This window comes from Hypomesus nipponensis, chromosome 18 (genome assembly GCF_054491055.1).
Source record: "Hypomesus nipponensis isolate SF chromosome 18, ASM5449105v1, whole genome shotgun sequence".
In the NCBI taxonomy this organism is placed as follows: domain Eukaryota; kingdom Metazoa; phylum Chordata; class Actinopteri; order Osmeriformes; family Osmeridae; genus Hypomesus; species Hypomesus nipponensis.
Genome location: NC_140378.1, coordinates 161,331 through 301,114, shown reverse-complemented (window position 1 = coordinate 301,114; position 139,784 = coordinate 161,331). Strand labels below are relative to the sequence as shown.

At 42.5% G+C, this 139,784-nt stretch overlaps 3 protein-coding genes and 2 pseudogenes across 4 annotated transcripts in view; 2 read left to right on the top strand and 3 right to left on the bottom strand.

Moving 5' to 3' along the window:
- Positions 1-56,349: 56,349 nt before the first annotated feature.
- On the bottom strand, positions 56,350-112,325 carry LOC146250779 (parapinopsin-like). Its single transcript, XM_084681251.1, has 5 exons — positions 111,980-112,325; positions 111,502-111,592; positions 110,875-111,112; positions 56,578-56,820; positions 56,350-56,475 (listed from the first exon to the last, which is right to left on the bottom strand). Exons 1-5 carry the CDS (start codon positions 112,323-112,325, stop codon positions 56,350-56,352), a joined length of 1,044 nt encoding a protein of 347 aa, XP_084537377.1.
- On the top strand, positions 59,927-61,713 carry LOC146250782 (uncharacterized; annotated as a pseudogene).
- LOC146250781 (zinc finger BED domain-containing protein 4-like) lies at positions 64,498-80,094 on the bottom strand (annotated as a pseudogene).
- Positions 85,595-87,611, top strand: LOC146250780 (uncharacterized). 2 transcript variants are annotated; one of them, XM_084680065.1, is made up of 9 exons: positions 85,633-85,953; positions 86,233-86,303; positions 86,391-86,567; positions 86,658-86,719; positions 86,802-86,888; positions 86,976-87,017; positions 87,086-87,259; positions 87,339-87,374; positions 87,473-87,611. In XM_084680065.1, exons 1-8 carry the CDS (start codon positions 85,796-85,798, stop codon positions 87,372-87,374), a joined length of 807 nt encoding a protein of 268 aa, XP_084536191.1. In that variant the 5' UTR covers positions 85,633-85,795; the 3' UTR covers positions 87,473-87,611. The 2 variants fall into 2 exon arrangements, with proteins under 2 accessions (XP_084536189.1, XP_084536191.1); XM_084680063.1 differs by lacking the exons at positions 87,339-87,374; positions 87,473-87,611 and having other exon boundaries at positions 85,595-85,953; positions 87,086-87,313.
- A 25,932-nt stretch (positions 112,326-138,257) lies between the features above and the next one.
- LOC146250778 (uncharacterized) overlaps positions 138,258-139,784 on the bottom strand; it is a 2,572-nt gene continuing 1,045 nt past the window's right edge. The window contains exons 4-6 of the mRNA XM_084681202.1: positions 139,209-139,356; positions 138,641-138,842; positions 138,258-138,562 (exon numbers count right to left, since the gene is read on the bottom strand). Of these exons, the coding sequence (XP_084537328.1) occupies positions 138,258-138,562; positions 138,641-138,842; positions 139,209-139,356 (655 nt within the window). The remainder of the gene's footprint in view (positions 138,563-138,640; positions 138,843-139,208; positions 139,357-139,784) is intronic.

The following is a 139,784-nucleotide window of genomic DNA, read 5'->3' as shown; positions in this document are numbered from 1 at the left end:
GATAAAGATTAAAAAAACTGTTTTGTAAGCCGATGGCAAGCTCAACTCCAATGTTTCATGATTTTCTTGGATCCTAAGTTGTGAGACATGCAAAGTTGTTGGTTGAACATATCCCTGAATCATTGATATTTGTGGATGGTTAGAAACAGTTATAAGTGATTAGAAAAAATGTGTGATATTTAGAAGCATCAGCGGATCATATCTCATAGACTCCATTTTCTCTCTCCCTCTCAGACACACACACACACACACACACATCCTGTCTCTCCCTCTCAAACACGTACACTCACATTCTGTCTGTCTCTTTTCACTCCCTCACACACACACACACACTCACTCACTCCCAGTTCCATATACTCACACATACATACATCCACAAAACACGCAGTCACACACACACTCACACGCACACACTCGTTCCCAGTCACACACACACATACACACACACACACATATCCACAAACACTTTCACACACACACACACACACACACTCACGTACACATACTTCCACAAACACTCACTCTCATTCACGCACACACATACATCCATATACACTCTTACACATATTTAAACTAACGACCCTCTCAGACACACACATACACACACACACACATATATCCACAAACACACACAGACACTCACATACACATACTTCCACAAACACTCACTCTCATTCACGCACACACATACATCCATATACACTCTTACACATATTTAAACTAACGACCCTCTCAGACACACACATACACACACACACACATATATCCACAAACACACACAGACACTCACATACACATACTTCCACAAACACTCACTCTCATTCACGCACACACACACAAACATTCATTCTCGTTCCCTGCCACACACTTTCGCACCCTCTCCCTGTGTCTCACTATTCCTTGTTGTTACTCGCTGAGTTGTGTTTGAGTTACCGAACGATAGACACGGGCTTGGCGGGGAGTAGCGCCACCTGCAAAAGATAAAAGAACGACTGCTCTCATAACTAGAAGCAAGGTTGTGTGAGCATGAAGCAGGAAGCGGCTCCATAGAGAGACAGGAAGAGAGGCACTAGAGATTGTGTGTAATACTGACGGCAATCAGAAGTATCAGGGGACTGTGATTATTGTAAAGTGCACACAGAACTGAATGAACAAGTAAAGTTATTGTCGAACACATTAAGGATCTCAGAGTTCCAGTTTTGAATACGGTGTGACATTTTATAAATTGGCATATTAGATAACAGTAATATAAAATACGCTTCTTACTTATTCTACTTTGATTAATGCACACAGACACAATAGTATTTTTGATTAAAAAAATAAAATAAAAAAAAACACATTTGGAAAAGCTGAGAATTGACAGAATGCTCAGCTGTTAAACTTAAAAACTTGGCAGATTGCCTAATAGTGACATTCTGCCCTAGAAGATAATTTTTCCCTGACGTGTCTTAACAGTAAAACAATTGGCTAAACTCTACAGGTTGGAGCAGACCACAGTAGCCACTATCTTAGTGACTTTTGTTTAAAAGTGCCAGTAGGGCACACAATAGTAGTACGGGACAGGCCAGCCACACATCCATCTCTCAGGATCATTGTTGTTCCCAGTGGGCTAAGTGGAGATAGGAAGCAACCAGACCTCCATAAACAATAGACAAAAGAGGCTGGTGTAGGACCCCAACTTAGCCCCAGTGAGCTAACTGGGACAACTAATGAGCTATTTTGTAGAAATTAAGAAAACGGACGACCAAACAGAGTTTCCCAGGTCCTTGGTCAGCAGAACACAACACATTTATACAGGGATCATTCACGGGAAAAACTGTGGGGAGGCTTTGGACAGCCAGGTGACAGCTCCAATGGAGGTAATAAAAAATAAAGATGCCACCCAGACGACAAAAAGTTAATTAAACAGTTCATGACGAAATGGCATGCTCACAATTCAGTTTGGCCGAAAGGAGGATCCTTTGATTTAGCGTGCTGTGAGGAGGTGGAGGTCAACATAAAGCCCCATAAATCTAAAGATTTGAAAGAAGACGAGGGAAAAGGAAGTGCTAGGTTGGTTTAGAAAGGAAGGACACAGACGCCAGCAGATAGCAAGAAAAAGACGGAAAATACGAAGTGATGAAAGAAGACAGAGAAAATAACCAATCCAACAGAGACAGGAATAAAGGAAGCACAGGGACAGAGCCCCACCGCACCAGTGTGGCCATTGGAGCCACCCCCATATTTAGACATACCCATTCAGAACTGGACTGTATCCAGTCTTAAACACGGGCCCAGAGGGTGGAAAAATGTCAGGACAACTACATGGAGATTTTACTTTCACCCTGGACACAATACCAGAACTATCAGATCTACCAGAAATCCACACCGGGCCCAGAGAGGCGATGATACCAAGCAGGAGAGAGTCGCACAAGGCTGGCCTGGAGCAAGAGGACAGGTTGTCGGCATGCAGCAGTGAACAGTCACAAGACATTCGAGACAGACTGGAGTATCAAGAGAAAACTACAGCAAAAGCAGACGTGGCGCACCTGGTGGACAGACTGAATTACCTGGAAGAAGCAAAAAGAAAAGATTCCATCGAAAATGAACTGAGAAGGTTAAGACATCATGACCGTCGAGAACTCCACCAAAAAGAGGGTGAGGACTCCATCACAGCATCTCCACAAGCAACTCATCACTCATCAGGGGCACGCCCCAAACAAAGAAGCAGCGGGCACGAAGAGTGGGACAACCTCAAACAGAAATGTGAAGGCTGGAAAGAGAAAATAAACAAGATGGAGAGTGAAATACACAATCTAACAACAAAACTACAACTTCCCGATGTTATGAGGTCCACGCCTAAGTCGACGCCTGAAGTCAGATCAAACGAGGATCCCCACAGCACATGGCATCAGCTCAGCGACAGGAGGGCCCTGCACCTAAGTCTGGAAGGCCTCATCACTCCGCAAGATGGAAGAACCGAAGCTAGACAGCAGCAGGCTGAGGAAGTGGATAGGGCTCCAGACGACGGACAACGACGCAGGCGACGCACTCACCAAGAACAACCACAACAGTGGGTACGAGACGGAGGAAGACTTGGGAGAAGATCCAGCCTAATCAACCACCTAGATGGGGGGACAACAGAGGATCCAGACGATCTATCCCAGATATGCCCCCTGGTGGTGAAAGGAGCTGGGCAACATCCCCTGTACGTACCGTGGTCATTCATGGACATGATTGGCCTGGCAGGGAGACTGCCTACGCTCACTGACGGAGCCAACAAATGGATAACAGCACTCGAAGAAAGCACAGCAGGGGTGACATTGGCTCTGGGAGATATAAAGGCTCTGCTGATGCACATGGCCGGAAAACAGATAACAGAAGAAATTTTCCACAATGCGCAACTGCCAAGGGTGGTGAGCGGAAACCAAGCGGACAGCGTAGGGTTTGGAGGTCACCGCAATCAAGTGTGGGCAGAGCTAAGGAAACACTACCCAGAGAAGATGGATCCCTCCAAGCTAGATGGCGAAGTGCCGAAAGACGACGAATGTCCATCAAAGTTCCTGCACGTTTTCCAACGCAGATGGAGACACGAGACTGGGGGTGCCTGGAACACCAACAACACCACACAAAGACTGTTTATGCTGATGGCGAAAAAGGCAATGCCACAAGACGTGCAAAAGCGCCTGGATGGTGTGGTAGGCCTGATGAAAATGGACTGGCCATTGTTCTCAGAACACATAGTCCACCATGTGGATAATTGCAGAAAAGAAAAACGGGAAGCAGAAGAACTGAACAAACAACTTGTCAACAAGCTAACACAACTACAGCTGGGTGAACTGTGTAAGCAAAAGAAAGACAAGGCCAAGACGCAAGCCCCAGTTATAACGGCACAGGCCATGGTTCCCGATAACCTGACACCCCAGGCCCCAGTAATGTTCCAGCCATCACCCCAATCTCCTGCCCCACCAGGACCCGTGCAGGCAGCATCAGTTTGCCCTCCAACTCTCACCCTACCAACAATCCATGTGCACATTGGCTCCTCAGATCAACCCTGGAAGGGAAAAGGAGGACCTGCCCAACAGAGTGGGAAACCCCGTGGGGGAGGAGGACGAGGCCAACCCCCACAGCAAGATGGCCAAACACAGCCCAACCCCAATCTGACGAACAATCAGCCACAAAATGCACGGAAGTGCTGGGCATGTGGACAACAAGGACATTACAAACAAGACTGTCCAACAAACCCGCCTGTGGGGCCTGCGGCAGACTGGCAATAGAGGTGCCCAGAGAAGCCTGAGGGGGAAAAAATGTCGCCAGTCATCTCATTACAACCACGAGAAGAACCCACCCTACCAGTTACAGTGCAAGGACAAGAACATGCCTTCATGGTGGACACAGGAGCGACGTACTCATGCATTGGAAAAAATGGCTTCAATCTCCCCCTCTCAAATTCATCCATCCGAACTGTAGGCTTTTCTGGGAAAACACAAGTGATTCCACTTACGGAGCCACTCACAACGAAAAATTTTTGTAGCGCCTCTACTGTACTTAGCGCATACTCCCATCAATCTATTAAGAAAATACATTCTTTGCATATTAAAAGCCAATATCGTGTGCACCCAAAGCGGCCTGCGAGTGGAGTTCCAAGAAGATCCCTCAGCAAACCAGATGATGCCACTGACGGTTGAAAAAAGGAACTACAACATGTCTTAAGTCCACTAATGAATGTAAATACTCAAAAATCCCCAGAGCCAGACACCACCACTAGCGTACTGGCTACAATTGTGGCCCCACAAGAATCTTCATTGATCCAGTCATGGGAAGAATGGGAGCCATGGATCCAAGCATTAGTAGGGAAATCAAGACCACAACAAATGCCGCTCCACTGCACTCTTCTATATGACAAACATCAAAGTCACACGGACTATTTAATTTAATTTATTCATTTATTTTGCAGGGACTGAGAGGCTAATGTTCATCTGCTGTCCCCTGCCAGATGTTTGAAGGCAGCCTAAAATTATGCCGACTGTTGGATAGAGTTGATAAAAAAAAGAAAAGAAAGTACTCTATCAACAACCAGGATATCTTTGTAGGCCCCGAAGGAGCTGCCACAACTTTAACACTCCCACCAGAATACTAAAAAAAAAAAAAAAAAAAAAAAAAAAGAATCTTATATTAAATACAGGACTCTGCCCCTGCGTTACATTAATGACAATCTCGCGAATTAGGACCAATACTAAGAGTAGCTTTACAGGAATTAGAATGGAGGCCCACAAATAATACACATATCCCCTGACACACGTTATAGAATTTCAGTAAAGTTAGGGACAGCTGAGACAGTGGTAGTGAATATAAAAACATCAACAAAACTATTTAAATGTAAAACTATAATGTAATGTCAGCTTTGAGAGCATTTGTTAGAACAGAAACCCCCCACGTTATGATTAAAACATAAGACAGATGTAGGTTATATAAAGGCAGCAGAACCCATACATGTAAAAGTAAAGCAAGGAGCAAGATTACCCTACCGGAGACAACACCCTCTCCGACACCACGCTATAGACAGGATTAGATCCACTATTAAGGATCTAGTGAATGCAGGAGCCCTAGAAACAAAAAGCTCCTGTAAAACACCCATCTTTCCAATAAGAAGCCAAACTCTAATGATTATCGATTGGTACATGATCTGCGAGCTATTAACTCCATTGGAGACGTTCCAAAGGTGATTGTTCCTGATAACCACACCATACTATCCAACATTCCGCCAGGCACCAAATGGCATACAGTTGTTGACCTGTGCTTTTTTCTGTTTCCGTACATTCAGACTCACAACACCTGTTTGCTTTCACCTTTGAAGGTAAACAAATTACTTACACCCAATTATCCCAGGGATTCCTGGACAGTCTAGCTGTGTTTCATCAATGTTGGCCCAGGACTTGCAGAATCTGCAGGTTACCAGGCTCCGAAACATCAGACGATAGGGTAAATGCTTACCTTGTTGGGAATGACGGGATACAGCAGACCATGGATTTGTGAATATTCCCCTTAAAACAGCACCTTTGCGAGCCCTTACTAGGGCTGCAGGGCTGGCAAGTAATGCTGCTACATTGCAGTGGACCAAAGAGGTGGAGGGAGCTTTTTAGCTCTCAAAAGTGACATGCAATCTACCCCTCACCCTTGGCAATCCCGTTTACTCAAAACCATTTGATCTATATGTTGCAGAACGATCTGGATATGCTACTGCTGTATTGTTGAAAGACACGCCCATGGGGAAACAACCATTAGCCTATTACAGTACACAACTAGATAATGTAGAGGCAGGACTGCCACCCTGCTATCAGAGACTGGCAGCCACTGTTCTTTGGTTTCAAACAAGCATCATCATAGACAATGGGACACCCAGTAATTTTCTACACATCCCATCCCATATGCCTTATTCACGACCCCACATTTAGTTTTGGAACAGGCCAGAAGAACTGATTACGAGGTCATACTGTCAGCTCCAGAACTAACCATTCAAAGGTGTGGCACAGTGAACCCATACCTGTGTTCATGTCACTGATGTCTTTGCTATTAGGGATGCGCATGGTGGTCACCATTGCGCCAGGGGGGTGATTATAGATCACTTTCAAGTCGTACGAGGGTCATCATATTTAGCAGCCACAGTTGATATTGTTATGCGAATGCAAAGTATGTGAACATTATAATATCAGGAAAGCATTTTCCGCTCCCATTTCAAACAGTCCAACAGCAGACGAACCATTTAGACATCTAATGATAGACTATGTAGACAAGATGCAACGTATAAGAAGACTGAGATACATCCTGGCAGTGATCTGTCGGTTCAGTGGATGGGTAGAGGCAGTGCCAATTGTAGATCCAGATTCCTGACCAGTAGCAACATTTTCTGTGTAGAGAGGTCTTTCCAAGATTTGGGATCCCGGATAGCATAAGCTCAGACAATGGACTACATTTTGTGTCCAAAACATTTAAATTGGCATTAAAACTGTTAACAATCAAACAAGGTTTGGCAGTGTTTATCATCCCCAGTCACAAGGGACAGTCGGGAGAGCCAACTGTACCTTGAAAACCAAGGTAGCAAAGATCATGGCTGATGGTAAGTTAAACTGGGTAGGCCTACAGACCTTACCGCCGGCACTAATGATAATGCGCCCGAGTACTAACCGCCTGAAAACCAACCGCCTGAATACTAACCGCCTGAGTACTAACCACCTGACATTTATAACACCGCATGAGATGACTACGGGAAGACTTCTTCCAGTTCCTTATTTAAGAGGACCCATTGAGGGTCCCTCACTTGAAGGAATTGGGAAGGGAGGTAGTGTTTCAGCAGGCGAAAGGTGTCAACAAGGAAAGGGAAGCAGAGATTCCAGAGAACCAGCAGACGGTTGCACCTGGAGATTGGGTCTACGCGAAGATGAACATGGAAGACGATCCCAACCGGCTGACTGACCAACAACCCAGACCACCAGCAGAGACCCATCTCCACCAGCCCCACTGGACCAAGCCCCGGTGTGGCCACCACCTTTCAGCTCACCAGGACCATCACACCGGATCCAGCGGCTCGATGACCCAGGAACCACCAGGCTACGATCCAATGACCAACCATCACCTCCAGGAGTCCAGACCATGGAAGGTGAAGCAGAGGATCCAACGGGAGGAGAATCCCAGATGGAGACACGGATGAAGACACAACGACCTGCTCACCGGACCCTGGACCGCTGAGACCGCACGGCGGATTGGAGACGTGTCACTGGCTAAGTTTAAGAGCCTCCAGAGACGGGTGTCCAAAAAGATAACACAATGTTTCAATACTGCATGACGGAGAGGACGAGTACTACAACGGCGGAGGCATCGTTACAAGAAAAAAAGAGCGTCGGAGGAATGAGATGACGGCTCTTCGCAACAAGAACCGGGTGCTGACACGCCGCAATGAGGAACTGAGGATGATGGTGGAGAACATGCAGCGACGTTGGGACGACTACGAACGCGCACACCTCCCGGATACACGGGGGTATGATGACTACGAGTAAATATACATGCTCACCTTCATCACTCAGTGGTAGTTATGTGGTTTACCTGTTACACAGCTGTATTGTGGAATGTGAAGAGGTCTGTCCCTGACTTACTGATTGGTTAACAACAATTAAAAAGATTGGTTATCCTATTATTTACATGTGGTTTAGATTGATCTAAATTTAAGAAAGTGTTTGCTCTAAACCTGGCGAAATTAAGCTCATGAGCACATAACCCGTGATCTGAACTGTTACTTATGTTCCGTGTATTATCTACAAGTTGATATTATTCTGATTTATGCTGCATGCAGAGCCATAAGTGGGTCTTTGGACGGTGTGACTACGAAGGGCCTGTGTAACTGAGGCAAGTCAGAGGTCACAATATTTCCAAAGTGTATAATGCCATGCAACTTTGTACGAGGGAAAAGAGAAGGAATGACAAGGCCATTTCTGGAAGCCCTGTCTAAAGACCTACCCGAAAGCTATCTTGCAGCCAATGTCCTTTTTCGGTGCCCGACAATGGCTATGTTAATCATTTTGTATCCTCCTATATAGTGATACCATGTACTCTTTGTTTGAAGACATCACATTATAAGTGTATTAATGTCATTTTTGTTATGTTTTGTCTCTGGCAATGTTGCCCTGGAGATGCCCTTACGGTGTAGGTCTACTATCACATGGTTGCTGAGTTGTGTGGGACTAGTTGAGGTGTTGATGGCCTCTGCAAGTTATATCTGCAGGAGTGTAGTGGTGGGGCTAAACCCTAGTGCTCGCTGGCTCATCATATGTCCAGCATTCCCTGTGTGTAAGGCGCTCACTGTCAAGGGAGAGACACCAAATCTACTAACCAGGAACGTCACGTCCACTGGCTGGGGTGATGTGTATAATCAATACGTAATCATATATACATCACATGGAGAATTCTGTGCACATTATTTTCGATCTATGCGAGTGTAACGGACCAATTTGATATATGTAATAGCACCTCAGTGCTACGCACCTCGGTGTGACTGGTGGGTGGGCAGAAAGTACAGTATGACGACTAGCAATGACTCAGTTTGTCACATATGCTTAGGTAGAGGCAAGAACGGATACTCATGTCGCATTATGAGCATAGTTAACCCAGATGGCTCGTGTTGTGCGGGTCATTGGCTACGGGGAGTTTCTAGTTTTAGTTCCCCATACCCTTACAATTGTACTCCCCTGCTATGTGATTGCAATAAGCTGTTAGCTTAAGCGAGTATTGGAATGGAGGATAGTCCACCAGGCCACCTATGTTGCGCTTCGCACATGATGACATTTAAGGCAAGGACCAACATTTCCGATGCTTTGTTTTTGATTTTGATGATTCTATGGTCTACTTGTATGCTTTTACAGTGTATGTTGTTGTTGTTTCAATGCTTTGATTATTTGTCTTTTCTCATCGTTCTTCCGTGATTGCTTCTGTTTAATAATTACAGTGGTATTTCCAACATGGGTGTGGTGGGACTTTGCAAGTCCCACAGGGGGGATTGATGTGGAAAAAACATCATACTGTTGTAATTATGAAGATGGTTAATGATGATGGACCCAAAGATATTTGTAATCACTCTTTGGAATATGCTATACTAATTGGAAACCATATTAATACAAGTTATATCATGGGAAACCAAATGCAAAGCTGTTTTGCTGATTACTGTTATTCCTAAACAATAGTAGGAGACGTGAAGCCCTAAATATAAGGTTTAAATAATTAAAGGATGAGTGGGGGAGAGGAGCATGTGTATGCTTTCATAAAAGACCAGGATGCATAGCTGTAACTTATGAGACATATTTGTGGCCTTACGCCCAGAAGCCTAATGCAGCTGGCTGTTCAAGGTCAGAAAGAGCCTAATTTCAAGCAGTGTCTATGTAGGAAAGTACCTGTTTTGAATCCCCTGAGACAAGGGACCCGCTTGGTAAGATTACCTAATGTCTACGAAACCAACTAATGTCGTACCATATTAACATACAATGGGGAGAAGACTATATAAGTTAAATTGTCCGGAGAAAACTTCAGTCTGATCCCGGGATCACGCTCACGTTCTATTGGCAATCTTTGTTACCTGAGAACCAATAAAACACTTTGCATCAACCCTGCTGAGTTCCAGTGCTGTTTTTACATCTTGAGAAGTGACTGAAGACGTACATAACTTTTGTTTCATCAGTTGGCGCCTTTGCCTAGGCCACAATCAGTCAGATTCTCAGTTCGCAGATAGTATTGCCATGGAGACATCATTGGTCATGACCCAAGACAGAGACGCAATCCACAGGTGAAAGTGTATGAGTAGCCCTGGGTTGTCACCATCGCCTAGGCCACAATTAGACAGTTCTTAGTTCGCAGATTGTATTGCCATGGAGACAGCCTTGATCAGGTCCCAGACAGAGACAACAATCCTCAGGTGTCTGTTGGAAGGGGGTAAGGAATGCAAGAGAAGTCTCGCTGCAGCGCTCTTCAGGGGAGTTGTTGTTCCAGCAAAGGCCTTGGCCAAGGCCTGTGCTGGTTAGGGTGCCGAAAGCAGATAAGATTGGGGTTGTTTGGTTGAGTAGCCACATTCCAATTTGCACGTCTACTCCACCGGTCTCCGTCAGTCCAATCATGTCGGCCAGCCTTAGGGGGCTTTTTTACAGCTGTAGCAATTTCCTTAATTTTTCGATATGCCAGGGCAGCGCTTAACCCAATCAGCAAAATCCTGAAATCATAGATCAAAATAGGTAGATGTCTTCAATGTCCTCCACGGAAAGCGCCACTGGACACCCGACGCATCCATCGAGTAGCCAGCTGCGAACGTCCCGTCAGGACAGTCAGGTTCCCCCAAACCCAAGATGGTGTCAATTGCATTAAAAGACCAGCTGATCAAATCCATGATTTTTAGTCGGAGAGCGGTGCAGAGAGAATCTCTCAGTATAAGACACAAGACTAAACAATACGATAGAAGCCAAGCACATCTGACAAAAGACCAGTTCGACCGTTGTCTGTAAACAGTGATTCTGACTGTCAGAGACCTTTAAATGGTCAATGACAATTGTGTTGCTCTTGATGAGAAGCAACATTGTGCGTCACTATTTATTGATCTCTCCAAAGCATTTGACACAGTTGACCAGGATGTTTTAAGGCTGAGGCTCCTCAACTCAGGACTCTCAGGACTCTCTGAACAAGCGGTCGCATAGTTCACGAGCTACTTTGAGAATAGGTCTCAGTGCATCCGATATGAGGGTCTATCCTCTGATATTGCTACCGTCTGTAAAGGTGTGCCACAAGGATCGGCATAAGGTCCACTTTTATTTACTATTTATATAAATAATCTGGGCCAAAATATGGTGGATGCTAACTGTCACTTCTATGCGGATGACACTGTGATATATTGCTGTGCATCAACTCTCGTGCAGGCAATCGATCTCCTGCAAAATGCTTTTAATGTTGTTCAAGATACCCTTTTTCAACTGAAACTTGTTTTAAATACAGATAAGACTAAGCTTATGTTGTTTTCAAACAGTCGGAGTAGGCCACAGAATATCCCTTCGGTGGTCACTCTTGAAGGGAGTGAAATAGGGGTTGTTGACTCTTATAAATATCTGGGTATTCTGATTAATGACTCCCTCACCTTTCAGCCACATGTATAGTACCTGGGGGAAAAGTTGAGGTTAAAACTGGGTTTTTATTTTCGAAACAAGCTGTGCTTTTCCAATAATGTAAAAAAGCGATTAGTTGCTGCTACTTTTTTACCTGTGTTGGACTATGGTGATCTTCTTTATATGCATGCCTCTGCTAACTGTCTTTGTAGAGTGGATGCAGCTTACCATGCTTCACTGCAGTTCATTACAAAGTTACTGTATTACTGTAAGGCTCTGACTCACCACTGTGAGTTATACTCTCGGGTAGGATGGCCTGCTTTGGCCACCCGTAGGCTCTCTCATTGGTACACCCTTATTTATAAGGCAATCCTTGGTCTCAATGGGACTTCCTGGTTAAATAAAGGTTAAATAAATAAAAAAAATAGGCTGACCGAGTGAAACTAGCCTGGCTAACGAAGGTCGCTTTTCTCAGGCAATTGACGAATGAAACAGGCTTGCCTTGAAAAATCATATATACTGGGTATCTTCAGTAGGCTCTTGTCTACAAAGAGCAGACCTCCCTGACATTTTTGGAGTAGAATTGAGTGAAATAGAAAATAGCTTACACACTGCCATTGTGCAAGCCGAGTCTGACTCTGAGGCTAACGTCAAAACAATGTACAGTATCCCCGGGACGAAGTCCCACTCACAAGTTTTGCACAAATCACAAAAAAAACATCTGGCTAAAAGCGCATCTCTTGAAGGGTGCCCTGCTCGTCTTTTTTTGGTGTAGACTAAACTGTAAAATGATGAATTTATGAACATTACGCGACCAGCGCATGGCTGCCGCCTAAGCCTATGCGGTCTCCCTTGCGTCCGAACTCACTCCAATTACAAAGAGTTTCACAAGCCAAATCACAATTCTGAGCCTACAGGTCAGTGGGGAATTGCTTGTTCTCCTAAAAGCTGCCCTTCTCTACCTTTTTGATGAATTTGTCGAGATGCTAAATGGTGCTAATTACAGAGGGAAAAAGGTAGCTACTTTTCAAGTTCAAACTCACGATCTTAAGGTCTCAAAATGCTCAAACCTTCACCATAATTCAAGAGTTGTGTACTTTCACAAATCCAATCAATGATTCTAGCTTAAAATGTGTAAAAATAGGACTTACCGAACGTGGCTGCCTCAAACACGGCTATCAGGCGATTCCAGTTGAAAACAACAATGGCCGTCGAAAAAGAATTTATATTCATAAAGGCGAGCTGCGATTGGAAGCTAAATGAAACAGGAGCTGAAGACCAAGGGTGGGGGCATGGTAGGCACACCATTTTACGGAAAGGATGTGTGTGCGTCTCGCCAAGCTCGCGCGTGTCAAGTAGGGTGACCACCTGTCCCTCTTTGCGCTGTATTGCACAGCATTTTCAGTATGCGACGTGCGGGACAAAGGGTCAAAATGCTGTGTGACACACGCAAAGCGGGATAGGTGTCAAGGGGCAGGATGAGTCTGTGAGAATTTGGAGCGTGACCTCCACCAAGTTCCACAAGGGCCTTTGCTTCAAGCCAAGGAGTGGTTGGGGCTAGGGGCAAAGTCGGCCCCTCTTTCAAGAAAGCCTTGGGTGTGTGCGTCTCGCCAAGCTCGCGCGTGTCAAGTAGGGTGACCACCTGTCCCTCTTTGCGCTGTATTGCACAGCATTTTCAGTATGCGACGTGCGGGACAAAGGGTCAAAATGCTGTGTGACACACGCAAAGCGGGATAGGTGTCAAGGGGCAGGATGAGTCTGTGAGAATTTGGAGCGTGACCTCCACCAAGTTCCACAAGGGCCTTTGCTTCAAGCCAAGGAGTGGTTGGGGCTAGGGGCAAAGTCAGCCCCTCTTTCAAGAAAGCCTTGGGTGTGTGCGTCTCCCCAAGCTTGCGTGTGTGTCTGAGGCCTGGATGAGTCAGTGGAGATTTGATGCCCGCGCACGAAAGGGGAGATAGGCAGAAATGCCATAGCATTTAGCCAAGCATGCATATTTCAAACATTCACAATAAATCTACTTTTCATCTTACATTCAACTATTTCTCAGATTTTTGTAACATTGTCTCAACATTGTCAAGTCTTCATATCAACTGGTGATTGAATCAGGGTATCAGTTTTTGAATGTGGGATGTGCAAAGCATTATTTTAGCGTTAGCGATAAATACGATTTCCATGTGAGCAATAAGGCATGCATACCAACTTCCAGACATTTTGGCCTGATGGGGTCAAAATGCCATCCTTTTGAAATTGACAACTTTAAGGTGTGGTCTATAGGGCCACCTATGCTCTGGTCAGGCCCAAGTCTAAGTCTAGTCTTTAGTTTCACTTTACCAAAGAAAGGGAAACATGACCAAGCTGTTGATTAAACTTGACCGGGCGCATGTTTAAAAGGCAAAAAGTGACGTTTGGATTGTTAGCGATTAGAAGGTGTATTATCAGGTTGGTTTCATCCTTGTCAATTTGATTCCACTGAGTTTCAGAGGGTCACAGACAACTTTGACATCTTAACATCCAGTGTTTGATGTATCCAGTGGCTGATGTGTTGATAGAGTTGTGCTAAATTGATTGGGATGTTGGCCTGTGTGGAAACACTAAGAGGGAAAACATGACATAAAAACATCCACAAATGTACGCTTTGTACAAGTATTGTGTGCAGTAAAATGTGTTGTAATAGGTGAACTATGCTTAGCACTAATCTGATGGGGTGTTTTAAGAAGAAAATGCATTGTACAATGCCATAAGAAATGTTCTATAAAGGATGATTACCGATGATTATTAGTGGTATCTTGCTTCCAACTCTTTTTTTAGACAACCCATTCATTTAGAGCAGATAAACATCCAAAACATGCAAGCTAGTAGACTCAATTAAGATTGTGAGAGTCTGATGTAAAGGGAGTATAACTTCACTGACAAAGTTGAATGAGTCATTTGTTTGATGTGCAAGGCAATTAAACACCTCTCTATGGGAAAATTTAAAAGTAAAACAAACATTATGGAGCACCATAATCCCTGAAGAGTCGTGCAATGATTTGAAAATGGTTTACTACATCAGAAATTTAAGACTAACTCATTGTATTAATTAGAATTTGAAAATAAAGAAGCCAATAACAAAAGGCTCGCACAAGCAAGTTAGCAATGGATAGTATCAGTGTTGGGTGTAACGCATTACTAAGTAAGTAACGCGTTACTGTAATTAAATTACTTATCCACTGAAAAAGTAAAGTAAGGGATTACTGTTCATTTTTGGGTAATTTAATTACAGTTACTTGTAATGTACTTGCATTACATACCTACTGTAAATAAGTCAAACAGTTCTGTATAAATCAATATTGAATTAATAAATGTATTGTATTAGGGTAAAAGTGAACGCTGCCTCTTTAAAATCGTTAGCTGTAGTGCAGTTGCACAGGAGACGCAAGTTTTTTGCTGCATAAGCGCGGGCTCTAGCGGTTCGAAGTGGAAGATTTTGGACTCAGCGCAAGCAAGTAGCTCTAGCTGTTTTACCAAATGGAAATATTCCAAGTACTTTACCTTTTTGTCACATGTTAACAAGAACATTGTCAAGTGCAAGCTATGTCCTGGGTAGAAAAAACGATACGCGGCTGCGCCTAGCACACGTAACCTACTGAAGCACCTCACAAGGCAGCATTGACAAACAGTTTTGAGTGATCCATGTTCATCAGAATCAGAAAGGGTTTTAATTGCCATGAAAGTTTGCACAGACTAGGAATATACTTTGGCATCGACAGATAACACCTCAGTAACACCTGTTAAGCAAGCAAAACTTGATTTTAAATCGCCAGTGCAGAAAGTGTTTGAAGGTGAGCTTAAAAAAATTATTGCAAACTAGATTGCAGGAAGAGATGCTACTGCTGCGTACTGTAGAACCCTGTGATGTCATGTTTAACTTAAAGTTAAGCTTTTGTGTTATGCACATATTGTTTGGTAACTAAAGATGAAAGAAGGTTGCATGTGTTACTAAAATGTTAAGTATTAGTAGGCTATGTTTTAAAAAGGTAAAAGGCTTAACTGTTCCAAGTTTGACTTGTATTTAAGTATTGAAAGACTTTCCTTTCTGTTGTCTATCCAGTCAAGGTTTATAGGGATTGTAAGAAGCAATGCATTACATTACTTTTCAGACAGAGTAATTACAAAAGTAATTTAAATACAATATTGATGAAGTAAATAGTAATAATTTACTTTTTTGAAGTGACTTACCCAACACTGGATAGTATCTTACTTGTGTTTTCCAATCATTCTCTAGTTTTGATTGCTGTTATCAAGACTTGTTTCCCCTGTTTAAAAAGCATCAAACTCCAGTCGGTAAGGGTTAGGAGACACTATGACGACATCAGCGGCAGTAGAAATTTTTCCTGATAGCCGACACTTCCAAGCGACGGTTAAAAGTGTTGACCATGACGCAATTTCTGTCGGCTACCATTTCAAAAGTGTCAGCGACCTAAGTATAAATTGAGCTTTAGTGCTGTCAGTTAAACGCGTTATTAACGGCGTTAACGCAAACCCATTTTGACGTTCTTTTTGGCCTAGTAAACTTTGTAGTTTTTTCACATGCTTTTGCAACAACTCGTGACATTAGAACAACTACAACACCACACCGGAACTAGCTAGACCGGAAACAAAACAACAGGCATGCCTCACACACTTGTTTGGGCTTGCGATCCGGCTAAAGAGTAGTAGGCTTACGTTACGTTTTAAGTGGATGGCGATCTTAAAACGCCCAAATGGATGCCAATAAGATTCTGAATGGAAAGTTTACTTTTAAAAAGTTGGCAAATTGTTCCATTGACAAGACCAAATTGATCTGTGTTTTGTCGTTGTGAACTGAGCTATCATCGCAGCACGTCTAGGCTGAAATACCACTCAATTTCCAAGCACAGAGCTGATGCGACTTCTCCGCCCCTCGTCAAAGCCTTGCGATTGCAAACATTTGGACTAAGAAAGCCGATCCACTTTTCCATGTTGATAAGAGCAGTACAATTTGAAAAAATAATGGGACAAAAATAAATCAAGGGACATTTATAATTGATAAAAATGTGGTATTAATTGTGATTAATTGCGAGTGAACTATGACATTAATGCGATTAATTGCGATTAAATATTTTAATCGTTTGACAGCACTAGTATGCCTAAAGCTCACAGCACACGACAAACGCCGACCAACTCCAACCAACGCCAACTGTCGGATCAGTGTGCAGTGTTTGTCGGTGTTAGTTGGAGTTGGTCGGATGGAGTTTTTCCAAGTCGAATCTCATATTTGCTGTGGCGAATATAAAAGTATAGGCTACGTGCGCACTACATTACATCCATTCACGACAAAATAAATGGAGACAAAGTAAGACATTTGCAGGCTTCCATGAAGTGGGATTCGATCGCACTAGATCAAAAACGCAACCCGCCTTACAGTCCGCTACTTTATAATTCGAGCTATTTAAGCTCATAGAGAGGTCACACTATTTCATTCGAAACCGTCAGTACTGTGTTGCGGGCAGAATAGGACTACATGTATAGGCTACTACTCGGAAGTGTTCGCATTTGCGCTGATCGTATTGTCTGGGATAACAGCGACAATTTAAGTATTACTTTGCATATGTGGTTTCATTAAGGGGCTGTGATATCGTGGTAAACATGGCTATTGCCTTGAGACAACCCCAAATAGGTGTTTAGTAGCCTACATTCGGGTTGTGTCTACGGTAACAAGTTGTTTCAGAAGAATCCAAAACAAGACATTACCTGAAGGCCAAAAGTTAATAAATACGTAACGAATTAGCAAATTGTTTTATGAACCAGAATAGCTCGCAGTGTAAAGCCATGGGCTTTGGTGTCATACGTGTTTTTGCTCTAGTGCGATCGAATCCCACTTCACGCGAGCCTGCCAATGTCTCCATTTATTTTGCGTGAATGTGTAACCATGTTCTAATCAGCCTTCAAAATTACTTGCAAAAATGCTTCAAGGTCTGGGATCACTACTTCAATACCTTTAGTAATGTCCTGGTTTGAGGGATAAAGATAAGATAGAAATCAAATGTATTTAATAACTAATTTGTCTTTGGCTGTAGAGGATTATTGACTTCACACAGAGAATGAAAACACAAACACATTACAATTATTGAAAATGTTAAACAATGCATATTACATTTCCCATCCCAAAACACAGTAAAATCAGTTCTGGCCAGAAACAACCTTTTAAGTTTTGCTGCAGCAATAGTCCTTTTGATTTAGTTGTGCACATATACATGGGGTCTTGATGATGCGCACGCAGCTTCAAGGCAGTAAGACGCGTTCCATTTCACTTTTACTGTACCCTACACTTTTAATGTTCCCGCTATCCCCCCCTTTCTGAATAAAGTTCTACTGATTTGATTTGTTGATTTCTGATGCTATGAAAACCAGTTTAGCCAAGCTAACCAACATTGTTTTAGCTAGCTTGCATTACCATTCAATCGCTAACAAGACATTAGAAAAATAGCTTGCTAATCGGGCAAAACTTGTTAAATGCAGGAGACTCCGAGACCTTAGCGCGTCACGAGCATCTCGTCATATCATGCAGTCGGAGCACAGCTAGATAATAAGTGTCAGCGCGCTTGGGTACCAAGCATGCAGTGCGACATGTCAAAAAACGCAAAGACTTGTGGAGAATAGTTCGGTTACAACAGCCATGCGAGGGATTTTTGTTGTTGTTTTTTGTTCAGTTAGATGTTTGTAAAGTTAATGTTTATCAGTTAATATGATCGTGTTGGTCACCCTGAGTGTGCATGTTGTGTAGTTTAATAGCCACAGAGAGTCGTCCGCCTTACTGTCATTAGCCGTCCTCGCATGCAGGTTTATGTGAGCTGTGTCAACGCCCAGTTTCCCACGGGCTGTCCGTGATAGTGGATTGTCGGAGGTCCTGGAAAGAGATCTCCTCAGGGCCAGTCACTATATACGGTTACCACGCCATCTTTGAGAAATACTTAAGTGGTGTTGCGGTCAATGTTTTGGTTCTGGGAGGCATTTAATGGACGACATGAGGCCACCAAGCATTTCTGCCTTGGCATGACCTGCACTGGGAGAGAGGGAAATGAACGAACGATTCATTCATTTCCCGACTCGGTCTTTCTACGAGTCTTTGGATCATTTTTCACGTGACCTGCATAGGCTCTGTAGTTACAGGAAACTAACGATTCGTTCATTTCCCGACTCGGTCTTTCTACGAGTCTTTGGATCATTTTTCACGTGACCTGCATAGGCTCTGTAGTTAGAGGAAACGAACGATTTGTTCATTTCCCAACTCGGTCTTTCTACGAGTCTTTGGATCCTTTTTTCACATTACCCACTTTGTATTTTTTAGTAGAGGAAACAGTTTCCTTATTCCCTTTCGCATGGCCGCTGTTTAAGGAAGACGTGAATGTTATTCGCTCAAGTCATCATACTGACTGGTTTTGTTATTTTCACTTTACATTTACACTTACAGTTTAGTGCAATGTAATTGTTTGACCTGATAATTAAATGCTAGTGTGATAATACATGACCAAATCATACAAACTCATGATACATTATTTTAATGCAGGAATTTCTTTTGAAATTGTATCTTCTGGTGCACATGTCATGCACTAACCTACATAAGAATATGATACGTGTTTGCAGTGGACGTATACCCCCCCCCCCGGTTGAAATTAATTTAAATATATTAAATATATATTTAAAATGCGTAATTCCGTTCATAGAACGCTCCGTATCAAAGTTATTTTTTTTGTAAAGCCAATCTAGCGCTCCGTAAACCAATAGGTGCGTTCGACATCGGCTTTGGCTGCATGAAACGACCAACGAGAGTTGATCGCTTGAGGAGTTATAAATGGCTCCTCAAGTCGGAAAATTTGTCATTTTATGTATTGGGCTATGGTAAGCCGGCTGCGGGGCTGCATGGAGTCGATAATCTTGTTGGTCACCCTGATTGTGTATGTTGTGTAGTTTCATCGGACCAGAGAGTCAGCTGCTATACCGTCACAGGCTATTCTTGCAAGGCGCTGAATATGAGCTCTGCCTTAGCCCGGTTGTCCACATGACTTGTTAGTTGTGCATTGACTGAGAGTCTGGAAAGAGATCAACTCAAGAAGAGTTTCAATATCCTATGAAAAGTTCATACTCAGCCCTTATTAATTATAATATCTCAGCCGTTGATGTGTAGAAGAGAGGCTAGAGAGACTGACTTGCTCATGAGTTCAAATTCCCGTTCAGCCTATTGTTGTTGGCCAAACATGATGTTGTTTTGCTCTCTTTTTGTCCAAGTCTCGATCTTCTACAGTGTACATGTTTACAATATTTTGCCATTTTGCAGAGCAACCCGCATTGCTGCTTGCAGCTATATTTTCCTTCTGTTTCTTTCAGAACTAAATGTTTGCAGTTTCTCCCTCTGCAGCAGGTTTAGAAAAAGAACAGACACTAGTGCTGCGCCATCTTAACCCTCGTGTTGTCGTAACATTCTGTACACTCCCCCTTGTTCTAATGGTCAAAGATGACCCACCTTCACCAAACCCCTAAAATAAAGCAGCTCAATTGAATTTTAAGCTGCTAATCTTTTATGCATGAAGAAACAACTTGTACTTTATCACAACATTTGTGAATATGCACAAATGTTGCTGACCCAACTAAATGTCTAAACTCTTTCTCTCCCCTGTCCGAGTCAGAGCTCTCTGACCTCATTCTCTCTCATCGCCCCACCTCCTGCCCCCTTGATCCTGTTCCCTCCCCTCTCTTTCAAACTATCTCCACCTCTATCATAACTTTTCTGCTCCATGTCCTAAACTCCTCTCTTACCTCTGGCACCTTCCCCTCTGCCTTCAAACAGGCCAGAGTTGTTCCTCTACTCAAAAAACCCTCCCTTAACCCTGCCGTCCTCCAGAACTACAGACCGGTATCACTGCTACCCTTCTTTTCTAAAACAATTGAACGTGCTGTATCTAACCAACTGTCTAACTTTCTCTCTCAGAACAACCTGCTTGACCCCAACCAATCGGGCTTCAAGACCGGCCACTCCACAGAGACTGCCCTCCTTTCAGTCACCACTGCCCTCCAGTCTGCCAGAGCGGCTTTGAGGTCATCCGTCATCATTCTGCTGGACCTTTCTGCAGCGTTTGACACGGTTAACCACCAGATCCTGCTCTACAGACTTGGAGAGATGGGCATCACTGGCACTGCACTCCAGTGGATCTCATCCTACCTCTCGGGAAGATCCTACCAGGTCTCCTGGGGAGGCAAACTGTCAGACCCCCGCCAGCTCTCCACCGGTGTCCCACAGGGCTCCGTCCTTGGACCCCTCCTCTTCTCTCTGTACACCACCTCACTTGGACCAATCATCACCTCCCATGGCTTCTCCTACCACTGCTACGCTGACGACACCCAGCTGTACCTGTCGTTCCCCCCGACCGATCCGGGGATCTCTGCTAGGATTGAGGCCTGCCTCGCAGACATCTCCGCCTGGATGACCGAGCACCACCTCCAGCTGAACCTCGCCAAAACAGAACTTCTCATCATCCCGGCTAAACCCTCCATCTCCCACGACCTGTCAATCACCCTGGGATCTGCGACGGTGACCTCCTCATCCTCTGCCAGGAACCTTGGGGTTACAATGGATGACGAGCTCTCCTTCACGGCCCACATCGCCGCAGTCTCCCGGTCTTGTAGATTCACCCTCTACAACATCCGAAAGATCAGGAGATACCTGTCTGAGCACTCCACCCAGCTGCTAGTCCAAGCACTGGTCCTCTCCAAGTTGGACTACTGCAACTCGCTGCTCGCTGGTCTCCCAGCATGTGCAACCCGCCCTCTTCAGAGGATTCAGAATGCAGCGGCCCGCCTGGTCTACAATCTACCCAGACGCTCCCATGTTACCCCGCTCCTCATCTCCCTCCACTGGCTACCCATCAACGCCCGTATCAGATTCAAGACCCTGGTACTGACCTTCCGAGCAGTGAACGGGACTGCACCCATCTACATCAAGTCTCTCCTGCAACCTTACACCCCCACCCGTCACCTACGGTCTTCTTCAGACAACCGCCTGGTGGTCCCACCGCTCAAGACTGCCCGGTCCCAACACAAGCTCTTCTCCTGCCTGGCGCCCCAATGGTGGAACCAGCTCCCCACCTCCATCAGGGACACTGACTGTCTCCCCACCTTCAAGAAAAGGCTCAAGACGCACTTGTTCCGGGAGTACAACGGCACTTAAGAATGCTTGGCTGGATTTGTTAGTCTCCTCCAGGATCACTACGACTCTTATTGAGTGACTTGTTGCTATTGTAGGTTAGATATAACGAAGTTAAGTCTTGTACTTGCTGTGTAATATTTTACTGTTGATTGTTCTTTTACAGGTACAGTCCTGCACTTTTGTGGTTCATGTTGTTTTATTTGTAACTTGTATAACTACATGCTCTTATGGGTCTTCCCTTTTGGCACTTGTTTAGCTTTTTCACAATGTATGCTTCATGTTTTGGCTGCTTGCAATGTTTGGGACTATCTCGTTGTTATGTTCAGTGACCTATGCTCTTTTGTAAAGCTCTCTCTTGGAAGTCGCTTTGGATAAAAGCGTCTGCTAAATGAATAAATGTAAATGTAAATGTAAATGCAGGTTTTACCTCTTCACATTGCAGAAAGACTACATTTAATCAGTGGACAACTATTCGTTTTTATTACAGCAGACCTGTCATAACTGTTTTCTTTATAATGGTGTATTATTGCTTCATGCTCCGGGTTGTATTATTTCCCATGTTCTTCTTCAGATACCTCCTCTTCTAAATCATTGTACTCTTGTTTCTTCTGGTCATCTGAAAATATCAGATCTATAACCTGTAGATCTAAGAGCTGAGACCCTAACCCTGTTGGGCACTGAAATATGCAGTCACGGCTTCAGCAAAGAATACTGGGGGTACTGTCATTTGCAGGACCTTTGTAGCCTCTGACTGCATTCCCCATTAATAAACATTTTTATTTAGTCTAAATTTGGTTTAGTTTCTCTGAAATTGTTTTTATTTTGTCTGTGAGCTTGAGTCATGTAGGGAGGGGAGATGCTGCACCTGCACACAGACGTTTTAGCTTTGTCTGAGTTCAATCAGTAGCACGAATAATGTAATTATCTTTTAGTATGTGTGTGAGTGTATCTGTGTGTGTGTCAATTTAGTTTTTTTGTGGTGTGTATAATGGTTTTATAACTGCCGGGTCAAAAATGACCCGGCAGTTATAAAGACAATCTTTGTACCCTAGTGGTGTACAGCTTTCATGGAAATGTGAACAAAGACAATGTTTCACTTTTTCTAATGTTAGGGTCATTCTAGGAAAAGTCATTGATTTTCAGGTAAAAAAATAACATTTAGGGGGTTTTCTCTGCTGATAAACATGGTGACGGGTCATTTTTGACCCCTAAGACAACACAAGGGTTAATTATGTTTAGATCAGTCTCACGGCAACAGACACAGGCACATTATGAGCTAAAATCTAAACTCAGCACGTCAGATTAAATTTAACATTGGCGGTATAAGTTGTCAGTCTTAATTAGTAATATGCATAACATTATAAACAGCAAATACATTGCCATTGAAAACAAGACCACGCTTCCTCCAGAACTAGCAAAGCATGTCTCCCTCATTTCAACAGGAGGGCAGCTTTTAGGAGAACAAGAGACTCCCCACAGGCCTGTAGGCTCAGAATTGTGATTTGGGTCGTGAAAGTCTTTGTAATTGGAGTGAGTTCGGACGCAAGGGAGACCGCATAGGCTTACGCCTGGGACACACGGGCTGCGATTAGCTGCGAAGCGCCTGGAAGCGCCGCCTTTTTTTCTTGCGGTGCCCATGTTACAACAGCCGTGCGAGGGATTTCAGTTGTTGTGTTTGTTCAGTTAGATGTTGGTAATGTTATTGTTTATCAGTTAATATAATCTTGTTGGTCACCCTTGTTTTTGTGCATGTTGTGTATTTTAATCGGACCAGAGTCGGCTGCTGTGCTGCCATAGGCTATTCTCGCAAGGAGCTGAACATGAGCTTTGACCTAGCCCAGTTAAACACATGACTATTGTTAATTGTGCATTGACTGAGATTCTGGAAAGAGATCATCTCAAGAAGAGTTACAATATCTGTGGTTATTCAGCAATCTCCAAAGTTTGAAAAGAGTACTGCGGTTAAAATGTGTCAATTGTGGGAGGCATGTTTTTGGACTACCTCTAAACCTCATGCGGCTGCCGCAGCATTTCTGCCTTGGCATGACCTGTGCTGGGAGAGAGGGAAACAACGTGGATGGAAGTTTTGTGTGGGCAGATGCGCTTTATATAGGGTGAAATGGAATGAGAAATGCAATACAAAATGGCTGAAATTGGTGTATATATTGTGACATCACCAGGGGACAGGTAGTGGAGGGATATTACATCCCTGGACCAGAGAGGTGGCAACACCCCAAAATGGTGGCAATGGCCCACACAACATCTCCCAGAATCCCTCACCAAGTGGACAGGTGTAGGTGTGTGAGCCACCTAATTAAGTTAGGACTAGAACAGGGGGAGAAAGAGCAGGGGGAGAGACCAGAGAGACAAAGGGCACATGGCTGGATAGTTTGCACCAGGGAGAAGTTGGGTGAGTGATGGACGGCTTTTTGAAGGGGAAAGTCATTTTAGTTTAAACATTTGTGGATTTTTGTTGGCTGGTGGATTGTTGGAAGGAAAACCCCTGCCTGAGTTGATGTTTGTTGTCTACTCCCGGAAAATAAAGTGCCCTCTTTTTGTGGAACCTGTTTTTGCGTGGTCCTTCCCACCCCATTGCACTGCCTCACTCTTGCCTGCCCTAGCCGGCTCTTCTCATGACGCTACAGATGGTGGAGAATGCAGGCAGTGAGGCGGAGTGTAGATGAGTAGTGGGGAGGATATAGACGACTTGACCAAACGCTTTTCAAAACTCCAGGCAAGCAAACCCCACACAAACACGGAGCAGCTGCTACAGATACTTGTGGAAAACCTGAGGGTTCAGCAAGAAACCAATGCAGCGTTGGTACAACAGCACACAACGGCTAATCGCCTAAAATAGCTGGAGATTCAACAATTGGCCAGGGCAAAGTCAAAGGCTGGGGATTTTATCCCAAAACCGGGAGCAACGGATGATTTGGAAGCTTATCCGTATGCCTTTGAGGCTACAGCCACTCGGGAGGGGTGGCTGAAGACGCAGTGGGTTGGACTTTTGGCCCCTTTTCTCTCCGGGAAGTCACTTAAGGCCTTCCAGGATTTAGAGACCAGTGTGGCTCAAGACTATGACCAGCTAAAGGCAGAAATCCTGAGTCGACATGGCATTACCAGATTTAGCCTGGCCCAACGTTTCCATAACTGGACCTTCCGGACTGGGATAACCCCTCGTGCACAAATGCATGACTTGAACAACCAAAAAGTGGCTGGAAACAGACATGAGAGACCCGGCGGCAATTATAGAGACGCTAGTTATGGATCGGTATCTGAGAGCTCTGCCGTATGAGGCCAAAAGGATAGTTAGCTCCCAACGGTTAACAACCACCATGGAGATAGTGGAAGCAGTAGAGCAGTACCAGGCTGCCTCGGAATAGCTCCGCCCAACCCCTAAAGAGCGGATATCTCCGGTCCCTGATCAGGCCAGTGGGACGCGACCAAAACGAGCCAAACCGGTCAGCCCTCAGTCCAGCCCCCTGAACAGAGCTGGTTATCCAACACAGCCACGGGGGTTCTCCCACCCTGAGCCTCGCCAGTGCTTTCGATGTGGTGGTTTGGCCATATTTCCTGGCAGTGTGGAAAGCCAGATGAGCCAATGCCCTCCGCCAAGGCCACCAGCAGCCCCCATGTACACTTTGCGGCCCTCCTGGGGGAAAGTAAAGACCGCCGACCGACGTGCCCAGTAACACTAAATAAACAGAACCTAGAACCATTGCTGGACTCGGGAAGTGCCAGGACCCTGATCCATGAGTCTGTGTTGGAGGCCTCTTCCCCGGCTCGGGGGGAACCAATTCCAGTAGTTTGTGTCCATGGTGACACCCACAAGTGCCCGAGTACTGTGGTGAAACTAACCACCACCAAGGGACGTTTACAGTGGAGGTTGTCAAGAACCTGCCAGTCCTAATTGGATGAGACTGCCCGGTCTTCTCACTGCTATGGGAGGAATCCCAAAGGAAGCACAGTCGGGAACCTTGAAAACATAAGGAAAAAATAAAATTTAAAAGGGAATACAGACTGGGTTAATCTTGCTAAACCCCGCTCTGTTGCTCCTGTTTTAGCTGAAGCCTTTGCGGTGGACTCAAGTGACGCAGAATCGGCAAGGGATGACTCGGAACCAGAATCGGGGCCAATGGAAGAGGACTGTGGGGGCTCTAGAACCATGCCACCGCTCCAAGGTCAGTACGGAACCGCTCAGCTACAGGATCCTACCCTTAGCAATGCCTTAAGAAATGTTCAGGTCCTAGAAGGAACTCTAGTGGGAAACAGGTTGACTTCTTCCTACCCTCACTTTGTCGTAAAAAATGACCTCTTGTACCAGGCCATAAAAAGTAATGAGAAAGTTATTGAACAGCTCCTGGTGCCACAACCTCATCGTCCCACAGTCCTTCAATTAGCCCATACTCACGTGCTTGGGGCCCACTTAGGTATGGAGAAGACTAAGGAAAGAGTATTACAGAGGTTCTTCTGGCCGAGCGTTCACACAGAGGTAGGAAAACTACTGTCGCAGTTGCCCGGAATGCCAGGTCAAGGGCTAAAGGGAACCCCCTGGTCCCGTTACCAATCATAGAAACACCCTTTGAAAGGGTGGGGATGGATATCATGGGGCCCCTACCCAAGAGCGTTCGGGGACACCAATACATCTTGGTCAACGCTACCCGATATCCGGAAGCTGTGTCCTTAAGAAAGGCGAATGCGAAACAGATAGCAAAGGAGCTATTCCTCTTCGCCAGTAGGGTCCGGCGGCCTTGAAGCTAAGAAATGCTATTGGCTGCTGCAAGTCAGCCAGGCTGCAGGCGACGCAGGCGCTGCATTAAGTTGAACGCACTTATTGTCTAATATGGGGAGAACTCAGGCCCCCCGCCCCTCGGCTTGAAGCAATGGCCCTGGTGGATGTAGGTGGTATTGCATTTCTTGTTAGACTTCCGGCTCTTCCGGTCGTTTTCATTCTATTAACTCCAGTCAACATTTACAAAAACTATCTCCCCCAATAATTTTAGTTTGATTCTCAAACCTGACTCATACTATTAGCTTTTTCGTAGAAGAAGTTTGAAACCGAAGCGAAAGGACATAAGTACTCGTTCATTCAACTTTTGACCTATAATCCATGTTGAACATGCAAAAACTACAATCAAATCAGAGATTTCTCAACGACAATCAGGTAAAAGAGACAAATTTAGCCGTTTAGCTCCATAAACTCCCATTCATTTTGCACTCGACCGTGTTCACTCCCAGTGGAACTCTGATGGAACTAAAACAAAATTCGGTACAAATGGTAGGGAGGACAATATAACTCGTCATTTTTGGCCAAGGCTAACCAACTGTCAAATACTGTGGAACGCCGGTAGCAAACGCATTGAATCGAATGCTAAGTTAGCCTGAATGTAGCTAAGAACGCCACTGAGAAATCTGGCACCGGAATTTTAAGGTCCACGTCCTTTTCTTTGCTCTATAACTAGCGACTACTAGCGAGATATTAAAAACAAACATACCAGTTAACATGTAGACACTTACCCCTTAATGCTATCAAATGTTGGTTGCAATGCACATTGAGAAAGTATATGAAAATAATGTTTATAGTTTTTGTTGCTTCGGCTACCTTTCATAGAAGGTCGGCACAACCGGGAGACATATCTTAAACGAAAGTTTAGGTTGTTTTCTTCAAAATAAAGTATGTTTAGTCAATTTTAAAACATATACATTTTGAGAAAAATGAAGTTTAAGTCATGTTGATGAAAATCCCATAGGAATGCATTGAAATCTGAACGTTCTATTGAGAAAAAGGTTGGTTTTTCCCATGTAACTTTTTTCAGCATGTCGGCACAACATTGACACTTCCTGAAAAACTAGGTTACGTATAAAGACGTCATCAGTCAAATTTTAAAGAAAATCGAAAGACATACATTTTATGTTTTGGCTCCCTGAATTAGTCTTTCAGAAACCTGTGACGTCAGACGTTTTGAGCCTCTGTAAGTCCCGCGCTTGACTCATGCTAGGCTGCTTCCAATGCTCACATCAACTAATTCACATCATACTTTGCGCTACTAGCCTTATTATATATACCCGTATGTGGATGCAAGTATCTGTTATGGTTACTGGTTTAAAACATATATTTTAGACACTTTACATGTATCTTTACAGTGCGCAGAACAAAAAACAAACGTTGGTAATATAAAACCCACTCTCTTGGTGACTTTTTAATTACATGTTTCTACCAAAATGATTCATGATAGTGATATGCAAATGTTGTTGAGAGTTAGATCCAGATAGAAGAGCTGAAGTTCTCGCCTCAGCTCGGACATCTGTGAAAGGGCAGAGGGCAATGTTCTGTGAAAGAATGCATAGAATTAGAGAAGATAGATTGCATGTGCTTCGAAACCAACAGGATAGGCAGGTAGTTAGATAGGTTCAAGAAGTGCGCAGGAAACAACAGCTCGCTTTTGAACTTGGTAAGTATGGTGGACTATGGCCAAGCGAGTTAGAGGTTAATGAACAGGTAAGTAATTTAGGGAGAGATTTAATACTAGCAGTAGTTGCTCAGTTAAAGTTCTGTTGTTTTGTGTTGGGGCAGAAAAATGATAGTGGGATTTTAAATATATCAAAATATGGCAAGAGGCTCCCAGTAATCTGAAGAGTGTTGTAGTTAATGCCATCGAGCCTGTAGACACTAGTTTAGATGAAGGGTGTGGAGCTGCACCGGCTGATCTTGTTGCTGATAGGAAGGTAGAGTTTTTGAGGGATGCTGATAAACAGCACCTTAAGGCACAAGATCTGGGGCGGAGGAGGGGAGGGTTGAGTATAGTCAGACTTCCAAGCATTGAAATGCCACTGCGGTTACTTGGTAAGAGAGTTAAACATTTGTATGTAGAGCATGGGTTGGATAGGTGGTTTAATGGGACAGTTATAGATTGTAAAAGAACAAAAGATGAAATTTTGTTCAAAATAAAATATGATGGCTATAGAAAAAAGTACTGGTTGCCTTTATGGACCAAATACCAGGAAAATAAACTAGTATTAATACCGGTTAGTGCAGAGGATCTTGTAGGGGAAAAGAATAGCGCATATGTTTATTAGCAGTGAGGACGATAGTGTATGTTGGTGGCCAGGCAGAGTAGTTAGTTTTAATGGGAAAGATGGGTTTTTAATAGATTATGAAGAAGAGGAAGATGACAGAGTAGCCAGCTCAGTGGTAGAGTACCCATTACTCACAGATTATTACGAGAATGAGGTTTTTTTAAATAGGTTTGTAGTCTTGCGATGGGTATGTAATATTCAGGCTGTATTGGGTAAGTAGTCATTTGTTTGGTTTTAGCATTGGGTTGTCTGATCAAGTGGGCCTGTGCGGCACTGACAGACTTACCTTTGCAATATTAAAACAGACAATGTCTATAAAAGTAGATACAGGTAGGATTAAAAGTAGTACAGTTTGGTGATATGAGACAGGGGGCCCTGTAATGGGGTGACTCCCTGTTAAGCCAAACCGTCATAGTTAGTATAGAAGTAATAGATAAAAGTTGCTCCCCTTAACCTTCACCATGGATGCAGAGGTGCCCAATTGTCCTCTGAGAGCTATCAACCTGTAGGTTTTTTTCACAGTCAATGACTACATTTTGGACCATAAGTTTAATATCCCTATAAAAAAAAGAATATTATTTATAATACAATTAGTGTATACTTTTTGTCCATCATAAACAAACAGACGTGTTCAAATCAAGGTACTTGAAAATAATGGACAATGTCACAACAACGTTAAATACACCCCCAAGTGGCCAAAAATGTACCTTACAGCAGTAATGCTAAATGTGACAAACATTTGCACATTTGTGGTCTCGATTTAACATAATTATTTATAGCGAAGTACTGGACAACGCATTAGCTCGCAATGTACAAAGAATTTAAGTCTGGATAAGAGCAGAGAATCTGATAAGAGCATCTGCTAAATGACAAATGTAAGTCATGTTTCCCGCCCTGGCCAGAAGCAGAGCTCTGTGACGTAGAACAATGTCGTTCTTAAGCCCAATTTATACTTAGGTCGCAGACACTTTTGAAAAGGTCGCCAACAGAAATGGCGTCACGGTCGACACTTTTAACCGTCGCTTGAAAGTGTCGCCTACCAGGAGAAATTTCTACTGGCGCTGATATCGTCACATAGTGTCGCGCAAGTGTGATTGGCTAGATAGACGGCACGCGTCGTTGACTGCATTGTTTTGAATTTTCAGTGAAGGCTCAACAGCTGTTTAAGATGGAAGGAATAGAGGAGAGATTGACAGAGCAAGTTAGAACATATCCACACCTTTATAATGCCTCTCAAAATTAGCTACAGCCATTTTTCTCCGATCGATCACCTAGGCTACAAAGCGTAAACAATATAACCATAGCTACGTGTTTGCCGAAGTATAAATGCAGCAGCTTCAGCGACACTTTTTTTTCTTCGTCGGCAACCATTTCAAAAGTGTTGGCGACATAAGTATAAACTAGGCTTTAAAGGGAGCTTGACAGCCTCTCGGTTCCACAAAACTCAAAGCTTAAAGCGGTGGAACGCTTCAAAAAATTACCTAAAATCATGCCTAAAAACTGGATTTGTGAGAAAATTAATAGAGGTAACTGAAATCTGACTTTGGATTAATTTAAGTTACGTTAGGTTACATACGGAATTGAAAGAAAAACGCAGCAAAACTGATAGGATTTTTTTTGTCTGTCCCCCCTACAAATGGGGCTTAATAGGGAGTAGGCAGGCTCTCCTCTGAACTGCAGCGCGGATATGTGACTTGGCGCCCTCTGCTGGTGGTGCGGGACGGTTAATTAATGGATGAAATTCGGAATTTGCCGCCCCCCTCTTGATGCCGCCCTAGGCAGCTGCCTATGTTGCCTATGCCTAGGACCGGCCTTCAGACTTGTACCCCATTCTGCCACTTCAATGCCTTAGCTCACACGCTGGCGACCCTATAAATCTATGCTTGTTACTGGTTGTTGCAATGTATGACGCGTACAGCTAGTTGCAGTAACGGTTGTATATAGGTTCTGTTAAATTCCTGCATAAATGGGGACAGCGCCATTTGATTGCGTCACCTTCACATTGCGCCGCGCTAAAAGCAATGTATTATGGTTAATCCACAGCAGAATTTCCGATAACTGCCGTGGTGAGTCGCATGTTAGCCGCTGCAGACATAAAATGAGCTAAGATACTTTAAAGCCACCACACAATGTTAAAGAAATAGGGTCTTTGACAAATGGAGACCAATTATCTAGCCTGGGCGGATTCACACCCCATAAACGCTCAGAATTTAAGCAGATACTAAAAAGAAAAAACTCTGCTTGCCTTATATATATATTGTTTTATAGTGGCCACTGCGTTTATTTGAGGTGCTTGTCCCTCCTGTCAGGACTGGTCCTATCGCTTTTGTCCCATCTGGGGTGCCAATTGAAGAAGTTAAAATTCAATGTACTAAGTCTAAGTCTTGGATCAAAAATTTTCTAAGTTTGAAACAGTATAGGAAATCCGACAGAGTTTGATGCAAAGAGTTTTATTGGAATCCAAAAAGGCAGGGTCATTCCAAAAAACGTGAGTGTGATTCTGCAGAACCAGACTGAAGAAATTCTCTCCAAACACTTTTATATCAAAACCTTATCAGTTCTGTAAGTTTTACTATTGGTACAATATTTGTTTTGTCACAATTCATTTAACTTCTTATTGGATCTCTCTGAAAGATTTAGATTGCAGGTGCATAGAGAAGTCATCTATTTTTTGTAGACCTATTCTGACCTTGACAGCCAGTAACATTGGGCTCCGGCCTCATTTACTGCTGGGTTTTGTAATTTTTCATATGATAGCAACTTGCTCACATAGATTTATCTCACACTCATCCACAATCATCCAGTTTGACACTTTTGACCCCATTCAAGTCTCTAAGTCTGGCTACTATTAATTAGAGACTGAGAAAAGGACAGAGTGACACATTGGAGCGCGTGAGTCCGACCTGACTGTTCACGTGACCAGGCTGCTGAACGTGCTGTTGCAGGCCTCGAAGGCAGGGAGACCAATTTCTACTTGTTATACAAGTATTAAGTATAAACGTAATCAAATGGCATTCTTCATCATATAATCCATACTCATTCTTCATTTTCATAATTACAACAGTGTGATATTATTCCACTTCATCTGTCTGGGTCAGCCTGCCTCTGACCAGGCTTCTCCAGCATGTTGCTCAGACACAAACTCATTCCAGCCAGGCCGTGTGTTAGGGGCCTTACTCTTGTGATTAATAAAAGGTTCACTGGAAGCATAAAGACATTTGACAATATCATCATACATGGCACAGAGCTTTTCAGCATAATGTTTATTGTTGCAATTCATATCCGTGCACATTAGGGCATCCCCAGGCAATTCAACATCACTAAGTAAGTTGTCAATTAATAGACTATCTGTGCATAACCTCTTTGGTCAATTTTGACCAGTCCAGTTTTCTTGAGGAAGCAGCATTACCCTTGTTGCCAACAAGGGTACACTCTCAACATTTAGCAGCATAGCATGTTTTGTAGTATGTGATCAGTGGTGGCCAGCCCATAACACATCTCTATACTTTCCAGTGAATCATGAGCATCGGCTGTGGTCACAATATGGTCTAGCCAGGAAGTTGTGTGCCACGCTTCACTTACATAGGTAAAACTTGTATCAGGCAATAACGCTTGATATAATTTATTTAGTTTAATTACAGAACTGCTGCAGATGTTGTGCGAATAAACACTTATCTGACATGTCAGCATTAAAATCACCCATGACATAGACACAACATGAACTATTGTCCTCTATGAAGGACTGAATACAAGCTAACCTGTTCTGAAATTCATCCTCATGGTCATAGGATTGATATGGTGTGTACACATTTTAAAAAGTAAATTTATTTTCATTATGATTAAACTCCAACCCAATAGCCCAGTCAACGTTAAGCCGCACCACCTTTACCGTTGGGTCATATTTTATGTTCCACAGTATATCTACACCACCAGCTATCCTCCCACGAACCATTCTCATGACGAGATCAGTAGTGGACTCTCCAGCACCATGAAAGTTCTTGTGTAGGGAGTTCAATTTGTCCAGATCATGCTTTGCCATCCATGTTTCTTGAAGGCAGACAATGTCACTCTCGTCCAGCAATGTGTCCACCACCAAACGTCTTGATCTATCAGCAGCAGTATGTCCTACTCAGTACCCTGAGAGCGGGGGGTTTGCTCTGGTCTAGCTTTTTTGATAGTATAGACCAATAGTAACTACCATACCAAAAATGGCCCACCATTACCCATAGTGGCACTACAGGCCAAGCCCTAAAGCACAAAGATACAAGACTTTCTGGAATGGATAGGCTCACCAAGCCCCCTCCCTTCACTTCTTGGCATGAAATAAAGGCCCTTGTGGATCTTGATGGTATTGCATTTGGTATCCCACTGGTAATTCTGCAGAATGGATTTTTTCATACAGTTACAATTTGTCAAGAATAAACTTTTTCAATGGTTCGCAGTGTTTGGAGGAATCCACCATTACTGCTTGCAGTTATATTTATTATTTTTCTTCTCTGCTAAATGGCCCAATAGCTCATAAAGTCCTGGACCCGATTTTTTCCAATTTGGCCCAATGATATAACAGGTCCCACACTACTCCCATACGGCTAGTGGCCCATGTGCGCCCATAGGTGGCGCTATAAAACACGCCCAAAATTTACGTGACTTCCCCAGCGCCCCATTACTCCAAAATGCCTGAAAATTGGTATACATGCCTTATTTTTCACAGGGAACAAAATAGCCTCAAAGACCCATATTGTCAGACTTATGAATTTTCTTGTACTATCCAAATTTGGTACAACCTTCAGAACCCTTCTCCTCATGAACCATAGATCCAATCAACTTGAAATTTGTTCCAAATGTGTAGAATACATGTTTTTATAAAGGGTCAAATTTAATAAGAAATGCAATACAAAATGGCTGAAAGGGGTGTATTTATGTAAATGTCCACATTGCCTCAATATCTTTGTGTCAATAAATCGAATATAATTTTGACTGATTGTATTTCAAACCTAATAGGGTTCAAGACGACATTAACAATTTCACCTTGGTATGTCAATATATGATTGAATTTAATTGAATTGCTCCACAGTGCGCGTGTTCCAAATTCTCACAGACTCATCCTGCCCCTTGTCACTAGGGTGACCACCTGTCCCGCTTTGCGTTGTGTCGCACAGCATTTTCACCCCTTGTTCCGCACGTCGCATATTGAAAGTGCTGTGCGGCAGCCATGTTTTGGTCGCGTCATGTTCATAAGTTCACCATTTTACAGTTCGGTCGACACCAAAAATGTGTTTGTTACCAAACCTCGAGGAGGGAATTGTGCTTGTAGCCAGATGCTCCGATTAGTTTTGTGATTCCTGGAAAACTTGCAAGTGGAGTGAGACTGCGTCCCGGGGGTACATTGTTTTGACTCTGATTCAGTGACAGACTCGGCTCGCTCACTCACTGGCAGTGTGTAAACAATATCGTAATTCACAAAATTCTGGTCCTAAAACGTCAGGGAGGGCTGTTTTTTGTAGACAAGAGTCTACTGAAGATAGCCAGTATATAGGAACTTTCACAGCAAGCCTATTTCATTTGTCCTTTTCCTGAGAAAGCGACCTACGTTAGCCAGGCTAGTTTCACTCGGTCAGCCTATTTAAAGGTCTCTGACAGTCAGAATCATTGTTTACAGGCAAAGGTCGAGCTGGTCTTTGGTCAGATGTGTATATTGACCAGTTTAGAGCTAAAAACTCTTGCCAGAGCCTGGAATCGAGCCAAATGTTTGGAGTGACTGCATGGCCGGGTCTCCATCAGTTCAACACATTTGGATTCAAGTTTAAGTGATCACACTGCATTTCACAGTCTTAACTGTAGTTTATGTCAAGTGTAGATGTAAAAAGCTTCATTTTTTTACAACTGACATGGATCATTTCTTCACTTTTACAGGTCTGGAGGGTCATGCAGAGGCCTGCTCAACAGAGTTCAACAGAGGATGCGGAGAGAAAAACGGATCCCTTGCTGGACTACCCCCCTCTAGCTGGACAGAATCAGAATAAGGGCAGCTTCTCTTCAGTCCTGACCCCAGGACAGCTTCATCCAGCTGGCCTGCCCTGACTGACTGGCCCCTGCCTGCAGGCCCTGCTTGCCCTTCTTGCCCCTGCCTGCAGGCCCTGCTTGCCCTTCTTGCCCCTGCCTGAAGGCCTTGCTTGCCCTTCTTGCCCCTGCCTGCAGGCCCTGCTTGCCTCTCTCTGCAGGCCCTGCTTGCCCCTCCAGAGACAGACAGTCACCCCACAGACACAGTAGCTCTGCAGACTGCTTTTTTGAGGACATTGATGTAAAAGGAAAAACCAGCATTTTCTACTTTGATGAAAGTCTAAATGTTTAATCCTTTCCATGTTCCAGCATGCCAAGCTGCTGACTTTTAGTGTATTAAGTAATGAAACCATTCAAGTTATAGACTTTTGACCTGTGTAGCAGAGAGTCAACAGCCAAAGTATGGTACCATCCACATCTTTCTCCTACCCCCGACAAGGAAAGGGTCTTTCCCCCTTTGTCCTTATCTCCCAGAGAAGGAGCCTCAAAGTCCTGACCCAGCATGGGGTCAGGAACAGAGCCCATGGTCTCACATTATCAGAACGAAGGGAATTACTTGGAGGAACTTTCTTGTGTGGATTTACAAACATTTTCTAAAGGACTACATGGCTCATGGACACTAATTCAATGACAGTAGTCGATGTGTTATAATGTGTGTTTGTCTCATTTACCTAGAACGTTGTTTAATTGATGTTTGATTATAACTTCCCTTCAGGTATAGTTAAATCAGTCAATCTTGGTATCAAAATAATTGTATCATACTAACAAAACCAGTTATGAACGTTGTATTGTTATATTCTGAAGTTTAAGCATCCCATGGACATTTGAGATAACGGAACTTAAAACTAAAAGCCACTTCACACCTCTGGGTAGGTCCCAGGACGACGCCCAGGTGGAAGTAACTGACCAATGAGAGAGGTCACCTTCACAGGGATGACCCCCTGTTCTTTGGGGTATATAACCCCCCAAACGTACAATCACCCCCGCTCGTTCGTAGGATCAACTGGAGGTGCACACTTTAGTCTATTTCCTCATAACCTGCACATTCACTTTACGCCCGGAACTTTGACGATAGATTCCGTTCTCTATTCGTTGGACATAACGAACCATCGATTCCGTTCTTCAAACTTAGAAAGTAACTGCGATTTGCAATATTTCTTACTTGTGACATATTGGCATGTTGTGATTTAACTGTTGATGTTTGATTGTATTTTACAAATGATTTACCTAACCATCGTTGGGTCAGTCGCCATTGATCGTCCATTGTTACTATAGAAGCCTCTTACTCTCTACCTCTTCCTCAACTTCTTCCCCTCCCCCTTCACACGCATTCTACGCAGCCATTGTGTAGTGTGCTCTCATTAGAATTTAGGCCTACTGTACTGTTTTTGCCCATTTAACCCATAACTTACCTGGGGCCTGTACTACGAATCAAGATTTGGCGTTAGCGAGGTAACTTCAGGTTCAACCCAGGGTTTTCTGTACTACGACGGTGGATTACTTGTTACCGGGGTAGATCGCCATGGTAACACATGCTGAACGGCTAACCTGGTCGGGAGCAGGATAAGTTGGAGATCAGAGATCAACCGGTATAAAAACCCCGCCCACTAACTCATTCTTGAGAGGATAATGGCGTCACCGTTCGTAGAAGACCCCGTGGAGCTTGGTGCGCGGATAGTGAGAGGTGCGCTCAGAAGAGCCAGAACTTTTAGAGACCGGCAAAACCCGTTGGCATTCCACGATGACCATCTGTATGAACGATATAGATTTTCAGCTGAGGGAATGACCTATCTGTGCCAGCTTCTTGAGCCGTATGTTGCAAATGTGACACATCGAAGCCGTGCGCTCACAGTCCCACAGACTGTATGCGTAGCGTTGCGGTATTTCGCAACAGGTACTTTCATGTACAGTGTGGGTGATGCGGAGAACATAAGCAAGAACACAGTCTGCCGCGCTTTTCGCAAGGTGGTGCTTGCTTTAACGGCACACGTGGACACATTTGTTGTGTTCCCAGGGCACCTGCCCACGCAGACAATAAAAGAGGGCTTTTATGAAATAGCAGGTAAATATTCACTCAAATGTAAACGTCATCTATAAATAATATTGCATATGAAATATATATATATATATATAATAATATTGCATATGAAATGCATCATACTCTTTAGGCTTCCCAAGGGTGATTGGGGCAATCGATTGCACCCATATCCCCATTGCTGCATCGCTGGGGGAGAATGAAGGCGACTTTATAAATCGCAGGTCATTCCACAGCATCAATGTTCAGGTAAAGCATAAAGGACAGGCTACACATGTTTGGTCATACTGATAAAGGAGGAGTCCTTCTAATTCACATTGATGATATCCCTCACGTTAATGCTATTATGTGGATGGATTTCAACACAAGATTATTTTGCAGATGACTTGTGACCACCAGTGCATGGTGACCAGCATTGAGGCAAAGTGGCCTGGGTCAGTCCATGACTCCCGGATCTTTAGGGAGTCTGCACTGTGCCACAGACTAGAGCGAGGTATGGCAATTGTAACTAACATTTTGTTATACCGATTATGCTCATTTTAATTTTCTTCTTCAGGGCTCTTCAGTGGATTGCTGGTAGGAGACCGAGGGTACGCCTGCCAGCCCTTTTTGATGACCCCCTATCCTGACCCCAACACACGGCCACAGACTGCTTTTAATGTGGCCCTTAGCAGGACAAGGGTCAAGATCGAGATGACCTTTGGCATCCTGAAGGCACGCTTCAACTGCCTGCGTGGCCTCCGAGTGGCCCCAGACCGGGCTTGTCAAGTGGTGACAGCCTGTGCCGTGCTCCACAATGTGGCCTCCATAAGAAGGGAGAGAGCCCCACCTGTCAGCCAGCAACCCCCAGATGTGGTAGACCCCATCACCCTCGACTACCCTACTGGCAGGGCCGTGAGAGACGCTATAACGCAGCAGTTTTTTGTTTAAGGGGAGACAGGCTAAGCCATTTTTCTTTACATTTAGTCATGTAGCGGCATTCTTTACCTTTTACTTTTCAGTTGGGCTATTTTGGTTCCATAGCATTTGAGCTATGTAGATTTTATTTGTGTCCTTTGACAAGGCACTTCACCCTACTTGCCCTGGGGGAATGTCCCTGTACTTACTGTAAGTTGCTCTGGATAAGAGCGTCTGCTAAATGACTAAATATAAATGTATTTAATGTTGCCACCATATTCGGATTATGGAGTGATGAAAGATATCCAGAGTGCCCTCTGTTGAAACTTTGGACTCGTAATTATGGTGACAAAATGAAACAAGGATTTGCATTCTGTCTTCATCCAATGTTCTGATTTCTGTGCTGGAAATGTATGCAAATTACATCATATTTTACAACTTAATGCATCATTTGCTCATTGAAACATACATTTACAGGAAACTAGTATTGAAAACGATATTTGACCTAATTATCAACTGGGGAGGTTTCATGTTATGTTATTCCTATTCACTGGGCTGTCTCCCCTTAACCCTTTTGTCCTTGGATTGCTTTGACCCATTTTCTAATTTCCATATCAGAAATTGGGGTTTCTTTCAACCAAAACATTTCAAACCAAAAAGAACAATGTGTATAGTACTTTGCAATGCCCTTCACAAGTTAAATAAATGATTTCACTACTTTCATTGAATTTTGATGTTTTTAACATTTATTTCAATTATCACAAACAATAAATAGAACGTTGAAAGAAAGAAATGTTGAAAACCCCCTCAAAGGACTAAGGTACAAAATAAATCTTTGGGACAAGCCACAAAAAAGGTATAAAAAGTCAAAAACATAAAAAACAAAATAAATCCTCCTCATGCGTTCTCCCTTTCCTAGGAACACAGAAGTTTCTCAATCTCCAGCCTTGTTTTTTTAAGAGAGTCTTATGCTCAATATCGAGCTCCAGGGTCCTCTTGTAGAGGGCCCTCACATTGTCTGCTCCAACCTGAAACAAATAAAGAGCATTGTCTCTTTGCAAAGCACACTTGGAGAAAGTTGAAGCTGTCCATTTGACTACTGTGTTTCAAGGTTCATTGCTTACCCCATGTCTTTGGCTTGACCTTGAGGTGGAGGCCCTAGGCTCAGGGGGAGGAAGAAGTTCCTCTTCCTGCTGAGTTTAACACCAAAGCAATTTAATCAATTGAGCCTTATTTGAAATGAGCAATTTAAGGACTTGTGTCTCATGTTCTGCCCACCACCATTAGCAAGTCATTACAGACACTTCAATCACAGGCACACGTTCACACACTCTCAGCATCTTTGTTGTAAGTGGTAAGCTGGTAAAGAAAAGCGTACCCCCAAAGCGTTCTCTGAGCAGGCTGACAGAGTTTCCTCATCTAGGGCCTCCACCTGAGAAAGTGAATGGCATATTTGATCAATATTCAGCAACCACATATGGCATACATACTGGCGTATGACTATTAGTTTCACTGTTACCTCTGTATGGCACAGTGGGACGACAGTGGGTGGTGGCAGCAACACCACTGTATTTCCTGTCACTGCAGACAACAGTAATACATTTCACTCCTAAAATATTCACAAATAATTGTTGAATGAACATGGTCACATAGATGACTTGAAACATACCCTGTACATATGCCTGGGTGTCGGATCTGCTGCCACCAGGGTCCGAAGAGATGCCCCCTTCCACTCCTTCCATCATTGGGCGACCCTCATTGTTGGAGAGGGCCAGCTCCTCGGCAGGAGTGAAGTCCTGTGGAGGAGGGCCCCCTCCAGTTTTCTTCCCATCACTTTTCTTCCTGTTGGCTGCACGCGATTTCATTGTTCTATAGGCCCTAATACCAATATCCTACAAAAGGGACTGACTCGGGCAACTCAGCCTTGTACTTGTTGGCCTTAAAATATGTGCAAGTATTGCTTACTGCTACTTACCAGTTTGAATTATGTTTTTATATTTGTTTTTCATTCGCTCCCAGGACCGTTTGGCACTGGCAGGGTTGCAACTAAAATATTACAGCAACATAGGTTTAACGTTATGGAACGCACAAGTGTAATTAATGAAGATCTTGTGCCTGGGCCAGTAATATCAATAAGTCATGTAACGTACGCATTAACAGCGTCGGCAATTTTCTGCCAGCTTTCTTTTCTTGACTTTGCAGCTGCGACGGTGTTACTCTTTGCCTGAATAATATGTTTATAAGTTTGATAACGTTCCATGATTATTGTTTGCTCCTCCTGAGTAAAATATGCGGCTCTTGTTCTGTCCATGTTTGCGATTGGACATACGGTGCAAACACCGCCCTTTTATGTGAACGCGCACGTCTCTAGATTGGAAAGATCTGGGTTGAGTTAGAGAGATGATAACCGCCGTCGTGATACCACTTATCGTGATTGCGATTGTTAGGCTTCGCGTAGCCGGGTAACTGAAAGTAATCCAGAGCATGTTGATCTTGATTCGTAGTACAGGCCCCTGGTATGTGTTCACTATAATTACATTCTCTGAAATAAATCATTGTGTATAATACTTGCTCATCTCTCACGTTATATGATCGGCTTTACTTTCATAGAATTCACTACTTAAGATAAGACTGATTATTACGAGTGCTATTATTCAATATTATTAAACAAGGTTTGCTTTGTCCCTTCCACGAATCAGAGGTGGTGCCCCAAAGAACTATTATACTTTATTATAAACAAAGTATTGCTAATCTTAACCGTGCAAACCACGCAACACCTGAATCCAATGATTAGTCATCTAAATAAAAACCACTCAAGAGAAGTACTGCTTCTTGGATGATTTGTGCTCCACATCAGTTCATCTCACACATTTGCCTTTGTTTCCATGGGATTCATGGAATTGCTAGTTTCTCCACCATTGTGTAATAAAAAGTAATAATTTAGGACAGCAATTCAATTTTTGTGTTATCCTTTCGCATTACACACATTTAGTCAATGTACTTAAACTCAACCGATTGTTGTCATTTTACCATTTACTGTTCATATTGAACAGACATCAGTGTTTGGGAAGATTACTGTATATTTCCACTTTTGATCTGTATTTCCATTGTAATTTGGCCTTTAATTTCAATTGGAAGGGGTATTGAAAGGTTCTTAAAAAGTCTTAAATTTAACTTGTTTACACCTGAAGAAACCCTGTGAAGCCCCCACCCCCCACTCCAGAGACAGTTGGTGACAGAGAGGCGCAGACATTCAGTTAAACATAGTTATGCCTTAAGAGTAGAGTAAAAAATAAGAGACTAAATGTGTAAATGGATGTTGAAACTAAGTTCTCTGAGTTGGTGCATGTCAGTTTAGGCAAAGGTTGTCTTTTAAACCTCTAGGTTTAAAAATAATTCTGATTTGATTGGAACTCTGTCTTTTATAAATGTATAGTTGGACTTAACATTCAACAGCCATTGAATTCATTAAGCAAGTTGTTTAACTTAAACAACCATAGCACAGTATGCTACATATGGTATACAAAGCTGCAGTCAGATTTGGCGAAATTGTTAGCTTGGATGTTATCTTGACATATACATGGGGTCTTGATGATGATGCGCACGCAGCTTCAAGGCAGAAAGACGCGTTCCATTTCAGGAGACGCAGAGATCTTTGCGCGTCAGTAGCATCTCGTTATATCACGCAGTCGGAGCACAGCTAGATCATCAGCGTCAGCGCTCTTGGGTACCCAGCATGCAGTGCGGCATGTCAAAGAACGCCAAGACTTGTGGAAAATAGTTTGGTTACAACAGCTAGGCAAGGGATTTCAGTTGTTGCAATCATTTAGTTAGATGTTTTTAATATTGTTGTTTGTTGGTTAAAATTATCTTGTTGGTCACCCTGAAAGTGCATGTTGCGTGGTTTAATGGGAAGTGAGAGTTGGCCATAAATATTGGCAAGGCGTTGATCATGGGCAGTGTTATAGACCTATCGCCAATGAGGCTATTCTTGATTGTAAATCGACTGTGGTTATGGAAAGCAGTCTTCAAACCATTTTTGAGAAATTCTGGAAACAGTGTTGCGATCAATGTGTTTTCAGTGTGGGAGGCAATTTTTGGTCGTCATCTCAACTTCATGCGTCTGCTACAGCATTTCTGCTTTGGCTTGACTTGTGCTGGGAGGGAAGTAAATGGCATGGATTGGGGGATAGTGTGCGGGCAGGTGTATTTTTATATAGGGTGAAATGGAATGAGAAATGTAATACAAAATGTCTGAAAGGGGTGTATTTATGTAAATGTCCACATTGCCTCAATATCTTTGTGTCAATAAACCAAATATCATTTTGACTGATGGTTTTCAAACCTTATTGGGTTCAAGATTACATCACTCTGAAGTACCAGCAACAATTTCACGTTGGCATGTCAAAATATGATAGAATTTGAGTAGTTTAAACTTTGGCTGAATCTAACAACTCTTACGACAGAAGAAGCAGCGTACTTTTTTATACAGTAACTGATCATGACAATATTCAACACTGAGAATAGCTTAATGGACTGGGACAGTGACCTGCAAAGTATAAGGTTGCAGGTTTGAATCCAGCCGCAGTCTTTTAGCCTGTCTTAAATTTGAATATCTGTTTAGTTAAACAGGATGACATCATTATGAAATACCATGCGCAATTCATGCAATTCCACTTTGAAATGTCAACCGCTTCTTAACCTTTGTCCCAAAGCTGACCAAAGCTAATTCTCTGCCCTTTCTACTCATACATTCTCAACAGTTGGTGTGTAGCAGAGAGGATAGAGAGTCTGCCGTGTAACCTTATGCTCATGAGTTCAAATCCCCATTCAGCCTATTGTAGTTTTGCCCTCTTGCTGTCCAACTCTTGACCTTCTACAATGTACATTTTTATAATATTTTGCCATTTTGCGGAGGAACCCGCATCGCTGCTTGCAGCTATATTAAGGGTTCCTCCGGTAGGAGGACACCTATTGTTTTTGTTAGTATTCTTATTATTATATTTCTCCGCTAAATAGCCCAATAGCTCAAAAAGTCCTGGACCGGATTTTTTCCAATTTTGCCCAATGATTCAACATGTCACTCATTACTCCCAGACGGCTAGTGGCCCATGTACGCCCATAGGTGGCGCTGTAAAACACGCCCAAAGTCTACGTGATTTCCCCAGCGCCACATTACTCCAAAAGGCCTGAAAATTGGTATACATGCCTTATTTCTCATGAGGAAAAAAAAAGCCTCAACGACCCATAAGGTCGCTGTGATAGATTTTGCTGTACAGTCCAAATTTGGTACAACCTTCAAAACCTTCTACTCATAAACCATAGACCCAATCGACTTGAAATTAGTTGCAGATGTGTAGAATACATGTCTTTACATAGGGTGACATGGAATAAGAAATGCAATACAAAATGGCTGAAAGAAGTGTATTTATTTAAATGTCCACATTGCCTCAATATCTTTGTGTTAATAAATCAAATATAATTTTGACTGATTGTTTTTCAAACCTAATAGGGTTCAAGACGACATCACTCTAAAGTACCATAAACAATTTCACCTTGGTATGTCAATATATGATTGAATTCAATTGAATTGCTCCACAGTGCGCGCGCTCCAAATTCTCACAGACTCATCCTGCCCCTTGACACTAGGGTCCCGCTTTGCGTTGTGTCGCACAGCATTTTCACCCCTTGTTCCGCACGTCGCATATTGAAAATGCTGTGCTATACAGCGCAAAGAGGAACAGGTGGTCGACCTACTGACACGTGCGAGCTTGGCGAGACGCACACACATCACGCCTACAGAGAAGAAGTGGAGCGGCTGTCGAATTGGAGCACGGCCAACAACCTTCTCCTTAACACTGCAAAGACAAAATAACTCATGATAGACTACAGGAGAAAGAAGACTGAGATCACACCATTGACTATCAGCCGGACCAGTGTGGGGACCTACACAGATCCCGTTGTCTCAAAAGAGCCCAGAACATCATAAAAGACACTTCACATCCTGGGCACTCCCTATTTGAAATGTTGCCGTCAGGCAGACGGTACAGATCAATCAAGGTAAGGACAAACAGACTCAAACACAGTTTTTATCCAACTGCAATAACCACTGTCAATGCTGCCAAAAAATAATGTGCACAATGTCATGTTATGTTTTATGTGATGACTGTGGATGTATGACATGGATGTGTTGTTTATGGTACTGTCTCAGGTATATTTATTCCGATTTATTAGTTATTGTTGTTTATTTCAGTAATTTTAGTACTTTAGTAATTTTATCCTTTTATAGATTTTTAGGCCAATGCATGTTGCACTGACTGGAAGCACTTTAATTTTGTTGTACCTGTGACAATGACAAATAAAGATGTATCTATCAGGATGCAACAGAGGATGCTGTGAGCAACACAGACCCCTTGCTGGACTACCCCTCTCTAGCTGGACAGCTTCTCTTCAGCCCTAACCCCAGGATGGCTTTATCCAGCTGGCCTGCTCTGCCTGCCTGCAGGCTCTGCTTGCCACTGCCTGCCAGCCCTCCAAAACAGACAGTACAATACAAAATGGCTGAAAGGGGTGTATTTATGTAAATGTCCACATTGCCTCAAATCTTTGTGATACTGATTATTTATTTAGTTAATCAGGTGTCCAGGTCCACCACAGTATGACTAGCTGTAAAGTCAAAATAGTAACAATAATTTTTTATTCTGAGGGGATTCCTTCACAATAGCTAAATCTGGCTCTTTTTTCATTTAACTGGCAAGTTTTCCTTTTACATGGTAGTTGCTATGGCCCAGGGGTATTGACAATTGCGGTGGACATTTGAGAATGAATACACCCAAAGCTGCTAGAATGTAGTAAGTATTTATTGAATACAGCTTTTTGCAGAAAGGACCTGACACACACAGCGTACATTGGGTAGTCTGTCGGCATCTGATGAAACATTCTCCAGAGACAGGCTTTTTATACATGGAGATACAGCTGTAGCCACCTGCACACATCAGTGTCTTGTTCATATTATTCGCACAAAGTATCAAAACACAAGGCTACAGTTTTCTCAGAAACTTTCTAGAAAGTCACAAAATTATATATATTCACTACAACAGCTTGATTGATGGAAAGATTAACATTTCTTGTTTAGAACAGACAATAAGTCAGTCTTTTCAAAGGTATGCAATTTACTTAAATGTTATTTAAACTATAAAAGTCATGATTTGCTTGCTCTATAGAAAGTCAACACAATTGATTGTTGGTTTCACTTGTTGCTTGTCTACCCTTTTGGTTTGCCATTTACCATGTAGTCTACTGTTGGTATTATAGGCTTGTGTGCTGTCAGTTATGTGTTTACTGCCTTTTTTCTTAATGTGCTGCCACATGCCCAAAAAAATGTAATATATGCATTTGATGAATTAAGTTTTGTTGTTTAACAATGTCTGGCCATTAAATCCATAGACATAATAAAGAATGTCTATGATTAAATCATTAAGTGACCTGAAAACAGGTGTGAAGCCTGGTCATTTCCGGTTATTTTCTGCCACGAGGTACGAAGGCAAACAAGCATCTAAGAGAAGCAACTACTAAATCAAAGTAAGTCATCACAAATTATTCATACAACTTAAATATATTATATATATATAGTCAACAGTGAATGAGTTTGTTAGGCTATTAGCGTAAAGTTAAGATTGGTAATAATTTCAGTAGACCGTAACCGTTGTTTGGCGAGAACAAGAACTGAACGTTATGAGCTAGCCTAGCCTAGCTGTTGTTAGGTTCAGTTTTTCATGTTTCTTCCGCAAGATGATCTCAACGTTTCATATGTTAAAGATATAATTGATAGAGGCACATCGTAGTACTATACAAATTTATTCGAAGGGTAGTGAGTTAGGTAGTCTGCGTTTAGTTTGATTTGTTGCCAACGTGGGACAACGGCACAAGACTCCTCAGACATTACTCATGGTTCCAAACAGTTGGTGTGTAGCAGAGAGGATAGTAGGGTTGCCAACTTCCTCAACCCCAAATGCGGACACTTTCTCTCTTTCTCCCCCCCCCCCGCTAATGTATGCAAATGTTGTGCCTGATGTGATGCTAATTAGGGACTTCCTTGGTTAATTCGAATGCAATTTTTTTTGCCTGATTTTCAGCGAAAAATTGTTTTTGGAGCTTGAAACAAACAAACAAACAGTCGTTTGTCCAATTGGTATAACGTTGTCTAGTGAAGGTAATTACATTCACGTTTCTTAGCCTGGTTTTCCATCTTTTTATTGTCTCAAATTAGTTTTCGATCTGTCAGTGTCACTGTTGTGTGTAAGCGGCACTCAGGGCTACATACGTTCATTTGGAATTTTCCACCGGAGCTTTAGCTACCTGGCTTACGTTGTGTCTCTCCTCCTGTGTTCAATGACTCAATTCATCAAGCTGTAGCTAACGTTAGCTACGTATTTGTCAACAGAGCTCCTGGGTAACTTAACTTAGATATACAAGAAAATATAAAAATGATTGAAACCATCATTCACCAAATTCAGTCAGGTAAATTGCCGAGGCCAGGAGGGCTTTGTAGTGAGGTCAGCAAGACCACACAGAGCCAACATCTTGCCACACCCGAAGAGTGATTTAATCACATCAGACAAACCTAATCAGCCCTTGTGACACCCTCAGTATGCTGATTATCCACCAAACGCCGATGCAAAGGAACCATAGAATTGGGGGTGGGGACCTCCCCAATCTCAGCTCTCCTGCTAGCTTGCAAGCTTCAAAGGGGCTGCTTGAGACAATACGTCTCCAGCAACCATTTGCATACGTTTTGGCGGCAGTTGAACAAAGAACATACCTTAATAAGAACTTTTGAGGAAAGTTCTTCAGACTTCACCTTTACCACGAGAGTACAAGGTGGAGAATTATGAGAGGGATATTTGTGTCATGTTTGTTACTTTGTTTTTATGTTGTGTTCGCTGAAATCTTGATTCTAGTAACTACTCCTTCTTCCTGAAAGATAACCATGTCATTCTTGGTATCTACACAAAGCTCTCATAGTAAAACAATCATTCAACTATATTTTGTAACTGTACCAAGATGTCCAGAACAATATTTGAATGATCTTTTGAACCAGCCAGAGACCAGATCACACCTTTGGTAGGTGTGAAGGAAGGAGGGGGGAGTTGACAACCCAGCTTCCCCCAATAAACGTCGGACCCTAGACAGACCCTCCCTCGAACTCTGAACTGTATAAATATCTGAGATGACCATCAATCTCGGACTCCAGCGAAACCAACCATGGCATGAACGCCATTGGGATTGCCGTTCCAAAGGACGTCTCCAAGCTTCTCCTGAGATTCAACTTTCTAGTGATCGTGACACTATCTGGACGTTTCAACAGAAGAACCAAAAACGCAATTATCATTGCGACTTGACTGAGATCCCCCAGACTCAGCCACATGACCAGGCATCGCAGCCGCGCTTTCACCTCCGATTCTTCAAATGGACCTTTGGCGCAAACCGACCTCAACCTCATTGATCAACCCCTGATCAAACGTATCTATGGCTAACGCTCTTTCCTCCCAGACATGGCATTGGCGTGAGCTCTGTTTATGATTTGTAAGTATGTAATCATTGACTTACCATTTCTGTCTTTCTTTAAGTTAGTCCATTTCATTCTGTTCATTGAAACCAATAACTCATATTAAATCCATAATCTAACTTGTTCATAAGATCCGTTTACCTTACTTGAATAAATTCATTGTAAAGATTTTGACGTGCGTGTTCACTGATGTTACGATTGGCTCTACACTTCATTCCTAAAGATGAGACTGATTATTACATGTTAAATATAGGATTCCCTAATGTCCTAAACCAATATTAGGGTGGTGCCCCGAACTCTATGATAAATTAAGTATTTCTATTTTAACACGACGAGACCCCGCTACAGCTTTCAGCTTCTGTTGGTCGTCTGAACAAGTGATGTAAGGCCCTTCGCGTTAATATTTCCATGCACTCGCGCTCCCTTCTGACACGTGCACCTGTTCGCCGTTCACTGAATATGAATACCGGCCGGCGAGGCTGTGATTGGAAAACGGGACTGGAACTGTCCCGGACAGGACAAATCAAAATCACCCATAAATTGGGATGTCCTGGACAAATTGGGATGGTTGGCAACCCTAGAGGATAGAGAGACTGACTTGTAACCTTACGCTCATGAGTTCAAATCCCCATTCAGCCTATTGTTGTTGGCAAAACATCAAATCAAATTTATTTGTATAGCCCTTTTTACACTCAAGCATGTCACAGAGGGCTTCACATACGCCCATAGAACTGCCCCTCAACCAACCTAAACCCTCAAGGAAGACAAGGAAAAACTCCCAACGGGAGAAAAAATGGAAGAAACCTTGGGAGGAGCAATTCAGAGAGGGATCCCCTCCTCCAGAGGTTGGTAAGAGAGAGGAGCAGAACACAAGCTAAACATAGTCATACAATGTCAATGTGTTTTGAAACACAAAATCCATTGTTCGGCTTTATAGACGTTGGATGGGACCTGGAAACTCGCTGTTGGCCGTCATGGAGACTGGTTTCCGGTTGACGACCTGGTCCAGCGTTGGTAGACCGACGACCAGGCAGGTCCTGACAGCTCAGACCCCCACACCACAAGGGATGTGTGGGGGGGACAGAGAGGAGAACAGGGATTTAGAGAATGCCAGGAGCAGCTAACAGTTACAGTCGTAATAGAATGAGATCCCCACCGGTCAAGTGTGGACTAGTGCAGCAATTTAACAAAGCTAAGAGGGTATTTGATGCAGCCCCACACACCAAGACAGCGACAGCCCCCCTTGGTTGGAACATGAAATCTGTTCCGGGGGAAACGACTCTAAAATAGGTTATATTTATACGAATAAGGATGAAAACAACCAGCCCCCCGTTGTCTCCAACTAGTAAACTATAACAATAAAAATATAACCGCAAGCAGTAATGGCGGATTCCTCCAAACATTGTGAACCATTGATTTTTTTAAATTCTTGACAAATTGTAACTGTATAGAAAAATCAATGCTGCTGACTTACCAAGGGGATACCAAATCTGACCAATTCCAAATATAGCTGCAAGCAGCAATGAGGTGGCCAAGCAGTCAAATAACCCAGAAAACATTTTAGACATCCTCAGAAGAGGGTAACAAGTACACACAGCAAGTTTGGTGTGAATCCATCAAAGATTTGCTGAGATACAACCCAACTTCCTGTTTGCTGGCTTAACGGCACATTTTGATTGCCTGTACCGGAAAAACGGTTTCGAAAATCAGAAAACCATGTGTTAGCTTTAGTGAGGCTTGGTGTGAAGATAATCTCTGCTAAATTTGGTGAAGATTTGACAACATGTGTAGGAGGAGTACAGAAAAAACGTTTTTCAATGAATTCAAAATGGCGGCCGCATAAATTCGGCTATTATCACAAATTATTATGAGTCACACACGGGATGTCCCAAGATATCATGAGACAAAGGAATCACTCAATAAAGGCAAACAAATCAATAGTTATTGGCCAAAACACATTTTTGCTTCCTGCGGCCACGCCCAGTGATCACATGACACCAAATTGTCTAGATATCCTCAGAAGAGGGTTCCGAGTCATCATACCAAGTTTGGTGTTGATATCTTGAAGATTTGCTGAGATATGACTTCACTTCCTGTTTGGCTGCTGTTCTGCTGAATTTGATTGGCTGTACCGGACAAACGGTTGTGAGGATCACAATTCTAATCGATAACTTTTGTGAGGCTTGGTCTGAAGATCATCTCTGGTCATTTTGAAGAAGTTTTGACAAAAATTGTAGGAGTAGTAGGCTTTCAAAGGTTTTTGATAAAACCGGAAATAGTGGAAAATCTATATAACCGGAAATTGACGTCATAGGGTGCGTTGAACTCGGCTTGATCCAGGGAATCCAATTGTACCTCATTTGTGAAAATCGGTCATACGGTTCAAAAGTTGCATGTGTAAACACAAGTCCAACTTTGACCCATTCGTGGCGCTAGAGTGGTCTAATGGGAGACATGAAACTTGGTGTAAGTATAGAAGTAACTGTCCTTAATGAGTGTGCCAAATTTTACAAAAAGTTGTCGAAGGGGTCTAGGGGCTGCCATTGACTCCCATGGCACTAGAATTAAAAAAAAAGAACTAGAGAGCATACAATTTCTGGGGAAATTGTGAGGGTGTGCTTGTGGCTGCCCCAGCTTTCCGTACACTCCTGGTGTTCACATATTTCAAAAAGCATTTAAGTGTATGACTACAGTTCTGACCATTGTGTTCCCTTGATAATAAGTTTGTAAAAATGACATGCATCACTCAGATGGAGGAGAGGTGATACTGGTTGGTTGGAAGAGAAGGAGGCCAAATGTAGCTCATGAAGATGCAGCGCTAGATAACTTATTAAATTGTAATCAGATATAAACAACTTGTTGGTTGCCCTATTATGTCCTATTATCCTCCTATCATCGCCCTATTATGTAATTTGAACGCCCTGAACGGCATCATTTGAGTAATGAGGGCAAGCGTAGGCTTATTGATTACTTAAAAAACGTTAAGTTTCATTATGCATCATAGAGGAGCCTAGTTAGAGAAGGATTTAGCAGTTTAATATTAGAAGCCTATTTTATTAATAATTTTCAGAGTAACCTCAAACCTTTCTTTTGTTTCTTTGACCTTACATTTTCTTTGAGGGCTTAGTGGTCTCGGTTTAACATCATTATTTATAGCGACATAATTACCGGACACTGTTAGCTCGCAATGTAGACAAAGAATGCCCCTGCAACAAAGTTGTAACTTGGTAACAAGTAGCCAGCTAGAAACCGAGCAGAAGTTTGTAGCCATATAAAGGCCTATAAATATAGGCTACTTGATTTGGCTGCAAGATTCGCTGATTTTGAGTGTCCAAGATATGATGGATTCTGATCTGGATCAACAGTCTAGCCATGTAGCTAAGACTTGTCCGGGAAGAGTACATTTTTTTTTACGGCAAGTCTGGAATATCAATTTAGGCTAGTGCTACTTGCCCCGATGCACTGGACAAGTTATTAAAACTCAAACAAAATCAAATGCAATGTTAGGCCTACTTCACGTTATGTGCCACTCGTTACGTCTATCGATTTTATTTGAGCGAATTCTGCATCAGTAAAACCACCAACCCAAGATCTCTACAGACCAGCGAATTTCCTGCTCAACACTTCAACGGGGGCTTATTACTTGAAAGATGAATTAGGCTATTTACGGTCGTCTCAGTTACACCATGAGGGGTGGGAAATACTGTGATTTGCTTAAGAAGGCAAATGGCTAGTAAAACATAACATTTCATAATAATTTTAATAAATCAAGCAGCGCAGCAAGACCCAGTAAAATGTATATCCTACAGCTAAGCAAGGCTGAAGCAGGCTGACATTAATTATTTTCATGAACAGACAAAGTTTTGACATTGACAAAGTTTAGGCTGTGGCAATGAAGTTCAGGTTAGTAGTCAGATACTTTCACCTATTGAAAAACTTTTGAGTAAGGGGAAAGCCAAACATGTTCCGTCGCCGTTTGACTTTCTAAACATCTCTAAAGAGATGTTTTTGTTAGCTACTCATTAGTGTCTCGGGTAGGCTACAGCGTTGCAGTGAGCCGCCACACTGATTTGAAACCACAGGTAATGGTCATTTCACCAACAAATCGTTTATTAATGTCAAAATAAATCCTACAACAAAAACGTATTTGTGAGGAATGTTTATTTTAACGATTGAAAACAGATGCATCATGACCACTGTAGTATGTGTTGCCCAAGCAACAGAGGCTAATGTCATGATGCTAATGCTTCAGTGAAATAGTAGACTACCGTTTCCGAAAGTAGATGTGGGCCTACTTACTTAATAATATCAGCTAATATTGTACATTACATTTCACAATTATGTTTCACACCACAAAGTAAAATGATTAAATATCACCCTGGCCTCTTTGCTTGTGGCGTTTCTGCAGCTGCCTTGCAGATTAGTATCCCCCAAGTTAACAGATGGGAAACTAATGTTCTGCTAGAGATAGTCACGCGAGTTTTCGTGACGTTGGTGACGTTAGTGGCGTCAGTGACTGTGGCTAGCAAGTTAGCCACCGTTAGCTTCACTTTTTGCCACAAAAACGTAATTTCTACTTAAACCGTGCAATGGAACATAAATCCCAATACAACCAACGCAATCGCTACCGAGACGAACCTTTTGACATCGCCGTTGTCTATGTAGTCCAAATATTGAGGCATCCTTAGGGGGGCGAAAAGAAACAATAAATAATAAATAATATATATGTGAGATAACAATGGTTTGTGCTCGCCGAAGGCAAGCACACCCCAATAAAACTAACAATAACAATAGGTTTCCTCCTTACGGAGGAATCCTAAATATACGGAACTATTACAGTAACAATATACAATAACAGGTTTACTTTATTTGTAACATTTAAATGGGCAGTGTGAACATAGCTAAAATTACAATTTAAAAGTTACATGTGATACACACATAGGCAAATGCACACCCCAGGTTTACATAGAAAGTACACACATACTTATCTTTAACAATCATAGGATTGACTAAGCAAGAACGTTTTTAATCTAGTTTTAAATGTCGAAACAGTATCAGCCTCCCTAATTGAGACAGGTAATTTGTTCCAGAGAAGAGGTGCTCTATATGATAACGCCCTACCTCCAGCAGTTTTTTTCTTAATTTGGGGTATTACCAGATAGCCGGCATCTTGAGATCTTAGAGTCCTTGCGGGGCAATAGGGTGCAAGGAGACCGGAGAGGTACAGTGGTGCCAATCCATGTAGAGATTTGTAAGTTAGTAGTAAAACTTTGAAATCAGCTCTGGCTTGGATAGGGAGCCAGTGTAAAGAGATAAGAGTAGAGGTTATATGATCAAACTTTCTTGTTTTTGTCAATAGTCTAGCAGCAGCATTTTGTACCCGCTGTACATTTTTCAAGTAGGTAATTGGGAGGCCAGAGAACAACACATTGCAGTAGTCCAATCGGGACGTAACAAAAGCATGTATTAGTTTTTCAGCATCATCCTTTGAGAGGAATTTTCGTATTTTGGCAATATTACGTAGATGGAAAAATGCAGTTCTGGTGATTTGTTTAATATGGTACTCAAACGAAAGGTCTGGGTCCAATGTGACTCCTAAATTTTTTACCAACTGGCTTTGAGATACTTTGACACCATCTAAGTTTAAGGTCAGATTGGATAAATTATTTCTGTATTTTTTAGGGCCGAAAATTTGAACCTCGGTTTTATCCGAATTAAGAAGAAGGAAATTTGCTGTCATCCAAGTTCTCAACCCGGAAACACATTTTCCCATAACATGTGGAAATTCTCCAGGCTTTATGGACATGTATAGCTGAGTATCATCTGCATAACAGTGAAAATTTACCCCAGAGCTTCTAATTATGTTTCCTAAAGGCAACATATAGAGTGAAAATAACAGAGGGCCTAGAACTGAACCCTGTGGTACTCCATATTTTACAGTAGTGCTCCTGGATGAGCAACCATCATAGTGGACATATTGTGATCTATCAGATAGATACTATCTAAACCACTGAAGTGAAGTACCAGAGATCCCAACATAGTTCTCCATACGCTCCAGGAGAATCTCATGATCCACAGTGTCAAATGCTGCAATAAGGTCTAGAAGAACCAGAACAGAGATAGAGCCCGCGTCAGAGGCTAATAATAGATCATTGACTTCCTTAGCTAATGCAGTTTCAGTGCTGTGGTGAAGACGAAATCCAGACTGGAGAGGTTCATAAAGCTGATTTGAGGAGAGGTGCTCAGTGAGCTGTTGTGCCACAGCTTTTTCTAACATTTTGGAGAGAAATGGCAAATTTGAAATTGGCCTGTAGTTGCTAAGACAACCTGGATCCAGGTTTGGTTTTTTAAGAAGGGGCTCAATAATAGCTTGTTTGAAATTGTCAGGGACTTGTCCAGTTACAATAGATTCATTAATAATACTAAGCATGGGTGGTCCAATAATAGGGAGAAGTTCCCTACAAAGTTTGGCAGGGAGGGGATCAAGAAGGCAGCTGATGGGTTTCGAGGAATCTACCAGCTCGATGAACGCTTCCCTAGAAATAGAGTTAAAGTGAGTAAGAGCCTCAACATGCAGCATGCTGGGTATAGAGTCAAATTCAGTGTTGATGGCCACTCCTCCAGGACTAGTCTGTAGTTTGTCCCTTATTGCATAGATTTTTTGGTCAAAGAAATCTAAGAAATCATTGGGAGAGAGATCTGAACTAACAGAGTGTACTTTTCTTAGTGAGTTTTGCAACAGTATCAAATAGGAACTTTGTGTTGTGTTTGTTCTTACTAATCAATTTAGAGAAATATTCTGATCTGGACCTGATGAGGACTTGCTTGTACTCCATTTGGCTCTCCTTCCAGGCCAGGCGGAAAACCTCCAATTTAGTGGTACGCCACTTATGCTCTAATTTAGTCTAGTGGACCTCTTGAGAGTGCGGCTTTGCTCTGAATACAATGGAGCCATTTTCTTGTCTTTTCTTTTCCTTGGTTTGAGTGGGGCAACAGAATCTAGGGATAACTGAAGAACCAAATTCAGATCCCTTGTTTTAGCATTTAATGATTTATCATAAATTAATTAATCATAATACCCCCATAAATGTTCACTACACCCCCAGTCAAAGCAGGCTGCATCCGGCCCTGTTACAGAGTGAGATGTTTTCAGTCTAGATACCACACTACCCTGAAAGGAATAATTGATGTGTCACCACATGGTGCTATTACTTTTGGTTCCTCAATGTACTCATTGTAACTTGTTTAACTACATGCTCTCATGATTCTACCCTTTGGCACTTATTTTGGTAGTTCACAATATGTGCGTCATGTTTTGGCTACCCGCAATGTTTTAGGGGCTATCTTGTTTTTTATTATCAGTGACCTATGCATTTTGTAAAGCTCTCTCTTGGAAGTCACTTTGGATAAAAGCATCTGCTAAATGAAAATGTACTCTGGTTCTGTCAGTGATAAAGCTCTGGACAAACATGCATCTTGAATTGTAGATTTGCATGACAACACAGGTTATTTATTTGAATGAAACACAGTCAGGAACATGAAATAACATTAGCCCTATTGCCAATAAACTACTAGGCTAAATCATCACACATTCTAACTATGCTCTTGCGTTAGCAAGCTAAACTAGTTTACATGCCCACAGTCTAGGTGTTTTCGCTATTTAGCTGTTCTTGCATTCCTTGTAAATCAGCGTTAATAAAAAGCAGATGAACTGGAGTCTAGCCAACATTGACTAGATGGGCATGGCTGATGTTTGTCTATACCATTGTAGAAGATCCCTGTGTAGTTCGACCCTTGACACATTTGCGCGAACCATTTCACCAAAGACGTTTTGAAAACCTGGGACAATGTAAAGTAGGATATGCTATGAAGCTGTTGCTGAAAAGAGGTGCGTTCTGACCTTATGTTCAAGCAAATGAATAAATGAGTGTCGAACCTAACAGGGATCTTCTCATAGAAAAACATCAGCCATGCCCGTCGAGTGTCTTGTTCTTTGGGAAGATGGTGAAAAGTGTCAGGATTCCCGGTACAGCCTGGAACACTGCATTTACGGCGCTCCATTTTCGATATCTTGAAAAAGTATTAACTTTCTTATTTGTAATTCCTGTGGAAGTGCAGCGCGCAGCTAGCTAAAAAAGTGTCAGAGATCTACGCGACCTCCGTTTATGTTCTTGGACCAGAAACCCAGAGGGTGGGTAAATGTACATTTTGGGGCGTGACAAAGTTGATGCTGCAACTTGTGACATCACAAGTTGCACTGTTTCAAAAGCTAGCGTTTGCAAGTTGCAGTTTCAAAATAGTAGAGAAGTGACATTTTGATAGGAAATATGTTTCAATGGACTTTGAGGTTCAATGTACGTCTATTTCACACACCAAACTGTCAGTTTTCAACTATCACAAGGTAAAATCTGTTTTGCAATCAATCGCCCCTTTAAATAAATGAGACAGTAAAACAAATATTCAGATGCTTAGATCTGACAATTGAGGATGTCTAATAAAAACAGGTTATCTGGCTAGTGTACTCTGACCAATGCCCTAAAGCTTTAGGGATTTAGAGATGAAATGTATTGGTGTTCCTCACTTCTTCAATAATGTTAACATTTGAAATACAAACATACAGGTTAAGCACATGTATTATGTTTAAATGATATTCTATAGTGGAAACATTTGGTGATATTTTATATAGAGCAGACTTTAAACAGTTACATGTACTCTTTAAATGAGGCACTCATAGTTCCTAAAAATATTACAATTTGAAAGTCAACGACATGCCAACATTTGATAAGCTTGGCACACTGAGTCCTTAAGGGTTTAAAGTGTCTTAAATTTTAAAGAACTTGTCAGTTTTTATGTTGTATCATTTTGGTAAATTATGTGTTGATGTATGTGTGCTCATACATTGTGCTCATGTTGGTGTCACTCTGTGGCTTTTGCTGACAGAGGAGATTGTGGTGTCAGCTTCTGAGCCTTCTGGTTCTGAGGCCCAGGGGTTCCAACCACACAAAAGGAAGGGAACTGCACAGTCCCGGAACTGGAAAGACAGACATTTCAACAAAACACAGTTAAACAGTTTTCTTTCATCTGCTGTAAATAATATGTGCAAGCCTTCAGGTTTGAGTGACTGAGGGCATACCTGTCTGTTCATGAATATGTAGATTATAGGGTTGTAGACAGTGCTGCACTTGGCCAGATACATTGGAGCAGTGGCAATGAGTGGGTCAATGTAGAGACTTGGGTCAAACATCACCGACAGGGCAAAGGCTGCGTAGGGTAACCAGGTCAGCAGAAAAGCTATCACCATGACAACCACCATACGTGCCACCTGCATCTCCACACGGATGGTGCTTCTGTTTTCAGTGACCTGCAGCTTTGTCACCTGGGAAACAATATACACATACTGTATGACACTTGAAGCACTAAGCACTGGCCATTTGAGTGCAGTTAAGAGAAACAAAAATATTTGCACTCCATCAAATTCAAGGATCCTGTCTTGACTTTTCCTAGATATGTTTTATCACCCAGTATTAAAAACATTTCAGTCACACCGGCAAAAGCTAGTTTAAAGCTATTTTGCTTTAATTTGCTTCCATTCAGTAATATTTTTGCTTTTCAAGGATGCGATTCTCTTTTCTCAGCGGATGCCACAAGGGTTCCCCTGTACAAGTTTTACACTTGTGGCCAAAAATATAGAATTAACTTTTTCTAAATTCTATAGTTAAAAATCTCTAGGGTTCCCCTCCTCCACGCTTTAATAAATGATCTGCTCCAACTGCACATTCCAAAGTATTGTGCAGTGCGACTCAGTGTGACCGTTAGATTGTGTAAGCAACAAGTGGCAGGAAAATGTCGTCGTCGTCGTCGTCATCTCCCGCTTGTCCGGGGATCGGGTCGCGGGGGCAACGACCTAAGCAGGGAGGCCCAGGCTTCCCTCTCCCCGGCCACTTCCACCACCTCTTCCTGGGGGACCCCGAGGCGTTCCCAGGCCAGCCGAGTGACATAGTCCCTCCAGCGTGTCCTGGGTCTTCCCCGGGGCCTCTTCCCAGTGGCAGGAAAATGTTGCAACATAAATCTGGTACACAGAAAATAAATTCTGGGAAATTGATATTGTCGAAACGAACGAGGCCTGGGCTCACTGCGAGCATGCATGCACGGCGCCCTTCCGACGCCCTCACCTATCTTGCGCGTGACCCACGCACTCGGCGCTCGGGGTCTCTTGAATTTGCATAGGCTGCGTGCGCAGAGAACGCACGTTTGGTTCTGAGTTGGTCAGAGGCTCCCTTTCGAGAATCTCTGCACCCAACCAACCACGGTGTTGCGCTGGGCTTTGAATACAACATCAAGAGATCTTTATTACAGCAAATGTTTTTGGCCTTCCATGGCAAACATCACTCTTTGTCAATCACTTACTCCTTTGTTATATTTCTCTCCCAGTTAACAGTTCCTTACAGACACAACGATCAAGAGCTCTCTTCTCGCTCTTATTCCACTCGTTATCTCTAGGACACAGCACCGCACCTATTGTTTTTTGAGAGAGAGTGAACCTGAACAGCTGAACACTTCCCGGGGACTCACCACGGTTCCAGGTGTGTGGCGCTTTGCAAATCTCCCGGATCCAGCGAGGAGCGCACAAGGGAGGACGGAGAACAACTTGTCTTTTACATTTTAATTTTTAATTATTGTCTGGATATATGAAAATAATTCACTAAAACTGTTAACAGAGTAAGACTTCGCGAGCTATATCCTGTCTATTGGACTGACTTCTTCTGTGAGCCCGCTCGGCAGCACTCGAAGTGCTCTCTTCTCTTGCTCTCGTCTCTGAAGTCTCGTGTTCTTTTTTCACATAGACATACAAATCATTTTATATGCTTCAAAACTGATGACAAATGTAACTTTTGCCTGTGCTATGACGCACATATCCAGGTATCGTGCATGTTTCCAAGTAACCTGCTCTCTCTAAAAGTGTGGCTTCCTCTATGAGAGTTCTCTAACCTCATCCTATGCAGGCAGTTTCTAAGAAGTCATACGCAAACAGTGTCTAGCTGTCATACAGAGGCGTCCTATCTGAAACTTTCCGCAAGACGTTTTAACACATCTTATCTTAGATGCACATCATGAAGCAGTTGCTAATTCATGACAAAATGGAAAAGAGTTCTAAAACATATTGCAAGCTTTTACTAATCCATCCCGTCCCAATACACATATGGAAGCAAGTTCTAACACATCCTATGCAAATACACATATTATCTAGTAAGCATTTCTATTCATGATTTCTCCAAGGTGCATTCAAACAAAGGAGCCTTGAGGATCCTTTGACAATATTAAAGGAGACATGAAATGCTGTTTTTGGATGCTTTTATATAGGCCTTAGTGGTCCCCTAATTCTGTATCTGAAGTATCTTTCCTGAAATTCAGCCTTGGTGCATAGTTACAGCCACTACGAGCAGTCCCTCAATGAGCTTTCCTCAAAACGCGCTGTTTCTGTGTCTGTAACTTTAAATGCTAATGAGGAGGAGAGGGGCGGCAACATGCGCTAATGTTTACAACGGATGTATCGCAATGGCTTGTAGCCCCCATTGCTGTAAGATGCCTCAAATTTAACCATTCTCATCTGCTCCCCCTGGTTTGCAGAGGTGCACACTCAGTCATTTCAATAATGGTGTTGCCTGTTTTGATTGGAGACAAAGTAAATCCAAGTGACAACAAAGTATGGCAGTTGGTTTTGCAACTCAGAGAAATTTGGGACCTTAATTGTGCACCTGCAATTTCAAATGGCCAGATAGCCTACTTATGAGTTCTGATCGATTAATATTTACATTGCCAAATTCAAACGTTCCCTGACAACCCACTGAAGCCCAAACATCATTGTCAGTCACTATCCTTAGCTCATTATCCAGTTTGGGCCACTTATTCGCCTGTGGACTTTAAGATTTGAGAGTAAATACACATATTTTAAGCAGTTTGAGAAAATTGCACATTTTTTTTGAATCCATGTTCTACACTTGCAGAGAGACATCAGCTTCTGCAGGCCTTTTTGAGTGCTGAAACCTTCTACCCTCCATGTGTTTTAGTGGAGAGGGGTACACAGTTTTTCTCAGATGACTGCAATGATATATTCAAAGAAGCAGTTGCACATTACAATTTTGAGTCCACAAATACTCTGATAGCCAATGAAGTGCCTGTGAAGGGGACAAAATACAGAAAGAACATGCTCATTGTGATTGATGATGATGATGATGAGGGGCTTGTTACTGGCAAAATCAAAGTGGTTCTTGTTCATAAGGATTCAGCAGTATATTTCACTGCTGAAAAGTATCATGCCCTGCGTATTCCTGACATGGGTGTTTATAGCCTCACACTGATGCAAAGAAGCTACTGTTGTATCAATCAGGAGAATCTGCTAGATTACTATCCTTTGCCTGAGTACACTGTACATGGCACACCACTGATTATTCTTAACCATTCGTTCCCTCTAGTCCAGAATGATGGCAAACATGAGTGAAGAAATCAAAGAGATCATCTGCAAGACCTTGCCAAATTTGTCTGAAGAGACCCAGTGGCAAATAACATCTAAACTTCAGAGCTCCGGCTTGGAGTCAAAAGAAGACTTAAAATATGTACAACAGGAAGACATTGCTGATATGTTACCTGTTATCCAGTGCCAAAAACTCCTGGATGAATTCTAATTTTTCCCAAACTACTTAATGCACCTTTATACTTGTCAAATATGCCTATAGGGAGAGGTAATTAGACTTTTGGCCAAATGTCTGCAGTGACTCTGATTATTGGTTATGTGCCCTAATTCTTTGTTTTTTGTTTGTTTTTTAGAAACCCAGACAGTTTCATTGGATTTTCAAGTAATTCCAAATTTGTCACCACTGAGTACTGATTGGTCGGTGTCTGGGACTTAATCACCAACATTATGCACTCCGCTTAATTCTAGCTCACCACAGCTATCGGCCATTTCATCATGTTCAAGCCAGGCAAGAAACAGCAAACAAAGCAACAGACCTCTCCCCTCCTCTCCTCAAACATCTCTGATACCAAAAACATGGCCAGAAACATTCCAGGTCCCTTGGGAACAAATGCCCCCGGAAAATCGTTCTGCAATTGCGGATGGCGAGAGACCTAAACCAGTGGAGCGACGCCAGATGATACGAGTACTCACGGATGAAATGAGAAAGTATGAAGCTAACCCCACTCGTGCACAGTGCCTAACTGTGGTTCGAAATATCATCAGGAAGTACCCAAAGACTTTTGCTGATATTGCACCAGATGTGTCACTTCTGGGTGGAGGTTATACATCACTTTTGATTCAAGTGAAAAACCGTGTTGAAAATGTGAAACGTGACGGAAGCTTTTCAAGCCACCGATCTTCTACAGGCAAGAGGGGTTCAACTGACACAGATGGATTGTGACGCCACGAGAGGCTACACAGCCCTCAGCGGGACAGCTTAAAATAGTGCGAGGACACCGGGGTTGAATGAAAACAAGGGATTTATTACCGATCCTCAGAACAAAAAAAAACGTATGAATTTTACATCAAATGTCTTCCAGCCGCAGGAATCCTTCTCCTCACCCACCCCACTAAACTGTGGCTCTCCCTCTTTAACCAAACCCTTTTGGTCGTTAGGGTCTGATCAGTCCCAGGTGTGTGGGACTGCCCCGCTTTGAAGGAGGGATGGAGCTCCCGACTCCCCCAGCAGAGGGAGCTATAGCCACTCAGGGCTGCAGCCACCTCCGGGGAATGTAGCACCCCTCCAGGACCCAGCCTCTCGTGATGTCACAGGATGTAAACGATTTCAGCCAGAGCTACCCCCAGAAGAAACTGAAAACACTGTGGCGCAGTACCGCCAGAGACTGGCTGAGATCTACAGACAGGAGGGTGCAGGTGGAGCAGAAGTTAAAAATCTAATGGAGCTTACTTTCTCTCTACAACGTCGCCATATAAATACACCACCTGACATTGAAGATGTCAAAAGCAAATGGCCTTTTCTTTTCACGCCAAGGTATATGTTTTGAGTTGCTCACAGACATCAATGTGCTTCATAGCTTGCAACTCAACATGGAAGAATGTGGAAGTGTCATCACAAACTCTTTCAGGGCAAAACCTACCAACCAGAAAGTCAAGGATATCCTCTCCAATGGTAAAGATAATGTGACGGCACTTTGTGTAGTGCAGCTGCTCATGGCACAGTTTGGAGAGGACATAAACGGGCTGATCCTACTTACAGATGTAAGTTTTCTTTTTCTTTCTAACCCTGTGTTTTAAAGGGTGACTCCACCAGTTGTATACTGTAGTTGTAGACTATAGGCTACCGACGTTCGAAAAACTACAACACCAAACCGGATCTAGTTAGACCGGAAACAAAACAACAGGCACGCCACACACTTGTTTGGCGTGCGAGCCGGCTAAAGAGTAGTAGCAGAGCCCGTTTACGGATATTAGATATTCTCTGGTAGTAGGCTAACATTACGTTTTGAGTGGATGGCGAGCGCGGGATGCCGAAATGCCAATAAGATTCTGAATGGAAAGTTTACTTTTAAAAAGTTGCCAAATGGTTCTATTGACAAGACCAGTGATCTGTGTGTTTTGTCGTTGTAAACTGAGCTATCATCGCAGCACGTCCAGTCTGAAATACCACTTGATGGCCAAGCACACAGCTGATGCGAATTCTCCGCCCCCTGTCAAAGCCAGGCGATTGCAATGTTGTTTTCAATAAAAAAATATTTGCACAAAGCAATCCAAACCACTTTTCTATGTTGATAAGAGCATTAACATTTGAAAAAAGAATGGGACAAAAAGAAATCAGGGACATTTAGAATAGATAAAAATGTGCGATTAATTGTGATTAATCGCGAGTTAACTATGACATTAATGCGATTAATCGCGATTAAGTATTTTAATCGCTTGACAGCACAAAAATATATATGTTCAGGACTATAACACAAAACAAGACTGTCAAAATGTTTTTATCAATTAATTAAGCCGAAAATATTACATTTATCGAACTCTCTGGATAATCTGGCCGCCATTGTTGCCGGTCGTGCAGTATTCACATAGCCCTAGGTTTCAAGTAAGCTCCCGATCTTACTTGGTTTTAAGGGGTGTATACTAAGGATGGAGATTTGACATGATTTCACTATTCGAATAGTATCCAAAATTATTTTAGAATATCAGGATAATCTATTTTGCGGTTTCGCTATGTAGCCTAATTAGCCTGACATGATGCAAAGCACAGGCCTACAGTAAACATATGAGCCACCACACATTCTGGCAATAATTGTTATTGTTAAGATATTAGATTAAATAAGGATTGAATAAAGGAAACAAATGAATGATACATGTATTTATTGAACATGACGCAAAGACAATGAACTTGAAAAAACGCATGCGTCTTCAGACGTAGCTCTTAACTTGGCGAATAGCGCAAAAATAGCCGATAGGCAACATGGCTACTGGAAACAAATAAAATAAAACACAATTGCATTACACCTACGCATTTCTATGCAGGAAAATGAGCATATCAATATGTTCAGGAGAGAGGCGAGTACGGAGTCTATTTACAATCAAGCCGACAGTGGAGAAGACTCGCTCGGCAGGAACTGAGGTTGCAGGTATTGTGAGGTACTGCTTAGCCAGGACACTAAGCTTTTTGTACCGGCCCTGGTTGGTACTCCACCACTCCAGTGGGTTGGCCTGGGGTGGAATGCATTGCTCGCTGAAATACAGCGCAACTTCACTTTGTTGGATATCGTTATCCTTGTAGTAGTCCTCTCCAAAAAGTGTGTTGAGTGTTGCAGTGGCGATGTGGGTGCGGGAGTGCGTTGGCTGCTCCTCAGAGGCATCTGGCTGAGCATTATCGGTGTGGCTTTTGACACATTTCGGTCAGCCTTTCCCTGATCTCCAGGTGGAGAGGCTGTTGCACACAGTTCAGGTGCTTGTGTCTTGGATCGAGCACTGTGGCAATGAGCGCTGCTTTGCCTGTATGAGATCAATAATAATCCAATGTTAGGCCTGTCACCGGAATGGACTATTACCGGGATGGATCATACAGGTATATAATTTTTTTGTAATATAATGTGCACATAGGCTATACATAAACACATTAATTTGTTAATAACATACATTAATTTAATTAAACAATTACCGGGGTCAGTTGAGGTGTCTAGGACTATGCGCTTTCTCAGCGAGGTTGCCACTGCTTTCTAGCCTGACGTTGTCATACTCATAATTCTAGTCAGAATAAGCCTGAAAACTCTCCCTTGGGCTGTGACTATGGGGCGTGTTTCAACCAGACTCGTAAAACAAATGCCTCTTCGCTCAATTGGATAGACCTACAATCAATCAGAGCAACGTAATATGTTGTTTGTTGAAAACGAATTCAACCCAAGGGCTATTTTGTGACGTTGTTGATTAAGTTACTGTTGATCATCTGTCCACCATCGTATAAAGCTCGCCCTGGCAATTTCATTGGTCCGCCCAGATCCTGGTTTTATATAGTGTGTCCCCAATATGAGACCCTCCAGACCCAACTTCCCGACCAAATTTTTTTGTGGGCGGGGCAAAGTAGTTGGGCTGGCAGCCAGGCTAACTGCTTTCTTGAAGTCCCCAACATTTCGGGACTCTATAGAGTTTGGGATTAGGTGCCTTGTCAGGAGGCTGTGTGTCACGGGGTGCTCCATGCTTATGCACACATGGGTCTCGCTGCACAATGCTGTAGTAGCACACTTTAGAGACTGGAGTGCGGGCATGATTGACTTTGGTTTGTTCAAGACTTTGTGTGAATGGGGCGTTTTGACCATCAAAGGAAGTATGATGTAATGGGAGAGTACGGCTCCCCTTCTGTGGGACTGAGTTTTGTTAATTGAAAATCAGCTCAAGCCAAGTAGGACCCGCACATGTACCGTGAAGTCAGCGCCAATTGAAAGGGTGTGGTTGAGAGGAAATGACACGGTGAAAGGGCAGATGTTACGGAAAGATGGACAGGGTTAGAGTTTTCGCGCTTTTGTTTTCATTTTCCTCCCCATCAACCTGTTTTTAAAGTGGGTATGTCTATCCTCGGTTGGCTGTGGTGTGTCGTCTGCGTTGCTAGGGAGGTTACCCAGTCTGGTCCACATGATCTTAGCTCGTACAGGAAGTGACCTCGGGGCCTGGCAGAGCTGCATCTCATGGATCAGGCCCCCAGTCAGTGACTGCAGCCATTTCTACAACCATAAGTAGCATGGTGACAAGCATGCATGTGACTATGAATGTAAGCGTTTCGATAGACAATAGCTCAGCTCTGACTCTGTCAGGTAGACGAGCGGACTAAGCATGTGAAAGTGTTGTTTGAATACAACCACTGTAGTTTTCCATGTTGGGGGGACACCCTTGTATACCCGCTTCCTTCCATTGAGGAACGACAAATAAGAAACAAAACAGAAGTGCAAAAGTATTCACTTCCCAAAGGATTCTTGCTTTGTATTCGATCGTTTGCCAGTTGTCATCCGTGAGCTCCAGGGTCCTGGCATCACTCAGTTTAGTGATTGTTTTGTCTGAGAGGGTCGCTGCCACTGCTCATGGAGACGCTCAAACATGTCACAGATCGAGTTCCAACGTGTTGGACAGTGCTGAATGAGCTTTTATAAAGGCAGATTTTGCTGCTGCTGTTTGTTTTTTAACCCTACTGTCGCTACACTGCCGTGCAAAGGCAAAAGACCGTAACTTGTCAAATGATTTTTTTTTTCATTTTCGGAACAGTTAAGGTCTGCTTTATCATGTGGCCAAATATCTTGAATGAACTCGTCTGTTTTTCAGAGAAAATAAGGTTGTTGTCTTCACCGTACCTTCCAAAAGCCTGCTTTGGCTTTAGAAATCCAATGCAAAATGCCGTAACATCAGTTATGGTTCTTTGCCTTTGTTTTGCGGCACTCAAAAACGTTCAAATTGAGTTACGGTTTCAATTGAACTAATACGTAACCTAGCAACAATAAACACATCTAGCATTAGCTTAGCCTACTCGCTGGCATTCAACACCAAACATCCCAAACATGAGTCGTTTGTAAGTATCTTACCCTGGCAGTTGAATCAAAAATACTCTTGTCTTGTGAGTCTTGTGACAGGTATCCACGTGTATGTTACATTGGCTTATAAAATACAGTTTTACAGTAGAGTTTATATCGTGATAAGCAACTAAGTGAGCGAAGAAACGGAAGTTACTGTATTTTGCCTTGGCATGACCACTTACGATAGACTATAGTATACTACTGTAACTTCAAAATATAGGTCAAAAGTGCAGTTTAAGATCAACAATTTCAAAAATGTCTAGTTTAGATAATGTGTTATCACTAAAACATCAAACTGCTAGATTTCCAGTGTTCTACCTAAAATGTATTTGGCAGGACAACTACTTTGAAAGTGCAAAAACGTTGAAGTAGTTTTTCTCAGTTCTACACTTCGGCGAGTTACGGTCTTTTGGCTTTGTAGGGCAGTGCAGTGATGCGATGGAAATGGCTCACCAGCCTCCCACTTGCTCCCACCACCCGACTCACACTGGCCACTTTAAAGCCTTCATTGATGGCCAGTTGGAGCGTATGAGCAAAGCAGGGGACTGACTCCCACTCCAACATACCCTGGTTGGCCAAGACCATGTTACTTGTCGCTTTTTTAAGTTGGGAAACTATGTTTTCCTTTCGTCTGAGCTGCGCGTCTGTAGCACTGTGCTCCTAACTTCCCAGTCCGGGGAGATGTAGTGACAGGTGATGGTTGTGTATGACTCGGTTGTCAGAGCAGTCCACGCGTCTGTAGTGATAGCTACATTTTCTGTGACTTCAAGCTCCGCTTTTAGCTTTTGGGCCCCCTTGTTATATTTCTTTTCGACCCTCACCATGATTGTATTTCGTGAGGGAACATTGTATTCTGGTTCCAGGAATTTCATCAATTCTCAAAAGCCCAGCCCTTCCACAAAGCTCAATGGTAGCATGTCTTTAGTTATCATTGTCACGATCAACTGCGTAATGTGCTCGCTTCTTGTGGGGTCACAGCTGCGCTTCGAGGTAGAAAATGAGGTGATGAGGGGCTGCGTTTGTCTGTCCTGCGAGCAGAGGTGTCAAGTAACGAAGTACAAATACTTTGTTACCTTACTTAAGTAGAAATTTTGGGTATCTATTCTTTACTGAAGTTATTATTTTTCAGCCGACTTTGTACTTCTACTTTTCACGCAATTATCTGTACTTTCTACTTTCTACATTTTAAAAATAGACTCGTTACTACAATTTCAGTTTGGCTTGTTTTCATTCCGGCTTGTCCTTGAAAACACACACAAAGAAAAATTATCCAGAAAAATCGCGCCATCCGGATAGAGTGACTTTGATTGTGGTTGGATGAGATGTATAAACATACCATTCCGACACCCTTATTGGTTTATACGTGATGCATCACCTGCACATCATTCAAAATCACTCAAACTCCAGTAAGGAAATAGCAGACGTATGTAGCGTATGAAGATTTCCGCGGCAGAGACTCAAGAGAACTTGAGCAAAATGTACTAACGAAGCACCAGCGAGGATAGTTGGAAGATTAGCCAACCCTTCTACATCCCTGGCCGTACCTGGAAGAATTTTCTCGACATGTTGGATGCAAAAACAACTCCTTTCGAATGCGCTGCAAGCTCTGCGCACCCAGTAAGCTACCACGAGCTAATGGCTTTCACAAACTCGCCGTCTAATTTGAATAAAGGCTATTGATAACATTCCTCTGAAGTTTGACTTTTTGCACCATTACAATACTTATAGGCAACTAGTTAGTCATAAACAGGTGCAGCCCACATTTTTCAACAATAACATTTGAATATAACAAGTCATTATGGCCTTTGGAAAAAAATATTTTGGGGGGGAGGTGGATTACAGACCGTGCATTATAGACCCCTGTGCCTAAGCTTTTGTCCTTAATGGAATTTTTTCTCCGTACATTACTACTTTTACTTTTATACTTTAAGTAGTTTTGAAACCAGTACTTTTATACTTTTACTTGAGTAAAAAGCTTGAATTGATACTTCAACTTCTACAGAAGTATTTTTAAACCCAAGTATCTATACTTCTACTTCAGTAATAAATGTGAATACTTTTGACACCTCTGCCTGCGAGTACGACAAAGTAGTTTCTCTATGTTTCAACCTCATGTGGTTCTGCATTGAGCTGGTGGACTTGTGGTACACTAATTTGACATTACATATTTTACATTTAACGTTATTTTGGTCATCAACTTCATCGAAATACCTCCACACATCGCTCCGCTTACTAGCCATTTTCCGTAGTTTTTTTATTGAGCGCAAAATGACTATACTAGCCTACCGTTTTCAGCATTTCTAACGTCACAACTATTGGAATTCACGACACATGGAAAGCACATTTTACATTTAATTTAAAGGTTTTTCATTAAAATATTTTTTTTTTAAATATTTTTTTAATTAAAAAACACTCATAATTATTTGAAAATAGTATTTGAATACTAACTTAGTTTAGGATATTTGGATATCCGATTAACCACACCCATCCCTAGTGTATACCCCTTAGTCTTAGCCCGACCCCTAGCTCAAAAAGAGTAGGAGGAAGGGGTAGGGGGAAGGGCGAGTATCGGGATTCGGCCTTAGCCCTACCCCTAGCTCAAAAAGAGTATTGGGACACCACTAGCTCTCACGGGACTGAGCAAAACTAAGGGTAAGGGGGAGTATTGGGATTTGGCCTTAAACTCGCTCTCTTTGTTTTGACAGTCTGGCATTGCCACATTAAGCCACAAGAGAACTGGTATTATTAACTTTATACGCATTACCTTGGATTGTATACTGTACATTCCTGGGGGGTATTCCAGGTAGCGGGTTTAACAAACTCTGAGATTAACCCTGAACTCTGAGTTGAGTTACTCAAACATGGGAAACTCAGAAGATTCGGTTCCAGAAAAGCTGATATGAATTTGTTAACTCAACTTGGAGTATGGCAACTCTGAGTTTAGCGCGTGCATGAATACTACCAAAAGCCAACATCTATGGAGCTCCGATACTAGGATTCACCATGGCAACCGACAACAAAAAACGTCCTACTTCACCACACTTTAGATATAAGTTTTATTTTGTGTTCATGGTCAATCGGAGCACATATTCCGGGAAAAAAGTAACACGGTTGTAGCAGCGTAGCCTATAGCAACAATTGGCGTGGGAGACAATTGCTGCCGAGTCAATGGATTTACTATTTGAATGCAATACAGTACCCAGTCCATACATTGAACATTTAACCCCACTGTCTGTTAATATTACAGGAGAAAAAGTGGTGGACTTATAAATAGCATGTTCAATGTTATATTACATATAAAAACATACTACAAACAGGTAATGCATATTTTGCTTATAGGCTACGCTTGTGATTGTAGCCTCCACGTCACCATGGTTTTAATCATACTCGACATGATACAAAGTTTAAATATCAATTGGTGCCGATTTCAACTTGTAGTAGCAGTTTCCCTCAACAGAATGCTTTTTATCATAGGATGATGAAGATGATGAAGAGACATTAATGACTGCTGCCGCAGAAAAGGATGCAGAGAATTATGTATGGTAGCTACTGTTTCTCTCTCCATGTAGCCTACTTTTTATTTACAGGCTTTTTTTGTAATTGTCAGTTACACTGACATTATGAGAATAATTAATATAAAAACGATTTGCACATTCTGACAACAGGGCATGCTGTATACAGTGAGATGTTCATTTAATGGCAGGGGAATTGTGCATGTGGAACTGAAATGTAGCTAATGTAATCTCATGTATACCCTGTTACAAGTAAGTGAGTTGTACAAATTGCAGCTCATGAAGAAAGTGCCAAAAACTGACCAAGAGACGGTGTAGGCCTACTTAAGGTAGAAGAATAAAGGCTAATCTCGAAAAAGATTTACTGGAACACCAGTTACGAGAGGATGCATGGTCACAGGTGATGTTAATTGTAGGAACAATAACCTACATTAATATTAATTGTTGAATTTGCTGAATTTCTATTTTGACCAAGAGATGTTGTACTTTGGGCAGAAGAATAAAGGCTGATCTTGTAAGGCTATCAACCTGCCCCCACCTCTCATATGATAAAATATGGAGTTACTGGATGGAGTTTCAACTTGATGGCTCTCACATCTCTGTAACTTACTGTAGCATTGCTAGACATGTTGATAAGTAAGGGTCAAGATTCTGGTGGGATTGTAGTTGTTCTTGGGTATAAAAGGAATTGTGAAGCATTGTTCTGTGGATTCTTGATCTCCCGAGACCTCCTCAGCTCTGGCTTGTCCTACTCCTTCTTCCTCACTTCATGCTTTCTATCTCTGGTTTACAATAATCATGGTAGAGTAGGAATAAGAGTTAACTTAATTGATTGCATTAATTTGCAATATGATAAAATGATTATATTATTTAACCTTAATTTGACCATTCTTACTCTGATTTAACCCAAAGAGTCAAATAACTGTAATTCCATTGGTATTGGCATTATTTGGTTAATGTTAATACACTGTTCAGTTTCCCATCCTCCATCAAACCATAGGGGATTTAGTTTTGGTTGTTTGGCCAATATATTGACCCCCAACAATGTTGAAATAGATTTGCTGAAACAACAGTTACAGGACGGTAGCCTACATCATGTAAATTGTAGGAATCATATGAATCATGTAAATTGTAGGAACAATAGCCGATAGAAATAGGCTACTCATGGTTAGATTTCTATGTGTAGGCAATAAAGAAGACCAAATACAATTTCAATTATTTGTCTTTATTTCAGTGCCAAAAGGCATTTGGTCAATTCTGAGTGCACGGCGAGTAACACTAGCGATGAAGACCCAAGGGCTGACAATGTTGCTAAAATAAATTACAGATTGTGACAGGAAATGGTAACGTTAACTTAAGTATTCATCAGGGAATTGAAGTACATCAAACCAGTCTTAAAATCGCCTCCCGGCGTATAACTAAGCGAATTACATTTTGTTCGAGATCGCTCGACTGAACCAGGAAATTATATGCCGTGTCTGCCAACGCTATCAGGTTACAAAAGTGGGAGGGGATCGGTAGAAACGCAGAGTTTGGCATGTAAAACCTGCTAGCAAGCAGTGTAGTTTTGTAGGGCTGTTTTGGCAGCCCCTTTGTCACTGGTCACCCAGACACTCGTCTGGGACAGTTGTTGATTTGCATGAATGCTAAAATGACAATCACACCTTGATGACACACCTCTGGAGAGGTGGTCTCAACAGTTGAAGAGGAAGGTGGACAGAGGAAGACTCTGAAATTATCATTAAAAGTTGTGTTCTTGTAAATATCGTTCTAAACAGCTTTTAATGTCATGTTTGATATGCTTTGGTTTCTTATTTTATGTATTACATTCTAGTTATAATTTTAACACTGTAACATGTACAGGGTTTACAGAGTTTGTGCCTGCATCAGACCAACATGTGTTTAACATATTTCCCTTGTCTTGCAAGGGCACCACTTAGTCTACTGCAGCCTTGATTAATGATCCAATTTGAATTTGTATGCATTAGACAACTTTTCAGTCACATAACCGGTGTCCTCATTTTAGTCAGGTTGGGTGTATATAGGAAGAAGTTTTTACTAATCACCTCGAGTTCTGTTTACGATACAGCTTCGGTGTGTTAGGCGCCTAGTCTTCATTGTGAATACCTTTGTTAGCCATTGCTCTGAAGGTATGTTTTGTATTTGATGATATTTCATTATCATTGAATTGATTCTTACTATTTAGAAAATAAACTATTAATGTGTGCATTTTTAAGTTATTTGTTCTCCTTGAAACGTATCTATAAAGCTACGGCGGTGAAAACTTGGATCTAGTCTGGTGGATGAGGCTAACTGATTATAAACAGACTTTTGGAGTAGGTTTTAACTTAAGGCCTCTGAGTCACCTACAGTGGATCTCCACGCTCCGAAGGAGTTTACCAGAGCCTCTGAGTGATTGATTACATATCCTACTAGGTTTACTATGGTTAAATCCATATTATAGTAGAGATAAACGACTGATTAGTGAACACGCATACCTTAGGGTCGGTGCTCTGATCAAGCAGACGATTTTTACCTACGTCAGAGTTTCATGTCATTACCTGTTTAGCGCTCAAGGTTACAGGTAACGCACTTGTGCACATTGTCTAAAATTGGAGTCAGATATTAACGAGTCAATTATCTCTCTGAGAATCGAACCAAAAGTGAATTGTGGTTCCCAAGCCAGGGACAAACACCGAGCGTCTCTGGCTTTCGATTCACAGCCTACACACAATACACTGGTGCTTTCATTAATGAATTGTGTGGGTTGAATTGAACTTGATTACAAACAATATTTATTTAGAATTTGTCAAGTTTCTCAAACAGACAGGTATTGCTCTGATCGCACAGCGGCTGCCCTTTCCCTCTCCTCGCCTCTTGCCACAGCCTCTCTCTCCCTCTCTGCCTGGTCTCTCAAGGAACTCAGTTCTGTCCCTGAGCCTCTTCCTACATGGCTAGCTGGCCATGGCTTCTCCTGCAAGGAGCAGAGGCTGGTGTGCTGACCATGTCACCTTTAGCCCTTAGTAGGGTTGCAAAATTCTGTGAATATTCAAAGTTGGAAACTTTCCACTGGAATTAACGGAAATATACAGGAATTAACAGGAATTTTACTGTATTTACCTTGTCATAAGCAGACATGCATGCAGACATTTATAATACACCTTTTAAAAATGACGTTATTTCTTTTTTTTTACATTTTGTGAGTAGAACTATTCTTTCATCGAACAACAAAAACATGAACGTTGAATAAAACATGAATGTAGTGGTTTTCCCTGAATCCTTTCAGGTCAAAATTCTTTCTTCCTGGACCTCATCAACGTTCTCCTCACTGTCCACTTCCTCAACATCTGACTCGTTGTCACTGTCCAAGCTTGTTGTGGATGGCTCTGTGTCATTCCATCTCCTTCCCAAAGGCCTTGCTTGGTACGGTACTTTGCCAGACTGCCGAGAACTTTGCCTTCATCAAGACCCAGGTGGTGAGACATAGTAGTTATAACTGTGTAAGCTATGTTGATCTCTTCATCAGAGAGTATGATTTTCTCATCCCTCTTTGGGTCCAGCATGTATGCTGCTACGTGTACTGGCTACGTGTACAACTCTTTGCGCTTCTCCATTGATTTGACCACTGCGGTTTCCTCTGCTTGGAGCAGCAGGGAAGTGGGCATGGCAGTTTGGATCTCTTCTTGGATTTCAGCAAACAGACATTGGACATCTGACAAAATTGCATCATCACTTTCTATCTGGATAATATCTACTGCTATTGGTTTGAGAATTTTCAGGCTGTCCCTTTGGGCTTTCTCAAAACACATCATCGAGTAAGATTCTCTTGATGACACTTTCCATGGCTGCAGACTTGGATATGGCCATCTCTTGCAGAGACTCCTTCCCCTCTAGTAAACTATTGTACATGAGGACCCCCTCGAAAACGAGATGCTGCATCTCAAGGGGTTATCCTCCAAACAATAAATTTCAAAAACATGATGACAACCCCACCCCATCGAGTGATGCTGGGGAGCTTCAGTGTGGTGCTCTTCTTTTTTTCAGTTTGCTTTGAGAGGTAGATTGCTGAAGCTACTTGTTTTCCCTTCACATATCTAACTATTTGTTTCGCTCTCTTGAATAGTGTGTCCATTGTTTTCAGTACCATGATGTCCTTGAGGAGAAGATTGAGAGCATGGGCAGCGCAGCCAATGGGTGTAATGTGAGGCAAGGGCGTAGGTTTGCATAGGGTCCATGGGGACTAGTCACAACCACAGTTAGGGAAAGATACAATCGTCCCCGCAAATATTTTGTAAATTTTCAAAAAAAAAAAAATTGCACGATATATTTGCAAAACTCATTCTTATTATTATCTTTACTATAACCGTCACCTAGAAAAGTGAAAAATATAATATATAATAATATATAAAAATATAATTTCCAAGTCAAACAATGCACCCTCAAGCCTGCAAGACAAGATGATGTCATTTAATTGGCTGAAGTGGTAGGCAGAGTCAGAAACACTTACTGAATCGTGACTTGCAAAAAGAGAGCTGGCAGTACGCCAGGAAATAGAAGCCTCATATTAGTATTTCATTTGGTTTCAGAATTGACATTTTTTACCCTTGTGTGCTTTATAAATAGGAAAATGTCACCCAAAAAGAAGAGAAATATCAGAAGTATTTTCACCACCCAGAGAGTAAGTAGCTATCAAGAAGGTCGTTGTTAGTTAGCTAGTAGGAAAACTACACACTCAGTGCAAACCTGCTAGCCTTACACCAACACCCATTCTACAATGGAAACATGTTTTGAAAGTTGTTAGTGTAGTAGAACATGTAACTTTTGCTTGTATTAAATATATCCCTAGCGTCTGCAATCTTTCGACCAGTGTGTTAGCAGCAGCTTGTCTTGTTGAAGCTAGAAGGATAAAGCTAACCTTCCCACATAATGGGACCGTGCTAGTTTAGCCTAGTACCAGCAGGCTAGCAACTCAAAAGTGATATTAAATGGTAATAAGTAGGCCTATATGATCCCTTGGATAGTAATATTCCTGTAATTTTGACCAATGTCAGCAGTCAACTAAGCATGGTTAGCGTCTGTATTAAATTGATGAATTACTGTGCAGGAAAAACAGCACCCTGAAGATACAGATGTAGAGCAGGTTGGTGATGAATCAGCATCAGGGGTTAAGGTGAGAAGTTGAATTGTCCATTTTGGTAAATATTGCATTAATTTGCAGTTTTATAAGGGATGTTTAGACAATGTTACCCATGAATGTTATCATTCACACTTGTAGTTGTAGGTAGTAAAAAGGTGCTATAAATTGGGATGCCCAAATGTATGCAGCATATATGATTTCATTGCTCAGAAGTCCAGTACAGATGATGTAGCTGCTAGGCCTAGTACAGCTCTATAAATCCTGAACCAATTACCTACCCTACATATAAAAAAAACTCTGAACAAACAAGTATTCCTACCAAAGCTGAGACCAAACCTACGCCCTTGATGTGAGGATAGGTCTCCTCCACGTTTGCCCAAGCAGCCTTCATGTTTGCAGCATTGTCCGTAACAAGTGCAAAAACCTTTGGCCCAAGGTCATTGATGACTGCTTTTAGCTCATCAGCAATGTAGGGGCCTGTGTGTCTGTTGTCCTTTGTGTCTGTGCTCTTGTAAAATACGGGCCGAGGGGTGGAGATGATGAAGTTTATGATTCCTTGTCCCCAGACATTTGACCACCCATCAGAGATGACTGCAATGCAGTCTGCTTTGTCAATGGTTTGCTTGACCTTTTCTTGCACTCTGCTGAACTCTCCATCCAGCAAATGGGTAGATAGAGCATGTCTTGTGGGAGGTGTGTACGCTGGGCAAAGAACATTCAGGAATCTCTTCCAAAAGACATTGTCTGTCAGCATCAGAGGTGAGCCAGTTGCATACACTGCTCGAGCAAAGCATTCATCTACATTTCTCTGGGTAGGTACATCCATCGTGTCCAAAAATGTTTTGATTCCAGAACAACCAGGAGCTGTTAAGAGGGTGTCTGATGCAGCTGAATCATTTCCACTTTGAATAGAAGCAGAGGAAGTGGACATTGTGGTAACCCGAGGGCAATAATGCATGCACACTTGTACTTCGTTTTGGGTCTTTACTGAAAACCAATGCTCACAGCATGGTGGCCAAAACGTACATGAGACATGCAGGTGGCGCCAAAACAATACTCCCCCGGCCGTGTACGCAGGTGTCGGTCCAAAGGTTCTAGGGTGCAACACTAACTCAGCATACAACACTTCTCCCCCTTTAAGTAAACATTTATAATACGGTTACCCAAACAAACTGAAATTGCATGTATGTCCCCTTATAAAGAACAGAAACGATATTGCACTAAATTAACTTAAATTCACATTCCAACTTTAGAATTCTAACAACAGGCAATCAACAACATCGGGTAATGCACAACAGTTTTGTTAGTTTACCAGTTCAGTCTCTCTGGAGGCTTATGTTGCCTCTCTGACCTTCTTGGTGCAACAGGAGAGTCCACAGACTGGGTAACAGACTGTGCTGTACTGGGAGGAATTGGGGTAGCGGCAGGGGCAGGCCCCTCCGTGAGTCACCACCTTACCGCGGTGGAGGGGTTTGCGTGTCCTAGTGATCCTGGAAGCTATGTTGTCGGGGGCTTTATGCCCCTGGTAGGGTCTCCCAAGGCAAACAGGTTCCAGGTGAAAGACCAGACAAAGCGTGGCTCAAAAAACCAACCATGAAGAAACACAACAATGGTTCCCAGTTGCCCCTGCCCGGAAGCGGGTCACCGGGGCCCCCCCCTGGAGCCAGGCCCGGGGGTGGGGCTCGATGGCGAGCGCCTGGTGGCCGGGCCTTTTCCCATGGGGCCCGGTCGGGCACAGCCCGAAGAGACAACGTGGGACCCTCTTCCAGTGGGCTCACCATCCGCAGGAGGGGTCATGGGGGTCGGGTGCAGTGTGAGACGGGCGGCGGCCGAAGGCGGAGGCCTTGGCGGTCCGATCCTCGGCTGCAGAAGCTAGCTTTAGGGACGTGGAACGTCACCTCGCTGGCGGGAAAGGAGCCTGAGCTGGTGCGCGAGGTAGAGAGTTTCCGGCTAGATATAGTCGGCCTCGCCTCGACGCGCAGCACGGGCTCCGGAACCAGTCTCCTTGAGAGGGGCTGGACTCTCTTCCACTCTGGAGTTGCCCTTGGTGAGAGGCGTCGAGCTGGGGTGGGAATACTTGTTTCCCCTCGGTTCGGTGCCTGTACATTGGGGTTCACCCCGGTGGATGAGAGGGTAGCCTCCCTCCGCCTTCGGGTGGGGGGACGGGTCCTCACTGTCGTTTGTGCTTATGCACCAAACGGCAGCTCAGAGTACCCACCCTTTTTGGAGTCTCTGGAGGGGGTGCTGGAAAGCGCTCCTCCCGGGGATTCCCTCGTCCTCCTGGGGGACTTCAATGCTCATGTGGGCAATGACAGTGAGACCTGGAGGGGCGTGATTGGGAGGAACGGCCCCCCCGATCTGAACCCGAGTGGTGTTCTGTTGTTGGACTTCTGTGCTAAACACGGCTTGTCCATAACGAACACCATGTTCAGGCATAAGGGTGTCCATATGTGCACCTGGCACCAGGACACCCAAGGTCTCAGTTCGATGATCGACTTCGTAGTCGTGTCGTCGGACTTGAGGCCGCATGTCTTGGACACTCGGGTGAGGAGAGGGGCGGAGCTGTCAACTGATCACCACCTGGTGGTGAGTTGGCTCCGATGGTGGGGGAGGACGCCGGTCAGGCCTGGCAGGCCCAAACGTAATGTGAGGGTCTGCTGGGAACGGCTGGCGGAACCCTCTGTCAGAAGGAGCTTCAACTCCCACCTCCGGGAGAGCTTCGATCATGTCTCGGGGGGGGCCGGGGACATTGAGTCCGAATGGGCCATGTTCCGGGCCTCCATTGTTGAAGCGGCTGACCGGAGCTGCGGCCGCAAGGCGGTCGGTGCATGTCGCGGCGGTAACCCTCGGACCCGGTGGTGGACTCCGGAGGTGAGGGATGCCGTCAAGCTGAAGAAGGAGGCCTATCGGGCTTTATTGGCTGGTAGGACTCCTGAGGCAGCTGATGTGTACCGGCAGGCCAAGCGGAACGCGGCTCTGGCGGTCGCGGAGGCAAAAACCCGGGCATGGGAGGAGTTCGGCGAGGCCATGGAGAATGACTTCCGAACGGCTTCAAAAAGGTTCTGGACCACCATCCGGCGACTCAGGAGGGGGAAGCAGTGCTCTGTCAACACTGTATACGGTAGGGACGGTGCGCTGCTGACTTCGACGGGGGACGTCCTGGATCGGTGGAAGGAATACTTTGAAGACCTCCTTAATTCCACCAACACGCTTTCCGACGTGGAGGCAGAGTCTGGGGACATCGGGGGGGGCCCTTCTATCTCTGGGGCCGAGGTCGCCGAGGTGGTTGAAAAGCTCCGCGGTGGCAGGGCCCCTGGGGTGGACGAGGTCCGCCCGGAGTTCCTTAAGGCTCTGGATGTTGTAGGGCTGTCTTGGTTGACACGACTCTGCAACATCGCGTGGACATCGGGGACAGTGCCTCTGGACTGGCAGACCGGGGTGGTGGTTCCCCTCTTTAAAAAGGGGGACCGGAGGGTGTGCTCCAACTTTAGGGGGATCACACTCCTCAGCCTCCCTGGGAAGGTCTATTCAGGGGTCCTGGAGAGGAGGGTCCGCCGGATTGTCGAACCTCGGATTCAGGAGGAGCAATGTGGTTTTCGTCCTGGCCGTGGAACAGTGGACCAGCTCTATACCCTCCGCGGAGTCCTGGAGGGTACATGGGAGTTCGCCCAACCAGTCTACACATGTTTTGTGGATCTGGAAAAGGCGTTCGACCGTGTCCCTCGGGGGCTCATGTGGGGGGTGCTCCGAGAGTACGGGGTACCGGATTCCCTGATCGGGGCTGTCCGGTCCCTGTACGACCGGTGCCAGAGTTTGGTCCGCATTGCCGGTAGTAAGTCGAACTTGTTTCCGGTGAGGGTTGGACTCCGCCAGGGCTGCCCTATGTCACCGATTCTGTTCATTACCTATATGGACAGGATTTCTAGGCGCAGCCAGGGTGTTGAGGGGGTCCGGTTTGGTGACCTCAGGATCGGGTCGCTGCTTTTTGCAGATGATGTGGTCCTGTTGGCTTCATCGGGCCGTGACCTTCAGCTCTCACTGGAGCGGTTCGCAACCGAATGTGAAGCGGCTGGGATGCGAATCAGCACCTCCAAATCTGAGGCCATGGTTATCGACCGGAAAAGGGTGGAGTGCCATCTCCGGGTCGGGGAGGAGATCCTGAACCAAGTGGAGGAGTTCAAGTATCTCGGGGTCTTGTTCACGAGTGAGGGAAGAATGGAGCGCGAGGTCGACAGGCGGATCGGTGCGGCGTCCGCAGTGATGCGGGCTCTGCATCGGTCCGTCGTGGTGAAGAAGGAGCTGAGTCGAAAGGCGAAGCTCTCTATTTACCAGTCGAGCTACGTTCCTACCCTCACCTATGGTCACGAACTATGGGTAGTGACCGAAAGAACGAGATCGCGAATACAAGCGGCCGAAATGAGCTTTCTCCGCAGGGTGTCCGGGCTCTCCCTTAGAGATAGGGTGAGAAGCTCGGTCATCCGGGAGGGGCTCAGAGTAGAACCGCTGCTCCTCCGCGTCGAGAGGAGCCAGCTGAGGTGGCTCGGGCATCTGATTAGGATGCCTCCTGGACGCCTCCCTGGTGAGGTGTTCCGGGCACGTCCCACTGGGAAGAGGCCCCGGGGAAGACCCAGGACACGCTGGAGGGACTATGTCACTCGGCTGGCCTGGGAACGCCTCGGGGTCCCCCAGGAAGAGGTGGTGGAAGTGGCCGGGGAGAGGGAAGCCTGGGCCTCCCTGCTTAGGTCGTTGCCCCCGCGACCCGATCCCCGGACAAGCGGAAGATGATGAGACGAGACGAGAGACGAGAGGCAGGGGCAGGTGAGGTAGTTTGCTCAGACAGTCCATCAATGCACACAGGTGCAACACAGTCCATAGAGCTACTCACACTTGTGTGAAACACTGAGACCCCATCTCCTCTGCATCAGTGCGGACACGCACGTGATCTTGGTGCCTGCGAACCTGCCTGCCGTCCAACAAGTCAACCACAAAAGAAACTGGACCAGACTGGCGGTGAATAACTCCTGGCAGCCACTTTGAGCCGCTGGCAAAGTTCTTGACATACACACAGTCCCCCTGCTGTAAAAGCCGCTCCTTTGCATGTTGGTCCCGTCTCACTTTTTGGTTCTCCTGTGATCGGGCAACTTTTGCTCCTACATCCGGGCGAAGGAGATCCAGATGAGATTTGGGCTTTCTCCCTAGAAACATCTCTGCTGGAGGCAAACCAGTGGTTGTGTGTGGAGTCATCCGATACTGGAATAAGAAACGTGCCAGCTTAGTCTCCAGCGTGTGCCCTGTCATTTTCTGCAGTCTCTCTTTCAGTGTCTCAACAGCACGCTCTGCTAAACCGTTGGAAGCAGGATGGTATGGTGCAGTCAGGATATGTCGGATTCCATTTTTCTCCACAAACTCTTTGAAAACTTCACTTTTGAAAGTGGGCCCGTTGTCACTGACAACCGTATCTGGTAGCCCGTGGGTGGCAAAGATGCTTCTGAGCGTGTCAGTGGTAACTGGGGCTGTGATTTTTGACATGATGTGTGCTTCCATCCACTTTGAATGAGCGTCCATCAGCACCAGGAACATGTGGCCCATAAACGGACCAGCGAAAATCCAGGTGGAGCCTGGACCACGGGCGTGCCGGCCACTCCCATGGGTGGAGAGGCGCCGGTGCGGGCATCTTCTGGTTACTTTGACACTGTGAACATGCTTTTACCTTTTCTTCCAAAGCACCGTCCATCCCAGGCCACCACACAAACAACCTGGCGAGGCTCTTCATCCTCGACACCCTGGGGTGAGCTTCATGCAGCACTTCCATTATCTGAGCCCGTCCCGCAGGTGGAATAATCACCCTGGAGCCCCAGAGGATACAGCCATCCAGCGCACTTAGCTCCAGCTGACGCTTGACATAGGGCTTGAGCTCCTCCTGCTCAACTGATACTGGCCAGCCCTGTAAAGCCATCTCTTTACTTGTTACAGCACCGGGTCTCTTTCAGTCCACTGTTTGATTTGCTTTGCTGTCACCGGAGAGTCAGACAGTCTGTCTAACAAAAACACAGTCTCCGGAAGTAGGTTAGTTTGGCATGGTGACTCTGGGAGGGGAAGACGGCTTAATGCGTCTGCATTTGCATTTTCACTTCCTGCTTTATACACAATGTGATACTGATACGCTGACAAAGTTAATGCCCAGCGCTGCACTCTTGCTGACGCCATGGGTGAAATACCCTTAGTCTCACTAAACAGGCCCAGCAAGGGCTTATGGTCGGTAAAAATGGTAAATGGGCGACCATACAGGTACTGGTGGAACCATTTCACAGCAAAAACTACCGCTAGCCCCTCTTTCTCTAGCTGAGAGTAACCCTTTTCTGCTGATGTGAGAGTGCAAGACACGTACCCAATAGGTTTTTCATCTCCGTCCTCCATACAGTGCGATAGGACCGCCCCCACGCCGTAGGGCGATGCATCACAGGATAAGACAACGTCTTTGTCCGGGTCAAACTGCACAAGTAGTGTTGCCGAGTGCAACAGTTCTTTTACCTGCTGGAAAGCTGTCTCTTGAGCTTGCTGCCAATTCTAGGAACAGTCTTTGTGCAGCAGCTGATAGAGGGGGGCGAGCACAGTGGAGAGCTCAGGCAAGAACTTCCCGTAATAATTCACTAAGCCCAAAAACGACCTGAGGTCAGCCACATTCTTTGTAGAAGGAGCTTCCTTTATCGCCCTCACCTTCTCTGTCATGGGGGAAAGACCCTGAGCGGAAATCCTGTGACCCAGGTATGTGACACTTGAAACCTGAAAAACACATTTACTGCGTTTTAAACGCAGCCCGGCCTCCTTCATTCTCTTTAGCACCTGGTCGAGGTTCTGCAGATGCTCCTCTTCCATTTTACCTGTCACCAAAATGTCGTCTAGGTAGACAGCGACATGGGGAATGTTCTGCAGGAGGTTGTCCATGGTGCGTTGAAAAATGGTTGGGCTGGACGCGACGCCGAAAACCAGGCGGTTGTACTTAAACAGTCCCTTGTGGGTGTTGATGGTCACATATTGTTTAGAGTCCTCATCCAGCAACAGCTGTTGGTACGCGTGACTCATGTCCAGTTTTGTAAACGTTTGTCCTCCTGCCAGTGTGGCGAACAAATCCTCAACTCGTGGCAGGGGATACGTGTCAAGTTGTGAGGCTTGGTTAATTGTCATTTTGTAATCACCACATATCCACACCGCACCATCCTCTTTCAGCACAGGCACAATCGGGGCTGCCCAGTCAGAGAACTCCACAGGTTCACACCTGACCGCTGCAGCCTGTCCAACTCTGCTTCCACCTTAGCCTTCATGGCGTATGGCACCGTGCGTGGTTTATAAAAACTTGGTTTTGCGTTGGGGTCCACGGTTAACTTCACTGTTGTGCCGCGGAGGGTGCCAAGCTCATCCTTAAAAACGTCTGCATACTTTGATAGGATGTCTCCAACCACTTTCATGTGCATGATTTCCCCCCAATTGAGGCAGATTTTCTTTGGGCGGTCCCTTCCCATCAGACTAGGGCCCTCCCCGTCTACCACTAACAGCTCCACTTTAGCTGACTGGCCTTCATACATCACGTCTACTTCTATAGCTCCCAGTAGAGGAATGCACTCACCGGTGTATTGTCTCAGTCTGATGTTAGTCTTCCTTAAAGCAGGCACTTTTCCAGAGCACCACAACCTGGAGTAGGTGGCTTGACTTATCACCGAAACTGAGGCACCCGTGTCCACCTCCATCGTCAGCTGTTTTCCGTTTAATTGTAGCGTTGCGCAGATCGGGTCTGCCCGGGGTTCACTCAGGTCCATATTAAACATGTTAAATGAACACTGCTCCTCCGGCTCTTCACTTTGCACATAATGCGTTTTCATGTGGGGTTTTGACTCTTCCCACTCCTTTTTCCATGTCTTTTTAGAAACTCTGCACTTGGCTATGTGCCCTTTTTTCTGGCAGTTATGGCAAGCGGCATCTTTAAACCCACAGTCATTAGCAAGATGCGCTCCCCCACAACGGTAACACTAAACTGACTTCATCGGCTTGCCTCTCCCTGCATTAAACAGACGGTTAACGGCGCCCTGTGGCACACTGTGGAGTTGATAGCTGCCGTTTCCATTGCATGAGCAATCTCCAACGCTTTCTTGAAAGTTAGCGTGACTTCACCTAGCAATCGGCGCTGAATGCTGTCATTGTTGATACCACAGACTAACCTGTCCCGTAGCATGTCGTCAAGCACCGGTCCAAACTCACAATATTCCGACAGTTGTCTCAGCTCCGCCACGAATGCAGCAACTGAAACTCCAGCTTTGCGTGAATGTGTGTGGAACTTGAAGCGCTGAACAATCACTGAGGCCTGGGGTTGTGATGCTCTTGCACCAGCTTCACCAAGTCTTCGAATGACAATTCGCCTGGCTTCCGTGGTGTTGCCAAATTGCGTATCAACTTGTATGTCTTGGCACCGCACGCACTGAGGAGAATCTATCTTTTCTTTTCGACCTCCTTTATGTTATTCGCCAGGAAAAAGTGCTCCAGTCTCTCGACATATTAAATCCAGTCACCATCCAGCTCGACGAATTCACCGAGCGTGCCGACCGTGGCAGTAGCCATGCTGCAAATTAAAAATCACACGGAACTTCGTCTTCGACCCTAACGTTACTCATCTATGTTTTAATCCTCGTCGCCAAAAGTGTGGTAACCCAAGGGCAATAATGCACGCACACTTGTATTTAGTTTTGGGTCTTTACTGAAAACCAATGCTCACAGCATGGTGACCAAAACGTACATGAGACATGCAGGTGGCGCAAAACAATACCCCCCCGGCGGTGTACGCAGGTGTCGGTCCAAAGGTTCCGGGGTGCAACACTAACTCAGTATATAACAGACATCATGTTTGGGGTTTCTTGATTTGAGCCCTGAGGAAACTTTGGGCGCTTAACTAGTGCTTCTGCATTTTAGTGGCATTCTTACATTCTTAACATACGTCTTTGCACAGTATTTGCAAATGTACACAGCCTTTCCGTTTACATTTGCTGGAGTGAAATGTCTCCACACATGAGAGTGCACGTGGCATTGTTCTGTAGAATAAGATGAGAGAAAAAAAAAAACACAAATCTAATGCCATGCACACAGATATAAATAATTAGCTAAACAATTTGAATATTCTTTAAAAATGTTTTAAAATTGATGGATAAATTAATAGAAATAGGCTAACTCAGGGGTGGCAAAACCCTACTAAACCATTTCGAATAGCCACATATTGTTACCAGACCATCAATGGCATGAAATTCTTTCTAACATTAGCACGTTAGCCTAACGTTTTTTCAGCGCACCAATGGCACACGTTATCATTTACATTTACCCCAGTAATATAATCAAAACCTACATGAGTCGATGTAGTCCTTGTGCTCAAATGCAGTAGTGTGGCCTCAATAGCCCTTTGTAATGTGATAAGTTGCCCAACTCGCGCTTGTTGATGGACCTCGAAAGCCGTGAATAATCGAGGTGATGCTACTCTCACTGCTGTAAAAAGGTAGTCTACTGTGTACAAATACACTTGGCATTAAAATGAACATGGCTTCAGTTTACCAAGTAATAAATATGCTAGGTAATGACAAACAGAGTTGGGAAAGTTCACTTTCTACTAGTTCAGTTCATAGTTCACACATTTTTAAATGAACTAGTTCAGTTCATAGTTCATAATTCAAAATGTTTACCTAACCCTAAGTTCACAGTTCCAAAAATGTATTTCAAGATGTTGCGAGCTATAATTGAAATCTCTATCTGTCTGCAATACCGCTCTTGGCCTCTACGCAGTTCGGCGCTCTCACACTGGCCAGGCATAGGGCTGAAGCTTTCAGACGCAACACTGATGTTCAAAAACAATATGTATATATTCTGGGGCAGGGACAGATAGTTAGTTGGACTTCGTGAACCAACCCAAACTCTATTGCGGGTAGGTAAACGTAGACAACCCCAGAGCTCTGTACTTGTTGATTTCCAACTGCTGCATTAAAGCTGATATTATCGGACCTCTGCGACTCCAGACGACTCTTTCTAGAACACAGACTTGTCATACCATCATTACATATTGGAATAGACACAACTAATTTAAGTCCATTATGTTTGTTGTCTATTCCTTCAATCATACAACAACATGTAATTTATTGACAAAAGGATGTAACACACATTGCGGGTTAGACTGCAGTTGGTCTATAGTAGCCCGCAATTATCGACATTTTATAGTTGGCTGACTGATCACATTGTTGTCCCTAGAAAGTAAAGTATAAACATACAGGGACAAATCCAGTTACCCAACATTCAAAGCATTCCATTCTGATACTTACTGCTCAAGAAAACATGTAATTTAGCTTACTGTTATGTTCATGCACTCTTTGTACAGAATATGGGCATTCATTGCAGACAGATGTAAGAGGTTGTAAAATGCTCATTTTCTCATTTATACCTCTCAATATTTGGTGGCCAAGCCATGAAGCGGCCAAGCCACCTTAACCCCTTCTGGATCCTGTTTAATTTTCCCAAAAACGCCTAAACAGCATACCCAAAGTAAATTGACTGCTGTTCTTGAACCATTTGGAGTACATGCATGTAAATGGACTCTTTTGAAAGCTGACACTCTGAAGTTATATTTCTTGTTGTCAGGACCCCTGTCAGTCCTACTGGTGTTGACTAATAGAAGCTTGAACACAGGGAAAGTGAAAGTTTCTATTTCCGCCTAGAATTTGTGTTGAAAACAGAGGCCTGAAGAGGCCTAGAAGTGGTAGGTATTAGCTGGAAGACAGCATAAGACCACAGGTTGAAGCCTTACCCAATTCATATCAAAAGTCAAACATAATACCACAATATATTCAGATTTGACAAAGGTTTTTATAAGAGTACATCCAGGCGTTTTCTTTTGGAGACTCCAGAAAGACTCCTTGTGACCAAGGTCAAATTCTTAGTATAAAAAGGTATAATTGTTATCTATAATGAAAGGTGGTACTTAGAACTATCATATATAACACTAATAAACTAATAAATCCCTCATTAGTATTACTGAAACACAAAAACTGAAGCATGAACACATTGGAGTGCTTGATCTGATCCCCAGGATTGACACTCATAGAACACTGACATATTGCGCAATCGACTTTTATTTTGAAGGCTCCAAAACACCTAGCATATGGGGTATCGCCATTTTCAGCTAACTCTAAGCTACAAGCTTACCTAGCTCATTTCATAGCCAAATGAAGCCAGTTAGAAAAAATCGTTTAGAGGGGGTGGGTGGGGGGGGGGGGGGGGCAGGATGCACAGACCTAGTTGGCTTTAGAGGGCTGTCACTGGGGCATGGAAGCTCCTATTGGCTAAAATGAGATGTCGATCTGAAGCTTAGGATGTAGCGGCCATTTTAAGATTAGCCTCGTCTTTTTTTACTGCTCAGGGGCCTGTTGCACAAAAGTAGAATTAAGACATCCGGGATAAATGACTCAGCTGAGCTCAATGAAGCCAAAACATGTGCGTCCAGGCTTAATTGGTTGCACAAAGACCAAGCCAGGATGAGCAGACACGGATTCATTAAGCCAGGTGAAACCAATCCTGGATAGGTGCGCGCTCACGGCTCACTCAAATAGACCCCGCCACAGATTAACTGATTTACCATGGCAACTAGAGCCGCGTACTTTTCCCCGTCGGAAGCACAAATCCTCATGGAGGCATACGAGGAGGTAAAAGATATAATTAAGAAGAAAGGCAACACCGCCACAGTGATAAAGCAAAGAGAAAAAGCGTGGCAAAGTATTGCAGACAGCCTGAATGCGTAAGTAGTGCACAATTACACACTCACCGCTCCGCTGAAACATCACAATTACAATTCAAATATTTAATTCACATCTCCAAAAATGCAGTTGTACTGTAATTATGAAACGGTTAAATTTTTAATTGAAATGCACTGCAGATATGAGTGAAATTGTGTAAAGTAACTCCATCACACTGTATAAAGCTATGATAAATTTTTTGATATTTTTACTGAAAACAAGACAAAAATACCAAGTAATTTTTTGCAGTGTGACTCCATTAAATATGTGTGTGTGTGTAGATTAAACATGAACGGGCCAAAACGGACATGGCAGCAGGTCAAAATCAAATACAAGAACATTCTGCAGAATGGTATGGTCCCTGACTAATATTTAACAAAGCACAAGCATATATTGTACCCAGAAGGTGCCTGCTCACACATTGTCTGTACTGTTTTAGCAGTGAAAAAGAATACCCACAGACAAGGCACGGGTGGTGGGTCACCAAAGGCTGACCTTACCCCAGCAGAGGACATGGCCTTGGAGCTAAATAAAGGCAGGCCCGTCTTAGAGGGGATCCCTGGGGGGAAAGAGACGAGCATAGGTTCCTCCCAAGATGCCACCCGCTTCATTCAAGGTATGTCCTTCCATCTCTACATGGGATACAACCACATTCATATTGAATCAATTTGGACTGTCTGACTTTGGTTTACCTATTGCCTTGCAGTGTCTGGCAGCACTGTGTTCCTGTTAGAGCCACCAGCACAAGCACCAGACGATGCTGATCCAGTGAGTACTCCATCAAAGGCATACTGTAGGCCTGGCATGTCTTGTCTACTAGCTTCAATATGAATCCGATTAAATGTGATAGGGTGAAGGCCCCAGTGCAGCAGCAACAGCACATGATGGAGACGATGATGAGGAGGAGACCATCTCTCTGGATTCCAGAAGGCATGAGGTATCATGTTAAGACTGTGAAAGTACTATTTACTCTACAATGGTGAGGAGTCCTCATCAAAATCAAAAAATCTAATTTCTTTTACAGGACCCAGATGCTATACAGTGGGAAAACCAGCCTGGCAACATAGTGCGTATTAATAAAAGGACACCACATCCTGCCAAATTCCAGCTGCGCTAATTGTATTGTGTTCACAGAGCTCACAAGCTATCAGAAAGTTGTATGGCAACCACCTCCGGCGCCAAATAGAACTGGCAGACATACACATTCAGTACAAGAAGAAAAAGATGGAAAATCTTGCACTGGAGACGGAAATAAAAAAGAGGACAATTAGGAAACTGGACCTTGAAATAAAAAAACTTGAGAGGGAGGTGAGATATGCCTTCAATGTACACTGTATGCTAACTGTAACACAAATGTATTAATCATTATTTTTCTTTCCTCCCCCAGCTCCAAGAAGATGACACAGCTGAAAATAAAAATTAGGTATATTCTCGTAAAGTCAAGTGAGCCATGACATATGAGCTCTTATTGTGAGCACACAGGACGGTGGCATCTTTCTAAGGTTTTTTTTATTTTCCCAGCAATCAGTACAACCAAGTCATCGTTATAAGGCATCGCCCTCTTTTGCCCACCCCCCCAGCACCAGGTGTGGCCACTAGCCTATATGAAGGCCCAAAATTGTGTGTTCCTTTCTGCTCTGACAATGGCATGCCCATTCGTGCGAGATGTGGTGGATGAAGAAGCACTTGTGCTGAGGAGAGCCTTCAGGCGAGAAAGGGTCTTCAGGGACCGGTTGGACCCACTGGCCTTCCCTGATGACCATCTATATGAAAGATACAGGTTTTCTGCAGATGGCATCAGGTATCTATGCAGACTACTGGGTCCCAGGATTAAGCACCGCACTGCACGGAGCCATGCACTGAGTGTGGAGCAAATGGTTTGTGTGGCCTTGCGCTTTTTTGCTAGTGGAGCCTTCCTGTACTCAGTGGGGGATGCAGAACAGCTGAACAAGGCCACAATTTGCCGCACAATAAGGAGTGTGTGTCTGGCTATCAAAGCATTAGCAGATGTCTTCATCTCCTTCCCTGGCCACAGAAGACTCTGTGACATCAAAGAGGAGTTCTATAGGATTGCAGGTAAGAGGATCTACAAATTACAGGACAACTGTTAACACATAGTAGGATACTCATTACTTTGTGTGACAGGTTTCCCCAATGTCATTGGTGCAGTGGACTGCACACACATAAGGATAAAAGCCCCCTCAGGTGCCCATGAGGCCGATTTTGTGAATAGGAAATCCTTTCACAGCATTAATGTTCAGGTGAACATAACTTTTTGATATTGTCCATTGACGAACACGCTGCATTGCCAGTGATGTGCATTGATTGGTGTAATATTCCTCATCTTATGATTTCAGATGGTCTGCAATGCTGACTGTGTGATCAGCAATGTTGTGGCAAAATGGCCTGGCTCAGTCCATGACTCCAGAATCTTTCGGGCCTCTGAAATCTATCAGTGCCTATCACAAGGTAAGCCACACAACCCCTATTTATAACCATCATGGCTGTGTCAAGAATATCACTGTGTTTATGAGGTAGTAATGATGAGATTTTGTGTTGACAGGTGAATTCTCTGGTGTGTTGCTGGGAGACGGGGGGTATGGCTGCCAGCCTTTTCTCCTGACACCTTTCACAGACCCCCAGGAAGCACAGCAGGCCTACAACCATGCCCATGCCAGGACCAGGGCCAGAGTTGAAATGACCTTTGGCCTCCTGAAGGCACGCTTTCACTGCCTTCACAAATTAAGGGTCAGCCCTGTTAGGGCATGTGATATTACTGTGGCTTGTGCTGTCCTCCACAATGTGGCCTGCCTGAGGAAGGAGAGGGCCCCCAGAGTGCCACCAGCCATGGACTGGGACAATCCGGCAATCTTCCCTGATGACGACAGTGGTCGGCTGCTGAGGGACCAATATGTGTTGAATTATTTTAGTTAGTATGTGTGCTTTCAATTTTGGTTAAATATGTCCTGCGGTGGCAGAGGAATTTGGTTTTTTTTGGGTTCGTTTTTTTACGAATTTGGCCTCTTATGATGTTTGTGCGGTATACTGTGTGTAATACAAGGCTGCAGGGAGGCTACTGCATCCATTCATTTGTCTGTTCAGTTGATGTGTATGGATTTGTCCTGCATTTATTTTAGTGTGCAGACATGCAGGGTGTGTTATATACAGACCTTTGAATGTGTATGTATCATTTTGTATAATATGCTTGGATTCTGTGCTTTCCATCTTGTAGAGTCACTGTGACTTCAGTTTCGAAAGGAGCTGATGGTTTACCTGCTTTGTTTTGTCCTTATTCAATAAAGGAACATAATGTTACACATTGTGTTTTTATATTCATATGGAATGTGTATTTGTTTATATGACAGAGTACTAGGGCCACACTGAAGAAAAAGGATAAAGTCATAAATTTATGAGGCTGGTTCTTTCTGCAGAAAAGCTACATATTGTTTTTACAGTTTTGATACTTATGACAATGTGATACTTAATATTCTGGCACATCAGCATGTCTTTGTTTATGAAACCATACTGAAGTACAATTTCACTAAATGCCCCACATCTGTCATTTTAACAACTGTCCTCCTTTAAAACAACTGGTTACAATATTATGACTTGTGTTTTTTTCCCCTCTGTGGCCCTAATATTCTATCATTTTATATATAGCCTTATAGTCTATGGGAAACTGTAAATTATCTAATGATAGCAACATCATCTAAAAATCATTTTTTATCCAAAATCATTGAAATTAATGATCACAAACGTTTAAATAATGACAGTGGGTCTAGTTATATGTGATAACAATGTATAGTGAGCAGTGAAATAACTATTGGTTTCCATTTGTGGTGACTGCTGACTGACATTAGGGATGAGATTAAATAGATCCTGGAATTTAGCCTGGTCTGGAGCAGGCTAGCTCCACAGAATAAATCTCCATGGTAATTTATACCATAACATATCCTCCTGCCCCCTATCCATCTTTAGTGCAACCGGATTACGGATCAATTGAGCCAGGATCACCAAGATATCCTGGCTTAATCCCTTATCCTAGTTTTGTGCAACAGGCCCCAGATCTCTTGCTATGAGCAATTGTTTGTGATAGAAATCAAAACCATTTTTGGATGAAAACAGACTAAAGCAACAAGATCGTGGCTATGTGTGGATATAATTCATTGTTTGGACAACTACTCGACATGGTTTGATACTTTGGACCTTTGGGAATGTAAGCAGATGAGGTTTTGATGAGTTGGGTGCATACCTGGAACTTTCCGAAGTCATTGTAGGTAAGTCAAACTTTTTTCTCTGGCATTGTTGAAGGGACGGTCACCGGACACAGACGTTGATAGTACTTCCTGTTGCAAATTGAGCTTGAATTGGTTTATTTCAATGAAAGCACAAGAATCGTAGCTTTCCAACGAGGTATAATATGTTTAGACGTCTAAAAAAATATATTTTTCAAATTGAGTGCGTTCTCACTGAGGGAGGGGGCGCAGCGTTGCTGGCTCGCCGGCGAGCCAAGGACCGGGAAGAAGTGTTTCTACCTTTTTCTTATTAGGGGCCAAGCAGTGAAGCTGCAAGGCTCCTATTGTAGGCTATTTGTTAGTATTATTATTAGGGTTCCTCCAGTAGGAGGAAACCTATTGTTATTGTAGGTTTTATTAGGGGCCCAAGCAGCAAAGCTGCGAGGCACCTATTGCAATTGTTAGTTTTATTATTATTATTGGGGTGTGCTTGCTTTTGGCGAGCACAAACCATTGTTATCTCACATATTATTATTTATTGTTTCTTTTCCCCCCCTTAAGGCTCAGTCAATATTTGAACTACGGCTGTGTCAAAATGTTTGTCTTGGTCTCGATTGGGTTGGTTGTATTTGGATTTACGTTCCGTTGCACAGTTTAGGAGGTTACAACATTTTTGTGGGGACAAAGTGCCTTTTTTCGACGAAGGGTAACCTGTGCTAGCTACGTCACCACGTCAACACACGTTAGCAACGACGCATGGATACAACGTGATAGAGACTTTCTGGTTCGCAAATTGGAGCTTGGATTACGAGTGAAAAATACCATCCACAAAAAAAAAATCACAACTATTTGGCTTTGTAGAGAAAGCAATTGAGTGGAACTGCAATCTCGCATTTTTGATTTAGGTTGTGACAGTCTTTGAAATTTGAGCGAGTGCAGGTCGCCCGTGAGAACGCCTCATTTTAGGTGGCAGCCATGCTAGAAAGCGTAATAGTAGTATGTTTTGTAGCTAATTTTATAGTTCAATTGTATACGAAAAAACTGAAAGAGGGAAATGTTATGACGATATGACTATTGTGAAAACAGCCAGGTGGCGAGATTTTAATATAGATCGCTGTACAAACTTTGATTTGTGTGCTACGTGAGAGCCTCCATTGACAATTGTGGCAGCAACAACAGTGTTGTCAACTCAGTCAACTGTAGATCTGCGTCTGGTGAGTATTTTCTTAATTTCGTACCAGGGTCAATTCTACATCTAAATGGACATTAGTGTTCTAAAGATATAGCGATTGCGAAGACAGCCAGCGGGTCAGCATAGATTGTTATTTGTGTAAAACTTGGAATTTGAGTGAGACTGCGTCTTGTTTTGACGTTAATCACAGAGTCACAGACTCAGGTCGCCCGCTGGCGGTGTAGTAGGCTACAGTACTGTCTTCAATGCCACAGCTATAGCTAAACTTTTATGTCTTATTACACGGCTGTTCTTAATGCTGTAGAATGCTCCATTCACTTGAAGTTCACTTCCTAACGTTCTGCGGTGAATAATTTTCTCATATTTGACCGTTGCTATGCATATTTGACCGATGTCAAGGGAAGTGGCCTTTTTGCCTCGGATTCACGTCTTTCGTAGCACTCCACAAGTAGTACGGTAACTTTTCAACCCCAGCGTACTCTGTTGCTTAGCGACGTCAGCTGATTTGAAGCCTAAATAATGTTCAAAGTCTATGAAGTTCAACGTCTTTGGCGAACTATTTCTCTGCTGATCAACAATACAAATGGTAAGAAATACATTATAAAAAGACACACTGTGTTAAGATATTGTTGTTGACAAGTAGCCGTGTAATAAGCGGGATAATGTATAGAACGCCGGTCATTATCGGAGAAATAAGCCCCTTCATGGCAAAACAAAACTGTCGTGCCTAACAACTCTCCTTACCTGTTCTAAAATCAGCGCAAACCACGGCCTCTTGGGGCTTATTGCTTAATTATCCGTTACAAAAGAAATGTTCTAATTTCCTGCGCTTTCAAACAATCAGTGGAGTGTGGATAGCAACGGCTTGCCTCTAGCAAACTGCTTTTGAATTAGCCATGTCCCCCTAAATTAATATGAACTTATTTACGTTTTGGGGGGCATATTTTCAGTTAGCAGATGGTACTATTTGAATTGCAATTCCATCTGAAATACTGCCAGTGACAACATTGTTACTGTAGCTTGTTTCAAAGGGTGTTCTTAATGAATTATGCTATATGAGTAGGCTAAGGCCACGTTTACACATAGCAGGGTATTTACAGAAACAAATATTTCTGCCCCGTCCGTTTAAAAAAATAACGTTGTACACACAAGTATGTTTAAAAAATGTTTCCGTTTACATTAACCCGCATATACGCCCCCGAGCGCCATCATAACTATGCCAAACCTGTGAGGGACAGTGTAATGTGAAGGATAAAGCCATGCAAACCAATCATAATTTTCAAAATAAACTACGTATAACCCCCCTTCTTGAGTCACCACCTTACCGCGGTGGAGGGGTTTGCGTGTCCTAGTGATCCTGGAAGCTATGTTGTCGGGGGCTTTATGCCCCTGGTAGGGTCTCCCAAGGCAAACAGGTTCCAGGTGAAAGACCAGACAAAGCGTGGCTCAAAAAACCAACCATGAAGAAACACAACAATGGTTCTCAGTTGCCCCTGCGCGGAAGCGGGTCACCGGGGCCCCCCCTGGAGCCAGGCCCGGGGGTGGGGCTCGATGGCGAGCGCCTGGTGGCCGGGCCTTTTCCCATGGGGCCCGGTCGGGCACAGCCCGAAGAGACAACGTGGGACCCTCTTCCAGTGGGCTCACCATCCGCAGGAGGGGTCATGGGGGTCGGGTGCAGTGTGAGACGGGCGGCGGCCGAAGGCGGGGGCCTTGGCGGTCCGATCCTCGGCTGCAGAAGCTAGCTTTAGGGACGTGGAACGTCACCTCGCTGGCGGGAAAGGAGCCTGAGCTGGTGCGCGAGGTAGAGAGTTTCCGGCTAGATATAGTCGGCCTCGCCTCGACGCACAGCACAGGCTCCGGAACCAGTCTCCTTGAGAGGGGCTGGACTCTCTTCCACTCTGGAGTTGCCCTTGGTGAGAGGCGTCGAGCTGGGGTGGGAATACTTGTTTCCCCTCGGGGAAAGCGCTCCTCCCGGGGATTCCCTCGTCCTCCTGGGGGACTTCAATGCTCATGTGGGCAATGACAGTGAGACCTGGAGGGGCGTGATTGGGAGGAACGGCCCCCCCGATCTGAACCCGAGTGGTGTTCTGTTGTTGGACTTCTGTGCTAAACACGGCTTGTCCATAACGAACACTATGTTCAAGCATAAGGGTGTCCATATGTGCACCTGGCACCAGGACACCCGAAGTCTGAGTTCGATGATCGACTTTGTAGTCGTGTCGTCGGACTTGAGGCCGCATGTCTTGGACACTCGGGTGAGGAGAGGGGCGGAGCTGTCAACTGATCACCACCTGGTGGTGAGTTGGCTCCGATGGTGGGGGAGGACGCCTGGCAGGCCCAAACGTAATGTGAGGGTCTGCTGGGAACGGCTGGCGGAACCCTCTGTCAGAAGGAGCTTCAACTCCCACCTCCGGGAGAGCTTCGATCATGTCTCGGGGGGGGCATTGAGTCCGAATGGGCCATGTTCCGGGCCTCCATTGTTGAAGCGGCTGACCGGAGCTGCGGCCGCAAGGCGGTCGGTGCATGTCGTGGCGGTAACCCTCGGACCCGGTGGTGGACTCCGGAGGTGAGGGATGCCATCAAGCTGAAGAAGGAGGCCTATCGGGCTTTATTGGCTGGTAGGACTCCTGAGGCAGCTGATGTGTACCGGCAGGCCAAGCGGAACGCGGCTTTGGCGGTCGCGGAGGCAAAAACCCGGGCATGGGAGGAATTCGGCGAGGCCATGGAGAATGACTTCCGAACGGCTTCAAAAAGGTTCTGGACCACCATCCGGCGACTCAGGAGGGGGAAGCAGTGCTCTGTCAACACTGTATACGGTGGGGACGGTGCGCTGCTGACTTCGACGGGGGACGTCCTGGATCGGTGGAAGGAATACTTTGAAGACCTCCTCAATTCCACCAACGCGCTTTCCGACGTGGAGGCAGAGTCTGGGGACATCGGGGGGGGCCCTTCTATCTCTGGGGCCGAGGTCGCCGAGGTGGTTGAAAAGGTCCGCGGTGGCAGGGCCCCTGGGGTGGACGAGGTCCGCCCGGAGTTCCTTAAGGCTCTGGATGTTGTAGGGCTGTCTTGGTTGACACGACTCTGCAACATCGCGTGGACATCGGGGACAGTGCCTCTGGACTGGCAGACCGGGGTGGTGGTTCCCCTCTTTAAAAAGGGGGACCGGAGGGTGTGCTCCAACTTTAGGGGGATCACACTCCTCAGCCTCCCTGGGAAAGTCTATTCAGGGGTCCTGGAGAGGAGGGTCCGCCGGATTGTCGAACCTCGGATTCAGGAGGAGCAATGTGGTTTTCGTCCTGGCCGTGGAACAGTGGACCAGCTCTATACCCTCCGCGGAGTCCTGGAGGGTACATGGGAGTTTGCCCAACCAGTCTACACATGTTTTGTGGATTTGGAAAAGGCGTTCGACCGTGTCCCTCGGGGGCTCATGTGGGGGGTGCTCCGAGAGTACGGGGTACCGGATTCCCTGATCGGGGCTGTCCGGTCCCTGTACGACCGGTGCCAGAGTTTGGTCCGCATTGCCGGTAGTAAGTCGAACTTGTTTCCGGTGAGGGTTGGACTCCGCCAGGGCTGCCCTATGTCACCGATTCTGTTCATTACCTATATGGACAGGATTCCTAGGCGCAGCCAGGGTGTTGAGGGGGTCCGGTTTGGTGAGCTCAGGATCGGGTCGCTGCTGTTTGCGGATGATGTGGTCCTGTTGGCTTCATCGGGCCGTGACCTTCAGCTCTCACTGGAGCGGTTCGCAACCGAATGTGAAGCGGCTCGGATGCGAATCAGCACCTCCAAATCTGAGGCCATGGTTATCGACCGGAAAAGGGTGGAGTGCCATCTCCGGGTCGGGGAGGAGATCCTGAACCAAGTGGAGGAGTTCAAGTATCTCGGGGTCTTGTTCACGAGTGAGGGAAGAATGGAGCGCGAGGTCGACAGGCGGATCGGTGCGGCGTCCGCAGTGATGCGGGCTCTGCATCGGTCCGTCGTGGTGAAGAAGGAGCTGAGTCGAAAGGCGAAGCTCTCTATTTACCAGTCGATCTACGTTCCTACCCTCACCTATGGTCACGAACTATGGGTAGTGACCGAAAGAACGAGATCGCGAATACAAGCGGCCGAAATGAGCTTTCTCCGCAGGGTGTCCGGGCTCTCCCTTAGAGATAGGGTGAGAAGCTCGGTCATCCGGGAGGGGCTCAGAGTAGAACCGCTGCTCCTCCGCGTCGAGAGGAGCCAGCTGAGGTGGCTCGGGCATCTGATTAGGATGCCTCCTGGACGCCTCCCTGGTGAGGTGTTCCGGGCACGTCCCACTGGGAAGAGGCCCCGGGGAAGACCCAGGACACGCTGGAGGGACTATGTCACTCGGCTGGCCTGGGAACGCCTCGGGGTCCCCCAGGAAGAGGTGGTGGAAGTGGCCGGGGAGAGGGAAGCCTGGGCCTCCCTGCTTAGGTCGTTGCCCCCGCGACCCGATCCCCAGACAAGCGGCAGATGACGACGACGACTACGTATAACACGATCGACTCCTCCCTCCTGCCCGTGGCTTACGGATGTTATTCGTGAAGAACGGTCCACCCTTCGAGCAGCTGAGAGGAAATGGCGCAAGTCCAAAGACGGTCTGGACCTTGATAAGTATCACTCCCTCCTTTAATCCTTCTCTTCTCACATAACTGGTGCTAAAACCCTCTACTTTCTTAACAAAATTAACTCTGCTTCAAACCCCCACAAACATTTCTCTACCTTCCCCACCCTTCTTAACCCACCTCCCCCACCCCTTCCCTCCATCCTGACAGCAGACGACTTCTCCTCCTTCTTTGAGAAAAAAGTCGCCAACATTAGCAATCAGTTCCCTAAACCCACCTTTCCTACCCCCTCACCCTCCATAACTGACCCAACTAAACGTCTAAACTCTTTCTCTCCCCTGTCCGAGGCAGAGCTCTCTGACCTCATTCTCTCTCATCGCCCCACCTCCTGTCCCCTTGATCCTGTCCCCTCCCCTCTCTTTCAAACCATCTCCCCCTCTATCATAACTTTTCTGCTCCATGTCCAAAACTCTTCTCTTACCTCTGGCACCTTCCCCTCTGCCTTCAAACAGGCCAGAGTTACCCCTCTACTCAAAAAACCCTCCCTTAACCCTGCCGTCCTCCAGAATTACAGACCAGTATCACTGTTACCCTTCTTCTCTAAAACAATTGAACGTACTGTATCTAACCAACTCTCAAATTTTCTCTCTCAGAACAACCTGCTTGACCCCAACCAATCGGGCGTCAAGACTCCACAGAGACTGCCCTCCTTTCAGTCACCACTGCCCTCCAGTCTGCCAGAGCGGCTTCGAGGTCATCCGTCATCATTCTGCTGGACCTTTCTGCAGCGTTTGACACGGTTAACCACCAGATCCTGCTCTACAGACTTTCTGAGATGGGCATCACTGGCACTGCACTCCAGTGGATCTCATCCTACCTGTCGGGAAGATCCTACCAGGTCTCCTGGGGAGGCAAACTGTCAGACCCTCACCAGCTCTACACCGGTGTCCCACAGGGCTCCGTCCTTGGACCCCTCCTCTTCTCTCTGTACACCACCTCACTTGGACCAATCACCACCTCCCATGGCTTCTCCTACCACTGCTACGCCGACGACACCCAGCTGTACCTGTCATTCCTCCTGACCGATCCGGGGATCTCAGCTAGGATTGAAGCCTGCCTTGCAGACATCTCCGCCTGGATGACCGAGCACCACCTCCAGCTGAACCTCGCCAAAACAGAACTTCTCATCATCCCGGCTAAACCCTCCATCTCCCACGATCTGTCAATCACCCTGGGATCTGTGACGGTGACCCCCTCATCCTCTGCCAGGAACCTTGGGGTTACCATGGATGACAAGCTCTCCCTCATGGCCCACATCGCCGCAGTCTCCTTGTAGATTTACCCTCTACAACATAGGGAAGATCAGGAGATACCTGTCTGAGCACTCCACCCAGCTGCTAGTCCAAGCACTGGTTCTCTCCAAGTTGGACTACTGCAACTCGCTGCTCGCTGGTCTCCCAGCATGTGCAACCCGCCCTCTTCAAAGTATTTAGAACGCAGCGGCCCGCCTGGTCTACAATATACCCAGACGCTCCCATGTTACCCCGCTCCTCATCTCGCTCCACTGGCTAACCATCAACGCCCGTATCAGATTCAAGACCCTGGCACTGACCTTCCGAGCAGTGAACGGGACTGCACCCGTCTACATCAAGTCTCTCCTGCAACCTTACACCCCCACCCGTCACCTACGGTCTTCTTCAGACAACCGCCTGGTGGTCCCACCGCTCAAGACTACCCGGTCCCAACACAAGCTCTTCTCCTGCCTGGCCCCCCAATGGTGGAACCAGCTCCCCACCTCCATCAGGGACACTGACTGTCTCCCCACCTTCAAGAAAAGGCTCAAGACGCACTTGTTCCGGGAGTACAACGGCACTTAGGAACGCTTGATTGGACCTGATGTTAGTTTCCTCCAGGATCACAATGACTCTTATTGAGAGACTTGTTGCTCTTGTAGGTTAGTTATTACGAAGTTAACTGTTGTACTCGCTGTGAAATATTTTTACTGTTGATTGTTCTTCTACAGGTACAGTCTTGCACTTTTTGTGGTTTATGCTGTTTTAATTTGTAACGTGTATAACTGCATGCTCTTATGGTTCTTCCCTTTGGCGCTTGTTTAGTTTTTTCACAATGTATGCTTCATGTTTTGGCTCCTCCCCGTGCAGACTTGGGTTTACGTACTTGCAACATCGATCAAAATACTACTTCTATACAAAATACAAAACTGCTTTATAGACATACACGTTAACATGTGTAAAAACGTTTTATGATATAACTCAAAGTCTCTGCTAATCTGTCGATACGACCAGGGAGTTCCAGCCGGGCTACTACTGTAACTAGCGAGTTACCAGAACAAAGTTACGTAATGTGGCGAGAGACTGAATTTGAAAGTACAAAAAACACACCAGGACCACCAACAACGTTGGCAAACCTGCGCCAGGCCTCATTCTTTTTATTAATGTCTTTGTACAAATACATAGACGTCTCGTACAGGACTGGATATGCAACCACAGGCGATTAGTTTGTCCTCCATCTTAAAAACTGAAAGCTAGAAATGTTTACCATGGTTGCTATGTTACGAGATACAAGAAAACACTGCGATTGGCCATCGCTAACAAAAATCGCTCCTCATTTGCATAAAGTTGAGAAAATATCAACTCGATCGCGTTGCTACCCACAATGCACCATGTAAGCGATTCGCCTGGCTTCATTGAAAATGAATGGAAAACATGTTGTCGCTCGCATCGCGTCGCTGCAGTGTAAACGTACCGTTAGGATGTCTAAGAATTTTGTCCGAATTGAACGTTGCCAGTGTGTAACCCTCCGTGACACGCTGTGCGATGTGTTTCCCGAGTAATGTGTCGAGCTGGATGATTAGCTAGCATGAATGTCTGATCTGGCCTGTGTGTTTGTTCATAATCTTCAAGAAGAGCTTGTGAAACGGTGCAGCCGTCATGGCCTCAGACTTTAATGGCTTGCAGGCTAAAGTAAGAGAAGTGGCACCCAGTGCAACATTTGTCCACTGTTATGCCCATCACCTAAATCTGGTCGTGAGTCAGGGTGTCAGGTCCATCCCCCAGGCAAAATACTTCTTTGTTCACCTGGGTGGGTTCATGTAATTCTTCTCCAAATCCAGCAAGAGAGTGGCATTGCTCAAGGTTGCGCTAGAATGCCCAGGAGTCGTCCAATACGCTGGATCTTCACCTCCAGGGTCGTGAACACAGTTGCCTCAATTCCACAATTCCATTTTCAACAGTATCACCCAAATCACGGAGCGCTTTCCTCATCTAAAACGTTGCAATTCATGGAGCTTTTAAATGTGGACAAATTTGAGTCTTTCAAGTCAGGTTTCCCCACGCCGTCACTGTTAAAATTGCCCGAGACATACAGCCAATTCTTTGATCAGGACAAGTTGAAAATAGAACTTCTGCATTTCTATCGTAATCCAGACATAAATTATTCACAAATGCTCTGCGAGGCCATTGGCTCCATGAAATCCAGTGGTCTTGATGGGGCAATGCCATAGCTGTACAAACTAATGTGTCGGATTCCAACCATTTGGTACTTCTGCAGGGGTTGAGCTAAGTTTTTCATGCCTGAAACAAATCAAAAGTTACACACGGAACATAATCGTGCAGGAGAGGTTGAAACATTGGCCATGATTTCTATTGAAAAGAAAATTCTGAAGTCTCTTCAAAAAAATCCTGCCTGGTATGTGTAATGGCAATTTTTGACATAGTTTCAATAAATATGTTTCTTTAAGCGATAAAAAGTAAGTTCCTTTGTTATAGACAGAAAGTCTATAACAAGTCTATAACTGAGATTTTGTGATGTGGTTTACTCTTTAGAAGGGACACTCAGATTGTCTTACGGTATTTATAGTGTTGTTTTAAGATGCCTAACTAATATCCAGAGGGTCTTAGTTGCATCCGGGGGATGGGTGCTGAACTTTGGCTAGAAGGTCTGGGTTCTGTTTCTTTGACTTAATGGAATTCTTGTTTGTAGATGGACAGTTGACCATTTGACTGATCAACTGATGTGGTTTTGTTATCTACTCATTTGGGGAGGAATGTTACGTCAAAGAACTGTGAGACAGTGATATGGAGATGTATTGTTTGAAACTGTCACTAAGTTGAGTGAACCAATCACAGAGTTTGCTACATTGATTGATTGACCTTATAGAATGCCATTTGATTTAAAGTTTATATAAGGCAGTGCATGTGTGATAGTTCTCTTTCGCTCTTACGAACGATCTGTGTGGATGGCACCTCATTTGTTAAAGACTGATCAGCAAAGCTTTGTTTAATCTTATGTAAATTGTATAATCTAAATACATTGTATTGAAACCACATCCCTTGACTATTCAGATCTACACAGTGCCACTCGAATTCTTCCATAACAGTATGATCAAGTCACAGACATTAAGATATTAATGATTAAATTGTTAGCCAATTCATATTTAATTGGCTAACATTCTGCAGCTATTGAAAGCATCAGTATTTCTAAAACATTCACACAAACATCTATCTTGATTATTTGTTAAATAATGTTCTTGTTCATGTTGATATGTTTTGTTTAAATCGTTCATAGGCCTATTGTTCAGCTGACATTCTGAATGGAAATTGTTAATGAATGTTTCAGAACGTGATGTGTTTCATATCTATTCTAATTAGCCTACGTTGTCACTTGGGCATTGGGCTCATATTAGGCTACTTTGACTGATGGCTGTAATAATCTAAGAAACAATTATAGGAAGTTTTTGTTTTTGCAATTTTAGAGAACAAAGGTATTTTACTCAGGGTTAGTACTTTTTCCATAGGCCTATTTGTTTTATATAGGCTTAAAACATCTGTTAAGACAGACACATAGCCTAAACATAAAAATATATTTCTGTTTAATATTAAACTTAGTCAAAGTCAGTCCACTCCTAAGTGATCAATGCACATGACCAACATTCTGAAACATCCATTAACATCCACATTTGCCACAAACAATGTTAGGCTTACAGCCCATGTTAATAGTTGCGAAATGTTATTTTATTTGTTGCCTTTGTTGTTTGTTGACTTGTTGTTTAATATTGTGGAAATTATGTTAGTGTCAGAGCATGATGCATTTTAAATGGCATCACTTTTGGTCTTGTGTATTAATTTTTCTAAAACAATTGCAGCTGAAAATAAAATTAGTCAAATAAAAACCAATAGCTTCAGTAATTGAGGGGGGAAATAGGACCAATGATAGGCCCAGAATTTTGTATTTAGTTTTTCAAATCAAGAGTAAGCCGGATTTGACTAATTGGCTTTGCATCCTTTCCTTCTGGCCTTGTCTAGTCCAAAGACATGCAGCCCACCAACTTTCAAAGTACAATGGTGCCACACTGGTGGCTTTGTATCAATTTTATCCCTGCCTGCTATTTTGTACTGTAGTTCACAAAAACACCCTGAACAACTTGTATCTCACATGCTTATGCCACCAACAGAATAAGCAGGCCAATGGCAACCAAGGGCGCAGTCCTTCCTCCCTCACTTTAAAAACCACCAGCCGCCACCGATCTCAGGAGATACCCCGGATACCGGGAACAGCATGCTGCTGACACACACACCTTGTTCCTTCCCACGAGATAACATATCCCCGTATTCCAGCATAGCGTCTTTGTGCTGCCTTTGTGTACATCCTGGGCGCACGACGATGGCAGCTAGAGTCAGCGCTGCTCCAGAGGTAGCATCTGCCCGCGTTGAATGAGAATGGTACCGGAGATATGATTGGTGTATGGGGCTGGTTGCAGGCGCACGTCTCGTCGGACATGCGCGTGGGAAGGTTCCGTAGACCGCGCTTCAGATGGTATGCAACATGACGGATGTGCACACATAGCCTTATTCATCATTAATGATAGCATGACCTGGACATCCAGAAAACTTGTTTTTTGTCACTAGTAAATAATGAGATGTCATGTGGTTCTCCTGTGGCTCAGGAGGAGCGACCCTCCACTCTACACGTAGTATAGACTGGCGGAGTGTCTGTGTTTTGGGGATTTAACTTGTTGCTCCCTGCCTCATGTCATGCATGCTGCAGTGAAGGCAAGGAGCACTTCCATATGTACATCCATTCCGCAAATGTTAAACATTTTTCATGTGTATGAATGAATGGTGAAATCAATCACGTGTGTCTTGACTGAACTGAAATTATTATGAAATGTTGTGTTCTACTACCCATTTGCCTACTTTAGCAAGTCACTGTATTTCCAAGCCCTGATAGAGTAACTGAGACAACACAGTAAAAATAATTCCTCTTTCAAGTAATAAGCCCCCGTTCAAGTGTCGAGCATTAAATTAGCTGCACGGTCTGTAGAGATTTTGGGACACAGCCACTTTTTTGTTCTAAAACCGGGCTATTAGCCGCTTCGAAATATAAACCGTACAACCACAAGAAAACTGTAAAATAGTTTTCTTAAAAGTCATTTAGCAGACGCTGTATCATATTCTCATGTAGGTTAGTGCATGACATGTGCACCAGTAGATACTATTTCAAAAGAAATTCCTGCATTCAAATAATGTATCATGACAGTTTGTATGATTTGGTCATTTATTATCACACTAGCATTTAATTATCACGGCAAACAATTACACTGCACTAAACTGTAAGTGGAAATGTAAAGTGGAAATAACAAAACCAGTCAGTATGATGACTTGAGCGAATATCATTCACATCCTACTAAAACAGCGGCCACGCGAAAGGGAATGAGGAAACTGTTTCCTCTACTAAAAAATACAATGCGGGTCACGTGAAAAAAGGATCCAAAGACTTGTAGAAAGACCGAGTTGGGAAATGAACGAATTGTTCGTTTCCTCTAGCTGCAAAGCCTATGCAGGTCACGTGAAAAATGATCCAAAGACTCGTAGAAAGACCGAGTTGGGAAATGAACGAATCGTTTTCCTTTAGCTATCAGTACAGAGCCTATGCAGGTCACGTGAAAAATGATTCAAAGACTCGTAAATGAACAAATCATTTTTGTTTACTTGGACAAGCCTATCGAACAGTCCTGATGCCCGGCCACGAAAAAATGAACAAATTACTCTTGAAGAGGACGTGTTACTCCAGAGTCCTTGTAAGGATTGGTTCAAAATGAACAAATCGTTCACGAACAACACATCACTATCCAGCAACTCTCTCTCGTGCCCCTAGCCAGTCTGCAACACCGTTTTTTCCGTCCAATCACACAATTAACCGACTTTGGCTCTGCATAAGTCCTCAGTTTCACACAACAATGGTAGCATACACTAACTTGTCAAACTTCAACTGACCAGGCACCACTGTCTGATATCACAGCTCCAACGTAAAAATGTTGACTTCAAAAGTGATCATGGTGTCAGCTCTGTTTTCTCTGCTAGCTCTTCTTCTACCCAGGAGTCTTTGCATCTCCCGCTAGCGCGCCGGAGAAAATGAAATTGTCTAAATAAAAGTCCCCATAGACAAAAGTACCTGTGTTACACATAACTAACTTTAGAACATCATTTTTTTGTCATTTAAATTATTAAATTATCTACTTGAAATCATCTTAAAATATAATTTCAATTACCTCGAAAAATTAAGTACACCCTAAACAAAAGAGCAGTGCAGCTCCTCACTCCTCCATCCTCACTCTCCCAACGGCCCTTTGAAAAGAGAAAATACTTTTTATATATACGATTCCAAACATTTGGAGAATGTTCTGTGTGAAATAATAGCAACTATCTGACAGCAGCAACATAATGTTCACACTGCCTTAGTCACAAACTAAACTTAGCTAGCTAAAACAATCCATTTGAACTGTATGTCCAATCAATATTATTGTATGTCTAAAATCGGGATTCAGCTCGCAATGAATGTACTTGAGGCTACGACTGACAGTGACATTTTATAACTACCACACATTTGACAAAAGTAATTGATTTGGGGACAATGAGTCTGCCTTTTTGTCAGACGTTGTCATATTCGCTGTTCATTATCAAGTCTACGTTACATTATTTTGATTTAATGTATGGCTAGGAGTGTTACATTTCTTTCATGTCAATGATTAAAAAGATTTTCATGAGAAATCTCTATGTGAACTTGATTTGTAACAATTGTGGCAATTTCCTCCCACGCCTGTTTAACCAAAACTAATTTGGGTGGGTTTCTTCTCCCATGCCCATCAGAATCAGAATTTGGTTTATTTGCAATGTAGCCTATGTTACACAAACACAGAATTTACTGTGGCAGGAAGGTGCAAACAATAAACATATACGCGTCTTAAATTAAGTTAAAAAGTCTTGTCTCCGTCTCGTCATCTACCACTTATCCGGGGGTCGGGTTGTGGGGGCAGCAACCTAAGCAGGAAGGCCCAGACTTCCCTCTCCCCGGCCACTTCCACCAGCTCTTCCTGGGGGACCCCGAGGCGTTCCCAGGCCAGCCGAGAGACATAAAAAGTACACTAGTTAAACTAATTCTAAGAACTAAACAATTTAAAAATATAACAATTTTTAAAATAAAGTATAGATAAAAATAAGAATTTGAATGAGCAGCATGAGTGGGCAACTTAATGCAATGAGAAAACTGCTCTGCCTTTCCCATACAATGTCACTTCAATATCTTTTACGGCCATGACGAGAACGTCGATCTCCTCGGCAGTGAACCGCTCCTGGCGTGCCCCTGGCAAATCCGTGCGTACTGTACTGGTGATATCCATTGACATGGAAGCATTCGATGGTTTTTATTTTCATTTTTGTGGGAAGTTGACAGATGTGATGGTTGTTTAAAGAAATATGTAAAGGGTTATGAAGACGTGATTAGAAAGGTTTATATGATTTTAGTTCCGTTTTAGGCCAGTCTGTTATAAATTGTTGGGATAGCTTTGGGATCTGAGAGGAAAAGATCCTAGCTGTGACTTTGTTAGCTAGCTAATGGCTAAGGGTGAAAACGTGGAGAAAGTGCATTTTGCTTTGTCCTGAGACTGAGGAGAGTCCAGGAAGTTGAATTTGCAACTATGGTAACGACATTTGTAGCTAACAAATTTACAGACAGACTCAACAGCGATGGCGGCGGGTACAGGCTAGTAAAGGAATTGCAGCTTGACATGTAAGCGTATGACGCACGCGCAGACGTAAATTGGGAAATTGACAAAGACGCAAATTTAGAGTAATAGAAGAATTTGGAGCGAGTTTTACATACTGATTTGGTTTATTTTGAAAAATGTTACGTGATGAGTATTTTGATACATTTGTTAACAAGGTTTTGTTTGTTTGAGTACATTTTATGAGTTTCAGAAATTCCGAGGAAAGGTGGGGGCTAAAACAGAGTCGAGATCTTACAAAGGTGATAAGTGAATAGAAGGTAAACGCCAACCATCTGTATTGTAAAAATAATGATTTGAAAAAAAAAAAGGGTTTCAGAGTTTTGTCCCAGAGCGGGTTGTTTGATTTGAGTTTAAAAGCGAGCTGAGAGGCTATGTTTATTTGAGTTGATTCATTAAGTAAAAACTAAAAACTAATAGTAAAAGTGAGAAGTGTTACATTAAACCATATACAAATTACAAAATATTGAAGTCAAATATTTTCATTTTAGGTTTTTTTGGTCCGCTAATTTGAAATTTGAGGTCCGTGCATTACGCATGCATGCTAAGGGTGTAATGGCTGGTAAATATAAGAATATTCAAAGGAGTATTCTGTATTACATGCTTTGATAATACTTTTGAGAGGTTAAATAAGGTTTTGTTTTATGGGCTTATGTCACTTTTGTTAAATTGTGAATTTAAAGGTTTAAAAAGAAAAAGGAACTATGCATATGCTTTGAAGAAGTATATGGGCAAATATTTTAAGTCAAAATAGTAAAATAAGGTTTTTAAGAGTTTGATAGAGGTATTGTATGTAATTTGGTTATGAAATGAGAAAGAAAAAAATAATTACATTGTACTTTTAGTTGGAGTTTGATTGTAATATGGTTTTACGTTTTATTTGGGTGTGTTATCAAGAGCCTGGCGCAATGTTTTGGGATGAACAGTTAGGCTTTGATGAAGTTGTTTTATTATGGTATTAGTGCATAAAGAGGGTTATTATAACTTTTGGGTTTGAAATGATTTGGGAAGACTCATTATGTCTGATAAATTATGGTTATGATGGATCGTGCTAATTAGCCTGTTTTGGACTGCAGCCAAAGCAAGTTATGAAGTTCTACCTATCTAACCTATATAGGAATATAGATGGGGTATAAGTTGGTTAAATGGCTACATTATGGTCTATGTTTTGATTTAGGAATCATGCAGATTAAATTCTGGTATGGGGTAGTGGTGATAGTTTTCCTAATGTCTTGGACAGAGAGATTTGATTTGGTGAATTTAAATACAGAAAATAGAAGAGAATCTAAAATATAAAGGTATTAATTTGAACAGTTCATAAAGTTTTCTTTAGAAAGGATAAGAGATTAAAAGTTGAGGTTATTCTTAATTTGTTTGTTTTCTAAAATAGTTTGATTCTCTACAAATTGGTTCAAAAGTTGGTTGCTTCAGTGGAAGCTTGTCAATTCATAAAAAGAAAAAGAGTTAACACATTTACTGATAGTTAAATACTCCATTGGTATTTCATATGAATTTGGGAAAGGTATGGAAACAGGAGGTTTCTTGGTTTCACCTGTGAAACAACTTGCTGTATGCAAATATGGGATTCACTGTAACAATTATGATTATTTTACAGAGAAATGCTAGTGCTGAAACTAGCTGGAGCAGTTTCTAGATTACCTGCAAGCAATGATGAACTAACTTGAATGTGTTTTTGATTTTGACATATGTTTGCAGGAAGTGCTGAGATGGTCTTGTCATTGTCCGGATAAGCCTAACTTAACAAATTTGGGTTAACAGGAGTCTTTTGAGGAAAAATTGTTGTGTGACTTTGAATACAATATTTGTCACATATTTTTTAAGGGAAGCGCAGGCTTCTTAAAGAGGAAGAGATGACGTTTAGTGATTTATGACTGACTGATGACTGACTGATCCAAACAGAAAGTGACTATGAGGTTTTATGGTTTTATGTCAGTAGTTTGGCTCTGTGGTAAGATTGTGAGGGTTTGATGTAATACTGCCGAGTGAAAATGTTTGACTGTATTTAACCCAGAGTGAGAATTTTGTTTTTGTTTGAGTATATTTTACAAGAATTACAGAATGCAGCAGACAGATGGAGAAAGGAATGGTGGAATGGAGATTTGAATTTGGACTAAACCACAAGAAAATGCGTTTTGGAAAAAGGAAGGATATGAGAATGAAATGGAGGTTGTATGGTCTGCATAAAACATCTATCTTGAGATTTTGCTCAGTTAACACATGGAAAGATCATGCCTCTACAGTTTGTGTGATATCAAGTATGCATTAACTTTGACATACAAGGGGATTTGTAATGATTGCATAGTCATTTTGTCAGACTCATATGTGGAACAAGTAATATGGGAAAAAGGAATTTAACACATTAAGCTTCATGGTTAAGGTTAGAGAAACTATTTGAGTATTGATAGATGGATTTTAGGGTTCAATTTTGCAGATGTGATAAAGATGTGATAAAGTTTGTTGATGGTTGATAGAAGAAATTGTTGGAAGAAGTTTTACACGTTTCAGGCAGATTTGGGGTCAGTGGTCAAGCTTTTGTGAATTTAGATTTTTCTTTGAGGATATGTAATTATATGGGTCACACTTGGTTAAGGAAGTCCTTTTGGTGTTGATAGGAGTCAACATTGTGTTAATTACTTCAGTTGAATGAGAGAACAGGATCTTGAAGACTAAGTCAGACGACAAGACGTCAGTTACCTTTTAACTGACCTTTGTGAGTGTGCTTGTTTGTCACTGTGCAACCCTTTGTAGTTTCCTTGTGTGAGATTCACAGGCAGGTGGCTTATCCGGTGACTGGACCGCTGCATAATTTGATACCAGGGGACTGGATCGTGGTGAAGGACCTGAAACGCAAGTCCTGGTGCCATACTAGATTCTCCTGACGACTAATTCGGCGGTTAAGGTCAAGGGGAGAGCAACGTGGATACACGCTAGCCATTGTAAGCGTGTCTCGCCAGGTGACGGAAGGAGAGGATGCGCGTTCTGCGTAGTACCAAGGAAATTTCCGAGCTGTACGCAAAGTGCGGTGTCGTTGAAAGTTGCTGTGAGCAATTTGATCGTTGTTTACAATTGGTTCGACTAGACTACACTGCCTGAAAGAAGATTGCCTATAGCCAACTGAAGATGGAAGAAGAGGTTAATGTGAATGCTAGTATGAAATCAGATTTACGGATGAAGATATTAATGTATTTGCTTCTGATGTTCTAAATATAAGGGTATGTTTAGATTGATGGGAATACATTTGCTTTGTGTACGTTTATATTCGGTATGGATGCTTTTTACTGAGTTGTATTGCATACTTATGTTGATGTTTGATTCTTATTCTTCTTAAGGTACTGTTTGGGTTATGGTGTTGTTTAAAAAAAAAGAAAGTATGGAATGTTGTAGAAATTTTGGGCCTATGTACAATGTATGTGTTTAGGAAAAGTTTCCAGTTGTATAAGAAGCTTGATACAATGTATGTTGATTCGACTTCATTTGGTAGACATGCCACCTGTAGTTTTATAACACCTAACTAGGAGACATGAAGTCTAGGAGACAGGAAGTCTAATTCTTGTTTGAAGATGGTCACACAAAGGACAGTCGACCATTTGACTGGTCAACCCCTGTGGATCTACTGCTCTGGAGAGAGCCAGACAACAAAGAACTTTGGGACTCTTGGTGGAGCCTTGGTGGTATTGTTTCAAGCTGTCACTAAGTTGAGTTAGCCAATCACAGAGTTTGCTATATTGATTGATTGATCTTACAGAATGCCATTGATCTAAAGTTTATATAAGGTTGAGCATGTGTGATAGTTGGCTATCACTCTTACGAAAGATCTGTGTGAACGGCACCTCCTTCGTTAATGACTGATAACAAAGTACTTTGTTTAAAACATATGTATTGTATAGTCTAAATAAATTGTATTTTAACCATATCCCTTGACTATTCAGATCTACACAGTGCCACTGAAATTCTTCCATAACACCTCCTACATACTTCCGCTCAGTTTTCATTTTGCTTCTGTACTAGGTCTGGGCTTTCGGCATATTAGTCTGATTTTTCGAATCAACTTTTTACCGGTCCAATCAGCAAACAGAGGAAGTGGCTGAGAACGATGTCTTTGTGCACTAGTTTGAGATGTAGTTCATTAATGGCGACAGATGCGAGCAAAGCCATTCGGTCGAATATCCAAAAGTTAAAGCCGGAGCAACAACAATCTTTTCTGAGTTTTCTTGGTGGCCATGATGTTGTGGCTCTCCTCCCCCCGGGGTTTGGGAAAAGTTTGATTTTCCAGCTATCTCCGTTAGTGGTGAAGTAGTTGGCTAAGGCAAACACTAGCGATTGATTATGGCAGATCCAGAGTGGCCCATGGCAGATCCAATAGTTTTACATTTCAACAGAGTACCTGCGTTCAAGGAAGTTAACGCTTGTTAATGGAGCGATCCCAGACTCTGTACAAATGAAATGTACGAGAGTCTGGTTAGGACCAGGAAAGGGATGGGGGCCATTAGTATGAAATTAAGACAAAAACAGTCATTTTAGTAAGTCAACAGTTTCAATGTTTCACAGCATGAAATAATTTAGTCAGCTCAGAAGCTGTTGTTTTATCATTATTTAGTCATTTAGCAGACGCTCTTATCCAGAGCGACTTACAATAATTACAGGGACATTCCCCCGAGGCAAGTAAGGTAAAGTGCCTTGCCCAACGTCAATTTTTGCGGTGGGAATCGAACCGGCAACCTTCTGATTAATAGCCGCATTCCCTAACCGCTAAGCCATCTGACCCCCAGTGTTTCCCACAGAATGTGATTATATTTGTGGCGGTAGGCGAGGACAGAGCCAGACATTGTAAATATTAGGGGCTCAGCCCAAACCTATGTCCTAGTATCGGTTAGATGTGAGTGTAGATAGAGACTTCAACAAGTAATGCGAGCTGGCATTACGCACAAGAACATTTTGTTGCACTAATTTGAGTGCCAAGGTTTTTTAAATTTTACGTAATATAAACATTACAATGGACTCATTGTTATATTTGCCAAATGTAATTAACTATGAATATTATTATATTTAACTTGAATGTATCAGTTTTAGACACATTTGTGCAGGGAATTATGACAGGCCTACTCGTAAACTTTGGATTGATTTCCGCCACAAATAAATCGATGTATGGGAAACACTGAATTTGTTGGTAAAGACTAGCCTGACGTTGTCATACACATAATTCTAGTCAGAATATGAGTCCGATAACTCTGTTGGGCTGTGAGTATGGGGTGTGTTTCAACCGAACTCGTAAAACGAATGCCTCTTCGCTCAATTGGATAAACCTACAACCAATCAGAGCAACGTAATATGTTTTTTGTTGAAAACAAATTCAACCCAAGCGCTCTTTGGTGACTTGGTTAATTACGTTACTGTTGACCATCTGTCCATCATCGTATAAGCCCACCCTGACAATTTGATTGGTCCGAACAGCTCCTGTTCGGACATAGTTTTTCCCCAACCGAGCTTCCCCAGACCCAACTTCCCGACCATATTTTTTTGTGGGCGGGGTAAGTTGGGCTGGCAGCCAGGCTAGGTAAAGACATTTAGAGTTGTAAAACTTGTAAAGGCTGCATATTTTGATAGTATTAGCGATCTATTACATTTGTTATATACAAATTGGAAAAGTTGAGATTTTCACTTTCTGCAAACATAAATCCCTGCATTATTATATTAAAAACTGTAGATTTGTATTACGTATTGTGGTTTATTACATTACATTTGCGGGTTACACATCCACCTGCCTGCCCATCCATCCATTTACCCAGTAAACCTTACACTAATTATCCCATGCACCAGCTGCCCACCTGTCGAAGTGTCCATAGAAGACGAGTATAGGAAACCATGATGATGCAGAAGGGCACAGCAAAGCAGAGTAGGAAGTAAATGAGTATGTAGGACATGTTTCCTTCTTCTCTGCTGTACCAATTTGGGGCGCAAGAAGTCCTGACACCCTCCAGCTCATAGCTGCTCCAACCGAAGAGTGGAGGAGTGTTCCACACAAATGACCATACCCAGGAAAGAACCACTCCACCAACTGCATGCCTGTGTTAAACAGTGCATAGAACCATAACAATTACATTAACGCACAGCTAGCTGAGCTATATGCAAGACAATACATGTTTGATACATTTATCCAAATAGAACTGCAAATAATTGTACCAGTAGTGCAAGAGAAAACTATTTTTTTTATTTCCCACATGGGTGATTGTTTAGTGAATTAACACAGGACTGTAAATATGTATTAGCTGTATCATAAACAGAAATATTAAGCTTGGGAGGACCCTTCCAACTGACAAATCACAGAAATTGGAGGAAATTCAAAGGAACTTCATTTACTAATTTAATTAATCACAGTATAATACATTAACTGAGTGTCTCGAGGAAATCTGTGTATTTTGTTAAGTTTACAGAGAAAAAACATAATAATGTACCTTGTCTGGAACATGACCGCCCCCAGTGGTCGACACACCACCACATAGCGATCAACAGCAATCACTGCAACAGAACATAGACCTGCAATACCTGGACACACACACAAACACAGAGGTCTTTACATAGTATGTCACAAGGAGTTGGGTGACCCACTGTTCATGTAGCCCAACATGCGGATAATGTATACAGAAATGTATCCAGTCAACAGTACTTTGCATATCAATTTGTGTGGGGAGAGGCTTATGTAAAGAGGTTCCATAGTTATCATCAGTAAAATACAGTTGAAAAGTACAATTACAGTAGCACAGCCATCATTACCTATGTAGCTATTGTCAAATAGGTTGATAAAATTACATGTTGTTCAACTTGGCAGATAACAGATCAGATTGTTGGTAAAAACAACTTTTATAAAATCCCAGTTGGAAGCAATAACCAGATTTGAAAGATAATCAATTAAAATGTAAAAATGAAACTCACCAAAGAATGCAACAGCAAAGCCCTCCAACACACAGCCAAGCCGTCCAAGGCTGAAGTAGCCCATGGCATTAGTCACCATGGTAGGCACACCACCAAAAATAGCACATCCTAGGTCAGCTATGGCCAGGTTCACTAGTGCAAAGTTAAGGGGTTGTCGTAGCTGTCGGTGACTTATTGTCACCACAACCACTAAAATATTCAGAAAGATCCCAGCGACAGAGAACACACCAATTATGACAGCTAGGATAGTGTACCCTGTCCTTGAAAGTAAGTCGTTAGGGTCATTTATTAACCTTAGAAGCTGTGAAATGTTTTTGTTAATTCTGACAGGCTGCAGGTCATCCATTCCGTCACGTACAGTAGTTTGTCCACAGGTGTTTCAAAGCTATACCTGTGTAATGCTCCAATCCCTACCAGTTAAGTTGCCGAAAGTGTTTGATAAACCTTATAAAAGTTCCAAACTAAACACTGCCAAGACCACCAACACACCTCAACACCTGATTTGAATTACATCCCCAAGTGACAAATTTTGCCAGAAAAAAACATAATGTTTCAACACAGTAAAACAGTAAAAATTAACTGCATAAGCAGAATCTTAATAATTCTTCTCATGGAGACACTGGAAGACAGCAGAGTGGACGACTGGCCTATTAAGGCTTCTCAGAAGCAAGGAGCTCTAGATTATGAGATGTAAATCCTCAAAGCAAATCCTTATATCCAGATCTGACACTATAATTCTAAGTTTCTAATTTACGGAGAGAGCACTACTCACACTTTCCTTGATTGGTTCCATTCTCATGTATCCACTTAGGACTGGCTAACACTATTTGGCTATCGGGTAAGACAAAAGTGCTAAAGAAACACCTGTTACATTAGATGAGAAACAGACTATGGTGATGTAACTATAGACCACAACCTGCAAAACAGCACAAACACTTTATTGTATCAATGACAGTCATCCATTAAAACATTCCTATGTAACCTTTATTTATAAAATATGGTGATCAAATCAAATGTATTTGTATAGCCCTTTTTACACGCAAGCATGTCACAGAGGGCTTCACATAAGCCCATAGAACTGCCCCTCAACCAATCTAAACCCTCAAAGAAGACAAGGAAAAACTCACAGAAAAACTCCCAACGGTAGAAAAAATTGAAGAAACCTTGGGAGGAGCAATTCAGAGAGGGATCTCCTCCTCCAGAGACGGTTGGTAAGAGAGAGGAGCAGAACACAAGCTAAACATAGTCAGACAGTATCAATGGGTTTTGAAACACCAAAATCCATTGTTCGGCTTTATAGACGTTGGATGGGACCGGGAAACTCGCTGTTGGCCGTCATGGAGACTGTATTCCGGTTGACGACCTGGTCCAGCATTGGTAGACCGACGACCATGCAGGTCCTGACAGCTCAAACCGCCCACACCACAGGGGATGTGTGAGGGGGGACAGAGAGAGGAGAGCAGGGATTAGAGAATGCCAGGAGCAGCTAACAGTTAAGGACACGGACAGACGCACAAACGGAGTCGGACGGATTGGTTGAATTTATACCACTCCGACGGCTCTGCGTGCTGAAAGCAATTCACCGCCAGAACAGTAGATGGCGCTGCACTGCAAGGCTAGCTAGGTTATTGAAAAGTCGGAGCAAATGTACAAATTAGCCGCTTCATCAATAAAACAAGCACATTCTTAGCAACTACACTGCCCATTTCTCGTCACATTTTAATTCAGATGCTGATTTACATGTACTGTTTAGCTGAAATTTGAATTGTAAAAACTTACAACATTGGCGGTCAAAGGATTCTGTTCTCTTGTTGGTCACCACAACCCCGCCAGAAAGTACACACATACTTACCTTAAACAATCATAGAATTGACTAAAGAAGAACGTTTTTAATCTAGTTTTAAATGTAGAAACAGTATCAGCCTCCTTAATTGAGACAGGTAATTTGTTCCAGAGAAGTGGTGCTCTATATGAGAACGCCCTACCTCCAGCAGTTTTTTTCTTAATTTGGGGTATTACCAAATAGCCGGCATCTTGAGATCTTAGAGTCCTTGCGGGGCAATAGGGTGCAAGGAGACCGGAGAGGTACAGTGGTGCCAATCCATGAAGAGATTTGTAAGTTAGTAGTAAAACTTTGAAATCAGCTCTGGCTTGGATAGGGAGCCAGTGTAAAGAGATAAGAGTAGATTTTTAGTAGTTTAGTAGTTTTAGTCAATAGTCTAGCAGCAGCATTTTGCACCCGCTGTAAATTTTTTAGGTAGGTAATTGGGAGGCCAGAGAACAAGACATTGCAGTAGTCCAATCGGGACGTAACTAAGCATGTATTAGTTTTTTCAGCATCATCCTTTGAGAGGATTTTTCTTATTTTGGCAATATCACGTTGATGGAAAAATGCGGTTCTGGTGATTTGCTTAATATGGTACTCAAACTAAAGGTCTGGGTCCAATGTGACTCCTAGATTTTTTACCAGCTGGCTTTGAGATACTTTGACGCCGTCTAAGTCTAAGGTCAGATTGGATCAATTATTTCTGTATTTTTTAGGGCCAAAAATTTGAACCTCGGTTTTATCCGAATTAAAAAGAAGGAAATTTGCTGTCATCCAAGTTCTCCACCCGGAAACACATTTTTCCATAGCATGTGGAAATTCTCTAGGCTTTATAGACATGTACAGCTGAGTATCATCTGCATAACAGTGAACATTTACCCCAGAGCTTTTAATTATGTTTCCTAAAAGCAACATATAGAGTGAAAATAACAGAGGGCCTAGAACTGAACCCTATGGTACTCCGTATTTTACAGTGGAGCTCCTGGATGAGCAGCCATCATAGAATCAGAAGAATCAGAAGGGATTTTATTCGCCATGAATGTTTGCACAAACAAGGAATTTACTTTGGCAGGGAGGTTCATACATTAAACATCTAGGAATATTGAATGGACCTAAAGCAAATAAAAACGATATTTTCCGAGACCCAAGACTCTGCCGAAACCAGAGATGTCCTTTATATGTCTGTGCGGTAAGAAATATGACTCTCCCGGCAGTTTTGAAATCGTCTTCCTTTCGGCCTTCTCTGACGAATTTTACCCACCTCTCCATTGAAGTTAGTGAGAGAATTTGAAAGGCTGCTCTCGCTTCAAGGCTCATGGCTGAAAATCTGTAAATGTGAGCTCTTTAGTAGTTACATTGGCTGAAAGAGGACAAGTTTTCCTACATTTTAAGGTATAACTTGTTTCTGTAAGTTAAACTACATGAACGTCAGAGGAATTTGTTTGACAATTTAATTGAATATCAGAAAAAGAGAAGCCAGCAGAGTGGGACACTAACTTCAACTCAATCATAAAAATCAAGGAGCAAAATTTTTCATGTATTTAAAACTGTCACAATTCAAAATTGGCTGAATATATTTGAAAAAGCGGAATCATTTGGGAATAGCTGAATATCTTGTGAACATTTTAAAGGTTGAATGGTGTCTCTAGCTGAAAGTATGCTGAAGTAGTGAAGTTTGAAAGAGGAGGAAGCTTTTTAATGATTTGAAAGGATTTACCATTACTTTTAATGGGAGAATAATATGCACAAAAACCTTAATTCTTTAAAAAGTATAAAAGTGAGAAATACCAAAATCATAGCCCTCATCTCCTGAAAGAGCTGAACGTTTTGAAACTAAAATTGCAGGAATCTGTGAAAGTATGCAGGACTAGTTAAAGGCCAAAAAACGAAGAACTCAGAAGTTGAAAAACAATTGTGAGAATGCTGAACATCATTCTCACAACTAGAAAAGGCTGTTCCTGCGAAACAGCAGTGAGAATAATGAAAACCTGAATGGGGATAGCTGACCATGCTAAAAACATTGAAAATAGTGAACATTTTTTTGAAAGTTATAGGCTGAATGTCTTGTGAACATTTTTAAGGTTGAATGGTGTCTATAGCTGAAAGTATGCTGAAGTATTTAAGTTTGAAAGAGGAGGAAGCTTTTTTATTGAGTTGAAAGGATTAACCATTAAGGGAGAATACTTTGCACAAAAACCTTAATATTAAAAATAGTATAAAAGTTAGAAATACTAAAACAAAAAGCACACATCTCCTCACCTCTTGCTTCCTATCTCTGGTTTACAATAATCATGGTCGAGTAGGCATAGGATCAACCATTGATATCATTCATTTGCAATATGTTAATTATTTTACCTTAATTTGACCATTCTTGCTCTGATTTAACCCAAAAACAAAATAGTCAAATAACTGTAATTCCATTGGTATTGGCATTATTTGGTTAATGTTAATACACTCTTCAGTTTCCCATCTTCCTTCAAACCATAGGGGAATTAATTTTGGTTGTTTGGCCAATATTGACCCCCCACAATGTTGAAATAGATATGCTGAAACGCCAGTTTCAGGATGGTACATCATGTAAATTGTAGGAATCATATGAATCATGTAAACTGTAGGAACAATAGCCGATAGAAATAGGCTAGGCTACTCATTGTGATTTCTATTTGTAGGCAATGAAGAAGACCAAATACAATTTTAATTATTTGTATTTATTTCAGTGCCCAAAAGCATTTGGTCAATTCTGAGTGCATGTCCACGGCATGTAGCGACGAAGGCCCAAGGGCTGAGAATGTTGCTAAAATAAATTACAGATTGTGACGCGAAACGGTAACGTTAACTTAGGTATTCATCAGGGAATTAATGCACATCGAATCGCAATCTTAAAATCGTCTCCCATCGTATAACTAAGCAAATTAAATGTTGTTCGAGATCGCTCGGCTGAACCAGGAAATGATATGCCGTGTCTGCCAAAGCTATGGGGCTCATAAGGTGGGAGGGGATAGGTAGAAACGCAGTTTGGCATGGAAAACCTGCCAGCAAGCAGGTTAGTTTCACGGAGTAAGTTACCATGGAAACTTACCAAAAGGTTTCGTTACCTCTCTTTCTGGAACGTGGAACTCGGAGTATGCCTCTTTTCAGGGTTAAACAAGTAAAAGTTTTCATTAAATCCGCTACCTGGAATACCCCCCAGGAGGCATATGCGCATCCTGGTTTACGCCTGCTTTTAAAAAGCGTAGAATTTTCAACGCAAAATAGAGGTGTGCTTTCACAGGCGTTTTTTGTACATACCGCGGAATACATAATTAGGCGCACTTAACGCATCCCCTTCCATCTTTTTATGGGAAACTCCCACTTTCCCCTTGACCCTCCCGTGAATGCATATGCATGACACAAAAAGCGCAATTTGCCATTTTCAGTTTCCGCGACAGGCAGTCTGCGCTTTTACCTCAGTGCGCCATGTTTGTACATGACTGGGAGTCAGATGGCTGCGCGGTGAGGGAGTCGGGCTAGTAATCAAATGGTTGCTGGATCGATTACCCGCCCTGCCAAAATGACGTTGTGTCATGTACTTACTGTAAGTCGCTCTGGATAAGAGCGTCTGCTAAATGACTAAATGTAAATACCTTGCCATGCTTTTATGCGCAAATTGCAAAACAAATACGCCTGAAGTGGGCACAAAAGCGTTAGTACATGAGGCCCTCAGTGTCCCTGATGGAGGTGGGGAGTTGATTCCACCATTGGGGGGCCAGAAAGGAGAAGCGCTTGTGTTGGCACCGGGCGCTCTTGATCGGTGGGACCACCAGACGGTTGTCAGAAGAAGACCGCGGGTGGGGGTGTAAGGCTGGAGGAGAGACTTGATGTAGTCGGGTGCAGTCCTGTTCACCGCTCGGAAGGTCGGTACCAGAGTCTTGAATCTGATACAGGCCGTGATGGGAAGGCAGTGGAGGGAGATGAGGAGCAAGGTAACATGGGAGCGTTTGGGTGGATTGAAGACCAGACAGGCTGCCGCATTTTGAATCCTCTGCAGAGGGCGGGTTGCGCATGCTGGGAGACTGGCGAGCAGCAAGTTGCAGTAGTTCAACTATCAGGCATTGGGTTAGGGTGAAACACTTTTCTTTTTCTGTGTGCACAATTCTCAACATGTTCGATCACTCCTTCAACAACAAAAGTGCAATAGAAGAAAACCAAAACCTTTGTTAGAAAAAGAGAAAAAGTTATATAAGTATATCTTGCTCAACTCTCTTCGCACATGACTTCCTCCTTCACAAAGTCCCCTTTTTATACCCTGCTTAACATAACCAAATTTTAACAATATAGCATCATTGTCCTCCTAAAATATTTGTAAAAAATCCTGCAAATCCATTTCTTTCAGTCAATATTGTCAATACACAAGCGTCCATTTGTTCTGGTAATGTATATTTTTATCATTTGCACATATGTATGATACCTAGATGTTTTAATTGTCTTTCAAAATGTTGTATGACAAAAGCAATACTTATGTCAAATGAAATGACAAAATGTAAAAGTATTGTAAATGAAAGTAGAAATGTCACTTGATCAAACAACATCTTTTTTTAAACTTTTGAAGGTCAATGTGACAGTCAAATTGGTCAACTTGAGAGAAGAAAAGGACGCACTTATGCAGTATCGGCTAAAACTGAATCTCAGATCGTACAACATTGTGGACAGCGCAGGAAGCATGTCATTGACGGTGTGGGGTAACAAATTACTGTCAACTGAAAACAATTATTAAATCACGAACACATCTGTACAAAACTTCCAAAACAAAACCTGCTTGTCGTCAACAACTGAGTCTACATTTACAATTTTGAAAGATCATGATTTTGATGTAGCACCGGTCATAGATGACAATGAGACCAAACTTGGGAAAAACACTACAGTTTTTCTCAATTGCTAAAACACTAAAACCCATTGGCTGAACAAAGTGCTCAGTTGCCTAAACTCATTTAGGTAATTGTGCTTGTCTGTTGTCAATACCTTTAACCATTTCACAGGTAAAACACAATTTGCAGATCTCACTTTTCAGCAAAACTCTAACAAACCTTTCAAGTGACAACAATCAAATACAAGTAGAGAAAACATGTCATTGATTGCAGAACACTCGCTCCTAAACCATGTAACCTGTGCTCAAAATCAAACTATGCTTTCAAATCATAAACACAACCAATCAATATATAAACACACTGTAAAAAATACGTTTTTTACCATGAAATGCATTGTATGTTTTACAGATTTTTCCATAAAACAATGATATGCGTGCAGATTTACCAATATTTGCAGTAAAATAAATGTTACACCCTTAAAATTACAGGTGTTTAACCTTTATTTAAGATAATATAGATATTATGTTTATTTAATAACAATTCATTGTAATTGTACAGATTCAAATGTAATTTTACATGACACGGGAGGTAATATTTTACAGATATTTTTCAGGTTAATAGTAATGAAGAAATGCATGTGAAATTACAGAAATCAGTGGTCATTACGTTTTCTTTAAAATTGTTGTTTTATGTTTTTAAAAGTAGCTAATTAGTAGTAGTGTTTGTATAGATGCAAATGTAATTTATTGTAAATCCCAGTGCTGGGAATAACCAGCAAAAAAGGATGCACCCATGCTTCCCCTGGCAGGACAGAAATATCTATTTGGTTCAGTGCTCCTTTATTGACTTCAATGCATGCATGCATTGTCACCAAGCCTGCCGTAAAGGTAAAAAAAAAGGCCGGTAGGATTTGTAACACAAGTAGGCCTAATATAAGTTTTCTGGTCATTTCCACACAATTATCTAGGGCTGTCAAGGAATTATGAAGTTCTCAAATTCATTTCCTAGAAACAGTAAGTATATTGTTATTAATGCTAGTAAACTATAGAGAACTCTGTGAAATCAATAATGAATAGCAATATAATAATTGCATAGTAAAAATATTTATCTCGGAGGCAACATTGAATGTTGATTTTTGAATGAGGGAGTTCATACATGCACAGTGGTTGTAGCTTCTCCCAACTGTCACTGCCGCACCTGGCGCGAAAACTGGACAAGAATGACGTTTTCAACTGAGGAGCTGGTCCAGAAGTTAAAGGATTCAGAAATTATACTGACTAAAGAAGAGACAAAGAGATTCAGAGGTAACGTGAATACTAAGCTGATATAGTGCGTGATTTGTTCTTTACAACCTTTTTTTGTCTAAACGGAATGGACTTTTACCAAACTGAAGGCAAATGCTAGCTGACGTTAGCATTATTTAGAGTGACTATTAGCTAGCTCAGGGGTTAGAGCTCAGCTAGCTAGCTATCTAATGTCAGTCAATTAAATCTGCCATTTGCCATCCTAAAATTCGGTTAACATTATGACCTGCATGACTCTAATGTGTTGCTTTATAGACCATCTCTACTATAACAATATGTTGATTCTATTTTTTTTCCTTTTACCTCAGTATAACGTTAGCTGATAGCTAGCTAGGTCAGTAGGAAATATTTTACGTAAAACTAAGGCACTTGTTCAATGTTAGTGTTGTACATAATTGTTAAAAGCATGTTAACTCATTAGATAATTAATTGTGGAGCTGGCAAAGTGCCGAGAACTGTCTAAATAGGAGTTTTGATGAGCAATGTTGAGTTTGGGGAATTCACAATATATCACTGTGTAGGCTAACTTAAGTTTGGTTAAGTGAAGCTCTCGTGTGTCTGTTTTTCTTTTGCTGTAGATTGGGATTTTCTCACATGCTACATTGTCACCTAGAGTCAGCTCTGTAACTGTGGGACCATTTTGGTACATTTCTTTGATTTGGTACATTTCTCCAAACTCAGTTAGCAGCTCTCAAAACAGTTAACACAGCAAACTAAAAACACCTAGTTAGCGCAACAGTTAAGTATTCACTACACAATGAAACAGCATTTTATTTTAGTAATGCATTAAAACAATTCAATATTAGCATCAAAACTAAAAGTGTGTTCTCTTTTGATTTGATAACAAATTCAGCTGAAGATACACAAATAAATATATGAAAATGCACGTTTTTCAATAAGTTCTTTAATGAGGAGTTCAGGTGTATAATAATGAGTTGTCACCCCACAAAAAATAATAATAATATATATATATATATATATATATTATGCAAATACATGGGTATTTATTATACAAATTATTCATTGAATCAATAAATTTATTGATCATGCCTCTCAATTACATCTGGCCAGAGAATTTCATCAACATCGCTGCAAATATTTTCACGAGTCATGTATCGTGGGAAAAAACACCTTGAATGCTGTATCCATCCTTGACTTGCTTGTGCCCCAATATCTACACAGGCCTCTTCCATCGCTTCAAGAAGACTTACTTGGTTGTAAGGGTTGCGATCATGTACTTTCATCAATTGGATTCAGGAAAGGATATGGTGGAAGGAACACCATCCTGAAATGTGGGTGATTGTCAAACCACTCTCGCACTATTGCTGAATGGTGGAATCGGACATTGTCCCAAACAATTACAAAATTCTGCACCATTTACTACTGATCACCCTGTGGAAAGAGGATTTCATTGAGGAGGTTTAAAAAATGTAGGAGCCTTGCTGTGTTGTATGGTCCCAAGACAGCATTGTGTGCCACAACACCAGTTGTAGAAATTGCGGCACAGAGAGTGATGTTGCCTCCTCGTTGTCCAGGAACATTGACTATAGCACGATGGCCAATCACATTTCTCCCTCTTCTCCTTTTTTTGTAAGGATGGAAGCCTGCTTCATCAATATTCAGGTACTCATAATGAGTTGCACTGCTATCATACTCCAAGATTCTCTAGAGTAAAAAGAACACAAGGTACAATGCAGTAATTTAGTGTTCTACAGTAATGGCTTTGCAGTCAATACTACTGTGAAACTGTTGCTGAAGTTTCGGTTCACACTTTGAAGCAGCAATATATATATATATATAATATATATAGCAATATATATATATATAGTGGAATGGTTTATGGACATATATTTAGAAATTCAGGAAACATTTATCTTTGTGTTGACATGCAGTAAAAGTGCAGTAATTGGGTTGCACATACTTGAACAACCTGGAATCGCAACTCCTTCACTCTAACGGAGTTCCTCTCAAAGGGCACTTTGTATACTTGCTTCATTCGGATTGCATTTCTCCTTAAAACACGATCAATTGTGGAGAGACTGCATTGGTGGATATTGTGTAACAGTTGATTGTCCTGTGTAATTCTTTGTTACCACCATTTCAACAATGGCATGCTCTTGTTCAATTGAAAGAAGTCTTGTTCGTCCACCTGAATGTTCTCTAACTTCAATTCTGAAAAATATTTGGACAAGCAGGAACATTTTCTGTAGAAATCTAGACCTATGTCAAACAAGACAACATGGACTCTCATTATAGAAGTAGAATTATATAGTTACTTAACGGTTTTCCCTCTGAAATGTGTGGATAATTGAAGCCACTGTGGATTGGTTTATATTGGGCTGAACTCTCTGCCCAGCTTCTCTCAGTGAGAGACCATGATTTATGACATGGTCAATAAGTGTGGCTCTCATTTCATTTGAAACACGTGTGTACCCTATCCTTCTACCTCTCCTCCCTCCTCTACCACCTTGCCCTCCTCTTCCACCCTGGCCTTTTCTTCCTCTCTGTCCATCTCTTCTATTTTCTGCTCTTTCTCTTTCCACTATACCATTGCCCTCCAATCTATCCATCTCTTCTCCCTCTACTCCTCTATCTTCTCCTCTTCCTACATCCACAGCTCTTCTTTCTCTTTCTCCTACATCAGCACTTCTTTGACTTTCTCCAACATCCTCAGCTGTTCTTTCTCTCTTCTACATCATCAGCTCTCCTTTCTCTTTCTCCTACATCTTCAGCTCTTCTTGCTCCATCTACTTTTCCTCTTCTTCTCCCTATACCCTGTCCTCCACCTCTCACTCTTACACCTCTGCCTTTTCCCCTGCTCCTTCTTCTTCTTTTTATTGTCTTTTCTCCTTATTCACCTTTTTTGTTGTTTTTCTCTTCCCCTTTTGTAGTTGTAATTAAGACAGCTGTGTGAAGTGTGTTGAGTGGATTACTAACTCATCAAATGTCAATTTGGGGTTAATTGAGGACATACGGTGTGCAATAGACTATTTTACAATCCACAGAGTTTTGTTTGTTGTGTTTTGAAAATGGTACAAAAATGCTTGTGATCTTTGTGAAGACCAATGAAAAAGTTGCAAATGTTTTTCCTGATACATTAAAGATTTGGTTGGCTGTATGAACTGCTGTGATAACATTAGGGAATTTTGTGCAGTATTTTGAGAAAATGATGCTTTTGATTTGTAATTTGTATGAAATGAAGGAGAATACAACGGTGGGTCACAATGACTGATGGGTCAGAATGACCCAAAGATAACACAAGGGTTAAATTGACTGATTAATACTGTAAATGTGCAGACATTCCTTTTTCATTAAAAGTACATATTTAGTATTTATACATTGTTTTAGTTTTTTTTTGTTATTGGAACAACCACAATTCTACAGGAAATCACTGTAGGTACATGGGGCATTTTCATAAATTAACTACTAGATAGCTTACATTTACATTGATTGGCCGTAAATGTAGCTATCTTTATGTACTATGCTTGTTTTTCCACTGTCCAAAGAACATTTTTACATCTACTAATTCTTTAAATTGACTGAGTGGTACCGTAAATATACAAATATTTGTCGTTTTTATAAAAAAATATCTCAGTCATACCCAATTTACATAACAATAATTTAATAAAGAAATTACTGTAAATAGACTGGAATGTTTCATGTACTAACAAACAAATGCCCTAAAATTGCAGAGATTAACCTTAAAGGTAGTTAGTTTTTACATATATTTTAACAGTGTTTCTGTTTTTTTGTGGTTTAATCAACATTTAAGAACAGTAATGAACTGTAATTTGATTAATTTTGACTGTAGACCGTGCACTGTATTTTTACAGCTTATTACATGTAATTTTGTGGTATGGTTATGTACTGTAATTTTACAGAATCGGTCTGGAAACTTTGCTGCCAGTGCTTTCTCTGTTTTTGAGTTAAGTGATTTTTTTAATACGGTGTATGGAGCAATCATTAGACACAATACACAAAAATGGAGAACACAGCATCCAGGGCATGTAGTTACATGTCAAGAATAATTTGTTTGTTTACACAGTAATTTCATTTACTGTAGCAATAAAGAAAATAGATTTTGGATTTCGAAAACTGGATTTTGGTGTTTCAACACACCCATTGACACTTTCCTGACTATGTTTAGCGTGTGTTCTGCACCTCTCTTTTGCCAACTGTCTCTGGAGGAGGGGGTCCCTCACTGACTTTCTCATCCCAAGGTTTCTTAGTAAAGTTTTTCTGGTAGTTTTTTCCTTGTCTTCCTTGAAGCTCGAGGTTGGCGAGGGGTAGTTATATGGGCGTATGTGAAGCCCTCTGTGACATTGCTTGTAAAAAGAGCAATACAAATACTGTAAATTTGATTTGAAAATATTCTTTTTTCACAATTGTTGACACAAGTTTCTCAAAACAATAACGGCTTTATCAAAACTGCATACACAAAACTGAAAACCTCACACACAAAATGCTAAACCTGACACTACCTTTGCAAGATGACTCTTTGCCATCAAATTTCTTACGTAAAGTAACCATCACAACTTACATAGTACTGTCAACAAAGAAAAACCCTCTGGCATGCTGGATCCAGCCTTGAAAACACTCCACACCTATGTTACCACAGGCCAATTCCATTGCCTGTAAGAAATGTACCCTGTTATATGGGTTTCAGTCATAGACCTTTCACCGCCACACGGAGAAAAACTCTTAAATTGGGTTGAGAAAATGGCTGTATGGTGTAAGGCAAACATTTACAGTAAAAAACGCTGGTTGATGTTGAACTATTCTCGTACACGGACACCACGGTGAAAGCTGACATTGTCCCAAACCAGCATTAGAAACAAGTGTGAACAATCTTGAGTCATTGTGTTTTACAGATGACTCAACTGTGTTGTAGTTGTGTTTACTGTTTGCCCCGTTTTTTACCATTTTACAGCACAAGTGCATCACAGTGCAAAGTGTGTTAAGTAAATGAGAATGTGTTTAGTGTTTTGCCAAAAGAGTGTCTGATTTGAAAAATTGGTTTAGTTCACTTAACATTTGATTCAGAAAATGGGGTTCAGTGTTTTAACAATTGTGAAAATTGTAAACACAACCACTCAAAATTGATTTCATTTGTTTCAAATGATGTGACACAACCAATATAAGCCAGTTCGGAAAGCAAACAGCTTGTTGAAGGTGAGAAAATATTGCTTGTGATGTTGACAAAGTGCTCTGGCCTGACCCAGCCCAAAGACAAGAAGAAGTCACCTTGTTCACATGTTTACTCCTTTGATTTGTCCCTTTCAGTATTGTATACTGTAGTTCAGTGCATTGTAGGTTGTATACTGTACAATGAAAAAATGGTATGGCCTGAACATTGTGCTTTCCATTTGTTACAGTAACAGTACTGACTGCTGAATAGATTTTGACTGGTTGCAGGTTCATATCAACAAATAACAGGAATTACAGTATCACAAAGACAAAGGACAAGTTTGTGAGATGCAGGGTACAGTATAGGGGTACAAAGAACAAAGAAAATTGCAAAGAGCAAAGCAGAGTAGTAATTTCTGATCAATTTTGAGCTACTATGATAGAACATGTTTTCATTCATCGAAAGACAATGACGGATAAATATGAAATTCGTTTTGAGATTTAAAATGTACTTCTCCCTGAGAACTAAATGTTTTGAGCAGGGCCGGCCCAACCTTTATGGGGCCTTAAGCAGAATTGATTTAGGGGCCCCCTGTCACGCAAATATTATTGATTATTTTTAATGCTTAATTATTCGCACACTATTAATCTAATGCACTAATTAGCAATGTTATTAGTTGTGTTGCTTACATGATAACATTGATTTATTTCGCCCTTATGCAGTTTTTAATTTTAACAGAAGCAAACCCAGATTGGTCATGTGATGATTTGAACTTTAAGTATTCAAAGTCTTACAGTACTAAGTGGTGTACCTAATGTGGTGTACTGAAAAGTAGCTAAATAAACCAGACAATGCATCTATTATACACAGTTAACCACTTTAATAGCTTATGGTGTAAACTAGCAATGTGCAAAAGTGCAAAACATTCAACTCCAAATAACTTAAAGATACAGTATTTTCTTATTTCTTACAAAACTGATATTAAATTAAATACCAACAATATATACTGATCTGGGGAGAGGCGGTTAGAACCGAAACTGTACTGTCCTGTAGCTAGTGGTACATGCGAGTGGTACGTGTCAGTGCCTCGACTGGCACATGACAGTAGCTAGTGGTACGTGACAGTGCCTCTACTGGCACCTAGTGGTATGTGCTAGTGGAGCTAGTGGTACGTGCCAGTAGCTAGTGGTACATGCCAGTGCCTCCGCTGGCACATGACAGTAACTAGTGGTACGTGACAGCGCCTCCGCTGGTACATGACAGTTACTGTTCTGTTGATAGTGGTACGCAAGTTTCTCGTGGCAGTTGCATCAACTAACTGCCCCTCGGCCATTTTAGAATAGGAGAACAGGCTATAAACTTTTATTTAAAAAAATAAGTTAAACTGTTCGTGCTAACAGACTCCATACCATACTTTTGATGTCTCACTACAAGCTCACCATACAAAGTAGTCAATTCAGACATTACATTGCATATAGTGTAATGGTGTGACTGTAAAGCAGACTTGTACACACAAAATGAATTACTAACACATTATTTTATTCAGAGAAACTGAATTTAAGCGTGCACATGAGCCACCGTTGTAGACTCTCCTACGTCTCTAATGCACATCGTTGTGTTGTTATCAGCGCCTCCTAGTGACGTATATAATTAATTGTAATAACTGAAGTCAATGTATGTACATTACTACATTTGCATTTCGATACTTTTGAGTAAATATAGTTGTTAATAATAGTTGATTATTTTCATATGAAGAACCATGTCAACAAATGACACCCTATGATTGCAAATATACTTTCTGGGTTTGATACATATTGGAAACTACAAACTCTCCTGGATACAGATCTGTTTAAATCACTCACTCATTAAATCACTTAAGATTTCTTTATCACAACTGAAGTTACATTTTAAAGTCGACCTGTGTCAAAAAGTGATATGGGAGAAAATAATTTTGTTCGTAATAACATTGTGAATGTAAATGTCAGTTTAAGTATAGGGTTAATAACTTCTCAGCAAGTTATCTAATTGATCAGTTGTTATGGGCTGCAGCAGCACTCAAAAGAGAAGGCAAACTAAGAATTTGATTTGACATTTGACATGGCTTGAAAATCTTGCAAGCTCACACGTCCAAGTAATCATACTTTTGGTACATTACAATGAAGTTTAGGGTGCAAAAATCTCAATTTTGACAGAAAACGATTTTTGCTCTTTTATGGCTACAATGAGCGGCCGCGATATCCATGGGTTTCCGCAGGCCGCCGCACATATTAAAAAATAAAAGTTAATAGCCTGTTCTCCTATTATAAAATGGCCGCAGGGAAGTTAGTCTACATGACAGTAAACAAAAGCTGCAAGACACCCAATACAACTGCCACGAGAAACTTGCGTACCACTATCAACAGAACAGTAACTGTCATGTACCAGCGGAGGCGCTGTCACGTACCACTAGCTACTGTCATGTGCCAGCGGAGGCACTGACATGTACCACTAGCTACTGGCACGTACCACAATCTCCACTGGCACGTACCACTAGGTGCCAGTAGAGGCACTGTCACGTACCACTAGCTACTGCCATGTGCCAGCGGAGGCACTGACACGTACCACTAGCTACAGGACAGTACAGTTTCGGTTCTAATCGCTACTGGATCTGGGATTGTTGAAAACGGACCTGCTGTATCATCAACTGTAGCACTGGCACTTCTGGGCAGGAGGCGTTGGTTGTGGCCCAGCTCCAAAATATTTCAACAGTGCTCCTAGGGAAGATTCATATGAGTACATGGTAGACGGATCAGAATATTCATTTAACAACATAAATGATTTTACACAGCAGCAAGCCATCTGAGCACAACTCTTAATCTATAACTAGCTAACTGAGGCATAATGATATTGAAATATTATGACAATTACCCCAAAAGGGTAGGATCTATGCAAGCTACTCTAGGCTAGCTTTGTTAGCGAGCTTAACTGTCAACTAGCCAGTTTACGTTAGCTCACAACGTAGCCTAGTTAGCAAACCTATAGCAAAGTTCAATGGCAATCGAAATTGATTTTGAAATTGTTTTTAGCTAGTATGCATTCGCCTAGGTAAATCCGCCTAGGTCAATGCACACTAGCAAAAGAAATGCCCATTTTAACGGGGGGATCTAGCTATTGTTATATTTCGTTAGCTAGCTAGTCTAAGTGTTACACTAAAATGATAGCTAGCTAGCTCTAGCTAACGTTGAAGGCTTGTTTGACGCATGTATCTCTAGACAGTAAATGTTTATGGTTAAAAACGAATTAATCATGCAAACATACCTTGATCTTGCTGTTTTTTATCTTCCTCTGTTTTCTTTTCTCTGCACCAGAGGAATATGTCTTTTTTTGTGACATTGCTTTTTGCCGTGTCAGATTGCGATTGCCGACTGATCTTTTCTGTTCTTGAACCGTCGACAACGCTGTTGCTGTATGAGTGCTGACAAAGGCAGGATCCCAAGATAATTTATTAAAACAATAGTAGTAGGCTATTATCTTCCTTGCCAGCCGGTAAACATAATATTGAGTTGATTGCAAATTGGTATAATTAACATAACATAATTTTAAAATTAAGCTGTAACTTAAAGTGCTCTTGGGGGGCCCCCTTTGTGGTCATGGTGGCCCCAAGCAGCCGCTTAGTTCGCTTATGCCTTGGGCCGGCCCTGGTTTTGAGCAATGTGTTTTCTATTTTTTCGTGTATTGTTTACTGACTGTTTTATGGTGTATATCATTTTGATCACTTTGTTTATGATTTGAGAGCAGTGTTTGATTTTGAGCACAGGTAAAACTGTTTAGAGGCAAAAGTTTCATTTTGCAAGAGAATTCAGAGGTCTAAAACGTAAACGTATTCTAACGTAAAAATAAACTACCTTTGCCCATTCAGTCACCATTTGACAAGCGTCAATTTTGACACTATTGACAAGGTGCAAAACGTGCTGCATATTGTTGAATAAAAAATGTAGGGTAACACTTTATTTGAAGGGGTGTGAATAACAGTGACATGACATTGTCATGACATTGTCATGGCACTGTCATAACCATGACATGACACATGAAAGGATGTTTATGAATGTTTATGAATGTTGTCATTAGGTGTCATTCGGTGATTTATGTCATTTTTGTACCACTGTTGAGGTCAAAGAAAATGTTTATGACATAGTTATAGTAGCATTTGACAGTGTAATAACACTTAATGATATCTTTATGACAAGTGAAAATGGTACCACTGTACTTGAGATCCAAGAAAATATTCATGACACTGTTATACAAGCATTTGACAGTGCAATAACACTTGATGATATCTTTATGACATGTGAAAGTTTTACCACTGTACTTGAGGTCAAGGAAAATATGCATGACACTGTTATACAAGTATTTGACAGTGTAATAGCACTTAATAAAATCGTTATGACAAGTGAAAATGTTACCACTGTACTTGAGGTCAAGGAAAATATTAATGACACCATTATAATGGTCTCATTACAGCCATCGTCAAAACCAACCACATATGACAGTAGTATTTAATGCTAACACATAAAGCTAAATACACTGCTCTGAAAATGTATGGAACACATAATCACGACAATATTACACTGTCATTTAAACTTCAGGGATATAAATCAGTCCAGTTAGGAAGCTTAAGCAATTATAAATCAATATCACCTGTTTTGGTGCAAATGAAAGTGACAACAGTTGCACTGGAGAGGCAACAGCAGGACAACCTTGCATAAACCTAAATATAATATAAGTTTGATAATCAGGCCTTCTATTATATGTTTATTAGAGGTTATTTTGTTTCAGTTAATGGCAAGTTGTCATGACAAAGACATTGCCAGGTGATTTTGTCTCTGTTAATGTCAAGTTGTCATGACAAAGACATTGCCAGGTGATTTTGTCTCAAGACATTGCAAAGTGATGTTGTCTCAGCTAATGTCAAGTTATCATAAGAAAGACATCACAAACAATGTCAACCTTGCATAAGAAATGACATAATTCACCGAATGACACCTAATGACAACATTCATAAACATTCATAAACATCCTTTCATGTGTCATGTCATGGTTATGACAGTGTCATGACAGTGTCATGTCACTCTTATTCACACCCCTTCAAATAAAGTGTTACCAAATGTAGAAACAAAACACTACAGGTCCTTTGCATAATTAAACACTCTTGTAAAAACGATACACTTTTGTTTATAAACCACACTTTGTTACCATATGAAACACACGTTTCACATTACTATACTCTGTCTATACGAGTTACACTCTTCTGTGATAAACTTAAAACACTTTTAGCACTTCTACTTCCCTATGATTAGAGTAGGCTACTGTCGGAGAAATTATGAATGTGATTGTAACCCACAGAATATGCTGTCACTAAAGGGTTAACTAGCCAAGGGTCAAATTACATGATGCCAGTAGAGGGCGCGCTAGCGCGAGTTTTATTGGTTTTGATGAGGGATTCTCCGGGGTAGCAGGTAGCATCAGAACGAAGCTCAAGTTCATGTGGAAAAAATAAATTAGAAAACAGTGACTTCTAGTTAATTCTAATCAAGAATTGTGGGGAGAAGATAACCTATTAGTAACCCGAGGATTGCATTTTAGGAGACGCTTTTGTGTTGTTTCTTTGCCGTGTTTCCTTGCCAAGATCTCCGGTGAGTTTCAACGTGCTCATTAGCAAACCATGTTGCTAGCTAACACGATGCAATGCTATCCGTGGACAATAGTCGATTTTAAGATTTCATGATATTTTAATAAAGCCAATCGGGAGTTCCATGAGGGTCCGTGTACCTTGTGGCCATTGTTTTTTCTATGTTGCAACCCGTGTTGACGAACGATAAATATGGCCGTAATATCGTTTTGTCATTTTAGTAACTCAAACACACATTTAAGTATTACGGCTTGTTTTTGGTTGTTTCGTTTTTTTGGGAATAATGAAATAACCATATAACACAAATGGTATAACGAGCCATTAATCGTTGTTTTGATTATTCCATATCCTTTATACTGATATCTGCAAAACATGAAAAATAGGCTCGTAATATCGATTTGTCCATTTCTGATGTCAGAACCAGATAATGGGGAAATGCGTGGATTCTGTTGTTTTGTTTTATTTTGGAATAACTGAATAACCAAATAACACAAATGGTATAACGAGCCATTTACTCGTTTGTTTGATTATTCCATATCCTTTATGCTGGTATCTGCAAAAAATGAAAAATAGCCTCGCAATATCGTTTTGTCCATTTTGGATGTCAGAACCAGATTATGGGGAAAGTCTTGGTTTCTGTTGTTTTGTTTCATTTTGGAATTACGGAATATCCATATAACACAAACGGTATAACGAGTCATTTACTCGTTTGTTTGATCGGCCGTATTGTGCATACTGGCACAAGTGAAAAAGAGAGAGGGAGAGATTTGGGGTGTTATTACTTCCGAACACCAGAGGACAGTAACGACCTGTGATCTGTAGGCCTACTCTCTTGACGACATAGCAGCAGGTTCTTTAGTAGAAGAAACACACACCAAACTGGAGGCACATGTTAACCGAGTTTGCTAGTTACTACTTAGTTAATAAATCTTTGATAAACCCAAGTTTCTGTAATACATATTAATTACAAGACGGGGCTCCAGTGTGTGTTCAAACAAGGCCAAAAGTTCCAGACGGTATCAGTTGAAAATGACAATCACACCTGTGCAAGGAACCCTCCCCCAAACCCTTCCTCCCCCCACCTAAATTACCTTTCAGCTCTGTTGTACGTTTTAATGAAGTGCATTGAGGCAATCAGTGAGCAAATCTTCCCTTTTTATTCATAAAAAACATAATATTATTCCATCAATGTACAACATGTTTTATCCAACATCAATGCATTCATACCCTGTTACACACCATTTTAAAACGTCCTTAGAAAGAAAATTATTGTTCTGCTTGTGACGATTTGTATATTAGCCTATACTTCTGTGCTTAAAGTGAGTATACTAGCTTGAGACCACCGTAGCTATGGGAATGAGAGGGAATGCAATTAGAGGGGTGGCTGTGTCTGCATACAATTTTTCTTGTTGTTTGTTCATAATTTAAATATAAAGTAGGCCTACTTTAATTGTACAGGAGGCATTCCTCATTAGTGCTGATAATTGACAGCCTCAGACAGCATGTCTGCCACTGGGCCTTATGTAAAGGCTCTTGTCTTGATTTGAAATGTAGCTAGGGGAGGTTCTAGACCATGGGGGGGGGGCAGTTACGTTGGGGCCAGTGGTGCTGTTAGAGGGGCCCCTTACATTAAACATTATTGTTGTCATATCGTTTTCTTCATTGCAGTGCAAGCATTAACAGGCAAAAGCAGTGGCACCCCCAGAAATGTTTTATAGGAGTGGCCAGATGGGGCCACTGAAATCTTGGGGTGGCACTCCGAAAATCAAAAGCCATAACTGAATTTCAGGGATTGTATTATGCTGTTGTAGTATATAAGTTAGTTGAAAACAGCAGTGGGCTGGGGAAGAGTGATAGGATCTGAGTGTGGAGATATATGGATTTATATGCCGGATTGTTTTAATATACAGTACACAGTCATCTTTTATGCAGGATACAGAGAGAATTGAGTATAGAGACTTAAACAATTGGAAAGCGTGAGAAGGTAAAGTGAGTGGAGAAAAAGAGAAGCAGAAAAGTGCAACACCCTCCCATTACCATTATCTCTAATTCACTCTCCTCAGTCTCATCTGGGTTGTATGTCTACAAACTGCTATAGTATGGGCCTACACACAAGTTATTAAAGTCATTGAACTTGGGTGGGGAGGATTTGACAAGTGTGATGACTATATTCCTCCACAGATACCATGGGCTTGGATATGGAGTTGGACCAGTTACTATTCACTTTGACGTGATGCCTGTGACCTGTGAAGAATGAATGGCACCATACAATGGTGAAGGGCTATAACCCAGGGTTGATTGCAACTGGTGTTGGAAAACACATGTAGTAGGGCAGAATAGAGGAACTGGTTTGGTCCCTGGTTTGTCCCCAAAAATGTTGCAGAAAAAGCAGAAAATATGAGATGGCATTGCATCAAGAGCAGAAGTCATTTACAATTGTAGTAGGCCAAAAGATTTGTTTTAAAAGTCCAGGGGTGTAATTTGTTGGATATAAAAGGTGGAGCACAGACAAAGGAAATCTGATTTTCCTGGGAACCCTCTCGTTGCTGCTCCGTGCTGTTTTTGGACTTTGAAGAAGTTGAATTTGGACATAGAATATGATCAGAACTTTGAAAAAAGTATCCACAACAGTGCCTGTCAGTAGTGTGTCTATGTAAAATGCAAAGGTAGCCCTCATGACCTCAACTTGCTCACTATGATTGCCTCAATGCACTTCATTAAAACGTATAGCAGAGCTGAAAGCGGTAATTTAGGTGGGGGGAGGGAGGGTTTGGGCGTGGAGTGTTTCTTGCACAAACGGTATAACGAGCCATTTACTCATTTGCTTGATCGGCCGTAATGTGCATACTGGCCCAAGTGAAAGAGATAGGGGGAGAGACGTGTAATGATTGGGGGTGTTATTACTATCGAACACCAAAGGGCAGCAATGACTAGCTTTTTAAAACATTTTCCTGTGATCTTATAGGCCTACAATCTGACAAATTAGCAGCAGGTTCTTTAGTAGAAGACACACACCAAACTGGAGGCACATGTTGGCCGAGTTTGCTAGTTGCTACTTAGTTAACAAATCTTTGATGAAGCCAAGTTTCTTTTACATATATTAGAAACATTACAAGACGGGGCTCCAGTGTGTTCAAACAAGGCCAAAAGTGTCAGACTGTATCAGTTGAAAAAGACAATCATTCCTGTGCAAGAAACACTCCACGCCCCAACCCTCGCTCACACTTGTCAAATCCTCCCCACACAAGTCTAATGACTTTAATAACTTGTGTATGCCCCATACTATAGCAGTTTGCAGACATACAACACAGACGAGACTGAGGAGAGTGAATTAGAGATAATGGTAATGGGAGGGTGTTGCACTTTTCTGCTTCTCTTTTTCTCCACTCACTCACTACCATCTCACGCTCTCCAATTGTTTAAGTCTCTATACTCTATTCTCTCTGTATCCTGCATAAAAGATGACTGTGTACTGTCTATCAAAACAATCCGGCATATAAATCCATATATCTCCACACTCAGATCCTATCACCCTTCCCCTGCCCACTGCTGTTTTCAACTAACTTATATACTACAACAGCATAATACAATCCCTGAAATCTAGTTATGGCTTTTGATTTGAGTGCCACCCCAAGATTTCAGTGGCCCCATCTGGCCACTCCTATAAAACATTTCTGGGGGTGCCACTGCTTTGTGCCTGCTTGCACTGCAATTAAGAAAACTATATGACAACAATAATGTTTAATGCAACTGGCCCCTCTAACAGCACCACAGGCCCAATGTAACTGCCCCCCCCCCCCTCCATGGTCTAGAACCTCCCCTAACTGCATTGCAAATCAAGACAAGAGCCTTTACATAAGGCCCAGTGACAGACATGCTGTTTGAGGCTGTCAATTATCAGCACTCATGGAATGCCTCCTGTACAATTAGAGTAGGCCTACATGGTTGGAACTAACTTTATATTTAAATTATGAACAAACAACAACAAAATTGTATGTAGACACAGCCACCCCTGTAATTGCATTCACTCTCATTCCCATAGCTACGGTGGTCTCAAGCTAGTATACTCACTTCAAGCACAGAAGTGTAGCCTAATATACGAATCGTCACAAGCAGAACAGTAATTTTCTTTCTAAGGACATTTTAAAATGGTGTGAAACAGGGTATGAATGCATTGATGTTGGCTAAAACATGTTGTACAATGATGGAAAAATATTATGTTTTTTATGAATAAAAAGGGAAGATTTGCTCACTGATTGCCTCAATGCACTTCATTAAAACAGAGCTGAAAGGTAATTTAGGTGAGGGGAGGGAGGGTTGGGGAGGGTTTCTTGCACGTGTGATTGTCTTTTTCAAATGATACCATCTGGCACTTTTGGCCTTGTTTGAACACACACTGGAGCCCCGTCTTGTAATGCTTCTAATATATATTACAGAAACTTGGGTTCATCAAAGATTTATCAACTAAGTAGCAACTAGCAAACTCGGTTAACATGTGCCTCCAGTTTGGTGTGTGTTTCTTCTACTAAAGAACCTGCTGCTATGTCGTCAAGAGTGTAGGCCTACATATCAAAGGTTGTTGCTGTCCTCTGGTGTTCAGAAGTAATAACACCCCAAATCTCTCCCTCTCTCTTTTACACTGGTGCCAGTTTGCACAATACGGCCGATCAAACAAACGAGTAAATGGCTCGTTATAAATCTGTGTACCCTTCGTTCTTTCATTTTTCCGTTTCAAAACCAAATTGGAAAAAACGAAAAACAAACTTGTTTTGTTGTTCTCTGTTTTAAAACCGGAACGGAAAAACGGGAAAAAAGAACAACAGAAAATCACAAGTACTGTAGCGGTTTTCCTGTTTCAAAACCAAAACAAGAAAACGGTAAAATGATTTTTTTCACTGTGATTGTTTCGTTATTATAATATTTTGATGAAGTCGTGAAATTCTGGGGGAAATGTGGAGATGCAGGCGCATTCCTTTCAGTACGTGCACAGATGGCTGCGAGCTTCATTGTTTTTCGGGGGAGTCGGCGGCTGTGACTCAGGATGGAGGACCTCTCCACTGAAAAAAATTCAATGATTTTTCAGGTAATTTGTATATATTATAACTCAAGTTGGCCATATAGTTAATTGGAGTTACATTGAGGCAGACATTACTAGCAATGTAATGCAGCCCCGTTACTACCATTCAACTTTGGGTAAATTTCCTATAATATTATCCATTCTGATCACGTTTGATCTCATTTAGAACCCTGTCGTGTAGCCTTATGTGTAGATTAGAAAATGAGAAGAGACGGCCCTTTACTTAGCCAAATAGGCTAGGCTAGTTGGGGGAAAAAAACAATGTAGCCTAGGATGCGTCCCACGTGATGGCAGAGAGACGACTTAACTCATTGGCTGAAAAGAATAAATGAAGTCCTAATAAATGAAGTCTTTGATTCAAGATCCAGCAAAGCACTGACTAAACTGTGCAAAAGATAAATATGAGCAATCACAAACTTTAATTTGTGTAGCCACTTGTCTCAAGAGATTATTGGTCTTTTGTAATTAAAACTGTTTATTTTCAGGTCCCTGCTCATTCCGTTTTTATGACCGATGACAACAATCGAGGCATACTTCCAGGACCAGATGGCATTTTCAACCCAAGTGACCTTGTATCTGGTGGGCACTATGAAGTGCATGGGGAGGGAGGTGGTGAGGGTGGACCTAGCTGACAGAGCCAAATTAGGTTTACCTTTTGCCGCCAACCTAGTGCCCCGAGTGCCAGTGCCTCGAGTGCCAGTGCCTCAACACCTCTGGCTATGTACAGACCACCTGGGCCAAAGTTGATGCAAAGGTAAGTGTCCAGAGTGCTTGGTCAAATTTTATGCAAAAGTAAATGCTGGTTGACTGACCGCTGTTCTGTCACTTATACTTAATATAATACTTATTCTTACTTATACTTAAGTATATATACTATACTTACCTTAGTTTGAAAGATGGCTTATTGGACAGTACAAATGGGCCTAAATGTTTTCTTCATAGGAATGTCTTAATAGCAGAGATGGTGGAGGGGAAGCCAGAGACTAGGAAATTGGTCACTATACGCTTATCAGAAGTGGAATGCTCTGTGGGCTGTATGACAGCAAAAGTGTCTGAGGCCTTGGGAACAGAAGAGCATATTTTGCTGATTGACAGCCATGGAAATGAGATCATGGACTGTGAAGGCACAAGAGGTACAGAAACAACATTTTTACAGTACTTTAAAGTTGTCAAGAACATATCAAATTGTAACAGCCAAGCTAGCCTACTTATGAATGTATCCTTTCTACAAATTTGCTGTGTCATTGAATTTAGTCTTTTGTTCATGTTCATGTATAAATATTTAGTTGTTCACCATGTACACACACTGAGCAATTAATTAGGAACACCCTGATAAATTTGGGTAGGGCCTCTCTTTGGTCTCAAAACAGCATAAATTCAAGCATCGACAAGCATCTCATCTTAAGTTCTGCAGAAGTGTTAGCTGTGCATTCATGCTGTCATTTTTCCATTGTACCACATCCATATGGTCTATTGGATTCAGATTTGGATACTGGGCAGGCCACTGAAGACCACAAAACTTGTTTAAGATGATTTTTGGTTTGTGACATGGTGCAAAGGAAGTAGCCATTAGATGGGTAAATGGGCCATGAAGGGGTACACATGTTTAGTAACATTCAAATACTGTTATGCTGAAAATCCCAGAAGATCATCATTTATAGAAATTCTCAAATCAGACACCAACAAATATGCCATGGTCGAGATCACTGGTATCACATTTTTTACCTATTCTGAAGTTCATGACCCGTATTTCCCAACACTCTCTCTGGGTTTCCTGTATTTAATTAAAGGTCATGGACATTTAGCTTTTTATGTACTAAAAGCTAGGGAAATGTCAGGAAAGTTTATGCTTGATGCATATATTAATTCAGTAATATCCATACTAAATGCATGAATCAGCAGAAAAATGTATTGCTGTTATATAGACACACACTTAAGTGCATCTTCGTCATGGAGGGGTTAACGATTGAAATATTAATTAGCTGAGGTGTTAACACTTCTGTATGTGAACTGCAGGTCCTATGAAGAGGCCCATTTTTTCACAATGCTGCAGCAGCCTGTTGGGTTGTGGAACCTGTGTGGAGCAGTGGAAGGCAGACTACAGTTACTGCCCAAAAAGCAGAGCTGTGGACTTCAACAGCCACACATATTCTGTGTGTGGGCTGGACGAGGCTTTGGCAACACTGCACAACTTTTTCTAAAAAAAATATAATGTTCAGTTCTTAGTGAAACATTATTCATACACTATTAGTAGTTGTATAAAAGTATTTTATATACATTGTTACACATTGTTACATTGTTTATATTTACTTAACATTATATAGCTAAGTAAATGCAATTGTTTTGATATTCTTACATTAATCGTTCTTATGTTTTAAATCCCACCTTATATTTGGATGCAAAAGAGTGATCCACATATTCATCAAACCATTTCACATATACCTCTCTGTCACATTAAACAAGCAGAAAAGGGCATCTCTGAAAACATTGTGATCATTGTTGACCACACTGTCAAAAATTAATGACATGTAAGGGTATGCCATTGCAAAGTCATCTTCAGCCTTGCTCCTGTCTTCTTCCGAGAGAAATGGATCCACACCAAAGGTTGCATCCCTGTTTAGTGCAGATCTGAACTCCTGATCGTATCTGTCTGCTGCAACAGTAGCGCTGGGTACCAGGTTCTCTGTGATTTTGGCTGGGCATCCTCCTGCAGCAAGGTTATTGGGTATTCCTCTGCCTAAAGAAAATGCTAAAGTTTATGTTTTTATTTTATTTTGGTGACATGATTCATTCACAATCCTTTTCAGGAGCATACCTGGAATCCTTCCATTCCATGACTGCACAACCCTGTTCAACCCAATGTCGCTGACTTGGCATGTCAGATTGGACACACAGAATTTAACAAAGTCATCTTGCATGTCAATGGCCTCTTGATCAACCAGGTGCACCAAGACGCCCTTCAGAGGATAGTTAACCCGAGTATTTATTTCGGGCCAAATCCGCTCCACTCTTAGGTTCTGTTGTTCACACAAGATATGAAAAAAAATTGTCAGGAAGACAAACTGCTTATATCCTACTAGAATCCTTTGTGCCCAAACACTGAGTGTTTTTAAAATGTTATGTTCCATAATTTCATGTCATCCCTCTGCCAAACATCCTTTTGATTCCCTTTGACAATCCATAAATGACAAACTATCTACACAGGACCAACACTTCACAATTATACACTTAAGCCAAGTGTATCTGCTAATTTCACTAAACACATTCTGAGCTAAGGTGACTTGCCACATGGTTGGCTTGGAGCACAACCTAAGAATGTTTATTTGTTTATCTTTCAATGTGTCAGGTTATCACTGGGCCTCTTTAGTAATTGAAAAATGTACCCTTGAAGATGTAGTCTGAAGGTACGGTTGCCTGGTGAGGTTATACCTGTGCCTGGAAAAGATTTCCTGCATGTACAGGCACAGGTAAAACTCCTTCCCATGGTCGACCCTCACCTGGTCCCACATTCCATTGTTGACTATTGCACATCTGGAACGAATGTATATGTTAATATAACATGTCCAGTTGGTGCAACAGACATACACAAATCCATTAGATGCATTAGACTCAATGATATACAATGCATAGACCAGACATACTGAATATACATTTTATTTCATAATGAGACTTGCAAAACACCATTTCAAATTCTCTAATTCAGTGCTTGATAGGGAGCGTTAAAAAGCATGTTTTAAATGGAGCGTTGATATTAGGCATGTTTGGCTTGGTAGCTGGCCAATGCCTAAAGGGGTGCCTACTGATTGCACAGAGGGGTACTGTGTGTAAGTGATGTCCGCAGACAACCCCTGTGGATAAAGGGTAATGTAAGTTTAGATACAGTGACATGGAGGAGAAAGGGGAAGAGGTGAGATGCTCTGCAGCGCTGAAGCATGTGATGTACGGACAGGTAAGGAGGG

Excerpts from the sequence above, each read along its gene's own strand:
- LOC146250780 (XM_084680063.1), top strand. The coding sequence starts at position 85,796 with ATGGCAACTAGAGCCGCGTACTTTTCCCCGTCGGAAGCACAAATCCTC. Across the intron at positions 86,720-86,801 it reads CACCAGACGATGCTGATCCA|GGTGAAGGCCCCAGTGCAGC; the intron begins GTGAGTACTCCA and ends TAAATGTGATAG. Across the intron at positions 86,889-86,975 it reads TGGATTCCAGAAGGCATGAG|GACCCAGATGCTATACAGTG; the intron begins GTATCATGTTAA and ends TTTCTTTTACAG.
- LOC146250779 (XM_084681251.1), bottom strand. The coding sequence starts at position 112,325 with ATGGATGACCTGCAGCCTGTCAGAATTAACAAAAACATTTCACAGCTT. Across the intron at positions 111,593-111,979 it reads CTTTGCTGTTGCATTCTTTG|GTATTGCAGGTCTATGTTCT; the intron begins GTGAGTTTCATT and ends GTGTGTGTCCAG. Across the intron at positions 56,476-56,577 it reads ACATATTCATGAACAGACAG|TTCCGGGACTGTGCAGTTCC; the intron begins GTATGCCCTCAG and ends CTGTCTTTCCAG.